General features: G+C 31.4%; 11 protein-coding genes, 2 long non-coding RNA genes and 2 other non-coding genes across 26 annotated transcripts; 11 read left to right on the top strand and 4 right to left on the bottom strand.

Moving 5' to 3' along the window:
• Positions 1-3,560: 3,560 nt before the first annotated feature.
• Positions 3,561-6,618, bottom strand: LOC108335831 (L-ascorbate oxidase homolog). Its single transcript, XM_017572005.2, has 9 exons — positions 6,465-6,618; positions 6,166-6,317; positions 5,971-6,080; positions 5,442-5,712; positions 5,232-5,328; positions 4,770-5,121; positions 4,314-4,679; positions 4,118-4,196; positions 3,561-3,996 (listed from the first exon to the last, which is right to left on the bottom strand). Exons 2-9 carry the CDS (start codon positions 6,307-6,309, stop codon positions 3,793-3,795), a joined length of 1,623 nt encoding a protein of 540 aa, XP_017427494.1. The 5' UTR covers positions 6,310-6,317; positions 6,465-6,618; the 3' UTR covers positions 3,561-3,792.
• A 4,298-nt stretch (positions 6,619-10,916) lies between these two features.
• Positions 10,917-12,118, top strand: LOC108335417 (reticulon-like protein B13). Its single transcript, XM_017571432.2, has 4 exons — positions 10,917-11,069; positions 11,154-11,352; positions 11,551-11,762; positions 11,846-12,118. Exons 1-4 carry the CDS (start codon positions 11,012-11,014, stop codon positions 12,013-12,015), a joined length of 639 nt encoding a protein of 212 aa, XP_017426921.2. The 5' UTR covers positions 10,917-11,011; the 3' UTR covers positions 12,016-12,118.
• A 72-nt stretch (positions 12,119-12,190) lies between these two features.
• Positions 12,191-12,262, top strand: TRNAW-CCA (transfer RNA tryptophan (anticodon CCA)). The gene has a single exon. It is a non-coding gene; the product is annotated as a tRNA-Trp (tRNA).
• Positions 12,263-12,280: 18 nt separating this feature from the next.
• LOC108335630 (probable disease resistance protein At5g66900) lies at positions 12,281-18,105 on the top strand. 2 transcript variants are annotated; one of them, XR_008245713.1, is made up of 6 exons: positions 12,281-13,676; positions 13,990-14,393; positions 14,541-14,905; positions 15,281-15,555; positions 17,362-17,446; positions 17,999-18,105. XR_008245713.1 is itself a non-coding variant. In XM_017571674.2 (5 exons), the coding sequence occupies exons 1-5, from the start codon at positions 13,061-13,063 to the stop codon at positions 16,699-16,701; spliced, it is 2,484 nt and encodes an 827-aa protein (XP_017427163.1). In that variant the 5' UTR covers positions 12,289-13,060; the 3' UTR covers positions 16,702-17,051. The 2 variants fall into 2 exon arrangements, 1 of the variants encoding a protein (XP_017427163.1); XM_017571674.2 differs by lacking the exons at positions 17,362-17,446; positions 17,999-18,105 and adding an exon at positions 15,878-17,051 and having other exon boundaries at positions 12,289-13,676.
• LOC108335631 (serine/threonine-protein kinase SRK2E) lies at positions 18,034-27,839 on the bottom strand. The gene is made up of 9 exons (XM_017571675.2): positions 27,507-27,839; positions 26,450-26,524; positions 26,259-26,360; positions 26,100-26,153; positions 22,726-22,818; positions 20,483-20,575; positions 19,235-19,339; positions 19,049-19,147; positions 18,034-18,561 (listed from the first exon to the last, which is right to left on the bottom strand). The coding sequence occupies exons 1-9, from the start codon at positions 27,675-27,677 to the stop codon at positions 18,274-18,276; spliced, it is 1,080 nt and encodes a 359-aa protein (XP_017427164.1). The 5' UTR covers positions 27,678-27,839; the 3' UTR covers positions 18,034-18,273.
• A 7,122-nt stretch (positions 27,840-34,961) lies between these two features.
• LOC108336087 (upstream activation factor subunit spp27) lies at positions 34,962-39,715 on the top strand. Of its 5 annotated transcripts, none has more exons than XM_052869615.1 (7): positions 34,963-35,477; positions 36,674-36,791; positions 36,955-37,129; positions 37,584-37,640; positions 37,949-38,127; positions 38,561-38,608; positions 39,313-39,715. In XM_052869615.1, the coding sequence occupies exons 1-7, from the start codon at positions 35,107-35,109 to the stop codon at positions 39,436-39,438; spliced, it is 1,074 nt and encodes a 357-aa protein (XP_052725575.1). In that variant the 5' UTR covers positions 34,963-35,106; the 3' UTR covers positions 39,439-39,715. The 5 variants fall into 5 exon arrangements, with proteins under 5 accessions (XP_052725576.1, XP_052725575.1, XP_052725577.1 ...); XM_052869617.1 differs by lacking the exon at positions 39,313-39,715 and adding an exon at positions 38,715-38,872; XM_052869616.1 differs by lacking the exon at positions 37,584-37,640 and having other exon boundaries at positions 34,962-35,477.
• Positions 39,716-42,554: 2,839 nt separating this feature from the next.
• On the top strand, positions 42,555-42,627 carry TRNAK-UUU (transfer RNA lysine (anticodon UUU)). Its single transcript has one exon. It is a non-coding gene; the product is annotated as a tRNA-Lys (tRNA).
• An 18,067-nt stretch (positions 42,628-60,694) lies between these two features.
• On the top strand, positions 60,695-62,757 carry LOC108335116 (transcription factor HHO5). Its single transcript, XM_017571056.2, has 5 exons — positions 60,695-61,024; positions 61,113-61,285; positions 61,378-61,687; positions 61,937-62,013; positions 62,228-62,757. Exons 1-5 carry the CDS (start codon positions 60,745-60,747, stop codon positions 62,513-62,515), a joined length of 1,128 nt encoding a protein of 375 aa, XP_017426545.1. The 5' UTR covers positions 60,695-60,744; the 3' UTR covers positions 62,516-62,757.
• Positions 62,758-66,175: 3,418 nt separating this feature from the next.
• Positions 66,176-72,413, top strand: LOC108334589 (uncharacterized). Of its 3 annotated transcripts, XM_052869801.1 has the most exons (11): positions 66,176-66,292; positions 66,375-66,455; positions 66,821-66,922; positions 67,265-67,310; positions 68,249-68,324; positions 68,839-69,199; positions 69,582-69,831; positions 70,091-70,333; positions 70,406-70,525; positions 71,511-71,988; positions 72,093-72,413. In XM_052869801.1, the coding sequence occupies exons 2-10, from the start codon at positions 66,384-66,386 to the stop codon at positions 71,954-71,956; spliced, it is 1,716 nt and encodes a 571-aa protein (XP_052725761.1). In that variant the 5' UTR covers positions 66,176-66,292; positions 66,375-66,383; the 3' UTR covers positions 71,957-71,988; positions 72,093-72,413. The 3 variants fall into 3 exon arrangements, with proteins under 3 accessions (XP_052725761.1, XP_017425941.1, XP_017425942.1); XM_017570452.2 differs by having other exon boundaries at positions 71,511-72,410; XM_017570453.2 differs by having other exon boundaries at positions 66,196-66,292; positions 66,821-66,908; positions 71,511-72,410.
• Positions 72,414-80,794: 8,381 nt separating this feature from the next.
• On the bottom strand, positions 80,795-84,335 carry LOC108318840 (LOB domain-containing protein 36). Of its 4 annotated transcripts, XM_017556340.2 has the most exons (5): positions 84,177-84,335; positions 84,015-84,034; positions 83,599-83,613; positions 82,448-83,465; positions 80,795-81,095 (listed from the first exon to the last, which is right to left on the bottom strand). In XM_017556340.2, the coding sequence occupies exon 4, from the start codon at positions 83,398-83,400 to the stop codon at positions 82,504-82,506; it is 897 nt and encodes a 298-aa protein (XP_017411829.1). In that variant the 5' UTR covers positions 83,401-83,465; positions 83,599-83,613; positions 84,015-84,034; positions 84,177-84,335; the 3' UTR covers positions 80,795-81,095; positions 82,448-82,503. The 4 variants fall into 4 exon arrangements, with proteins under 4 accessions (XP_017411829.1, XP_017411826.1, XP_052725782.1 ...); XM_017556337.2 differs by having other exon boundaries at positions 82,448-83,613; XM_052869822.1 differs by lacking the exons at positions 83,599-83,613; positions 84,015-84,034 and having other exon boundaries at positions 84,177-84,333.
• A 9,929-nt stretch (positions 84,336-94,264) lies between these two features.
• On the top strand, positions 94,265-98,749 carry LOC108335369 (mitogen-activated protein kinase kinase kinase 5). Its single transcript, XM_052869680.1, has 10 exons — positions 94,265-94,956; positions 95,353-96,033; positions 96,145-96,232; positions 96,389-96,451; positions 96,551-96,714; positions 96,882-96,957; positions 97,147-97,206; positions 97,272-97,397; positions 97,909-98,118; positions 98,198-98,749. Exons 1-9 carry the CDS (start codon positions 94,523-94,525, stop codon positions 98,065-98,067), a joined length of 1,851 nt encoding a protein of 616 aa, XP_052725640.1. The 5' UTR covers positions 94,265-94,522; the 3' UTR covers positions 98,068-98,118; positions 98,198-98,749.
• A 4,146-nt stretch (positions 98,750-102,895) lies between these two features.
• Positions 102,896-106,276, top strand: LOC108335316 (uncharacterized). 2 transcript variants are annotated; one of them, XR_001832719.2, is made up of 5 exons: positions 102,896-103,198; positions 104,637-104,730; positions 105,172-105,442; positions 105,695-105,825; positions 105,962-106,276. It is a non-coding gene; the product is annotated as an uncharacterized LOC108335316 (long non-coding RNA). The 2 variants fall into 2 exon arrangements; XR_008245828.1 differs by lacking the exon at positions 105,695-105,825 and having other exon boundaries at positions 104,637-104,674.
• A 3,864-nt stretch (positions 106,277-110,140) lies between these two features.
• On the top strand, positions 110,141-110,634 carry LOC108335546 (uncharacterized). Its single transcript, XR_001832753.2, has 2 exons — positions 110,141-110,330; positions 110,453-110,634. It is a non-coding gene; the product is annotated as an uncharacterized LOC108335546 (long non-coding RNA).
• A 3,918-nt stretch (positions 110,635-114,552) lies between these two features.
• On the top strand, positions 114,553-116,053 carry LOC108335172 (peroxidase 10). Its single transcript, XM_017571123.1, has 4 exons — positions 114,553-114,817; positions 114,925-115,116; positions 115,203-115,365; positions 115,518-116,053. The coding sequence occupies exons 1-4, from the start codon at positions 114,599-114,601 to the stop codon at positions 115,925-115,927; spliced, it is 984 nt and encodes a 327-aa protein (XP_017426612.1). The 5' UTR covers positions 114,553-114,598; the 3' UTR covers positions 115,928-116,053.
• Positions 116,054-119,313: 3,260 nt separating this feature from the next.
• On the bottom strand, positions 119,314-119,736 carry LOC128194294 (photosystem II protein D1-like). Its single transcript, XM_052869487.1, has one exon. The coding sequence runs from the start codon at positions 119,734-119,736 to the stop codon at positions 119,314-119,316; it is 423 nt and encodes a 140-aa protein (XP_052725447.1).
• Positions 119,737-122,954: the final 3,218 nt, after the last annotated feature.

The following is a 122,954-nucleotide window of genomic DNA, read 5'->3' as shown; positions in this document are numbered from 1 at the left end:
AAACTAGAGTTAAACCGAACGTTTTTATCTTATGCCGAACACTATCGGCTTGGACTGAACACTCTGAGACTGGTGGAGACCAAACGGTTTCTCACTTCCCAAAGACAGGACCGAACGATTCATAACAGATAAGACTAAAGGAGTGGTCGTACACTATTTAGGACCGACCACTAAGAGAGAGCTCATTAACAGGTAAGGCCCATCAGAGGCCGAACGTAGTTAAGACCGAACACCAATACCAAACCGAGTACCAGTGCAAGACCGAGCGTTATCACTAGCCTAACGGCTAGTACGAGACCGAGCGCTACTAAGGTCGAACAGTCATGAACTGGGAGGACTTCAAAGACACCGAACCCAATTAATAACCGAACGCAAAAGAAAACCGAACGGCCAAATCAGAGCATGGCCGAGCGGTCAACCACGAACCCTCAGTTTTCTGCATAATTCTGCAGAAACTTCTGCAGAATAATGAACACATCAAATTTTACCAAAACTAAACATTTTTACAAACTTCTAATCCTCCAAACATGAATCATACACATTTCTAAACTAAACTAAGAATACCTAAACCTTTCTAACATCATTTAAAGAGTTTCATCTCAGATTTGAGAGTCAATTATGTAGAATCATCAACTCAAGGACCAAAAATCAGATTTCCTAACTTTATTACAGTTTTAAGTAACTCAAGGGTTCTAACAAGTCTTATACCACTTACCTAGATTCTCTATACCGACCACATTCACAACGAACATCATTTCTCAAATTTTACTATCCCACTTCTTCACAATGCACTCGGCAATGAACCAGAAACTCAACATAAATACAATCATCATGAACATAGTCATTTAACAGTCCACACCAATTTAACCAAACACAAATCATTCAATTTTACATTTATACAGAATCATCCAAATCAATTTCATACACATGCTTAATCATCAAACAATATATTCATACATCAAACCAAGTAATTAAATTAGCTAGCTTCCCTTACCTCTTGACCGTACCGAAGGAAGACCTCTCACTAAAATGGTTATCCCACACGCACAATCACCGTCTACAAATCAATTCCAAAACAGTAACTTGATGGGTGAAAAGAGAAGTTTTTGTCACCAGAAAAACTTAGGCACGACCTGATTGTTGATCAGGTGAAGAATAAGCTGAGAATTTGTAGAGAGAATAAATAGAATGGTAGAGAGATGGAGGAGAAAAGGTAGAAGCTTGTGTTTTAGAGAGATGCAGATTTTGAGAAGTGAAAAGATGGAAAATTTTCTATAAAAATGCTAAATCCCTTTTTATTGAAACATCTGTCTTCCTTATTTTGAGACATCTGTCCACCCCTTTATACATGTTATTTTAAGGGTTTGACAGTTTTTATTATGAAAGACTATATAAATGTGAAGGGTGTAAAAAAGGTGTAACCTAAATATATATGGAATTATTTAGGACGAATAGCTATTTTAATAAGTACTTTTTACTTATTCTTAAACAGAAAAGTGAGTTTTAATCAGAATTCATGCAATATAAGAACAGATTTAATATATAAGAACTAGTGTAAAATATTTGAAAAAAATCACAAAATTTAAGCTTTTAAGTAGTTTTATTATTGGAGTGAAAAGTTTTCAAAACTTTTTATCTAACTTATCTATCTAATAAGATATATAACTAAATTAAAGAGAATGAATGGTTTAAAAATACTCTAATTACTTTTCCTTTTCGTCTTCTTTTTATCTATTTTTATGTCTTCATCTCTTTACTTTTTTATTCATCTGACATTTTTAATTCACCTTTTTTCTCTTTTTTATATATTTTTCATTCTACTCACTTGTGTTGCAAGTGATCCCCTCCGTATGTTATGAGATTTTGTGGTTTTGAGAGTGAACAATGGTAAAAATTACCTTTCAAAACATCTGTTTCGAAATATTTCTTTTTAATATATATTCTAAAATCACTGTTTTGGAGAATATTTCCAGAGATTTAAAATATAAATAAAAATTTTAGGACGAGTGTTTCGAAAGATATTTCCACATAAAAAAAAAATGTCTTTTTTAAGACTTGTTTCAGAATTTTTTTTATATTCTAAAATGGTTGTTTTTTAAAGTATTTTTGAATTTAGAAATATCTTTCGGAATTGTCATTCAGAAATATAAAAAAGTTTTATAATAGACGTTTCCAAAATCATTTTCTGAATTTAGAAGTACTTTTCGAAATACTCATTTCAGAAAAAAAAATCATATTCCATATCAATAAATACTTTTCAGAAGAAATTTTTAAATCCAGAAATATTTTCTAAAACCTTCATTTCAAATTTTTTTTCTTTTTCAAATCATCCAGAGAACTTCTTTTCCATGTTATTCTTCTCCACATTTTTTTCTCCTTCAATCTTTCAACTTCATCACAAATCGAGTGGGGATTTTGTTTTAATTCTACACGATTTTGTGTAAAAGAAGAAAATGAACCCAGGGGAAGAAGATGCAGAGCATTTTGTGACAATGAAAAAGAATATGAAATTAGGGTTTAAGGATTTTTAATATTTTTAACAAAGAGTGAAATGGGATATTGTTGCTTATGGAGGTGCAGGAAGAAGAAAAAAGAAAAGCAAGAAGTAGCACCACTGTTTCAACCAGCTTCATACAGTGGCCCAGAATCCAAAAGGTAAAATGGAATTGAAATGGCCTTTACTCAATTTCAGAATATTTTTATATTAATTTTTAACAAAATAACAAAGATATCTGCATGATTTTTCGTTTTACAAATGCTTTTTTTTATTATCTTTCCTATTAACTATTCTTATCATAGTTATATCAATTTTATCCTCACCATTACAATTCCCATTCTTACTGTCCTTTTTATTACTATTAATATCAACTTCTCAATTATCATCTTTACTACTTTTAAGATATTAACAAAGTCATTAATTGTAATATTATTATCAGTTGTTAAGATTATCATTATTATGAACTCCATATAAGTATGTCTTTAAATATTACAAGAAGAAACTAATTTCCAAAACTAAAATCTAATATAGTAAAATTTGGCTATCATAATATTTTTTAATGCTTGAAGTGCATAGACTCATGTTCTTTATAGGATTAATGAAATAATGTGATATTTTTCATACTTCTAGTATTTATTCAATTGAGATATTTTTAAAGAAATGGTAGCATTATATTTATTATTTTTGTTACAAATACAAGACTTATTTTAATTTTTATAGCTTTTACAATATGTATTTATTTCCTTATAGACATTTATACATTTTCTTAATTTCATTTATATGAATTTTTACAGGAAAAATTAAGTACAATTTCCTCTTTAATATTATAATATATATTTTCTTACCTGAGGGGAAATGTAGTAATTTACTCACTTGTTTCAGGTTCAATTCGTAGTAATTTTAAAAAACCAAAGATAAAAACTGAATGTGAAAACTCAGGCCAGAAAACAAGAATTGGTTTACAAAATGATTAAAACTTGAAACTGAAGCCAGTATTAAGGTTCTTGCTATATATATATATATATATGTGTGTGTGTGTGTTCTGGAAGAATTACCGCAATACTGAACACCCAGAAACATGTAAAGATTCCATCAATTGTTAACACATTAATAGCAATTAAAAATCAATACAATACTTTTTCTCAAAATGTAAGCAAGACTGTTGAAATCTTGGCGAAATTGAATTGTGCCTGGAAAAAGAATTGTAATGGTAGTCAAACCCTCATGACTAGAAAATACAGGAATAAATAGGACGAAGATAGTTGGATATGTATGTATGTGTATATATATATATACTAAGGATGATGTCCAACAGCTTTGCCGCAAAGTAGAACATTATTGGGAATGTCATATTCATTAGCAAGGCTGCGCTGTGCATTCCACACCCTTAGGTAGAACTGCTGCCCAAGATATTGCCTTTCCCATATTGCAGACCTCAAATTCCACATACCTTGGTTGTCCAAAGACACCAATATGGCAGTCCAGGATTTTGGATACACCTACATTCATTTGAACCACAAAAAGGTATGCATGTCAGAAACAAAGATCTAATATAAGGGTTTAAGTGCTTTCTTCTGAAGATATCTCAACACAAGGATAAGGTACGTTCTTGTTTAGTACCTGTGCAGTGTGCCTGGTCAGCGCATCCACTAGATTATAGGTTTTTCTACTGGCATCTGTCCACTGGCCGAGACCATAACTGCAATTGTGGCAATAAACGTCATTAAAACTTTCTTAAGCTAATTCTAAATTGCTTCTACAAGTGAAAACATTGATAGTTAGACACAAAACTTATATTTCAAGGAAACTGGCATACCCAATGACCCAAAAGTCATAACCATCAAGATGCCAAGACTGGATGGTGTTTTCGTTGTTCTGGAATATAATCTCAATAAAATCATGAAGAGAAGTTGGCAACACCGAGGTGCCTATGTAACCTGGACCACTAGAGGGAGTGTTTTGGAGTAAATTCACACTGAAGATTCCGGGAATGTTGAAGTAATCAGCAAGCTTGAGAGGGGTGTCAGGGTTAAGATAAGAGACACTGTTAACGGCATAACGGAGCTTTCCATTGATCAAAGGTGCTGAATTGGCCAATTTAATCACTTTTGTAGGAGTAATCAACCCATAATGGAATGACCCTTGGGGGTTAGGCCTAGCAGCATTTGCAGTCAGATTCCACCTGCAGGAATAATTAATTCAAAACTGATTAAAATTTATAAATAAATCGAAGAAAAACAGGATTTTTTTGATTATTTTTTAGAGAACAGACCTGTAGGTTCTAGCTTGTTTCATGGACCAGTCAAAATCATATTTATCAACGGGGGCAGGAGGCACAGGTCCTAATGCAGAGGAATAAGAATTTGAGTAGTGTAGTACTGCAGTTGTGGTGAGAGGTGTCTCGGTAAATCTTGTTGAGGCAACAATGTAGTAGTCCTTTGGAGGCTGATTCAAGGTTACTAACAGAGAAACTGATTGACCAACATGCACATCAAGTGAATCGTATGTGTTCTGAACAGTGTGTGATCCTTCAACTTCAACAAGTTTTAGTGAATGACCCTGGATTCTGAAGTTAATTGATGTTGACAAGCCTACATTTGAGATCCTAAACATGTAGGTTTTTCCTGAAAGAAAAGTACAACTACTGTTGGCAAAAGAAATTTTTACAGAGCTGCGTGTATGGCTTAAACTTGGCGCATATTTGAACTATACCCTTTAAAGACCACGAGCTTACCCTGGTTGCCAGTGAAGGTAGAATGAGGCTGGCCATTAATGAGGAGGCCATCGGGAAGTCCAATTGATTTTCCAGAATCCAAAGTTTGCCTTAGTGTCTGCAAATAAGAAGACAAAATAGATGAAGATAACTTGACAGGAAACTGTTGAGTATGAAGAATATTTTGGAAACAGAATGATTATGAGAAAGAGTAAGAAAGATGTTATTTACCTTGTGGTTGTTCTTGTACCAATCACCAATGAGTAAAGTAAAATCTCCATCGGGGTTTGAATAAGGGATTGGGATAACAGATCTGTGATAAACATTAAGTCCTCCAAACCCTCCAGCTGCTTTATGCAGTTGAGTTGATGGAAAGTATGTGTATGTGCCAATCTGATCCTTGGTCTGAAACTTGTATGTGTAATTTGAGTTCGGAGGAACGGGGCAGTTGGTTCCCAAAACTCCATCTTGCCATGAATTTTTCCTTTGTTTTATACCATTCCTGTTGTATGACAACAATGTTAAGCCATGTTCGTTATAGTTCTAAAATTCTTAAGATATACTGTCAACACACAGAATATAATCAAAATTAGGAGAATGTGACTTTCACAAAGTTTAGAAAGCTATTGCTGCAAAAAAATGGAAGCTTTACAGCCATATTTGTGGAACCTAAACAGTAAGAGCCCCGCATAACATAACACAAAGGAAAGGACCAAAGAGCTTCAAATATGAGTGAAGCAAATGGAGCCTAGAACCATACCAAGTGAGTAAAAATGGCTCGTCCAGCTTGTTGATAAGGTTGAGAATAACATTGTCATTAGTTATCAAGTCAAGTCTAGGCCCAGGAAACTGGCCATTGATAAGAATAACCTTAAAAAATATGTAAGCACCAAAAGGGTCAGAACCAAAGTTCCAAAAATATCTCAGATCCAAGAAAAACAGATTGGTTATCCACCTGCTGGGGACTACCCAGTGGAGAAAGATTTCCATAAGTCACCGTCCATGTGTAAAACTTATATGCATCTTCAGCTTGCACAAGGGACACATTTACTAAAGCAATGACAAGGCATAGCAAATGTAGCAAAGTGGCGCTTCCCATGTTGTGTACTGAAAATGACAAGAAAAGAAACACACCGTCACTACTTAACAGTTCAGTATCACTGAAGAGAAAATAAAAAAGAAAGCTTGGAACTAGAAACTCAAAATGATACACGATCCTTGAGTTTCTACGAAAGGAAGCAATGTGAAAAGTACCAGATCTGGATTCTGCAGGAAGAGTGACACTCCCAAAACTAACTTACACCCACTATGCTCTGTGCCGCCTTCATATATACTAAAATTACACTAAACAGTACCAAAACATGATTGAAGTAGCTAATCCAGTGTTATTTTAATAATAAAGTCATTATTTTGTTTGTTTAATAAGGTTGCAAATTCATCATTCATTTTCGGCGCGGTTAACGCGTTTTCGCGTTAGTTACTAGTTCCTTACGGCCAAAGAAAATGAAAATACCACGCCTCCTAGAAATTATCTTCTGTGTATATTGACCCCATTATTAAAAAGTGGAACTTTCCTTCTTCCTCTCTTATTTCCTGTTGTGGTTTTTCACTCGTAAACGGTTGGGTTGCTTTTTCTTCATTGTTCCGTTTGAACTTTGAACCCTCGTCAAAATTCGGACCTTTAAGGTGACATTTCTTTAAGGTGGTAACGTCGAACAAATTATATTATGATGTGGAAAAGTTAATTTGTCCTCGCGCAAAGAACACAATTTAAGGTAATCTACGCGGTTTTAAAAAAATTCTATAATCTTAACCAAAAAGAAAGTTTCCGTCACTTAACTACTGTGAATTCTCCAATACTTTGATACACAATTTTTTTTTACATTCATTTAATATTACTTTTTATATTTTACTTTTTTTTACAAATATAAAAAATTACTTTTTCATGATTATTGTATTCCTATAATGTATTGTTTATTTGTTTTACAAATGTAAAAATTTACCTCTTCATAATTATGATATTCGTATTTCGCTATATACTGTTGATGTAAAAGTAGCACCGACAAGATACAATATTTTGATTTTTGTTTGGTATGGGTTGGCGAAGATAAATTTATATTTATATTTAATAAATATATCAAACTACGCGTCCATGTGGAGTTGGTAAAGGGTACAGATACCTTTAATGCGACATAATGATAATATGTTTAGCCACTTGAATTTTAAATAAAAAATTTGAAAAAAAGAAGTCCGAAACGGAAACAAGAGTAAGAAAAATGAAGAAAAACGAGGAATGATTCATAATATTACATATTTAATTCTGCTGGCCTGGACAAAAAAAATAAAATAAAAAATTGAAGAGAGACATAGCATGTTCGCGAGTGTGTTTATCCATTGTGAGTTGAAGAACGAAACAAGAGGCTGGTAACACTTCAATCAAACTTATGAACTATTGCCCCAACCATCTCATCAAAACCTCCTTTTACCTTCTCCCTGTCTGCAGATCCACCTACCACTCCCCTCAGGGCGAAAGATTTTCCACCCTTTTTTATCACTTTTACATTTCTTTAAGAACAGTAATTTTTTTACAAAAAATAATAGTTCTGAAATATATTAAATCTTTATAAAACTTTGTTTCTTAAAGGTTTTTGACTAGTTATTTCTAAAGATAATATAGAGTGTTTAATATTTTTAAATTAAATTAAAAAATAAAAATCTATAAACTACTTCAAACAAAAAGTAATTCCCAATATTCAGATTGAAATATGTTAGGAGACATATTTTTTCATTTTATACGTATTCAAGATCTCTCTGTACATATATGATATGATGGTTTCTACTGTTTTTATAGAGTTGAAAATATAATAAGAACGTTTATTTTGTGTCTTGATTAAAGCTAAAATCGAAATATATTATTTAAATGAATGAAATTAAAGAAATATTTCCACTAAACAACATTAAACACAAATGACCAAAGTAAGTTATACCGTATTATTTGATTTGACAAGTTTTATAGAATAAATAAATATGTTTTTAGAGGTACCCACTAAGTTAATGTTATCTCTTGGATTTTGTTTTTCCTTGATTTCGATAAGAGTATTTGTAAAAATATTAAAGTTAATGTTCGAAAACAAAAGTTTTGTTATCCGCAAAGAATTGGCACTTAAGGTAATTGTAAATAATATCTTGTTACATGATGACTTTAATCAAGAAGTGTACGTGCAATTGCCACTGGGGATTACTGCATCAGGGGAAAATAAAATTTATATTTTTTACAAATCTCTCTACCACAAATTGTTCTGTTTTCTTATCTCTCACGATTTCAAACAAACATAATGTGATTATTCTATATTTACTAAAAACAATGGTAACAACATTACTATTATGCTACTTTACCTTGAAAATATAATCTACCGGTCATAACATGCATGTTACTAATTACATCATGTTATTAATTACATCACGAGCATCACTAGCATCCTTAATGGTAGTTTCAAAATAAAAAATCTTGGTTACTTATTTAATTTTTTGAGTTTTGAAATAGGGAGAAATAGCTAATATATTCATTTGTCCTAAAATAAGTATGCTCTTAACTTTCTTAATAAAAAAAAGGAATACTTGCCCTTTATCTAGGGAGGTTTATCTATCTTACCAACACATGCCTTAATATTATTTATGTTATTCATCGTTTGCTTCTTTTGACTAAGTTGCTTTAAAAATCTTGCATTACATTAAATAAACTCTTACTCAAGATATCTTTTTAAAGGTTATTTAATCCATCACTTTCAAATTGTGATTTTGATTGGGTTGGTTGGCTTGACTCTCGAAAATCCACCACTGGTTGGCTGACATTTAGATTTTCATCATGTATAAATTCAAACACATTCACGACTACATACATGTCTACAACACATATACAGTCTCAACTACAACTTTTCTTTGAAATAAAAATAAAACAATTACATATCCCATTATATTTAAATATTAGAAAAACATATATCATGCATTCAAAGTATAGAAAAATTAATTAAATGTTTCTTATTTAACATTAGAAAAATATGATTTAGCATGTGATGGGTTAAACATATAAAAGTGGAGCATATGTAGCTACTTAAAATCATCTTTTACATAGACCCACCATCATGCATGCTTATTCATTTTTCCTATTTCTTGCAGTAAATCCTGTAAGGATTCTTTCGTAAAAAGATAACCTTAGTTCGGTTTAATCGAATTATCGTAAAAATATTTTTATTTAATTGAAATTTTATTTTTAATTTTTTATTTGTAATCAAAGTTTAAGTAAAAAGACAGATCAAGAAAAACACGTTACTTTTATAAGTAATTGATTAAATTAAATTATACTGACTAGTTTTTTTTACTATCGTAAATTATTTTTCTTACATTTGAGTGAGAATAGGTAACTGATAATATAAGTACATATATTATTTATTGTGATATTAATGAAAATTGTTCCATACTAAACCAATAATTGTTTTAAACTTTTAATCTTTATTTAAAAATAGTTAATCTTTTTATTCTTTTTTATTTATATCTCTTTATCTCCACATATCAGTAATTAATTAATATATGACCAATTATATTAATAGAAATACAAATGAAAATTTATAAATATTTGTTTGTGTTGTAAAAATGACTATTCTACCTGAATCAACCTAATTCATCACATTTAGTCATTTAACAAGTTAACTCAATTTCTCACTTATTAAGGAATCGAAAACAAATTAAACTTAATTTAACTATCACGAATTAATGAATTAAAATGATTTACTTAATCACAATATTTTTTAGTTAAAAATATTATTTTCTTTTATTTAAATGTAAATAAATTTTGTTACAAAATGATATTAAATTTTATAAAGAATTCAAAATAAAAAAATAAAATATAAAATCATCTTAAACTTCAAATATAATATAAAATCAAACATAAAAATCAAAACAAATAAACATTGATAATTTTTATGTCATTTATCTATTTATAAAATTAAAATATTAAAACATCTTATTTTTTATTTTTGTGTACAATATAATAAAAATAGTGTTAAACTAATAATATTGAAACATAAAATAATAATGAGATGAATTAATAAGTCAACTCAACAACCCAGTTTACTGTATATTTAACTCGAATGAGTCAAATTTTTAATAATCTAAATTCAAAATTAATTTATATCGAATTTTAAATTTTTTTAACCTAGACCAAAATGATGGATTGGTTGAGTGGACTCACGGATTCTAATATCTTTTTAAACATTAATATTCGTAATTAAATTTGTAAGATTGGAATACTTTTACTTTATGATTCTTGATTTTTGTATGTATTGTTTATGGAAAGTAGAGGATTTTTATTGTGTATAAACCAACATTAAAAGACGTGTGACTAATTATTGTGAGACTTTTTCTTTCATTTTTTTGTATGAATTACAGTATAATCGGTTACTCAAATTTAACCAGTGTTCTTCTTTTTAGCATGGTTTATCGTTCATCTCACCGTTGGTGTAAATATTTTAGCCGGCTTTATTTGTTAACTTTCTCCTTGTGCTTATCTCCACCAGTTTAACCAAAACGGCACCGTTAGCTACAAAATGCAAAAAGGTAATATGAAGGTGCCACGAATGCTTCGATGGTTCCACGTCTCCTCAGAATCTTACACGTGTAAGTCACACAGAAGTACCCTTTTAGCCAAACAACTTCACCTCCATTAAACACCACTATTTGAAGCAATCTTGTGGCTTTGAACCTACCCTGAACATCATCTTCATTTCATCACAATCTTCCTCATCATGTCTGCAGAAGCAAAACAAGAAACAAAACCTTTGACCAACCCCTCTTACTCCTCAGGTATATTTCATCATATGCTTCATAATCTTTACATTAAAGATCGATCCTTTAGACTCAACTTTGTGCTTTAATTATGTGGTGTAGATGTTGACGATGGTGTAGTGAAGGATGTAGTTCTGTGGAGAAGAAAGAAACTAAATGCAATCGTTATTGTAGTGGCAACAGCAGCATGGGTGTTGATGGAAGTATTTGAGTTCAACTTCCTCACTGTCATCTCATGGGTTGCCATACTCGTTGTTGCTTCAACATTCCTTTATGCCAATATGCTTAGACTTTTGGGCAAGTAAGAACCCTTCTCTTGCTTTTTATCTGATACAAAATTCTCTTCTCACATTCTTCTTCATTACTTACATATAGCAACTAGATTATTATGATGGGGATGCAAAATCACTGCACAATCATCAACTAATTGTTACACAACTTGATTACATGAAATACCTATATACCTAGTGCATGTAACAGTTTTTTCTGTGAAATTTAGGGAACGACCAAACTTGTTGAGGTTGGAGTTGAGTGAAGAAACAACTAGAAGAATAGCAAACGAAGTTCGAGCATGGTTTGAAAAGATAATAAGGTGGTTGGTCCTTGTGAGTGTAAGGAAAGAGTGGCCAGTATTTCTGGGGGTTGTGGCTGGATTCTTGTCACTGTCTTATTTGGGAAGCTGCATGGACCTGCTTACAGTAGTTTATATCGGTACGTGGTAAAGTTGTTTTGCGTTGTTTTTTTCACACTCGATCAAGCTCTCTGTTTGTTTATAATTTTGATTTGATGTGCAGGTGTATTAGTGGGAATGGCAATTCCATTAACTTATGTGAAGAACGAGGACAAGATCAAGAGATTTGGGGAGTGGTTAAAGGAGAAATACAAGAGATGTTATGAGATTATTGATGAGAAGACCATTCATAAGATTAAAAGCAGAATATCCAAGGAGAAGAAGACAGAGTGATAGCTTTGTAGTTGGGAACTTGGTATATGAATAATCTGCATGGTTATGCTGTATTAATGAATGAATATAAATAATAATAGTTGTTTCTGTTGGACTTTGGTAATCTTATGGATTGTCCATTTTATACGCTTTAAAATGTATCTTATATTCACTATGCTGAAATGTTCTCAAGTGTGGATCCGTGGCGCAATGGTAGCGCGTCTGACTCCAGATCAGAAGGTTGCGTGTTCGATTCACGTCGGGTTCAAATCCTGCCTTTTTATCTTTAATGATTAGGTTTAACGGTTTTAAGCTGCACAAGTTGTCAATAGAACTCTTTCACATGCTACTTTTTTTGTTTTGGTAATTCATTGTTGACAGTAGATTCCATTTCTGTGAGAAATTTTAGTTTACATTAATAATGCGTCATACAAATTTAGTTATTATGGTTAAGTTATTTAAAGTATAGTTAGCAGTTATGTCATGTATGAGGCAAGTCTCAATATATTGTCTTTTTTTAACTGGAAAAAGGTGCATTTAGTTACTTCACTAGGAAGTGAGATTTTATTTATTTATCAGTCTCATTGATACCGGTGATTGGAATTAATTTTAATTATTCCAAAAATTAAGGAAATTAGTGTATTAGAAATTATTAAATATTTAATTATTTTTACACACTCTTTTTATATCTACTGAGTTTTTTAGTGAACAACTAAAATGAGTGGTTATTTATTTATGTGAAGTTTCATGTTTATAGTTTATTCCTTAACGTGAGTAACACGAATACGAAAGCCCTTTCCTTTCCTGTAAATTTCTCGGCAAAGACCGCGAAGCTCAGCTAAAGTGTACATATAAAAACCACAGCAACCACTCATCTTCCTAACAAAAATTCGTGTTTGATGATCGATATCACCTTCTTTACACTTCATTAAAACTTGGTTTGTTTTCCGAGACACCTCGTGATCGTTGTTGTTTTCGTCTCACATAACGACAGTGGCATCGGTTGGTGTTTGACTTCGAATTCAGGGAGCAAGTTTGGATTTTTGTCATCTGGGTGTTGTTAATTATGGCAGATCTGGTCAGTGGAGCTGCTGTGGGAGAGGCACTGAAATTGGCTATTTCAACCATAAAAAAGGGTCTAGACTTCGAATCAACACTCGAGAGCAACATAGAAACCTTAAACTCTTTGAATCCTCTGGTGGAGAAGATGAAGACGTACAACACGATGTTGGATTCGCCCAGCAAGGAGATAGAGAAGTTGGAGAGTCTCGTGCGAAATAGTCAAGAGCTGGTTCGGAAGTGCTCGAAATTGGGTCGGTGGAAAATGTTGTCGTTCCCTCATTACCAGAGCAAGCTTCGGAGCAAAGACGGGGCTCTCCAGACGCACTTATCGATGAACATGACGGCGCAGAACACGGTGAACTTGTTGAAGGTGATGGTCGACATGAGGAAGGTTCTGGAGATTCTGCTAAAAGAGGGATTCGGGCGTTATCCTGAGTATCAGTTCATGGATATCTGTGGGGCTCCTCAAGAACCTGAATGTTTGGGAATGGATGTGCCTTTAAGGAAGCTGAGGATTGAGTTGCTCAAGGGTGGTGTGTCTGTTCTTGTCTTGACTGGTTTGGGAGGATCGGGGAAAAGCACACTGGCTAAGAAGATATGTTGGTACCCTCAAGTCAAAGGTAACTAACTCTCTTCCCTCTCTTCTTCTCGTGCTCCATAATAGGACTGTGTTTGAATTGCTAGAAAAAATATTGAAAGAAGACTAATAGAACATTACCTTTAATATAAGGCTTCAAATTGTGGTTGTGGTTACGTTTCCTTGCAATATTCGATGTTGTGAGAAATTGCGGGTGATGCGGTGATTCTCAATGTGATCGTATGATATATTATTGATCTAAATTATTTATTCTGGAATCACTAGCTCGTATATGCATGACATGCATTATGGAATAGTATCTCAGATAATTTAGAAAGCTATTTTGTTTTGACTAGACAAGTTCGGGAAAAACATCTTCTTTGTCACTGTATCAAAAACTCCCGACTTGAAGACCATTGTGGAGACACTGTTTGAACACTGCGGTTTTAAGGTTCCGAAGTTTCAAACCGATGAAGATGCAGTAAATCGACTGGAAGTTCTGCTGAGGCTTCTTGGGCAACATCCAATATTGTTGGTCTTGGATGATGTTTGGCCTGGCTCAGAAGACCTTGTTGAGAAGTTTAAAATTCAGATACCTGATTACAAGATTTTGGTTACTTCAAGGGTTTCATTTCCAAGATTTGGCACCTCATACCAGTTGGATAAACTTGATGATGTCCATGCAGAATCCCTTTTCCGTCACTTTGCACAGCTGAAAGACAAAAGCTCATACATACCTGAAAAAAATCTTGTCGACGAGGTGGTGCTTCTATTTTTACAAAATCACTCACACTACACATAATTTGTCCGTTTGTCATATTCACCTTTCTGTATTAGGATATGAACAACGTAGTTACCTAGCCTTTCAATTTATTTACTGATTTTATTATGTTTCCCTGAAACGCAGATAGTGAAAGGTTGCAAGGGTTCACCATTGGCCCTTAAGGTGATTGCTGGATCGCTCTGTAACAAGTCTTTTGAGGTGTGGCGAGATATGATGGAGCATTTACAAAAGCAATCCATTCTGGAGTCTGATACTGATTTGCGTTTTCGTCTTCAACAAAGTTTAGATATATTGGAGACTAAGTTCTCCGTCAATGAAAAGGAGTTTTTCATGGATCTGGGGCTATTTCCTGAAGATCAAAGAATCCCTGTAGCCGCCCTCATTGATATGTGGGCAGAACTGTATAACCTTAATGAAGATGGTAGCAATGCAATGTCCATTATCCATGATTTAACCACCAGGAATTTGATTAATGTTATAGTTACAAGGTACATGGCATCTCCACCCTTCTCCCTGTTGGTCATCTAATGCTTAATTATATGAGCACAAAACATCTTACGAATGTGGCTTGAAAAAGGGATTATATGAATCAATCAAGCTAATACTGTAGGTTTCACTAGTGGACGAATAGATACGATTGTCATCACTATCACATAAGAATAACAGTTATATAAGTTGAAAATGTTATAATTTCAGCATACTTGATAATCTTAGTGCATGCATAAGATATTTTGAGATTAATCTATATCTTGAAGTAAAAGAAGATGGAAAGCATGTATATATGTAACTTATTTTATTATAATTATGAAGCAAAGAAATAAAATTGTTAATCTTGTTGGGTTTTTTGTTCTTCCCTTGTGCAGGAAAGTTGCAAAGGATACAGACATGTACTACAATAACCATTTTGTTTTGGTGCATGATCTCCTTAGAGAGCTAGCAATACATCTGAGCAAAGGGGAAAAAACATTTGAACAGAGAGAAAGAGTGATGATTGAGTTAAAGGGAGATAATCGTCCTGAATGGTGGGTAGGACTGAATCCGCTAGGAATCATTGGCCGTTCCTTCTCATACATCCTGGGAATGTTTCATAGACAGAAACAACCAAAGGTTGCTGCTCGCATATTGTCTATTTCAACTGGTATGTTTCTCTCTGTCCAAACTATAGGGAATGCACATACATAAATGATAAATGCTACATGCCACTCCAAGTTTCATAATAATTGATTATCTTGACTTCAGAAGGAACTGAAGTGCATTTGACCATAGCATCCTTTTCCTCCATTAAATTGCTATCATTGAAGGTAGCATAGGAGTAACTGATTCATTGTTATAAATTGACAAACATATTCCAAAAAACTGGTAATTGTTTTGAAAATATATGAACTAATAAGAAAGAAGTACGCTTGTGCCGTGTCAAACTTAATCTTCCACTGTTAATGTCAAACATGATGCTTTTGCAGATGAAACGTTTAATTCGGATTGGTGTGACATGCAACCAGACGAAGCTGAGGTTCTGGTTTTAAATCTTCTTTCTAGCCAGTACTCGTTGCCAGAGTTCACAGAGAAGATGCATAAACTGAAAGTTCTGATTGTCACAAATTATGGTTTCCATCGTTCTGAACTAAACATGTTTGAGCGACTTGGTTCTTTAACTAATTTGAAAAGAATCAGATTGGAAAAGGTTTCAATCCCTCCCCTGTGCATATTGAAGAATCTACGAAAATTGTCCATTCATATGTGTAATACACGGCAGGCTTTTGAAAGATATTCTATCTCGGATGCAATGCCAAATCTCGTGGAGATGAGCATTGATTATTGCAAAGATCTGATTAAATTGCCTGATGGGCTGTGTAACATCACCCCATTGAAAAAGCTTAGTATCACTAACTGTCACGGGCTTTCTGCACTGCCACAAGATCTTGCAAAGCTGGAGAATTTGGAAGTTCTAAGGCTATGTTCCTGCTCTGATTTGGCAGATATGCCAGATTCTGTTAAAGAGCTTAACAAACTTAGCTGTCTCGATATCTCAGACTGTTTAAGTCTTACCAAATTACCAGATGACATTGGTGAGTTGAAGCTTCAGAAGCTCTACTTGAAGGGTTGCTCAAAACTGAGAGAACTGCCAGACTCGGTCGATAAGTTTGAAAATTTAGAGCATGAAATACACGTGATCTGTGATGAAGAAATGGCTTCCCTATGGAAAAATTCTACCATTCGCAAATTGAAGATAGAGATACCTACAGTGGAGGTTAACTTAAATTGGCTTCCTGGAGTTCATTCTTGAGACATGTTTTCTGAAATTGATAGGCTAGGAATCATGTTTGAATTTGGAACCATGTCACTGCAGTGGAAAAGTGGGAGTTTGAGTTGGTTGATTCTGTTGATATAACACATCAATGTGACTTGAAAGAATACCTCATGTAATTTAGCGTGGTCATTCACGAGACATGTTTTCTGAACTCGATAGAATCGGCATCATGTGCAAATTTAGAACCATGTTACTGCAGTGAAAAAAGTAGGAGTTTGAGTCGGGTCATTCTGGAAATATCACACAAATTTTGCTTGTAATAACATTTCATATGAAGTATGGTCAAAGTAATAATGGTCATTTATATTTTTGTGATTAGTAGCAAATATATTCTTCTCATATATTTGGTAAAAACAAAAGAAAGAGGTTCCCTGCGGTATCTTATTCTATATTTAATTTTGGTATATTTGAGGAACTAAAGTCTTTATCTTAAAGCGTTCTATCTAAGAACTATCGAACACTAAATACCAAGTATATGGAGACCTCTTTTACATTAAGTATGTGAACACTTGAAATCTTCATTTTATGTATAAACAAAAATGACATATGATTGATTATAACAGCATGTTACACCGTGTAAAAGATTGCTTAAATGGGGTTATCAAGGTTTCTTATGTTGCCGTTGTTCCATTGCAGCTTCGATTCGCTAGTCCTTCAAATTGCATAATGGGGAGATGAATTGAATTTGCTATTGCCAATGCAAGTGTTCCACTAATATGGGGTAAGACGTTCTCATTTATATGTTGTAAAGGTAATTAATACATGCACGGTATTTGAAAGGAGATGCATCACTGTTTCTGAATGTACTTTCCGTATTCATTGGAAACAGTTTCAAACAGATATTCGCAAATTAAACATTACAGAAAATTAATAATGAAAATAGACTTAGGAAACATTTAAGTTGTTTTTGTAAATTTATTAAAATAATATGACTCTTTGCAACTATAAAAAAACTTATTGAATAAATGCTTAATTAAATTGGTTATTTAACAATACTCCAAATTATTCCACGCCAGAAGCAAGAGCTAGAATAACGACATTTTATCGTGCACATAAAAATATTCTGAATAAGGCAATTCAGGGAATAAATGGATCGAAATATATACTGCACAACCCACGAGACGAATCAAATTAATAAATAAAATTTTGAAGCAGTCCACCCCATTCAAGTAAACTATTTTACAATCGTTAGTTGAAAGATTTTTTGAAAGTTTCAATAAATTCAAAATTTAAATTTCAAAATTTATTAAAGAATTTTATTTTTAAAATGTAGAGATGGAAAAAGAAATCTGAAGAGGTGCAGGCAGAAACACTAGAAAAGAGGAAAGGAAGATAATTATCATTTCTCAGCCACCAACCCGTCTAGAATGTAAGAAGCATACAACATATAAGTGAACATGATGGACTTCGCGTGTCGTCCAATCTACAGGAAATAAGGCCTACACGCATTTCTATTTCCCTATTCCCCTGATGCCGAGAAGGCCATAAAGTTGAATATTGAGATGCTGTCCTTTAATTACGCTCTCTAAAATGAAGACGATGATTAAATTACATGGCATACACTATCTCCCCACTGCTATCTACATATTGCTCGAAGTCAGAGTCTGATTCGTCCGTGTCATCATCTATTATATCATCAGTCAAAAACTGGTCTAAAGAATAGGTCCCTGCGGCTGGTACGGTAGCTTCTGAAATTATCTGCATAATTGTATCAATGCTCTGCATAGGCTGATCTGACTCTACAAATTGCTTACCCATGATATTTTCATCCGTCAAGTAAGGAGGGAGATTTTTCAGAAACCATTCATTTTTCAATATTTCAGGAATAGTGATTCTCTGTAAAATTCAATGTACAAAACATAAGGTTCAAATAAATCAATAAACAAGCAAGAGTTGAAGTTAATCACTACCTTATACAATAAAGAGGTTTGATTTATAATATGCCTACAATCTTCTTATCAATGCTAGATTTACAATCGCCGCGTAGGACCCACAATATTAAGATATGTCAAAATAGTAGACATTCCTAGTTGATGCTAGGTATAAAACCTAAGTGGATCAGGACCTAGAAAATGTAAAAGGCTATTATTATGAGTATGTGTGTGTTTGTTAAGCCAGATGCCATACATGAAGGTTCTCCTTCAAAAATCCAGCTTATATAGTGCTTCAGCTGGAAAGAAGGAAAAAAATTCTAACACTTTCAAGTGGGAGGCTAAAATGGTGGTATACAAAAATGCATCCATAGCACAAAATTCCTTAGGAATTGAAGTGTACCTCAAATTGTTTATTCGCAGTAGGTGACTTAATAGAAAATATAAATTACCTCTGCAGGGTCAAAAACAAATATCCTTGAGATAAGGTGGCCACATTCTGGAGATATTTGTGTATCATCTGGAATAGAATACTGGACACCAAGAACCCTCTGCAAGGAACCAACCAAAAAAGGTCGTGCTCATGCAACCAGAGGCTTGTAAAGAAAACATGCAAATATCTTAAACATCTGTTCAACCTGAATTGTCTTCCAGGAATTCCTTGGATCTGTAGGATCTTCAAAAGGATATGATCCCACTAGCATCACATATAAGGTTACTCCACATGACCATACATCCGCAATCTAATAGGGCATGGGAATTTCAAAAAATCCATTAAAATACCTACATATACACATTAGTAAAATTCAAAATTGAAATGTTTTATCATAGTGCATTCCTATTTCATGACACGGTGAGACTCAAGATACATGCTTATCTGTAGGTGCTTAATTAGCAACATTGCACATTAAAAGTAATACTATGCATACAACAATAGCAGCCAAGCCATTTCCCGTTAGGTGAGGTTGGATACATGAATAAAAAAACACCATAATGTTGCATTGTGAGTCGTGTCTACAGAAAAACTATTAACTTCAGAATAAAATGAAATCATGACTCTTAAAAATAGCTTTTGTCAACGAAGAGGCTTCAAATCATCTTATGTTCCTAAAGCCAAAAAAATGGGAGAGAAATCACAATATCATCCAAAATCCTAAACGGTGTTTTAGGGATACAAATGGGTTTTTGAAGCCTATATCATGATGGTAGTGCTATAGCACGCAATAATATACTATTTTGCACACTATTGATTTGACAACTGCTATGCTTTTTGAACCACGCAGTGACCCGAGGACATTTTGTTATAACACTATTTTGACTACTATGATTCATTCCTGATCTCGATTACTGAGTGAGTACTAGATTAAGTGCATAAGTTCAGAAAATAAAGACATAAACAAAGATCAAACAGAGGGTAAATTATACGAAAGAAAGTTAGGTGCGGTTGTAATATTCTCAACTAATTTAGTCATTTAATTACATCTATACGTTTATTCTTTTATTATCTATCGACAAAGAAATCTCAATAAGCTATGGACCTTTGCAACATTTAAAGACAAAAAAATGCAAGAGGACTGACAATTATCTCCTGCTCTCTTATAATCAATAAAAGTAGAGATTTAAATAACTACATTAAAGTTAAAAACTTCAATTTGTGCCAAGAAGACATGAACAAAGCGTGTAGATGACAACCAGAGGAGAAGAAATATTTGTTTAGATACCAAGCAAAAATTACCACTGAAGTTATGACATATAGATTATTAAAAAATTATTTAGATCCTTATTCCAGGGTAAATCAATAAACCTCACTGGCCCACAAATTATTGCTATCAAATTATGAGATAAACACAGAAAAAGAGCACGACTGAAACTAAAAGTAGTTCTACCTTGCCATCATACTCTTTCTTCAGCAATACTTCTGGAGCAATATATGCTGGGGTTCCCACGGTTGAGTTAGGTTGTGAATGAAGCATTGAAGACTGCCAATAACAAAATCTATTAGATATGTAGAAAATATAGCAATTATCAAAGCAGATTATTTGAAAAAAAATAGAATACAATGGTGACCTAAATTTGATAAGGTACAAATTAGATAAAAAAGAAATAATGTGTAGGATCTCACAAGACAAAGCCAATTGATAAATAAAAAGGATGACCTCAAAGTGTCATTGCATGCAAACGTAAGATCTATTTCAATTACCAAGTACCATAAATATGACACAAATACAAGATGAATTATCTTAACACCACCACAAAGGTTTGCTGTGCGCTAAATATCAGATGCCTCAAGACACCAGGAAACTTTTCATAGATTTAGATGTTCCCCTGTATGTGAATTGTGAAACATCAAAACACAAGAAGAATGTTCAAAGATACAAAGCACAGAAAGGTGTTACAAAAAGTTAACCCATTCATACAAGGATCCAAAATTCCTTAACAAACACCTGACAACCTGGTGAATTTGGGACTCCCCTTTTATAGGAGTAGGAGCCTCAACGAGGTTCGAACTCAAGACATTGGGCTCGTTGCAAGACTTTTAACCCATTCATACAAGGATAAGAAATTTCTTAACAAAAGGGAATGGCGATTATCAACTAAATTCAAATTTGGCCAAGCCCTAAATATTGGGAACTTGGAGAACTTAGTAGCTCCAGTTTTCTATACACAAACTACCTTTATAATTTTGTGGAAAAACACAAGAAAAACCTCCCCCTACAATCAGAAAGCAGAGCTGGCCAAATTTTCCAATGTACCCATAGCCTCTGCCCCAAAATCAGGAGCAAGCTTCACCATATTAGATCAGATGCGTGGGTTAAAATCTCAGACTCACCATCTCAACTCTGGCCAAAGACCACTCAGGCTACACTATGCTTCAGCTAATCATCCTACCTATGATGAGAAGAACTCAAAAGTTCAAAATATACTGTTCAACCTTTCTCGTTTGATGAAGGTTTAACAGCTCTTCAAAATAGATCGTTATAACAGTGACCTCCATAGCACACTACCAGCATCTCACTTCAGTCTCATACAAGCAAATGATCTTCACAAGCAAGTGGATAGTAGGACCATTGCTTAACCAGCTTAACTTTAACTTCATCCGAAATATTTAGAACTTCAAAATAATTTCCACCATAGTGATCGACCCAACAGCAGTGTCCATATCATAAACTAGGGGAAACCCAATCTCACACCACCATAAGATACTGATCCATGTCGTCTCCACTCACTGTTGCTTCCACAACTTAATTCATGATATGGGCACTAGTCCAACATCTCAAGTCCTACTCATCTCCTGAAAAAGTGATTGCTTAAATTCCACCATCGAAAGTTTTGCTGAGTCCTCAAATATGGCAACTTTGGTTTCAAACACTTCTACTTTATCCACCACCCTTTGGAGCATGAGCCAGCCTTCCAAACACCAATATTTGACAAGTTGAACCAATTGACAGGATTCTTAAGAAACTAGTAAGCCAATTTTATTAAGAACCAGAAATGGAGCCTATGACTTTTACAACCTGCAGAGCATCAACTCCTAAGAGAATAAGAGTTACGCTCCCTCTAAAACAAAACAAACATGCAAAACTAACTTCCACCGTTCCTCAATTTCCCCACGTTCACCCTCCACCCCTAGCCAAACTGATCACCTTCCTAATTTTCTCCCTCACTAGCTTTCCTCTTGTGAACATAAATTTACAAAACCTAAGCCTTTTTCTGAATTCAAGCCTACATTCTGGTCTATCATTCCATCGCTTAACCTGGGATAGGCCAAATTATAAAGAATGGATCAAGCAAAAACTTGTTAAGTAATTCAGATTATCAATATTCATAATGAATAGTCATGCAGAATTTCCCCTTTCCAATAACAAAAGTTACTAAAAGAACCCTTTAGTATCTTAAGGAATTAGTTACTCAAGTAATAGAATAGTCTATATATATCTGCAGAACAAAATAGCTTCACAAGAAAACTAAAGAACAAACTACTAGGGGAAGCAATTTGTGGATATTGAAAGGTTCAGTTAAATTTGTGACAAGAATCATTTAGAGGTAAATTTACTGAGCCAGAGCTTACATCCCAGTAAAATATATTAGAATGTAACTCACACATGAAAAGGACATGACAAAGGCTTACCTTGGAATATCCAAAATCACATATCTTCAAATGGAGTGCTGGGCTTCCATCCAACAAAGTGTTTTCCAACTTCAAGTCCCGGTGACACACTTCCTTCATGAGGAGACACGTTATGATACATAAAACCAATACATCAGACATAAAGAGAGTTAACAAAACACTCTCTACTATTGGTTACTGTAAAGACCTAAAAAATGGTATTTTAGAAGTGATAGTGGTTTAAAATTAACGAGATTCAATTATTTTAATAATAAAAGGTTTTAATTAGGGATGGCAAAAAAATCCGCGTCAGCAGATATCCGTGGATAAAATACGTGACGGATAGTTAGTATCCGTGGATATTTACTACCTGCGGGTTGCTGGTATTTTAATACCCGCTTATAAACGGGTCGGATGCGAGTATTATACTATCCATACCCGCGTATATCCGCTACCTGCAAAAAATAAAAATGAAAATATAATTTATATTTTATTAAGTTAAATTTAATTAAAATTAATTTATATTATATTTTATATATCTTTTGTAATTTTATTTTAATAATCTATAAAAATATATATTTTTAAATATTTGCGGATATTCGCAGGTATCCACTAGTATCTACGGGTTTTAAAATACCCGCAGGTATTTTTTAAGCGGGTATCCGTGCGGGTAACGGGTCGGGTAGCAGGTGGATTTTTTTTTTTCGGGTCGAGTAGCAGGTGGATTTTTTGTCGGGTCGGGTTGCGGGTAGTCACTATCCGTGCCTGACCCGACCCGTTGTCATCCCTAGTTTTAATATAAATAATTTTGTGAGGAACGAGTTTCATTATTTTAAAAACACGTAGTCTCTCTAGAAACCACTTTTCTAGAGTTCTCTAACTTCTCTCTAAGGATTTTCATCCCTTATTCATCTGTTTGAAGATTGGAGACCGCCTGAGTGATTCTCGTGGTGAGATCTTCAAGTCTAACCGATAAGTTTCTACAAAAGAGTAAGTTGATTTTTGCTCTTTTTCCTTAGTCTATTTTTTTCTCCTTTGCATGCGTATTATCTTTGGTTGCATCTATCATCTGAGTTTTCTATAAAACTCTTTGTTGATTAGTGGTCCTAACGGTGTACCCTGATCGTGTTTCTGTGATCGTGTTTCTGTGATCGTGTTTCTGTGATCGTGTTTCTGCGATCGTGTTTCTGTGATCGTATTTCTGTGATCGTGTTTCTGTGATCGTGTTTCTGTGATCGTATTTCTGTGATCGTGTTTCTGTGATCGTGTTTCTGTGATCGTGTTTCTGTGATCGTGTTTCTGTGATCGTGTTTCTGTGATCGTGTTTCTGTGATCGTGTTTCTGTCATCGTGTTTCTGTGATCGTGTTTCTGTGATTCGTGTTTCTGTGATTCGTATGAACATATAGGAATTTTTGTATGTTGGAGTTGTTTTAGGCTTTCTAGAAAGGTTTGATCTTCTGTCAGGTAAGGGAAACTAATATTCGCTTTAATTTTTTTGTATGAGAAGCATGAATTTGCATTTGATAGGTAGTGAAATTTATGCTTGGTTGAATATGATATTAATTGAAATGCTTATTGAGTGATGTTGAGTGAATAATTGCTTATTTATGAATATTTTGGTGTATGCTTGTGATTTGATAATGGTGTGAACTTTGGATGCTATTGTTTTGAAGTTCTATAGGTGCAAATTTGACGTAGAGTTGAAAGTAGGAAATGAAGTGTTGTTGGACTGGTTTTAGTCTAAATTGAGGTTTTGATAGGTGAATTTCTAGAGAAGGGGCTTTGGAGAGATAATTAATATTTGAGGTATGTTTTTAGATCATTTTAAACTTGTCTTTTAACCGGTGAAATATTGGAGGAATGGTTTTATAAGTAAATTTGTTGTTTGGTGGTTACTTTGAGGTCATTTAGGACTTAGTTGGCTAGTTAGTGGATTAAAAATATGGTTTAAAGCATTAGAATTTTGATTCATGAGTTGAGTTGTGGGTTGATCAGTTGAACCTGGATTCTTGACAAAATCATCAAATTGGTATCATAGCGTTGGGCGACCCTGTATGGCGCTAAGCACTGCTCGAGGAGGAGGTTCACTTGGGAGACATAATACCAAATGAGATTTGAGCCCAACCACATAAGGGATTGGCACCACTCTTTACTCAAAACCTTAAGGCAATGGGTTAATGGGTCTTTCACCTTTATATAGTGTTTTACTTTCTCATTTCTATCTAATGTGGGACTTGGACTCACACTTGGATTTCCAACAGAATTGTATGATGGAGTTTACATGAGGTTACATATGTGGATAAATGAGTTTGGAAAGAAATTCCAAGGAGGAAATTCTTAATGGTTGCTTCAAGTATTGTATTTTTATCTATGAATGTAGGAAACTCAGTCTTGGGGATTATCCTGATACTCTAATGGCCACTCATTCTCAAGTAGAGAGGGTGATGCATGTGGTGAAAGTAACAGGAGGTCCTAGTCTAGGTGCTCCATCTTGGCCTAAAACGCAGAACGGACTAACCTTGTGTGTGTGGTAAGGTGAAACTCATTGGCAATGGCTCTGCAGAGCAGTAAAGGCCGCCACAAGTGCATGACCCATTGTTTCTTTTAACATTAACTTACCCTTTGTGTGTTTCTTTGTTTGGTTGCTTGTGTTTGTTTGGCTATTTGTATTTGTTTGGTTTCTTTTTGCAATGATCATCTGGTTGGTGTGAACAGAGAAAGATGACCTTTTAGTGGAGCAAGCTTTGGGAGGAAATGACGTGGACGTGTAGTTATGAGTACAGTAGTTTAGTTTATCTAGTTATATTTTGAAAGACATTATATAAATAGTTCCTTTATTTCCTTTTGTGTTGTATATAAAGTTAGACTTATAGTTATTTTGGATAATTGTATGGATATTTTATATATTCCTTGAGTTAAACTGTTTTATTGTATTGATTTTGTGATGTTTTCTTAATAGTGTTTATACTATTTAAATAAGATGTTACAATTAACAAACGACCCAATGTTAGAAGATTCCTCATCATGCAAGGTATTAAGGATAATTATATGCAGCCTTACCCTGGTGTGTGCAAAGAGGCTAATTCCGTATTTGAACCCATGACCAATCAGTCACCAGGCCCAACTGTTATTGCTGCGCCATGGTTCACCCTTTTCTTTTAACAATTGGTTAAATTTATTGAAAAATACAGAATAATGGGAGACGTTCATTAAATACGTGAGAACCACAGATTTATGTAATTTCAACCAATAGAAACGAATGTGTTCAAAAGAGTGTATGGCTTATATTTCTTCAGCAGAAAATACTCAAAAGGTTGATACATTGCCTATACTACATTCTATGTAGGTTAACTACAAATTATATCCAATAGTGGGGGAAAAAGAGATCAGTTACCATTGCATGACAGTGGCTGACACCAGATATGAGTTGTTGAAAGAAGAAACGAGCCTGTGGCATAACAATAGGTTAATAGCTGCACAGGAAATAGATAACTAGCACAACTTTGTGCCGACTGAAAAAGTATAGCAAAAGTAAACAGAATTCTTAAAGAACCTCATCCTCAGTAAAACGCCCTGCATTGCAGATTCGGGCAAATAATTCTCCTCCAGATGCAAATTCCATTACAATGGCAAGATGGGTAGGTGTTAAAATGACCTGAGTGAAATTTTATTGAACATTTTCCATAAATATGATTATTCCTTTCTCTGACCATAAAAATATAGAAATGTAATAGTTAAACAAACCTCCTTAAACCCAATAATGTTAGGATGCCTTAGAGACCTGTGATTAATTATTTCTCTTTTAACATTTTGATCAATCTGCAACACAGTAAATGATAGGAAAAATATCAGTCTAGCGCCTTGTCAACAAGTATAGGAATGAAAGAGGCAAAAAGCATCTCACGTTATTTTTGAATCAAAAAGTGTAAGCTAGACCACCAAAAATAAATTCATTTTTTCACTATTTCTTCTGTAAATGTGTAAGCCTAAAATTTAATTAAACCAGATGATCTTGGTTCACCACTTGCATCAATCCAACATTTGACTACACACCTCATGTATAAACCCTCCCTGGCACGGAAGAATGCAAGTTACCTTGTGCTGAAATTAATCATTTATCCAGAAAAATGGGGTAATAAAGACAGAACTATAGACCACGTGATTGTATAAGCTTCAAGGCTAAATCCTGAACCAACTATTCCTAAAGCTCAAACTATTAGGTGAAAGCAGATAAGTTCACACGTGAATGATTTTATATTCTATATCTTATTCCGTAAACTCCACTCCTGTCTAGTGCGCTATCAGAACAACCAAAAACAAGCCAGACAAATCGTATGCACCAGATCCCCACTTATAACTTAAACTTTATGGCATCATTTCATCATCAAGGCAAAAAGTCATCGATCAACTCACCTTATTTCGTGCAGCGACCCCTATTCATTAATCAAACTTATCTATCAACAATTAAGTCATTTTACTTTTGTCAAGAGATGTTGATAAAAGCAAAAAGTTCAATTAAAAAGAAGCTATGAAGACAAATTGAATTGTCACATTAATGATAATTGAATCACTACTACTATAGTACAACCAATAAAAAAGTACACGGTTACTTGATTAGCATTTAAGTGGCTGAGCAATCCTAAACTTTCCATATTCAGACACCATGTTACCAAAATTAACTAAACAACTCGACAAAAGTGAACGGCAGAAAAAAAAAATTTAAAAGCTCAATTGAAAAAGTCGTCAGCATCAACATACAACCGATTCCTTCTTCAGAAAGAAATGATGAGTTAACACAAACCTTTTCTCCGCGTTCTATATACTTGACGGCAACAAGCTCTTGCGTTTGCTTGTCCCTCATAAGTCTAGCAACGCCGAAATTCCCAGACCCAATATCGCGAACGAAATCGTAACGGTCGCTATCGTGCATGATCGGCGTGTCCAATCCAATTCCGGTCGCCGGCCGATCCATCGGTTGAAAACATAGACGGATACGTCGGCAATGAGGGATGCCCAGAAAGATTCTGCAAGCGAGCACTAACAGAGTGAGAAAGCGCCAGTGGGAAGGTGGCACAGTGACGACGACGTTTTGTGGATACCGCACCTACATAAGTTTCTTCTTGCGCCCCCGCATAAAATATGTTTGATTTTCTTCGTTTTACTGTTTATTTTTGAAATACAAAAACTCGGAATTTTTTTTTTAAATTGTATAATTTAAAAACTAAAAATACATATAATGCACGAGTCATTTGATTTTTGGTTTACACAATTTAAAAAATACTCTTTAATTTTTAAATTAATGGTACGATATGAAAGTCTCCTTTAAAAAATTAAATTATATAATTCAAAAGTAATTTTTAATTTTTTAATTGTATAATTTAAAAGTTTTTTTTATTTTCTAATTTTTATAATATAATTTGAAATTAATTTCATAATCTACCATTTAAAAATGATGAAATGAATATAAATATTATGATAGTGCAGGATGCTTAATTTGTTTATTGTGACATTTATTTATTTCATAAAAGTATATTTAATATAGTATATAGGGGTGAGGAAAAAGTGCGGACCTGGACCCAAACCGCGTGTAGAAATAAGAGATGGGTCTGTTCTTTACGGTTTGGGAAAATGGTGGATAAATGGAAACGAGTTAAATGGATTTAAATATTTAAATGGCTAGATAAAGAAATGAGAAAAAATACTTGAGGATATCCGACCCGACCCGACCCCTGGTGAATTTTAAGAGTGAAACACTTTCAAAAATTCTAGTCGTTCCAAATCCTTTTTCATTCCTCCGTTTAGACTCTCATGTCTCCCGTCTCTTCTTCTGACATCCTCTGCACGAAGAAGTACTTTACTTTACGTACCTTTCATTGTTAAATTTAATTTGTTTACAGAATAATATGCTGCAACATGTTACTTCTAATTTTACTTTGTTTTTTTAGTTTAACGATTTATGTCATTTTAATTTTAGGACTAATTTCAAATTTTAATTAAGTTTTGTCTTGCACATAAATTAATAGTAATGATATAATCATATTTTTTTATTTCATAATTTTTTTCTTTTATATATTTTTATGTACTTTTTGTTTAATTAATTTCATTTGAAGCTTAATGCTTATGGTGTGTCTAGTCTTAGTTTTGAAGTTTAGTATTCTTATAAAATATACTACAAAGTAAAGTTGACAATAGTGAAAGGAAAAAAAAAGAAGGGAGCGTAATAGAAAATTGAGACTAATTTATGTGTATATTATTAATAGAAAAAATTTATTTATAAATATAAAATGTAACTCAAAAATATAAAATGTAACTTAAAAAAATATAAATCAAATAGTTAATATAAATATTTAAATGACACAAAGAATAATCAATAATATGAGTAATTATAAATATGAATAATTGTAGCAAATCAATGGATAATGATTAATTCATAACATTTTTCTCATTCCATTATGAGAGGATGTGTCTTATAAAAACTTTACTAGGAAAAAATTTTTGGAAACAAATATCATATTTGTGATCAATCATTATGAGGACTTGATAAATAATATATACATGTATAACCTATTAGATTTGATTTTGAATCATTTTGATAAAATTAGTCCATATCCATAGTATCATAAGGTGAAGAACTATGTCTTGTTTAACAAATTTATAACAAAGGTTATATCATGTTGAATATAATAAGTAAGATACATTAGTGCTCTTATAACACTAAGACATGGTACTACTAGACCAAGAAGTTCTTCATCCTTTCCTTAAGGTCTAAAAAGGTCTTTATCGACACTAAGAGCCTCACAACTATTGGAGTGCATAAAGGATGTGACTTGTCCACATAGAACAAAACCTTCACTATATGAGCCTTTTGATGTACATAAAACACAATTATTTAAATACTCAATTTGAAATTCGAAACAAAACTTTGTACTTTCAAGATCCTTCATCTCAAATTATTTCTTTAAGCAATCAATTGTCTTTAATTAGGAGTTTAAATTATGTTTATGTTGTCTTCATAAACAACAATTATGACAAATTCAAATTCTATACAAGGACAAATACATTTCTTTTAATAAGTACTTAATAAGTTAGTTATATCACATATGTCCTGATTTTTTTGTTTATAAAAAAGGATTTGTTCAATTTTATTCAATAATCCTATTTAGAATTTGTATTGATTGGCAAATTAAATCTTTTAGGAAGCTTCATATAAATATCATTCTGAAGATAATCATATAAATAGCTTGTAACAACATCTATTATATGTAAATGCATACCTCATTGTGCAACTAGGCTAATCAAATATTGAAATGTTGTTGATATTAGCGAATATGTCTCTTCAAAAATCAATATCATATCTTTATGAAAAAACTTCGAGCAACTAATCATGCTTTCTACCTAACAATTTCACTATTCTTCTTTTGTTGTTGCGTAACAATCCATATGTACCCAATGGGTTTTACACCATCAGGTGTGTGAACTACAAATCTAAGAACCCACGAATTTAATTTTGCTTTGACTGCATCTTTCCATTTTAGATAATCTTTTCTTTGTCGACAATTTTCAATGGTCATTGGTTATTCATTCTCATTGTCACTCATAACATTCATTGTTATATTATATGCAAAATCAACGTCAATGTTGACTTTATTCTAGTTTCATATTATCTTATTCATGACATAATTTATTGAGATCTTATCATTTTTAACAATTTCAGGTACCTAAGGTTCTTTTGGAACCAAATAACAGGCCTACCACGCTTCAGGCATGTTATGAATTAGTGTCAAATTTATTTGGAGCATTAGCCGTTGATATATGAGATTTAGTTAGCTTTTTGTTGTTAGTAAAAAATCTAGTAATTGATTGACTAATTTTATAAATGAATTATCCTTTAAACTTCCAGTTCACATACTTTTGTAGAGGATCAAGACGAGATAATAATAATTCATTCAAACCAATATATTTTTCCAATTGTTTTCTTTCTCCCCCTAATGTTTGAAAAAGTTATTCATCAAAATGACAGTTGGCAAATTTAACTATAAACAAGTCTCCTATTGATGGTTCAAGATATTTTATTATTAATGGAGATCATATCCAACATATATTCTCAATAGTCTCTAAATGAGAAATATTAGGAAACTAACCAAAAACTAACTCTGTAGTAAAGTATTTGTGATAACTTGTTGGTTTGATGGGAATCAATAGTGTAACACACAAAATTGCATATCCCTAAGTAGTCATTGGAAGATTAATTTTCATAAGTAACGGTCTTGCAACCAGTTTTAACATTTTACTAACAATTTTGCAAGTCCATTTTGAGTATGAACATGTGGTATTGGATGTTCAACTTGAATTCTAATTGATATACAATACTCATGATAAAAAAACGAGATGTAAGTTCATCAACATTATGAAGATGAATTCTCTTAGTAGGATAATATGGGAAGTGAGCTCTTAACTTTAATTGTGCTAATAACTTTGCAAATATCTTATCGCGAGTTGATAATAAACACATATGTGACCATCTAGTTGATGCATCAATTAAAATCATAAAATATCTAAATGATCCACATGATGAATGTATTGGATCACACATATTACCTTGTACTTGTTCTAAAAATTAGATTGACTCATTTTTTTGTGATGGTTTAATTATCAACTTTTCTTATGAACATGAAATACATGAGAAATCATTGAACTCAAGAAGTTTTTGACTCTTAAGTAGATGTTCACATAAATTTTTAACTATTTTTCACATCATGATAAATCCATGATGACCTAACTGATCATGTGAAACAAAAAATTTTGTTTCTACTGAAAGGGACCGAGGGAAACTCCTGCTTCACCCGTTCGGAAATGCTTCTCCTTCGCCGATCGGTCCTTCTCGCTTCCTCCCTCACTCCTCACTCCTCGCTCAATGTCAAGGTGGGGGTGACCTGCAGGAAACACTCTGACGCTCAAGTCAGAAATTATCCTTGCAAGTCTAGTGAAAATTAATCAGAATCAGAGAGTTTACCTTCTCCCTCGTTTGTTATTTATATGGTTTCGAAGAATCTTATCCATTAATTTACCTCTTTAATGACGATCAATGCTCACCTTAACTGCTTCGACAATAACCGTTACACCATTAATTACACATTCATGGTTATTCAAAAGTTGTCTCCAGCCAACGGCTGGACAATTTGTAAGTGCTACCCTGGCCCCCCGATCTGGAACGATCGGTTTGCATCGCCCTTACCTGTCCTATTCGACCAGTCGGTCCTGTGTGCCCGTTCGAACAACTATGCCCGGTCGGTCGACCCTACTCGGTAGTAACACAAGTCCCCCAAGCCCTAGCAATATTTTTTGCGTAGGGTTTTGAAATGGCCCCCGATCGGTTTGTGTCTTCCCTTATGCTATCGATGTTTGCAATGGGAACTCGTAGAGTCACGACGACTGTAACATTTAGGCGGGAAAGTGAAAAATGAATCGTGAGATCATCTGAACCGTTGGATCTTTCTGCAAATGAACCGTCAGGTCGCTCAGACCGTCAGATCTCTTGACGCTTGACGCTTCAGATTTGATGGGTGCACAACTTTTTACCCTCTATAAATAGTGCCACCTTTACCCTAGCCTTTTCCGCCTTCTCCCTCGCCATCACTGTCGTCCTCTCTGCTTCGACAATAACCGTTACACCATTAATTACACATTCATGGTTATTCAAAAGTTGTCTCCAGCCAACGGCTGGACAATTTGTAAGTGCTACCCTGGCCCCTCGATCTGGAACGATCAGTTTGCATCGCCCTTACCTGTCCGACCGTCCTATTCGACCAGTCGGTCCCGTGTGCCCGTTAGAACAACTATGCCCGGTCGGTCGACCCTACTCGGTAGTAACAAATTTATTTTTGATTTATAAGCTTCCAACTTACAATGACATGCTATTCAATTATACTAATATATGTACAGTATAAGCCATAAGAAAAAACTAATAATTTCTCCAATATACATTTTTTATTCAACTTAATTTCTAGGATATAAAGATATTTCATATTTCCTTCATTTTGTCTCAATATGATATATTCATTTGGACGAATATACTTAAAACTTAATAAATTTTTGTTAGACTTTTTGGTAGAAGTAAAATAGTTCTTTCAGAGGCTTCAAATATTTTTGTAGTACTATAAATAATATTAATATTGATTTCTCATATAACCCAACAATATAAAAAAACATTATAACTTTAGAGAATTGTATAGTTGTTGCACTGATAGCAAGACACAAAAAAAAATATATATATATATATATATATATATATATATATATATATATATATATATTAGGATACAACACTACTGCATATCTAATGATCATACATATGATTAAATTTTAGTGGACTTAATAACCTCAACTCGTTGCAGCATCGGATTTGCTTTTATTCCCTAAGCGTAAGCATGCCCAAGAATTTTCCCGCTCCAACACCAAACACGCACTTTGTTTGGTTAAGGTACATGTTGTATTTTCAAATTTGTTGGAAGATCTCCGCCAAATCCTCTATGTGGTTGTCAACTGATTGAGACTTCACCACCATGTCATCATCGTAGACCTCCATGTGTTTGGTCAATTTGATTGTGGAAGATATTGTCCATCGGTCATTGATAGGTGGTCCTATGTTCTTCATATTGAAAGACATGACTTCATAGAAGTAGTTAGATCGTTTAGTGATGAAAGTAGCATTATCTTTATCTGGATGGTACATTGGTATTTGGTTATACCTTGATTTCGCATTTAAGAAGATCAACATTTGATGGTTAGATGCACCGTCAACTAGTTGATCGATACTAAGGAGTTGGTACACGTCTTTTGGGCATGTCTTGTTCAACTTGGTGAAGTTTATGCATATTCTCTATTGGTAGCTCGATTTCTTCACCAACACTACATTGGCAAGCCAAGTAGTGTGTTTCACTTCCTTGATGAAACTTATCTCTCACATATTCTTCACTTCAGTCTCAGTCTCTCTGTTGTCTTTTACCTTTCTTTTCTAAACTAAAGTTTCTTTTAGATGATTGGTTTTGTCTCCTTAAAATAGTCTAGTTGTGCAACATTAATAATAAACTTCATGTTTTTTATTATTTATATTTATTTTAATAAAATTTCAAATGATTAATAAACTTTCAATATCAGCATAAATTAGTTAACATGAATTTATTTATTCTTATATGAACTTATGGCTTCCTAAAATATAACATGAGAAAGAAAAGTCTTAAAGAAATTGAAAAATTATTTGGAACCTCCTCTATAACTTCCATTTTTTCTTTTTAATTAATTTAAAATTTTAAAAATAAAAAATATCCAAACATAATTTTAAACATACTAAAAAAATATAAGATGAAAACTTTAAACAAATTTCTTTTACTACCACCCTCCTCATGCTTCTGTCTCGTCCATGGATGACCACACAACACAACTATTTTATCCTGTTTTATCTCATACTTTTCTTTTTCATTTTTTTTTTCAAACCTTTTTCTTCCCTCACGTCACACTGTGCCTTTCAGTAGATTAAGGACATTATATTTTCTCTTTAAACAATTTAACCGTTACATATATTTGTAATATTTGTTTGTTTCTTAAAATGGGTGACTTTGACTCCATTGGTTCATTTTTGAGGCCCAACCTAAATTCCATTTTATTCTGTAAGCTGGGTTGTCAAAACTGGACCTAACACACGTTAAATTAAAAAATGTTAAAAATTTTATAACCCAATTCACTCATTAACAATATAATCAAAATAATTCCTTAATTTTTTAGATACTATTATAAATTTAATAATTGAAATTTAAATATAAAAATATCAACTTCAATTAATTCATATATAAAAAATAATTTTTTTTCTATTCAAATTTATTAGAGACCATTTTGACATCACTAAATATAAGAAAGAAAGAATAATTGGAATACAATTTAAATTTAAAACACATTTATTAATTAAGGTGAACCTAGTTAAACTAATTTATATTTGAATTTAGATCTTTTGTTACTTACGGTTGAGTGTGAAGAAAGTATCTATCATTAGTAATATTTTTATATTTATTTCTTAAATGTTAGATGTTACTTAATTTTTATTTGGTGCTTGTAATAAATTTAATTTAATAATTTAATAAATAGTAAGGACGACGGGGCACGTGTGGCGCTGGCAAGTCGCAACTGCCTCCACCTTATTTCTTAACGAGCAACGAGAAATAGAGATTTTGTATTTTATTTTATATTTTTATTTTATTTTTCATATATTTCTTATTTCCACTTGTGTCTCCGGGTGAGGTATTTCCCTTTTCTTTTATGCAGAGACTGAGTCTTAGGGTGAGTGACCCGCTGCAACCCAACTCGTGCATTCGAAGAAGGGTTGGTTTTGGTTTGGTAAACTTCCATCCATGGTCTCCGAATCCGAACTCATCGGCCGCCTCCGCGAGTTCCTCCGGAGTTCCGACCTCAACACCACCACCACCGCCACCGTCCGCCGCCAGTTGGAGGCTGATTTCGGTATTGATTTATCCCACCGCAAGGCATTCATTAGGGAACAGGTCGACTTGTTCCTCCAGACCGAGCACAACCAACCGCAACAGCAACAACAAGACGACGACGTACCAAAAGACGAAGGAGAGGAAGAAGAAGAAGCCCTTAATAATCCCGACCAAAGTGAATCATCCGATTCCAAGGAAGAATCGGAAGAAGACGACGATAACGACGAAGAGGAACGAGATAAACCTAAGCATGCCAAAAATGCCCAGAAGAATAAAGGACGGTTAGTCTGTTCTTGCCTCCGATTAAAAACAAACATTGCGTGTGTTTTTCTTTCAATTTTTCTGATTATCCGTGTGACGGTACGTCGAATTTGATCGGGAGCGTAGACTTCCTGCCATTTGCAATCAATGGCGTCACTGCTGGATGTTAATTTTTTTTGGGGTGTTTGCCCCCCCTTTTTTTTATGAAATTTGATTATTTTGTGATGTCACATAGTCACAAGCACATGGCTTTCGGTTATTTTGAACAATTGGGGTCCACTCCCAGACTATGCTACGTTGCTCTCTATAAAATTTGTGTGTTTTTCAAGTCAGTGACTAGGTTACTTGCCTTGCATGTTTAAAATGATCAAAAAGTGTTCAGTTTTAGTTTTTTTATGCACTTATATGCATCTGATTCTTTGCTTTGCCTAGCAATTTTGTTTCCTTAAGCATGCTTTCTTGTGCGGTAATGTCAGTGACTGATGACTGATCAAATTTTAATTATTTTTTGTCTCTCTGCATTTGTGAAGAGAAGTTTTCTGTCATCTGACTCGTTTCGTTGAATCTAGACAGTTGATTTAGCAACGAAAACTTGTGATTACACAATGCATGTTCCAGTCCTACTTAATGTGTAGTTAGTAACTTTTGCTTATCGTTACTATGATTGGATCTTTGAAGTGAAATGCCGATTCTCTTACAATTGAATGATTGCTGACAGTATAATGGATCCAAAGGTGGCCTTAAAAGTTGTACAATTTCTAGTCAAATTCTTTCCTTTCCCTAATCTATGAATTCAAAACAAATCATAAAAACCTTATTATCTATTTGTTATATTAACACATTTCTTGTCTCCCAATATTTTTTTGAACAAATATGATGGAATGCTGGTGTCACTATATCCAGACCATTGGCCTTACTTGTCTTTAGTCCAAACGTAAAAAATGCACACTCAAAATGCAGTTGTGTTTTTTGGAGTGTTATCTGCAAGCAATGACTAATTTGTGTAATACTGGAGCCACAACAACAAACCATTTCAACAAATAAGTTTCATACAATTCTCCATAGCAAGTATCAAGATTTTGATTCTAATTATGATGCTACATTATTCAAATACCGTTGGTATGGCTACATAAAATATGTAATACTACCTAAATTTAAATATTTTCTGTGGACAATGCCCTTAATTTAACAGCTTCTGTTTCATCTTTTGTTTCAGATCTAACAAGTTAGGTGATGAGGTAGCAAAGAAAAGAGGTGGTGGATTTTGCAAATTGTGTAGCCTGTCTCCACAACTTCAGGAATTCATGGGTGCTCCAGAAATGGCCAGGACTGAGGTATATATTCTCTTTCTTCTCAGTTTTTAGTGAAAAAAATTGGTAGTTAAGATAGACTACTCTACTACTACTGATCAAGGTTAGCTACAATTTCTTTAAAAGTGTGTTTATGACGTAATTCTGTTTCTGGCCTTATAGTGTCTATTTATAATGTTGCCCTTAGGTTGTTAAGCAAATATGGGCCTACATTAGGGAGAGAAATTTGCAAGACCCAAATAATAGACGGAATATAATTTGCGATGATCGAATGCGGGCCCTTTTCAATGTCAACTCCATCAACATGTTCCAAATGAATAAAGTATTGTCGAAGCATATCTGGCCGTTGGATTCCGATGATGGTATGCTCCTACAACCTTACCCTTTCTTATTATAATTATGTGATTTCCAAATAGGATGTTGAATACTCTTTTAGATTGTTGTTTTTCATCGTATTTTTAGACCAAAAACTCAATCTCCTTTTAGTTCCTCCAGGTGACCTTATTGTGACTTGGGATTCTGACGCCTTGATATTGTCCAAGTTTTCTTCCATAGGGTTTATTGTCAAATATATATTTTTTTGGGTCCCCCGTTATTAGACATATAAAATCAAACAACTGTTTTGTGCAGCAAATCCCTTTGCATAATTTTATTCTGAAAGAAAACTTTTATCGTTTTATATAATATATCCACTGTACTGATTGTTAACTTGTATTTGATGATACTCCAGACTTTTGCTTCCCTGTTTCATTCGTTTGGTCAATATTTTGTATATTACTTGAAAAGATATTGTTTAAATTGCATCTCTTGATATAGTTGTCCAGGTGAAGTCCACACCAAAGGAGAAGCATAAGAAGCAAGAGAGAGATGATGGTATAAATAATGAACTCTCTTAATGTTCTATATTATTTGATTATCCCATCACACTCTCTTGGCATTTATAAACTGTTTCCCCGGCATATTTTATCCCTGTTTACATGTTTTTATTTATATTTTCATTGTTCATAATATTCCTTTTTAATTTATTGAAAATAAAAGAGAGAAATAATTTGTTAAAGTATATATATTAGAAATCATTTGAGCAAACGGGGATGAAATGAATTTGTTTTAGGGCAATTCACAAAATGTGGTGATAGTTTTTACTTACAATATACTCCCTGTATAACCTACCTCTATGACAGATTCAGATGAGCCAAAAAGAAAGGAAAAACGGCAGAAGGGAGCAGGGAAATCAGGTTTTCTTGCTCCTCTTCAGCTATCAGATGCCCTTGTAAACTTCCTTGGTACCGGAGAAAGTGAGTTATCAAGAACTGATGTTATAAAAAGAATGTGGGATTACATTAAAGGAAACAACCTTCAGGTTTGTCATTGTTCTAATTTGTCCTGTGCCATATTTATGCATGCACAATTACATATATGCACGTATACATATGATATATGATATATGATATATATATTGCTTGAATAAAGCTCTGATTTGTTTCCCTACATTGGTGATAATGGCTATGTGTAAAGCTTGAGAAGTTGTATTCAATTCAAACTATTATACTTTTCGGTCAATTAAAAAATTATCTACCAACTACGCTACAGCTCTTATTATAGCAATTTTAGATAGTGCACCTCAAGGAATGCACCATTCAGATTATAACTGGTTTGTTTTGTATGTGGTAGTGTTTTCTGATGTATACAGTTCTGTTAGAAGTTAGCTTTAAACGCAGTCATAAAATATCCTAACTCCCCACAAGCACATCCATTGGTTCTTTGACCACACCAACCTTTGACTTTACTGACAGATGCTTACGGTTCTCTTTCCATATCCGCTGACCACACCGACTTTTGAAGTTAGCTTCCAACCCCTCTTGACCGAGAAAATTGGTGCTATCTAACTTTATTACTACTCTGCTTATGTAACTTCCTCATTATTAACCAATATATTCTTTTTCACAGTATATTTTGTCTACCAGCTTAAAATACATTCCCACTGTATATGCTGAAAGTTGTAGAACATAATTTGTTTGATGGGCATGCTTGGAGTGAAAATGGAACGAATGGAGGGGATGGAATTTAGTGGACCGCAAATCAGCATAATGTTTAAATGTTTTGTGAATCTTCACATGTTTCCTCTAAACTTATTTTTGATCCTCTAATACGATGTGTCTCATTAGATTTTCAAACTTCCATAGACAGTCATTTATTATCATCTAATGTACGAACAGAAATTGTAAGAGGCTAAAAATTGAAATTAATGAAAACATTGTTCACGTTTTTTTAATTTGTGATTATTTTTCTTAATTATAAATTGAGATCATTTTTTAATATGAGTTTATCCGTCATCAAACCTCCTATAAGCTTACACTACTAATTGGTGAAAACTCGTTTTTACTGTCCACCCTTCATGCAAGAGCCCCATGGGTTTGAACTTAAAGCAGGGACAATACTGGCTACCTTTAAGCTATGTTTCTGAACTTTATGTGTGGCTGTATTGTGTGTTATTCACGTTTGCTGAACACCGGTTAAATTTCTGAATTGTGATTGTTTTGTCAAGGATCCTTCTAACAAGAGGCAAATAATATGTGACGAGAAGCTGAAAGAACTCTTTGACGTGGACTCCTTCAATGGCTTCACTGTTACAAAACTGCTGGCACCACATTTTATAAAGACGCAGCAGTGAGTTGCTTGTACATCGTTACAGTCAAGCATGGGATGATTGGGGAATTTTGTTTATCATGTTAGTTTCTTAAGAAGATTTCCTGTGTCCTGTTGGCATGCCAGCAGAAGGGATAGAAATTTGTAAAATGACAGATTTTCAGTAATTTTTTCTCGAAGATTTTCATGTTGTGACCTTTTTGTTTTAAATTATCCTAGTTTTGCTACTTTGGCAGTTGAAATTTTTTGTATATTTGGTTCCTGAAGATGCAAGGAGAATGTTGGCCTCATATTCTACTTTACCATTTTGGCAAATATAGGAAACAATACTAATTTTATATGAAGATAGCAAAAGTAATTGCAATTCTATCGAGCTAAAATCTGGATTTTGGTTTTCTTTACTCAACCACTCAAATTCAACAAGCTAGGGAAGTTTTAGTCCACTGAACTATGATTTTAGTCCCGTTTTTTTGTTTATGAATATGATGACTAATGTTATGATTACTTTCGTAAAAGGAAAATGTTCCCAAAAAATAACTACTCACAATCACAACAATTTTCTTTTTCTTTTACTTTGAAGAAAGTTTAATATGATCTACTTTTGATGAATTAGTACTATGCGAGTTAAATATGCTTTTGTTTTTAAATTAATATAAAAAAATTGTGTTTTGTTTTTAAAGTAAATTATAAACTATTCTTTTATCATTAAAAACTATGAAAGATATGTAAAATGTTATTTTCATAATCAACATGTGGGGGTTATTTTAAATTCTTATTACATATTTAACCATCATCATAAGACTTAATTAAATTAAGTTTACGATAAATGATATTTACAATTAGATTTTTATTACATGTTTTTGTTTGATTGAGTACTTAAATATTTTGTATTTTTCAATTACATTTTTATTGTTTAATTTTTAGATGTGGTGTGGTTATTATCTTGTCTCATTTTAATTGTCTAAACATGTAAAAGAATGAGTGCCTTTTTATGACTTTCATTGAAAACATTTTTTATAACAAGGTATTTATGTTTTTTAATGACTTTCACATGATTATCTATAATAACTAAGGAACTCTCTACTCATCACTATTGGTGAAACTATATTAATTATAATATATTTTATATTAATCTCATGATCTTATATTTTTTTAACACATGGATCCAAATAACCAAGATGACTAGATAAGATAACATTAACTGTGAAAAATTCAAACAATCAGATCTCAATTCAAAAATAGACAAATTATAAGTACTCACTATCTTAAACAAATTTAATAGAAACTTAATTGAAAATATTCAATTTATCATGACTTCAAACTTAATTAAGCCTAAATTTTATTAGAAAAATGTAAATACCTTTTGCTAGCCCATATTAAATGAATTTAATTTTTTTTTATAATGGTAAAAGAACATATGAAAGAAAAACATTATATTTTTATGTTGTATTCACTACTTAATTTTACCTTTTAGTATTACTAAAAGATAAATATCTTTATTATATTTCTAAAACATTTATTATTTTATAGTATTATATTTATATGATTTTTTATTGGACTTTAAATAATTTTCAAAAAGTAAAAAATCAATCTGAAATTCGTCTTAACTGATAAAAAAAAATTCTTCCACTTAAATTCATACAAAATTGCCAGCAGCGCAAAACAATTCTTTTCATTGAAGATTTATGATGATTAAAAAAAAAATTAATTAAAACTGAATAAGTAAAGAAAATCATGAGCAATCTAACTTTTAATAATTTGTCATACTTCATTGCTTTCGGAAAAAAAATTATAAAGTAAATCAATAGTTTTCAAAAATACAAAAACAAACGACTTCATTTTAAATAAAAAGAGAAAAATATGTATAATTGACTTAATGTGATCAAAATAGAAAACAAGATGAATTGGTCGTGGCATGGTAACACATCGGGTTGGGTACGGATAGTGTATATTTTATCCATAACCCAGATGTTATTTGTATGGATATCTGTTTAAAAAAATTAACTGATATTTTAAAATCTGCAAGTACTCACGAATACTTACAAATATTAAAAAATATATATTTTATATATTTTTAAAATAAAATTTAAATAAAATTACAAAAAATTATACAAAATTCAATATAAATTAAAATTTAATTACAAATTACATTTAATCTAATAAAATATAAATTAATTTTATTTAAAATTAAATTAAATTAAATAAAATATAAATTATATTTTTATTTTTATTTTTTTGGATAACGGAGACTGCAGGTCGGGTAGTATAATATCTGTATCCAATCTGTTTATAAGCTATATTAAAATACTCATTATCAGTTACTCGCGGGTACCAATTATCGTTGAAGATTTTATCCATGAATATCCAGAAGCGAAAATATTTTTGTGGTCCTTGTGAATGTGAATTATTACTGAAATAATTTAGTAAGATAAATTTAAGTAATTTTTTTTATCTTTTAGTCTATTTATTACATTTAATATAAAATGATACATAATTTTTATTATTTCGAACAAAAACAAGTTAATAAAAATGATTTCATTTTATTAATGGTAAAGAAAATAGTATTTTGATCATTGATAATGATATTTTTAAAGTTATAAAAATACATGCATATCTTGTTATTCATATATTTTCAATTAAAACAATATTTATTGGTTATTGTTATACATTAACTAAAATATTAATTTTATATTAATTAAAAAGCATCACATTTGTTAATATATGAACACGAAGATAAACAAACAATATGACAAAAAGAAAATGAAAGACATATTATTCAATCAACAAAAAATTTAAACAAAAAAGACTGAATTAAAAAATTTAATTTTTTTCAATATTTAATAGATTAATAAATTAATAAATTAAAAGAAAGTTATAAATACCTAAATTTGTCATAACCTTTAAACTTAATTAAATTTTTTATCACCAAATTCTTTACAATTTATTACACATTCTTGCTTTTGAAAAGATTTAGGAAGTAACTAATATGATTTCAGAAATAAAATTAATACAAGATTTAGTTTTAAGTGAAGAGATAAATAAGACAGAAGATATAATATGGACTTTATGGTAAAAGTTAGAATAAATTATAAAATATATTCATGATATTATTTATAAATACAATTAATGTTAACAGAAAAAGCCGTCTTAGCTCAGCTGGTAGAGCGCGTGGCTTTTAACCACGTGGTCGTGGGTTCGATTCCCACAGACGGCGATGTAGTTTTAGTAAATCTCTTAAAATAAAATGAAAATTGTTTAATGCAATTAATTTTTTTTCTGGTGCTAATATTCATCTTGAAAATAAAAGGTGCGCTAATTTGTAATTACCAAAGCATTATGCCAAGATAACGTTGAAAAACATAGTAAAAGTGTTATCTAATTTTGTAAAACAAATGAATAATTTAAAACCTTTTCCTTTTCATGAAATTCCGTAATTTCAACTTGTATGAAGAATAACTTTGTGTGGTATAGCACAAACACATAAACAAGAAAAAGAATAAATATTAATTTATTCCTTGAGAGAGGTCCTCCGTACATGTCATATACTAATCCGGTTTAACATAAAAGATTCTTATAAGAATAGCTTCCGTTCAGAATATTATTCTGGTTTGATTAGCTTAACTGAAAAAATAAGGTAAATGGAGAATAAATATTTTATTAAGTTATAATATATATATATATATATATATATATATATATATATATATATATATATATATATATATAGGTTAAATCATGTTTTTGTACTCATTTTTATTAGAAAATCTAAATTAGGTTTTTTTATACTACTTAATTTAGTCTTTACGAAAAAGTTTGATACAATCAATTATTTTTATTTGTACTGATAATAATAATGTTAAATAGATGTTATTTATCAATTTGTGATTTTTAAATATTTTGAAAAAATACAAACTTAATTCTTGTTAAGCTAACATCATGTCACATAACAATATCAATATGACGTGACAATATCTATGTTACTATCATTTTAGGTATCATTGTGTTAGTCTCAATTTGGTCTATGTATCTTTATTAAATATTTATAAGAAGGCTAAATTTATTTAAATTTATATTTTACTTAAAATTATCTTACCGTTGTTGAGAAAAAAATTAAAATTAATTTTAACTAACTAAAATGTTAAACTTATTTAACAATTGCATTTCATAAAATAAAATAAATATCAACCTTTTAATTATTTTAAAATTTATATCTTACATTGTTGAAAGTCTCACACTGACTAGAGATAAAACCAATTTATAATATAAGTGAGTGCAAATCTCACCTTACAAGTCGGTTTTGTGGAAGTTGAATTACGCTTAAAGTTCACTTCTTAATATGGTATCAGAGCTATGGTTAGAGCTTATCCTAAATATGTGTTGTTTGTTTGGCATGTTGTTTCACCCTTATCAGGCTGTTATCGGACAACTCTATAATGTATGTTTATACCTCGGCGTGAAGGGGGTGTGTTGAAAGTCCCATATCGACTAGAGATAAAGCCAATTTATAATATATAAGTGAGTGCAAACCTAGTTTTATGAGGTTAAGTTAAGCTTAAAGTTCACTTCTTAACATACATTAAACTTTATTTGTTTTGATATTTTATAACATTATATCAAGTATGACAACACGTCAAGACGAAGACGAGTTTTGATATTATTATATACTTGTACCCATGTTTCTACCCATACATTCTTTTACTATTTCAATATCAATAAATTAATTTATACAAAAATAATAAAACAATTGCAAAAAAAACATGTTATCATATATATTCAATATCAAAAAGTATTATTGTCATTCAATATCAAGTATTACAAAATAAATTATAATTGTATACATATCAAATTAGAGTACCAAATAAAATTTCACGTGAACAAAAAATTTAGTACATTTTCAAAGATTAATAAAACAAAGTTGATAAAATTAAAAATATTTTTTAAAAATTGCAAAAAAACATATTCAAATTTAAAAATAGTTTAAATATCTCTTTACTTCAATTTTTTAAATTCTAATGAAATCTTCTTTTTTAACACTAACAATGCAACAGTTTAATGAAATCATAAAAAAAAAACAAAGATTAATATAATAATAATTGAAATTTACTATAAATACGTTCATATTTTGAACTTGAATATATGTTGAATTATGATAAACAAGATTCATCATGATAACATTAAAGTATTATATTATAATAAATATTTTTTTATATAAATATAGTGATAGAATTACAGTTATGATAATGAGTTAAAAAATAAAAGTAATTATATAAAAATATCAAAGCAGTATTTTACATAATAAAAGTAAACAATGAATAAAAATTTCAAAAAGAATAAAAATAATCAAATGTGTGTCTTAAAAATAATTTGAAACACTTTGAATGAAATCGTAAAAAGAAAAACAAATGTGATAAGATAAAAAAATACTTTAGAGATATGAAAAAAAAATTCAAATATCAAACAATAATGAAAATTGTTTTAACAAAACAAAAAAATATCTTCAAAAATTAAGTATAGGAAAATAAAGAGCATGTATTTTGTATATTACATACTAAATAAAAGGTTTATGCTATTAACATTTAATTTGAGAATTAAATATTCTCATATGAGAAAATAAACAATAAATTAAAGTTATTAAAAAGGTGTAAAAATATTCAAAATGAAACATACAAGTATGAGTATTTTAGAAATTTAAAACAAAAATGTGGATGAAGGTATGGATGAGTATTTAGACGGGTATATGGGATGGGGACATGACACATATGTACATACTTATCATCATCCTCATACCCAATTAAAAAGAATCGAATATTACTTATATCCAGACAATGCCATGATTCCATGTCAAAACATGAAAGGTTTGGATAATAATCACACTAAGAGACTCATTTATTATTCTCTACATCATATTTTAATATTTTTTATTTGAACTTATATTGCAAATAATTGTATATTTTAAAAATATGTGAAATTCAATAATTTTATACAAAATGTTATAGTTGGTTTAAAAATAACAATTTTATAAATTCAAATGTTAAAATTTTAAAATAATTCTAAACAATTTTATAAAAATTTAAAATAAACAAATTTAAAAATTGGAAATAATTTTAAATAAAGTTAAATGTAAAATATAAATTTAAATAAACTTATTTTTAAAAATATTTAATAAAAGTATCAATGCTAATAAAATTATTTGTATGTGATCGAGGTCGTACCCGAGTTAAATTAATAAGTAATTAAATGCAGCATACTAGGAGAATTGACCCCTAAGTCGTCTCTCAAGGACCAATTATTAGTTTAGACATTAGATCAAACACATGGTGGGGGGTTTAAAGTGGTTGTGTACTGAAATAAACTAACTAAAGCACAAAATTAAAGAACGATTAAAGATAGGTTAATGATAGCTCGGTTGCACTTGTTTCCAATCAAAAATTCACAACAAATATTCAATCATATGACCCTTAATCCAACACAAAATAGACAACTAAGCAAAGTCTAAATTGGTCTTCATAAAATGCGAATTAAGCAAACACACTCACACAAATTCATCAATTCTGCACACACACAGTAATCGACTAAGCAAAAATTATCATGCATAAATTAGACCACTAAACGAGGACCAAGTGCACAGAACAAATTGCATTTATGGAGGGGCACACAAGATAGAATCATAATTAGGTTCGAATAATCTCAAAGAAACCCTTGCAACCTCACTAATAACCAACCTACAAAATTAAACTTCCATGGAACCGAATTCAATGCATCAAAACATAGCAGCTCAAGAACACAGTGCAGAAACAAAATTCGGACCAATTAAAACAACACCAATGCACAAAACAAAACTCTACTACTAAAACGAAAATAGAAAACGCATAATGGATAAAACAGTGCTGGAAAACGCAATTTAATGGAGCAAAAACGTAACAGGAGTAGAAAACGAATTGAAATTGGGAATGAAATCAAAACTCTAAAATGAAAGTGCAATGCGAGAATGAGAACGGAATTAAAGGTGCAGAATCGAAATGACAAAGAGAAGAAAACGAAATTGCATTACTAGAATTGAAAGTGCATTAAATTGTAAATGAAAAACCTAAAACTCCAAATTTGGAAAGCTCTCCCTTGTTATCCAAAAGTGCTAGAAATGTAAAATGAGAGAATGAGAGGTGTGTTTGGGGTTTACCCCCTTTTGCACACAACCCTAGGTCAAAATACAAAATGGGCCTAATCCTAAAAATGACAAAAAATGACCCAATGTATTAAATCTGTCTAAAAAGCCACTACAATAATTAAATCTAAAACACTTATGTGGAGAGTGGTTGTTGACATTCTTGCCCTCTTGAAATCCAAAAATAATATTCCAAACAATTCCCTGTAATTAATAATGGACAGAATTAGCCTCAAATAATTCAAATTAACTAAAATAAGAATTACTGGTGAAATTAAGCCCAAATATCAAGCTAAGTGAATTGTAGAAAGTATTGATTCAGTACAACATTTATATAAAAATTAAATTTGGTTTCAATTTTGAAAAGAAAGAAATTGCTTAATTTTTAAAAGAAATTGGAACTGAAATGAGACAATAAAAATACAAGGACCAGTTGATACAAATGTAATGACACTTGACATCAGAGTAACACGTGACATGTGACATTGTCACTACTATATCACACTATTATTGTCATGTGACATGATGTTAGCTTGATACATGACAAGTATTTTGTTTTTAAAAAAATTAAAAGAAAATAAAAATAAACCACAAACTAACAAGTGACACATTTTTAACGTTGTTAGTGTAATACTAACAAAAAGAACTTAGTTGCATCAAGTTTTCTAAAATATAAACCAAATTGAGACATAAAAAGAAAAAGACATAATTACATAAAAGGGTTGCACTCATAGAGTGAAAAGCTCTCTTATGTAGATATTTTCATAAGAAGATTGTCTATGAGAATGCGATCAATTTCACAATACGTGAAAGACTTATTAATGCATATCACTAAGATGTAATGAACTCTCAAAGTGTGGAAAGTCCATATATGTATATATTTGCATTAGAGATTCACCTATAAAAGTTAGTAGACATGTTATAGATTGTTTTTCATTTTTAGATATTTTTTTTAATATTTTTCTAGGGTGTTATTTTATACCAAATTATGAAAACTAATTGTCTTTGTATATAATTAATAGGACCGAGAGACACATCTTTTCTACTGTGATCTTCCTATCCTTTGACCTCTGAATCTCCTACTTCAAGCACTTCAAGTCCAGACTAGGTGAATGTTACCTGCAAAAAGGCACTCTGACGCTTAAGTCAGACGTTGATCAATGATCTTTTTCTTGCCATCAAGTATCAGAACTCAATTAGACCTACTTACCTTCGTGGCTCAACCTTCTATTTATAAGTTATTTCATGGATCCTAAAGTGACATAGGTCCAATTAAATGAACTTACCTTTAAATCCGGTTTGTTACTCATAAATAACTTCCTTAACCTGCAATCAAATATCAATATTTTAATCAATATCTTTAATTATTCTGTTATTAATTTATTAACTGTTTATTTGCTCAATTACCAATATCTTGAGAGTGTTACTCCTTCCACCACCCCATCTTCTCCCTCCACCTCCCCAATTTTTTCTAAATTTCAATCTTACTCTTTTTACTTTTACCTTTACCTATTTTACTTTTTATTTTTTAAAACTCTAATCCCCTTTCACTTTCACTCTTTCTATCAGAGGCAAGCCCCTACTCCTACCCCCAATTTCTCTTTTTCTTTTCAATTTTCACATTCGTTAACAGATAATTTAATTAATCCCTACAATCTTCTTCGCCAACAGTGTCACGAGTCCCCTTCACCTTCTCTACGTCACCACCATATATCACATCCTGTGACTTTGAATATCAGAACTAGTTTATTGAATCTACACCACATTGAGAAATCCTCACATTCACATACGTTGATGAACTACCACATGAAATTTGTTGTTCAAACTATCAACTTCTTTCCATTACTTTTTAAAAAATATGACAAAAGTGATCAAATCATATACAATATAATGTAACTAAGCTTTCGAGAATAAAGAATGAAGAAAAGTTGAAAACGAAGAGTAGTGTTAACAGATGTGAAAATTGAAAAGAAAGAGAAAAAATGAAAGTGGGGTGGGGGCTTGCCTCTGAGAGAAAGAGTGAAAGTGAAAGGGGATTAGGATTTTAAAAAATAAAAAGTAAAATAGGTGAAGGTAAAAATAAAAAGGATAAGATTGAAATTTAGAAAAAATTGGAAAGGTGGAGGGAGAATATGGGGTGGTGGAGGAAGTAACACTCATATCTTGAATGTTGACCCAATTATGGTCCAACATCAATTACTTAAGCACTAACCCAATATTAATAACTTAATCACTGACCCAACATTAACAATTTAATCACGGGTGTTGCTCCCTCCACCACCCCAAGTGCTTCTGCACCTTCCCACTATTTTCTTTTATTCCAAAAATATTCTACACCTCCCCACTATTTTCTTTTATTCCAAAAATACCCTACACCTCCCCACTATCCTCAACAATCTTTTTCTTTCTCTCTCTGCATTAATGGAGCATTCATATGGCTTAGATTTAAACTTGTGATATATTGCAAAATATAAAATTCAGAGGAAACTTCAATAGTGTTTCTACCACTTCCATTTTATAAACTTAAAAGTTAGATGCAAATACAAAATAATAAAAATAATAATATTAATAGTAAATAATATATTATTATTATTATTATTATATACTAACTTTATAATGACGAAAGAACTAAATAAATTTCAAATCTTTAACAAATAACTTTTCTTTTATATTTTAAGTATTTAATAATATTTTTATATTATTTATCTAATAAATTAAATACTTTATTCAAGTAATTTGAGTCAAACATGTCGGTAAGTTAAAATATAATATAATGTTAAAAATTATAGATATGAAATGTAAAAAATACACACACACACACACACACACACATATATATATATATATATAAACATTTTTCTAGAAATTTAGAACAAAGTTTTACCATTTATTAAGTAATTTGAAGAAAAAAAATATATTGAACAGTGAAAATAAGATTGAATCAAACTTATTTAAGGGAAAGTGTAAATAAAATTTTGCAATATATCACAAGTTTAAATCTGAGCCATGTGAATGCTCTATTAATGTGGAGAGAGAAAGAGAAAGATTGTTGAATATAGTAGGGAGGTGTGAAATAAAAGAAAATAGTGGAGAGATGTAGAGTATTTTTGGAATAAAAAAAATAGTGAGAAGGTACAGGAACACTTTTGATGGTGGAGGGAGCAACACCCTTTAATCACTGATCTAACATTAATAACTTAATAGCTCACCCAACATTTGAATCTGTTTCACCAAGGAATAGACCGATCCTCTGTACCATACACTGGTAACATTAAAATTTTAGATAATTATATCAACTTTCAATTGTTATGTGAATCAATTTTATAGGATTAATATAACTCTTTATATTTAGACTCTAGTTGCATGACTTTAAAGAATCGTAGATAGACTAAAAGTTAACCAATTGTGATTGATATATAATCTAAATATATAATTTAATACTATGACATCTAGAATTTCATGAGACCTTCTTTATAATGTCATAAAAAAAAATTAAACGGATAATGTCTTAACATTTATATTATTTGATTTGATTTTTTATAATAAATCATTTGAAGTTGTGAATATAATAAGATGGTAATCCAAGCTTGTTGTTGTGATAAAAATACTAAGTATAAGTATTTATCGGTGAAAGTATAAGTATTTATCGGTGAAAGGAGTTATTACGCTTTTAAGTAGAAAAATATTACATTTCAAGTAGAATTGTCAAAATGGGTCAATTCCCGCGGGTTAACCCAGCTCACCACGGATTCGGGTTAAGTTTAAAAAAATTGTATTTTTTTTATGCAAGTCATGCGGGTTGAACTCGTGGTGGACTGGGTTGGTCCATCAACCCACCTACCTAATTTTACTTTATTAAAATTTAATTTTAATTTTATAAAAAATATTTATTATTTTTTTTGTTTGAAAAAATTATTTAAGTTCTTTATTTTCAAAATTAATTAAATACCCATGTTAGGAGTGAAATTTTGGAGTGAAATTTGTTTAGATTTGAATTATAGAAAGTTTGTAATTTTTTTTATTTAAAAAAAAATTGTCATCCAACCCGTTTACCTACCAACCTGTGGTGGGTTGGGCCAGATTCAAATTTTTCTGACTCGCTAATAAATGAGTCGGGTTGGATTGGCTCACTAAATGATCAACCTGTGATGGGTCGGGTCGGATCGAGTGATCCGTTTTGAGAGTTCTAATTTCAAGTATTAACTTGTGACATTTTAAGGTTACACTTTTAAGGAGTTATTTTACTTTGGTAGATAATTGTTTAGAGAATATTATTTTAAGTTACATAATTATCTTGTGACATATATGTTAAATAGATCGAACAACAATAAAAATATATATATAATTTGTAATGAGACTATTATTAAATGTATATTTTTAAGTAGAAAACAATTGTGCACTTAATTACAAACTATAGATTTTGGAATAATAATAAAGATTCAATCTAACAATAATAAGTTGATGTTAAAATAAGGTTTTCACGTTAGGTTTTATGAGATAGATAGACTAAACTATTTTGACTACATCAAATTATTATTATTACTTACTAACACATGAGTAAGGTATTAATTTGTAACGAGTATTACTCAATATGAATATTTTAAAAAAATGTATTAATTCTTTAGACATTTGCAAGATAAAAAAATATGAATGCGTATTTTCAAATGTTTGTGAAGATTAAAGATATGCATGTAATTTCTTAGATTTTGGTATAAGTTATAAATATGTAAGTGAATTCTAAATTTTTATGTATATTTATAATATTTCCTTAAGAGTTAATAAGTCATAGATACTGATTTAAAATTGAAGTAAAAAACAAAGTAATCTGAAAATTGAGTTTGAAGGGCGTGTCTAATATTATTGTATAACATAATGTTTTCACTTATTTAGAAAGGATCGTGGATTAGATGGTATGATGATGTATATCCCTAGTCTCTCTCTCTTACATGAAATCAGATTTAGCATCATATCTATCCGGATCTATTTCACAGGACAAAGAATCTGTCTTATCACCGTTCACCGATGCCAATCCCAACGAACCAAAAACAAGTATTGAGATTATCAAGATTTTTATTTCCTAATAAGACAATTCCCAGTATCAACACGCAAATATCATGAGTAAAAGATAATAATATAATATAAATAGGAGAAAGTGAAGGCAGAAGCAATGGCTCCCCTTCATCGTCCCCTCTGTCATCTATGAATACGAATATGGTGAAATGAATATGAGAGCAAAAAGGCAAGGTGGCATTGTCTTCATTGTGTTTTGTCCTTACACAACATCAACTACACCAACCAACTCCATCATTCTCCAATCCTTATCTCTAACATTTCGCAGGGTTTTCCAAAAAAAAAAATTATAGCTTTTTTTAATTTCTAAATTTAAAAATTAAAAGCTATTTCTATTTTAACTTATAATCTATTTTAGTCTTAATTTTTAAAAATAAATAGATATGATCATTTTAATTTAAATATATTAAATTTTTTATATATATTATATATTAAGATAATATTTAAATTATTTATATCATTTAAGAGGTTGAAATTCACATAATATTAAAAAACGTCATTTAACAAGTTTCATAAAATTAATGTCATTACGTTAAAAATTTTAAAATGACATTATCCATTATTTTTAAAATTAAAAAATGAAAATATATTAAAATTTGTGATAACAATAAATTTCAATATTTTAGAAACTAAAACTATATTTAATCATATTTTTATTAATATTTTTACATATAAATATTTCACACCTCTTAATTTTTTTAGATATTAAGTGTAAATTTTATTTTTAATTTTTTTATAAGTAGAAAATATTATGTCTTCTTAGAAACTTTGAGTAACATTTTAAATGGAAGCGAGGAAGTATCTTTTTTAAAGTAATTTAAAGCGTTTAATAGATTTTTTTTCCTTGAGTCATCTTGATGGTTAAAGTACAAAACAAAATATTTTTTAGTGGTTGAATTTGATGTTACAATTGAACTTGCGACAATCTCCCCTCTTTTCTCTCCATTGCAAAACATAGTACAGCTCCTTTTGACAATTAAAAGCATAATCTATTTAATGATTTTGTCCATTCGATCTATAGATCACAATAAAAAATAACCACCAGCAACAATTATTAAACGAGTTTCACGTGCCAAGTTAATTAGTTGCGTTAAGATACTAATAAAGCGATATTAAATTTTAGTATATGTTACCATAGAGTCAGTGCGACCGATCGGTCAAGCTCACCACGTTAGTACGAACGGGGTCACTTGATCTGGATCGATCATCGACGTAATATTTGTTGAAGAACCTCTTGTAGCTGTTTGCTCAAGACGATCTTTGAATGTCATTATAAACACATAATTAATGATATAACGGTCACAGTGAAGCGGTTAAGGTTTGCACTGATTCTCATTAAGAGATAAGAGAACTCTGACTAATTATTGATAGACTTGCGGAGATAAATTCTGACTTGAGCGTTGGAGTGTTTTCTGCAGGTCACCCCCTGTTTGAGGTTTGCAAGGAGAAATCTAAGTGTGGAGACTGAAGTACGGAGGACTGATCGGTTGAAGATAGTGGAAGTTGGAGCACTCTCAAGCAGAAGTAGCAGGCGTTATCCTTGTTCCATTTCAGTAGAAACAGTATATATTTTTTTAAATACCACGATAGGCATAAGGAATCGAAATATACAGTAAAATAGGTTTGGATTATTTTTCAGAAACCTATTTTTTTGTTTTTATATAATTTTGTATTGTTTTGGATTTCAATTTTAGAGAGATGTGAAACTTAATGTTAAAGTTTATGTTTTGATTTAGAATCGAAGTCAAAAGACTTTTATTTTTTAGTTTGTTTTGATATGCTTTGGTTCGGGACTGAGTGCTATGTCAAAAATAACTGGTGTCAAAATTCTTTGTTGCAGTAATGCACCAATGTCTTTTCTTTCTATTCCAAAAAATCACTTGATCTAAAAAAACTTTGAGAAACTAAAACAAAACTACCAGCCAAAACCTTTGAAAGTTTTCTCTCCAAACATGTTCCAAAACATAAATAGTTCCCATAAACTTAAAATAAATAAATGTTTATGCCCTTAAAAGTTGAAAAATTACTCACATATTCACCTTGATTTCACTTAAAAATACCAACACATGAAGCAAAACTAGAACAACCCCTAGTTGCAACATCAATATTCACCTTTAGTCAATTAAAAGATTATGTCCATAAAAGAAATCATACACCTTCACTAGTTTGAATATTGAAAAATTAAAAAAAAATCAGAGATAATACTACTCATATGTTTCTTAGTTATTCTCAACCTTACGCATTAACTATTTAATTTGAAAAATGACAGAAAGAAACACAATTGAATTATGAAATCTATTATGAGTACAAAGAGACTTAATAAATTGAACAACCAAATCCAAAGAAAAAAACTGCAACCCAAAATCGTATATAAATAATATAAAAAACAAATTAGAGAAAGATTCAACATTATTACCATATAAATAACACAGACCATAACACTCTTTTTTAACCTCCAAATCAATAGATAAGTGATCATACAACAATTTCCAAAGTTTTAACGGGTGACATCTCATCCAATTAAATTAAGTTTTCTCAATCTACACATTTCATATTAGAAGTGTAACACTTTTTTGTAACTTTTTAATAAAACATATTAGTATCACTCAAATCCAATTATGCACATTCTTATCCTTAGTAATCATTAAAGAAGAAAAATCATATAAATTAACGGCAAAAGAATGAAAGTTTTAATGAGTATCTATATACAGGCTAAACGAATAACAAAGTTACTCTATCAAAATAAAAAATTATAACCAATTTAAATATGCAAATGTGAAAACCAATAATCATTTCAAAAATTAATATAATAATTATTACTTAGTATAAAAAAGTATTTTCAACAACAACATATTATATTATAATTATATATATATATATATATATATATATATATATATATATATATATATAATACCATGCTAAAATGTTATATAAAAAGTAGAATACTTTAAAGAAGTGTGAATAAGAGACTTTCTAACACACTCTTTGAACACATTACTTCTTAGTAATTGAAATTTATTAAAGATTACAAAATTGGGCGAATCTCGCATCTTATTTAACAAAGTTCTCTTGTAACTTTCTAACGCAGTCAAATAAGAAGTGTGTTATAAATAATGTATTTGATTAAAAATTATATGAAAATAAAAACTCAACAAAATATTAAAGATTCAATAAAAACTTATTTTAAATTTCTTAATGAATGTTATAAATGAAAATGTATTAACAAAATTTATTTAGAAAGAACACTGGAAAGACACTGTCCCTCTAACACATTACTTTTTGAGAAATCAATTATAAACAAAATTTAACTGGTTTTTAATATAACTCAATACATGCGACAATCTATATATTTTGGGTTTCTTTTTACATAAGTTGTCAAAACGGGTCATTCGGTTTGACTCGGTCTGGTTCACCACGGGTTGGTCACTTAGTGAGTCAACCCAACCCGACTCATTTATTATCGAGTCAGAAAAATTTGAACCTGACCCGACTCATCACAAGTTGGTTTATTGGCTCATTTAATTACAATTTTTTTTAAATAAAAAAAATTACAATTTTTTTATAATTGAAAATCTAAACAAATTTCACTCCCAACATGTTTAATTAATTTTTAAAATAAGGAACTTAAATAATTTTTTCAAGCAAAAATAAAATAATAAATATTTTTTTATAAAATTAAAATTAAAATTTAATAAAATAAAATTAGATAGGTGGGTTAGTGGGCCAACCCAACCACCACAGGTTCAACCCGCATGAACTGGATTTAAATGAGCCGGATTGAAATTTAACCCGCATAAAAAAAATATTTTTTAAATTCAACCATGTTCAAATCCGTGATGGGTCGGGTTGGTCCTCGGATTTTGACCCATTTTTGACAACTCTACTTTTCATATATACTTGCAAGATCAATGACTTTTGGGACACTATTTTTTTTTAGTTGAAATTGATCGAATAAAAAATGACAAAACCAACATATAGATTCATTAAATGTATACTCAAAAGAGTGTTTTAAATATACGTACTCAATATTTATCTTTATTTATCACTTCCAACAGTTGTACACCCATAAAACAATGACTTACTGAGTGAAAAAAAAAACACTAAGATGTCTTCCATGTTCTACAGTTATTTTTCATCACTTTAGAGAAAAAAGTGAGTTTAATAAACAATATGCTATAAACAGACAAGTCTTTCATGGGAGATAAACTATATGAGTTAATGGCAAAATTATTGTGCCAAATCAGTCATTGATTTTCAATTGTAGGAAAAAATAAAAAAGAATAGAATTGGTGAAGTGTGCACAGAGGTAAATCTATTTTTTTAACCAATATTTGGCATGTGAGGAATGATGAGATGCTCTTGAAAACGCTTAGACGCTGAAACCAAAGAATCGAAACTAGAAAAGGAATCCCAAGTGTTGGCATCTGACGTTTGAAAAAAATGGAAAAATGTAGAAACCACGAACGAATGGTAGTAGTGGAGGAACAGAACCGCAGAAGAAGAATATCACCGTTCGAGAAAAGTTATTCCGAGACACGTGTTGTTATCGCGTTGGAGGTGACAACCGTTTGCCAGATTCTCATTTGGAAGATACAGTAAGCACAACAAATGAAGGACCACTTTAGGTTTGGGTCGTTCATTAGGTCTGTGTATGGACAAAGAGAGAGAAGAAAGCAAATACTCCAATACCCCATCAATCATCATCTTGATGATAAACATCAAAATTTAAAACGTTACAAGAATCTTGCACGTGACACACATATCATGCTCCTGCTTTTTCATTTCTTTTGGCAATTATCCTACTCAATTATGTTTGTAAAATTGTTTACGGCTTTCGTGTCAATGTAGAAATACTTGGTTTCTTATTTTGTCTGTCGAGTTTGAACTGCTTCAAATGTTATTAGAAGGTAAGTTATTCCTGTTTATGGTATATAAAGTTTGAACGGGTCCCAGGGAATATTACTAACAATTTTTTTAGGGTGGGCAAAAAAATTCACTTTTGTTAGAATCCAATATGTTTAAAATTTCAATCCACTTAAAATCTATTTTATTTCAATGTGATCTACAATTTATAATTCTTTTTATTGGATATCGTTTTTCGAATTCATATTTTCAAATGTGAAAAATTAAATATTCAATTCAAATTTTTAATCTAAACTTTTTAATTGGATTGTACTAAAGATCAATATGTATTGATTTAAACGGAAAACTAACACGAATCAGTCTAGATCAAAAGCCAAGATAAATCAATCCAAATTCAAAATTAAATTAATTAATTTGAATCCGTTTGAGTTGAAAATTGAGGAGTATATACCTAATTAAAGGATGACACGATTTGATCGAATTGGATACAAATTTGATCAAATTCACTCTAATAAGAACTATCAAAATCGGATTAAACTTCAATTGAGTTCAACCAAATTAACATTTGTCGAAATTCATTTTAATTTTTTTATATTAAAAAAATGATTTTGAATTTTGAAATTGATCCAAATATTTGAATTTAAATTTAAATCTTAATTGAAATATTTAATCTAAATTTTAAAAAATCCAAACTAATTTTTGCAATAAAAATGGATTTGGATCTAAATCTTAATCTAATTAATTTAATGTAAACTAAATCTGGATTGAATATTTAAAAATGCAATGCATGTCCATTCCTACTAATTTTAATTTAGAAATAAAAATAAAGTGAAATATAAATCAACATCCACTGATTAAACATGTTATATCAATACGAATAAAATATGCCAAAACATAAAGAATCGTATTTTATATAAGGTCTAAAACCTAGGATAAATAATGAAAAGGTGGGCTTGAACAGAACTAAGTGACTTTGCTTCAATTTAAACTTGGAGGTAACTAATCTATAAAAAGATGTTCCATTTTAATCCATGAACTAATTAATGACGTTTACAATTAAGATTGATAATCATTATTAAATAGCTTTATATAGAGATATTCTTACCAGTGTTTTTATATTATGTTAATAGATTTTGACAATTTCCATTGGGTGGAGCGATGAAATCAAAATAATTTTAACAAGGATTTCATGTGTTACTGGAAAGGTATAAAATAATAATGTTGAGTATTTACTATTAACCATCTACATTTTGAGTTAATATTCCATTTCAAATTAGTATAATTAAAATGCTTGTATATATTTCCATCTTACTATGAGCTTATAGCTTACCGGGTAAGGTGACAAGATAGTTGGAAATGATCGAGCAGTTGACATGTCAGGAAAGCATCTCATGACCTGTCGGTCTCGACAACTGTTGAGCAGAGTTAAGACATAATTAATATTACAACGACTTAATGTTTGTATTAATGATCATTAAGAGATAAATTAGTTGGTAAAATTTTTTAACTCTATAAATATGTTTAGTTTCGAGGTAAATAGACTTTTTATTCAATATTGAATTACAAAAAGTTTACAGGAAAAAAAATTCTGACTTCAGCGTTGGAGTGTATTCTACAGATTATTCCTACATTGGTCGGTTATAGAACAAAGAATGTTCGGCAGATACAAAAACTCTCCAAACGGTTATCCTCGTCTCATTTCAGATTTCAGCAGGAACACATCTCATTTGAGACAACGATTTTGTTTAAAACTTTTAGACATTTTAGAATGGTATAATAAATTATGAAATAAATAAATATAACTAATATTTTAAAATAAAATTTTTATTACAAATAATAAATTGATTACGTTAGATTAAAATTGATTTCAATCCTTGAAAGTGTTTCTTTTCTTCACAAGTCATGATAATAGTATTAACATGTCATATGCGCATACTTTTTAAAACTATTTTTGAATAATTAATTATTGTAAAATCAGCTTATGATGTAGTAATTTTCTTATTCGGGTTATTATAATCACCCATGAATGTACTTCTTCATTTATTATACAGAAAAGTGAAATTATATGGCTGAAGAACCTCAAACTACAATTCAAGCACGCTTTTTAAAATCCACTTAAAAATACAATATATTAATTGGTATAAAAAACATTAAGTTCAATATACTAAAACATAAACATATTTTAAATTTCTATAAAAGTAGTGAGCATTGATTTGAGGTATTTAAAAAACATTGTTGTTTACTTTATCTACAATTAAAAAAATTTGCTTTTAATTTTTAATATTATCTGACTATGATTAGTTGTTAATTTGATCCTATCATATAATAATTTCAAGTAAAGGACCTTTGTCAAGCAATATTGTTTGGCAACCGAACATTTAATTTGACTATTTTGATATTCATTCAAAGGATGCACGTCACGTCATATGTTAAAATAGTTTTAATTATTTATATAATGTTCCATTAATTTATTGTATCTAAAAAATAAGTCTATGTTTTTTATAATTAAAAGCAACACTAACAAATGTGACTGAAGAAAACAGATAAAGTAAGTTATTCAATTACGGTTTTGAATATAGACTAGAAAAAACTTCTCAGTGATTGCTTTTAGATATTAGTAAATTTTAATTACTTTTTTATTACTTAATAAGATCATATATAAAATGTTTTTCAGTCTTGCTGTACTACAAATAATTCTCTTTTATTTTATATACATGCTGTTTTAAGGAATAATATTTTAAAAAAATATAACTAATTGAAGTAAAAACAAATAATTGCATTTTAAATAAGGATAATCCTGTAGAATTCAGATAATATGGTGATTAATTAAATTATGAGCTTTACTATTTGATCTGGAATGCGAAAAAAAAATAATTGTCAAACATTAGGTGCGGTAAAAGTATGAGTGGCGTTATCTGAAATGGACGAACGAAATAATTTAGAAAAAAAATAGAAAATATAGTGGCGGAAGCTGAAAGACCGGAATGCCCCTACCACTTTTGATAATGTTGCAGATATGTGTCAGGTCAACCACACCATAACACAACTGTGGTAGCCATCCAAACAAAGAATCTTGGTAAAAAGCATGAGACCAGCCCACAACACAAGTTCACACTGCCAATTAATTAATGTTTTTTTCACATTTTCGCCGCGTTGAGTACGGAATCCAAAGATTCCCACATTACACACAGCACATATTTTTAAAATTATCTTAAAATTCTATAAAACTATTTTTCGTTGATAATATATAATCTTTAAATTCCAAAGAATATTTAATACGATGTTTTTTGTTTTCACATTTAAAATTCATGCATTCTAAAAGTTATGATTTTCCAAACTATTATTAGAATTTGTTTTATAGATCATGAATACTTTTTCAATATCTATCAACTTAATAATTTTGTCACATCATTTATTACATTAAATGATTTGATAATACTGACACTCTATTTTTACTATAGTTAAAAAAATTAATTAAAGAATTTATACTATCGCCTTGTTTATATAGAAACAAATTTTGAGAAATACCACAGAGAAAACATTCCTAAAAAAACACTCCTTAAAAATGTCACTAAAATCACGTATTAAAGCATAGAAAACAAGTACACCCCCCAAATTCATATTTTCATAAATTAAAAGTTGTCTTTATAGCAAAACATTAAATAGTATTAATTAATTACATATATATAAATATTGTGTAAACACTATACCATTTGTATGTAGTTGTATACCAATAAAATTATGCTGCCTGTATTTTATAATTATTATAATATAAGGTTTATTCTAACATTAATTAAGAAGAAAAAGAACAAATATGATTTTTTAATTAATTTTATTAAATAATTATATTTGTCAATAAGTACATTGTTATCTTTATTGAGAAAATGATTAACTTGATGACAAAGTAAAAATAAAAAATTAATGTTCCTTTGAAAATTATAAACACAGTCAATTCATATTTTTTTAGAAAAGATTAAAACTTCATTCATTGTAGTAAAAGAGAATAAGTTAATAATTTAGATAAAGAAAATGAGAAAAGTAATTAATTTTGGAGAGGAGTAAGTGAGGCAGACACGGTGGAGTTACCGAGTGGGACAAAGACGCGACGACCCGAATGCGGGCACCGAATCTTTTTGTCCTGAATCTCAATTTCCCTTTCCTTATATATAAATGAATCTCTATCCTCTTCTTCTTTACACCTTCCTTCGTTATCATCTCAAATCAGGGTATGGTATGGTAGTTTGTGATTTGTGGGAGCATACTCTCGCTCACAGAAAATCACCCAATTCCACTCAACAACATTCCAGCGCTTTCATGGAGCTCAGCTTGGACTTGAGTTTGGGCTTTGTTCCCAAACCCATTTCCCTCTTTTTTGCCGATGTTTCTGGCAACAGAGACAAGACCGACAAAGTTGCCACGCTCGACGGCTTCGTGCAGAGGTTGGAGGACGAATTGAGGAAAGTTGAGGCCTTCAAACGCGAGCTTCCTCTCTGTATGCTCCTCCTAAACGATGGTGTGTGCTTGTACCTTTTATTGTTGTTATTTTTATCTTATCGTCGCTGTGCATTTCTTTTTTTCACCACGGTTCTCTGGGCATGCAGCTATCGCCAGATTGAAGGAGGAAAAAGTAAAGTGTTCAGTACTGCAAGATCCGCCTACCAATGAACAGTTTGTGCCACCGAAAACCAATTCTGGGGGAAGCGAAAATGAAAAATGTGAGAAGAAGAATTGGATGAGTTCAGCTCAGCTTTGGAGCACTCAGAAAATCAAATCGGTAATTCTAAGTCAATTTCAAATTCTGGAATTTTCTCTATTTTTATATATGCAGAATTGAGGCTAGAAGTTTTTTTTTTCTTTCAATGGCAGACGAATGAGGACGGTGACAGGTCTGTGCCACAGAATCCAATTAATGGGAATTGGTGTGCCCCGAGGAAGGAGAGTTCACAAATTCCGAGCTTTAGTTTGATGGGTCACGCATCTGAACTGAGTCATAGCAATTCCAAGAGTGTATGTGGAGATACTAGTTCTGGCTCTTCTTTGCTTCGTGTTGAGGTACAGAGCCAGCCCCAACCGCCGCAACATATGCAGCAGAATTCAAGGAAACAGCGGCGGTGCTGGTCACCGGAGCTGCACCGGCGTTTTGTGGATGCTCTTCAACAACTTGGTGGAGCACAAGGTAGGTCTAATCGATTCTTTATGTTATGAATTGGGTGGGGATGGTCCTTTCAACGTTTTTAAAAAATTGTCTGATTTTGATTGCAAAAGGGTTTTGGTGTGATTGAGATCACAATTGTGACTACATCAATTTGTTTGCAATTTAAAATGTTAAAGAGAATTCCTTGCTTGACCCATCTCAAAATTGAAACTTAGGGTCTAGTTCGGTGTGAGATTAATGTTTAGCTAATAGGTTTATTTTGTTTTGCAGTGGCCACCCCTAAACAGATTAGAGAACTGATGCAGGTGGATAGCCTGACAAATGATGAAGTGAAAAGCCATTTGCAAGTGAGTGTTTCTTGATTTTCTTTTTGGTATTTGAACATGTTAATCCACCCAAGGTTAAATAATATGTATTCCCTTAGATGAATCGCAGTATGAGGAATTAGTCTGTACCGTCTGCTCTAGATTCACATAAAGAGACAATCCATGATTGTTAATTATCACAGCTAGTTATTTACTGCTTCTTGTCAAGAACTTATGTGGAACTATGGTTTTGCAGAAATACAGGCTTCATGTTAGGAGATTCCCAGTTTCATCAGTTGGGCAGGCTGATAATGGGTCATGGATGGGACAAGATGAATGTGGGGATAAATCAAAGGGAAACTTGTCACAGTCTGGTTCTCCTCAAGGTCCTCTGACACCTCTCCTGCTAGGAGGAGGAGGGTCTGCTAAGGGTATCTCAAGCCCTGGACGGAACAGTGTGGATGCAGAAGATGAGCAATCAGATTGCAGGAATTGGAAAGGAGGGCTGCACCAGCACCTTGAAGCTGATAACCAGAGCCTCTAAAATTTTGCAGATAATGAGAATAAAATACATAGACGATGAAGACCCTGAATTTGACAACATAAGAATAATAGATCTAACACATAGAACAATAGGGATCAACTTTATCCTACCATTATTTTAAACTGTTTGGTAGAGAGCCAATGAGGTTTTTTTGCAGATTTTTCAAGTTTCTTTTTCTTCTTTAAAACTCGGTATAGTTTGTATGGAGCTTTAATTTTAATGGGCAATTTTCATAGATCAAACCTCATTCATGCTTTGTGCTTTGGGGGCTGGTTTTTTCATGTTAAATTTTATGCAAATGACAGAAAGGTTTACTTCAGGATATGTTGAACACGGGCACAAGATTATGTGCTAGCTTTTCGCATCATTAACAATAAAGTGTTAAATCAATGTTGATCGCATGAGAATATTGATGGACACACTTGCCCGATCTTAAGTAGACGTGTTTTTCAGCATTTTGGCTGGATCTTATTAAGGTTGACATAAAGTGTCAGGATTTTTCCAACACCGTATCAGTTGTCAATATTCAATGATAGCTTTTTCATACATTCATTTAGTTAGTGGTATTCTTTCAGCCATCTTATTCTCTCGCTTAAAATTGTCTCTCACAAACGTGCGTACGATAAATCTTCACCGTCAATTTCTATTTTCCTTTTGCTTGCTTTTTTCATCGTATCGTACTATCGCGTATCAACAGATTTTCTTCAGATTGATAGGCTGAACAAGACTCTTTTTCGGGTAAGAATAGCTGCGGTTCTTCTTTCATCAGCATCTATCCTCATATGTAGCTTTGAAAAATGATACTTCCATCATACCAGATTTGAGAACTATGTCTAATATGCATCACTAATCTGCTTCATAAACTGAAGAAAAAAATTCCATCTAACAGAACAGAACACACCAAATGCCGAGAGCGGAGGGAATATTTTATTTCATAATACCTTCTGATAATGAAAAACTATTTTACTATCATTAATTCAAAGTTTTGGATAATAGTAAATGCGTACGTACTTAAATATATTTTTATTCCTTCAATTTGAGGTAATGTTTTTTCCTACAATTAATTTTTTTTTTATTTTGTAGTCATTATAATTTTTTGGAAATTATTTTTATAATCCTGGAGTTACACAAGAAAACAAGAATAATCAGAGCTAATTATTATCATGGAAAATTTATATATTTGTTTGTATTAATGACTTTGGTTTATTTATTTAAAGGTTTAATTATTTATTTAGTTTATAGATTCACTTATAAGTTTTAACTTTGTCTCCACTTTTAAAAAAGTCTCAATTTCGTTCTCATTCTGTATAATTTGCACCAATCAAGTCTATTCCGTTAATTTTGTAAAAATAAAGTTAACTCTGTGATGACATGACAAAGAAGTCTGCATTATTTTTTCTCTCTCCTCTGCTCCTTTGTGCGCGACAGAAGACCCAATTCTTTCTATTTCTTTGTTATGCACAATATCCACTACATCTCTTCTCTTCATGCCTCAACTTGATCGCATGAATATATATCCCTGACACATAGGAAAACCTGCATCAACACCACCACTTACCAACTACTATTCTCAATATTTTCTTGATTTATAAAAAAATTGTCAAGTCAAAATATTTATAAAAATTATTTTTAAAAAAATTAACAAACAAAAAATCGTTAGAAAGAGAAGATTAAAAACAACCCTATTATTAAAAAGTTTTGCGCTGAAACAAGAATACATGTTTTTATCAATTGAGAGAAGCTACACAATCTTATAATCAATAATATAATATGTTTCGTAGCTAGGGTCAAGTAACTCCACAAAACACACCTTCACGCATTTACTCCTTAGCCACACGAGTACCTGTATTCCTTCTAAGTCCAAATCTTCCTTCGTCAGCTCTCCAAACCGATCAGGGGTACCTACTAAAGGTACTCTGATGCTCAAGTCAGTAATTAATATGAACGGGATCAAAACAAAGTCTTAAGTTCACAATAAATATAATCACCTACCTCTTACCTTTGACTTCTATTTATAGTTTTTGAGATGTATCTAAGATTAGTGAAATTCTAATCACGACCAAATCTCGACTCATTATACTGATTGATACTTACCCTTAATCTCGATTCTTAGCTTCTCTTAAGAGGTACTTTGCTACTGGAATAGGCCGTTCAACCTCCACTCATGCGTGGCCAGATGACATTTGTTTTCGTTGCGAACTAATTGAAGGTTGAAGCAAGTGAGGCTGGCCGCCCCTCTTTGTTGTGGTTGGTCGTCCGGTCATAAGGTACACAATATCATCGACATATAAGTTAAAATGATTTATATATTATTTAACATTATAATAAAAATTATCAACTAATTTATTTTAAAAAAAAATATGTAAAAAAATTGAATGAACTCAAAAATATCTCCGCCAATAATGAATAAGGAAGACTATATTTTCACGTGAAAAGGAGGAATTTATGAATACGATGAAGAGAAATAAAAGAATAGGAATAAGAATAGGAAGAGAATAGTGGAAGTATCCACTAGCAGAAGAGGAGATCAAGGTGCCTACGCTGACGAGAAATCCACCTGGTATTGATCTTTGAGTGTAATATTCAGCAAGTGCTGCGTTTGGAATCCCCTTCAACACTCTGCATCTGGTCATGTGAGCCAATACTACCCTACGCAAAACCCAACTTAGATTATCAGCTCCCTTAATGTTTTGTTGATGAAAAAAATAACAGATTTAACAAAACCAAGGAAGTGATGAAAAGTTTGTGTGAGTGACCTATGAGAGAGGTTGAATTCGCTATGCAGAGGAGCATAAAAGAGAGAAAGAGATGGTTGTGCATCACGTGTAGAGGAGTAGAGGAGAGAGAAGAAAATGCAAACTTTTTTGTCACATCATCATAGAGTTAACTCTATTTCTGTAAAATTAACGAAATAAGCTTGATTTGTGAAAATTATACAAAGTGTAAACAAAATTGAATTTTTTAAAAAGTGGGGACGAAATTGAGACTTAGTAATGAATCTAAAGACTAAGTAAGCAATTAAACCTTATTTAAACCAAGACAAATATATAAGAAAAGTTATGCAACATCTCGATTATTTATATACTAAATTTAATTAAATGGATATCATAAAATATAAATATACAAAGTAAATAAAAAGAATTCCAAAAAGTATTTCTCAAAAGAGCTCAGAAAGTATAACATAAGCTCAATTCATTTTTTGAACTAAACTAAACTCAAAACATAGTCTTAAACTATCAAATATTCAATCTTAAATAACTCGTAACGCTAAAGTCCAAATAAAAAACCATACTTCATACCTCTAAATAATTTCACACATTCAATTAATTTCATAAAAAATTCTCAATCTTTACTGTCCAATGTTTTAGTGGAAGAGGAAATAAACATGGTGGTGAGTGAATGGAAAATAATTAATAATTTTTTTTAATAAGATTTAATAGTGTTTCAATTAATTATTTTAAAAATTACAAGATTTAATCCATTTGTGAAATTATTTTGTTTTTTCAGTCATATAAAATGTGCTTTTGAACCCACCCTGGTTGATTTGGGCCTAATGCGTTTTGTTGCTCAACTGATTAGGTTGCGGGTCATAACCCGATCCATAAAATCACCCATTTACGATATTCGACCCGAGTCGAAAAGGAAACTAAATTCTTCCGCCGCTCGCGGAGGAGAGTAGCTATTTTCATATTTCTGACGCTTAAATTAAAAACTGTAACCCAAACACACAAGAAATTACCCTTTGCCGCCAAAATCAATTGCTGAGCTTAACCCAAGGTACGTTTCTCACTTAGCTCAATTTTGTAATAAACTGTTTTGAGTATTTAGCTATTAACTAACGCGATTCTGTGAGTGGCAGTAAGCAAAAATGAAAGAAATCGTGACTGTCCAGGTTGGCGATTTCGCAAACTTTGTTGGTTCTCACTTCTGGAACTTTCAGGTTTTGATGCCTATTCTGTCTTTTTAAGAAATTTCAGATTAGATTTACTTCTACACATTTTGCTTCGTTTATTGACTTTAATTTATTTGTCGTGAGTGTAGAAAACATTGCACTCTCAGTCAATTAAAAATAGATTACCGTATACAATGGTTTGTAATGATTAGGTGATAGTGTTAAAATTCTGTATGCTATCGTTGCATGTATTGTTTAGTGGTGTTTATTTATTTAATTTGCTAAACCTTTTCTCCTTAGTTCTTTCATTTTCTTTCACTTTAAGTTGATAATCTATAACTGAAAGTGCTGTTGATTGAACATGTTCATTTCTTAGTCATGCATGCAAGTTTCATTTGTGTTCAAATTATTAGGATGAGTTGCTTGGGCTGGCTGGGGAGCCCTCTGCTGATTCAGTGTTCAAGAATCAGGATCTTAACATGGACGTGCTTTATCGTACTGGTGAGACACAGCAGGTGCAATTTTCTGTTGTTGAACTAGCATTTTCTAAAATAAATATCTAGTATGTAATTAGAATTGTTTGTTGTTTTAGAAGATAGAATGAGATGTTGTATTTGGATTTTTTGTCCATATAATATAACGCTTCCATTGCATTTGCCATTTCCATATTACATGTTCAACCGGTAAATTAAGTTTAGTTCAATCTGATTGGATTATTATTAAACTGATACTCTTATATTCTAGCTGGCATAATTTTAGAGGTGACAAGGGAAAATGGGGATAGATGATCGAAATCTGTAGACTGGAAACATTAGATGTTTTTCCTATGTTGACACCGTTTTCTATTAATCGTGCAGGGCATTCCTTCGTATACCCCTCGCCTGGTTTCAGTAAACTTGAGAGGTATTTAATTAATTATTATTTAAATTGTTGAAGAAAATATCATTGTTGTTCCTTTTTACCCTTTTTATAGGATCTATTTTGCTGACATCTCTGTTTATTGAATTGATGTTGCTATGTGACAGCGAAGAATCCATGGTTGGTCTTACATTAAACAGAATTCGGAAAAAAGTACTATTAAATAAATAAAAAAAAAAACTAGTATGTTGTAGGACCACTATAGTGGGTATAAACTTTAAAGGTTCATTAGTAATTGCTTAATTTTTTTGAGACTACTGGTATACCAGCGTTTTATCTTTAGGCATGTAAATCAAGACAGATCAAGTTGGTTGGAAAAACATTAAACAAAATTACCCATAACATGATTAAAGTTCACAGCTTGCTTTGTTTGTGAATCTGAGGAAGAGCAAGAGAGACATAAAAAAATTTGGGAGCACTGTACAGTGTTAAAAGCAGAAGGCAACTCATTTTCCTTTCATGAATAGTAATTTACCGTACTTATGAAGTTATGACTGCATGATTGGTAATATAGCTTGGGAAGTTACGAATAAGGAATATAAATTACCCTAGGTATATATGTTGGAAGTAATAGTACGTATTCAAGATTGTGAATTTTTCATTGAGGCCAATTCATTAATGCTCACATTTTAAACTTTTTAGGCCCCGCCTTTCTTTCTATCCTTAAAGAGCTGAAGAAAGCACCATATCTTGCCTATGCGGTGTTTCCTTCTTTTACTTCAGTTTTTATTTCAACATCCTTGCTACTTTCGTTTATTGTGTGTTAATTTTGTCTTCTTTTAATCTCATGATGTTAGAAAGTGTCAATGTAAACTTATTTTAGGCTAAGATTAATGGTAAACTTTCTTGTCCCTTTATTTTTCTCTTGGTGTAAGCTCAAATTGTCCACATTCCACTTGTTTAGGATTTTTCAATCTTTTCAGGATCTCTTGGATCTATGAATTCACAAGGTACATTGTATACGGAGGTTGCTTCCACATCACGAGATGTTGTCACTTGGTGAGAGCTCTTAGTCTATACTTTTATAATGATGGTTGAAGAAGGTTCTCTCTTAAATGGATGATATTGAGAATGCTAATTTCTTCTGTGTGAATCTTCTTAGTTACTAGCTTGTTTTAGTGAAATGCAGTGTATTCATTGCTTTTCTTTTGTAAATATTAGCAACTTGGAGATATTATGTAAGGTCAGTTTTGAATATCTTTTACATATGAAATACTTGAAAACTGTAAGAGAGAGGCAGTTCTTTTCTACCAAGAAACATACAAGAAAATTGTGATTCAAAATTGTAAATTTATTCAACAATAACCTGCTAACATTCTAATGTTCTATTTACATGTTTCCTCTATTCTTGGTGTTAAGCTTCACTTTAAGCTTTGTAGGATTGAAATGAAAATTTGAAAATGTTTTGCCTGCTACTTTTTATTGGACGTGAAACCTACTTCATCTGTTATATCTATCATTGTGGTTTGAATTTATATTCAAATGCACTGACTGCCCATACACCAATGTGCAGGACTGGTAGAGTTTCCACTCAAGCCTCTGAACCTTTTAAAAGAAATTTGTTCCTTCAAAGACTTTATGAAGAAGAGGAAAACTCGAATATAAATGAGATACCTGGTTCAAATAATGATTCCCGGACTGAGTACGAGGATAAGGATATAATTGAATGCCTAGAAAATGATGTACGGTTTTGGACAGACTACTCAAAAGTACATTATCACCCCCGGAGTCTTTATGAATTAGATAGAGTTTGGGCAAACGTTGAGGAGTTTAACAATTATGGAATTGGAAGGGACTCCTTTGCTTGGTCTGTACAAGGGGAAGAAATAAGTGACAGGCTTCGATTTTTTGTTGAAGAGTGTGACCATATACAGGTAACGACTTTTCATTTTTCCAATCTTGTAGTTGAGTCAGTGGGTTACTTCTCGTGTATAACTTTAGCAATTGTTGTGAGATGATGAACAGAGACAGTATCCAGTGCCAATGGATTTTCAATAGGTTTTCAATTTTTAGTCCATTTGTATTCTTAAATTTCATTTTTTGTATGGGCCTTTATATATGAGAAATCAATGCATATGCCTTGAAATGAGTAGTTTAGTTTAGTAATATAAACTTATGCCAAAAGTACAGTAATATTGATTCTCTAAAATGCTTACTTAACATAATATTTTTGCCTTTGTCCATTATGTTCTAAAAGAAAATTAATTTTTGTTTGGTGTGCCTCTTCCAATCTTTAAATTTTGGCAATTTTGACAGGGATTTCAATTTATAGTTGATGATTCCGGAGGTTTCTCTGCTGTTGCCGCTGAATTTTTAGAGAACATTGTAGACGAGTATACAAACATTCCTGTCTTACTGTATGCTGTCCAAGGTTCTGGTTCACGCACAAATCTTCAGAGTGGGAAGCGTACAGTGTCAGAGGTTCTTCATGATTCTATATCATTTTCAAGATTGTCATCATACTGTAAACTTATTGTACCTGTTGGTCTGCCCTCCTTAAGTAAAAGTATGTCAAACACAATTTATCATATTAGACAGCGGCACAATAGTCAATAGCTTTCCTTTGATAATAGGCAGCAAGTATTGACGTTTGATTTGCTAATACTTTACTAATTTGAACAGCTGGATACCGTTGATGGCATTGAATTTTGTTGTAATATTGATAAAATCCTCCTTACCATTGTTAAATGTATTTCTGTTGGCTGACAGATGGACAAATCATAGATTCCAATTCTCTCATTCACTTTTACCTAATCTTCTTTCAGGTAAAGCTTCCAGATTCCTCCACATTGAAGATGCGAAGCATTTCCACTCAAGTGCAGTTTATGCTGCAGCATTACACTCCATTAGTCTACCTTTTCGAATGGTTCCTGTTGGGCCTAGTGCAGATTCTTGTTCTATTTCTGGTGCTGTGGATATTCATGGAGTTGTACAAATGTTATCAGGACAAGGAAGGCAGAATATGGTGTCAGTTCTTGATGTTGCTATGCCAGCACCAGCCTTAACTGGTAAATGTGAATAATTTTTTGGGCTAATCTCCATAAGAGATGTATTTGATTGGTCTTACTCTTGAAATTCAGGGGGGCAGAATAACCTGTCTCTGTTAGAGGTTTTACAGCCATTGACCCCACAAACAGATGATGATGTTGAAGACATGTTGGCTATTGAACACATGACAGTCCATGGAGCTCTTGCATCAGGTATTGGCTACAAAGATTTATCAACGAATATTTTCTTCATGTTTGTTCTGCTTTTCTGTAAACTCGGCAGTCCAAGTTACTTTTTACCATGTGTAACTAGGATGTCGCAGATTTCATTCTTGAAGTTAGCTTCTTGCAAATGCAAGATAAGGCTGCATGAGTCTGATCTTTCCCTGGACCCTGCCATGCTGGGAGTCTTCTAGCACCTGGTTGCTCTTTATGTTGCACTTGTATTAGTCTTCTAATCTTAATCCGACAGTATTCTTCACTTCATGTTTTGGCTCATAAGACCTATCTAATAAGTATATTGAACTTCACTGTTCTGTTTAAGCTTATCATGAAAAGACAGATTTTAAGGTATCTATCTTTTATGGGTCAATGAATCATTCGAGGCAGCAAAACATGTCTCTACCCAAATACATATTTACACAGCCACACAGAAATACAGTTTTGGGGATACGGAAGAACTCAAATAGGGTTATACACCCACACACACATACAAATACATTTTTTGGGGATATGCAAAAGAACACAAATAGGGGTTTAATGAAGACAACTACCAGATTTCTATGATGAAATGTTTCATAATACAATTGATTATGTCTATCTTCTAGTTCTGAATGAACTAGGTGATAAATTACCATATAGTTTTCTGCTGTAGCATGCGTAACAAGTGATATTCATTTCTTTATTATGGAACTTTCTAAAGTTAGATTGACACAGATTCATCATTATGCAATACTTCGGTTTAATTAGACAGAAAAGCTCACTTTTTGTTGTTAAAAAAGGTGTATCTTAGTTAGGTACTCAACCGTAGGTAAGTTTGTTACATTAGTTTAGGTTATTGGATGAAATAATTTAAAAACTGCATGTTGCTTATCGACATGCTTTATATTTATCCTATTTTTCTATTCTGTTGCTTTGTTAAGTTCTCTCCTTTGCGTGATTGTTTTTGTCTTAACCCTTCACTGTTTTGATTCTATAGAAGGTCATCGCGCTTCAGTTAGTGAGGTAAAGGATAAAGTTGATGGTGCTTTTAGATGTGCCAGTTCAAGGCCAATGTTCTGCCATCTATCTGTTGCACTTTGTCCCTTGCCTATCCCCTTGCCTTTTCCATCAATATTTGGGAACAATGTAGGCAAGCAAGGTGAATTAATAGGTGGTCAAACTATTAATTCATCACCTAAAGGATCCCTTGAGGTCCATTCCGTTCCCATGGCCGCCAGATTACGTTCCAGCAGTGCTGTATTACCACTCTTAGAGAATAAACTGCGAAATCTTCAGCGTTTTGGAATTCAACGAGGAGCAGCTGGGGCAGAGTTACTTAGAAGTTGGAGCTTTGGCATGGAAGAATTGGTGGAGATGGAAGAAATGTTGTCTAAAATGGCGGCGGCATTGCGTCCTCCTCAGTTGACGTCAGATTCAGATTAGAATATACATGTTGTTCACAAAAGAAGAGTCAGGTAACATTTGTTAGGTTAACAAATTTGCATTGTGCTGTACTGGCTTTTCAGGCATTTTGTTGGTTAACTCTCCAAGCCACATATAGTTGATTTTTTCTTTACAGTTTTTGTTCATTCCAATTCTGGTAACCTGGTGCTTGCTCATCAACCAATAGGCTTTGGGACCTCCTATGGGATTAACTACCTTGCCCTTGGCTTGGGCTTTCATCATGTAGTTACTGAAGTTAATCAATATTGCTCTCAAACTTCTTCCTTCCAATCTGCTTGCAGCTTTCACCACCCTTGTCTTCAATGTTATTTTTCTTGTCTTTAATTTGGCCTAAAAGAATGTCTCACGGGGAAATGGGCAGAATAATGTAGTAAAAATATACTTAACAGCGGAATGTTAGAGCATTAAGAAAGGGAACATTTGACTGAGCTTTCTGGTAGAAACAGTGGAATAGGCTTTTTGGAAACATAATTTCGGGAAATTATAGTAGTTTTGGAAAACAATTTCAGAATGCTGGACATTATTTTCTGAAAATATTTTTGTAGGAAGATACATTAACGGGATGGCTTCATGTTCCGGAAATAAGTTCAAAATTATGGTTGAGCAGTTCAATGAAATTATTTTTCAAAACTTAGTTTGGTAAGACAAAAGATAGTTTATATACAGCTTTTTTTATCTTAATCTATTGAAGTATTTTTTAGAGTAAAACTCATGACAAAACTCATGATAAATATTTTTGATAGTGCATGTATATGATAACCATCTCCAAAAGATTTACGTACGAGTTTGAAAAATATTATTTAAGTATCTATGATCTATTTTTTCTAAAAATATATTTATTTATTATAATTTTATTTTTCATATGATTAATGATTTCTTGAAATATATAATTTATAACTTTAGCATTTCATTTTTCTTACCGATATTAAATATACTTAAATAAATCCTGAATGTAAGGATCAGATAATTGTATTTTTTTCTATTTTTATTCAAAATATTTGCTTATAATTTATTTTCATTTTAATGGTTTTTTTTCTTTTACAAATTATTAGTTTAAAGATTAAATGAATCAAATGACTTTATTGACACTCTTTTTATATTGATTTTTAAAACAAGAAAAGCTATTTATCAATTTACTACTAATAAAACAAACTTATAAACACTATACAAGAATTTGATATAATAAACTTTCAGCCATTTGAATATTTTTTTCCATGGCTTTGTTTTATTTAAGTTAAGCCTTTCATAAATTTGGATATGTTTGATTGAATCTCTATTAAAATTTCTTTATTTATTGAGTATTTAAGTGTTTATAATTTTTATATGAGTTCTTGTTAATTAACTTTTCTTTTTTGTAAATTAAATGATATAACTATTCTTTTGTCATGATGTCTTGCTTACCTATTTCCATTTATTGAAAAATGCGAGGTATTGTAATTGATAAAAAAATGACATTGTAGTTAATATAAAATTAAAAATAATTTTTATTAAGCTCGAACTATGTGACTTCGTATGTCGTATATTAAGCTACAACCTTAATCTATAACTTACCTTCTCAAAATAATTATTCTTTGCTTTGGTCATAAGAATTCTCAAAGATATATCATTGTTTCAACATTTGGACTTACGCTATTTTAAATAAAAAATCGTTAAAAGGATTGAAAATATTAAAAAAAAGAAATATATTTAATTAAATTAATAAACAATAATTGAAAACTTTATATGATAAATAATTATTTTAATATAAGATGAATATGTTATTAAATTTTTTATTTATCTTTTAGAATGTGGATTTAATGGTATTGAATAAATTAATAAATATAACTACAGTTCTTAATCCCATGTTTTTTTTGGAAAACTATTCATTTTTCTGAAGTTTATGATATTAATAATTACAAATATTGAAAAAGGTCAAAAGAATACAAAATAATAATTATAATGAGTATTGAATGAAGAAAAAGAGATATAACCTTCAAAATTTAAGAAATATAAACAATGAATTTAAAAATACTTTTAAACAATAAATAGTAAAAATGAGAAGATAAATAATCTTTGAATTTTAAGAAAAATAAACAATGCAATTAAAAAGCATGTCACCTGTTATTAAATGAGATGTTGAATTTGAAATCCGAAAGTCAATTCAAATATTACAATTATAATTTAAATGATAAAGTCAAAACAAATTAAGTTATCCTTTGATAATACTATTTTTTATATATGCAGTGTTTTTATGCACGTATCACTCACGCGCTTCAACCAGATACCCCTTCATACCATCATTTACATATTAATTTCACATATAATTAATTTCAATAAATTTGTACGTGATAGCTTATTTTATAGTTTTAAAAGAAAGAAGATAATGTATAATATAGAGATTGATTGAGATACATACAGAATGTGGGCTTTTCCACTCACATTCTATTTTAAGTCATTATCTTTCGCTTTCATAAAAATCATAACTTTCAGGTTTCAATTTCCATGCATTTGTTTGATACGAAGTTATAAAGAAAGTAAACGTAAATACTATTTTTTCACATTAATTAAAAAAATAAAGAGAAATACACTCATAATATAACCTATAAAAAAAAGTCAATAACAATACCACAAAATATCATTACCACCATTTTAATTATCTATATCATTATATAAAAATATTTTCTCATACACATCTTGTTTTCAATTTTACATTTTCAGTATCTTTTTTTAATTTAACTATTTATTTTTAAATTTAATTGTATTTTAAACTAAAATAATTAACTATAATAAAAAACTATCTACAATAAAATTATAAAAATGATTTATCATTTTTTTTGTTATTATAAAAAACTGAAGACGGAGTTCCACTAAAAAAAAAACTTAACTTTCTAACCTTCTTTCTTTTTTGAAACTGCTGTCGTCTTATCATTGTAACATAAAGTTGATAAAAAGTAAGTCGTTTTTCTCTTTTGTTAAATGATTAATAATATTATATATATATATATATATATATATATATATATATATATATATATATATAAGAAGCTAAAACTTATGTTGGTGTCAGATCAATAGACCCCACGAAAAAGATGCACGAATACTTTTCAAATTTAACCTGGATATGTATAAATGTGTAAGTTGTTATAATATTCAGTACGTACTTGAGGTACACATTTTATATATTATAGATTTATTGATTTATTTACGTAAATATTGTATCGTGTGGGGCTACACTTTGTTAGATAGATGTTGGTGTTATGATGAAGAATTTTATCATCTTTTCTTTTTAACTTTTGGATCTAATTTATACCTTTGACTATAGAATAAGACAATAGAAAATATATCTAATTTAAACCATAAGATTCTGATCATTCTTTACTTTCTTATCCAATTTTGTGACATCAAAATTCCCCTGCTGCCAAATATATTTTGACTTTTTAATCAAATTATGGTAGCTGGTCACAATTAATACAAAACCACGTTTATGATGTTCACATTTTCAAACAGTACATATGATTTTAGTTAAGATAACTCTCTTAGGATCATAACATCAAACAATATGATTATAGCATAATATATAGTTTGGTGAAATAAAAATTGAGAAGCAAACATTGTTATTCTTATGGCAATAATTAATGGAATATTATAAAACAAAATTATGTTTATGCAGAGTTCAGATTTTCTACTAAATTTTTATTTTTTTAGTATTGTCAGATATATGATGTTGGTACTTTAAAATTTTTAAAATATTAAAATTAGTGCTTATCATTATGTTTTTAAGGCACGCAAAAAAAAAACAAGAAAAAAACAGTAGAATGAATAAAATTAATTTAACCAAGTTTACCAAAATTATCTATAAAATACAACTTTTATTGAATTCAAAACTTATTTTAAACAGTTCCTTTGATTTTCATAATATATCAACTGCATGAAACATAAAAAAAGAGTATTCCTATTTTATTTCTTATGTTGGGAATGGTAGTTTAGGTTAGGAAATTCATATTTTAAATGCAATTCAGACCGTCAATAATTTTTTTCTCAGAGACCAAACTAGTATGCGTTTTATACAATGCATATAAAAAAAATTCTCTATTTTCCATTTTAATAAATAAACTTTTTGGATTTTTCTTTTAAAATTTAACATTCAAACAATTAGACATTTCAAAAACATCAATTAGCATTTGTATAATTTTTCAAAACACAAATTCTACTAGTTCTTTCTTTCTCTCTCCATCACTTTTCTTTAGCTTAGAATTCATAGTAAGATTTGGATGTATAAAATAATATAAGTATTATATTTTATTGCCCGAAGCACATGCAACATTAAAGTCCATTAAGAAATCATGAGTGATAACATATTCCAAAGCAGTATATACAAAACAAATGGACTATTAATTGACTTCATGCAATCTTTAAGGAAAGAAAAAAAAAAGTATAATGTTAGTGTGGTCAACTTTTCATGAAAAGTTTGATTGTGCACTAATCACTCCGTTCAAATGTTGCGCCCTAAAGCTGTATTTGTTTGAAGAGTTTTTATGAGCCATTTTTGACTTTGTGTATCTCGTGCACAATAATACCAACCTTAATAAAAATAGTAAAAGGTTGTGAGAAACCGTGGAAGATGCAGAAAACCATTGCTGTGACAAAATGGGATTGGAAAGAAACAAAGAACTAGTATGTATTAGGGTTTTCTAAGAGATTTATAAAAAATCTGTTGGATACAAACAAAGTTTCACATCGAATAAAATAAGAGATGAACATGAGTTTATATATACATAAGATAACTTCATTGGAGAAATGTCTTTTGGAGTGGTACTAAAAGAAAATTCGTGAGGGCGTAAACGGACAATATCTTACCAATGTGGAGATCTATGTATGTGTCGAACCTACCTACAAAATCTACAAAGATTTTTTTTTTTTTTATGGAACTTGGACAAAATAATTAAAAATAAAAGTGGATGGAAGAAGATAAAAAAAATCTATTTGTTATTAATTTAAGGACATTATTATTTTGATACTCATAAAAATTTTACACTAATTATTTTATCTTTTAATTTTTTTTATAAATACAAAAACTTAGTTTTTGATGACTATTTTTACTTTTAAAAATAGGTTGTCAAGTAAATCTTTCGAAGTCAAAGAATATTTTGCTTAGTTTAAATGTTTGAGAGTTTCTAGATGAAGTTAGGAGTGGAATGCTTAGTCCTAAAAAAATTTCTGTTAAATTTTAAAGATGAGTAAAGTTTTCTTAAGGAAGTTGACTTTAGTGACTTTTCTTTTTTAACATAAATTTGACTTAAGAGACCTATTCAAAGCAGTTCCTTACAACATAGGCTTTAATTTTAAATTTACTTAATAGATGTAGGCTCGTAAATTTCAGCTTTTAAAAAAAAAATCAACGGATGGATTTCATAGGGTGAATTGTTTTTTACAATACTATTATCATATTATTCATATTTGAATAAATAAACCAATTCATTATAGCTTTAAAGTTTTAAAATGAAAACCTTTCTTTTACTCTTTCAATGTATTGATCTCAGATTTTAAAATATTAATTTGATGAAGATTTATATATATATATATATATATATATATATATATATATATATATATATATATATATATATATATTACTCTTTGAGGTTTCAAAATTGAATTTCTCAAAATTTTCCAAGTTTTTTTTTGGAATCATATAAAACTTATGGATCATACAAAACTTTATAAGTCATGAGAAGAAATTGGAGGCAATTGTTTTCATTTCAGTTTACTCTAAGTTTGATTACATGACATATAAAATATGAATAATTTTTCTATTAAAAATATGAATAATGATATCAATGCCTTATTTATTTTAAGGTTATTTGATATCCTCGTATTAAGGTGGTTAACTAGATGATCTCTATACATATCTATACCAAGGGATTTTTTAATTATAAATTATGTGTAAAATAAATAATAATTATTTTCATTTAATTTTATAATTATAATAAATAATAACAATAATTTTATTATTTCTATTATTATAAAAAAAAGTGAACACACATATATACATAACACATGTGTTACTAGTATGAATTAAATTAACGTAATGGTTCTGATAGAGATAATCTTGACGGTATCACTATCAGTGTGTCTCTACAACTTTAATAGATGTGATTATATTGGAAGTTTTCTAGTTTAGTTGAAAATTCATATTGTTTTATGTGATTGTTCATTAACTTGTTAAGCCTTTAATAACTTTTCTACTGTATGAACTTCTCAAAAATTGATAGAATAAATATTGAAAATTTGAATTATTATAACTACTATTCTTACTATTGAAATTATATATGAGTGAACAAAAGTTTTCAAAATTATGGCTATAATGTGATTGTTCCTTAATTCGTTAAGCCTTTAATAATTTTTATATTCTATCAACTTAATTATATTGAAGACTTGTATTATTATTAACTTTAAAATTTCTTATATCTTCCAGAAAAGTAAAAATATGTGCAATCTTGTTATTAGTATAAGAGTTCATAATAAATTAGACTCTTTATTTCATTCTTCCTCACATGTACTTAAACTTAAGTTTTAAGTTTAAATTTCTAACTGTATATGTGAGAGGAAAATTTATTAGGAAAGCAAGATTAATCAAACTTAAGAAGTTTTTCAAAATCTTAAAACAATTAATTTATGAGTTTTATAGCTTATATGTTGTTTAACTTTTCTATTTTTACCAAATATGAGACTACGACTTCCATTTAATTCATAACAATATCTTTGTTAACGATAAATGTCTTTCATACTAGTACATTATCCTTCAAACGAAAATATTCTCTTTTATCGTCAAAACAATATATTTGAGTCTTCATTTTTATATGATATTATTTTTTTAATTTTTATTTAATGTAAGGCTTAAATTTATATTTAAATTTTTAACAAGTTTTTGTTAGAACTGGTATCTTTTTATAATTTATATTTTTTTTAGTTTTCTATAATATTTTCTTGGTTTGGTTTGACCATTATGTTCTTGTTTGCATTTTTTTTCTTTTCTCTTCTTTGTAGATTTTTATGTGATAATAAATAATTATTGAAATTTTAGAATTCCAATCTAATTAAGAAGTAAAAACTTTATAAAGATATCTAACATAATTTATTAAAAAGCATCCTAGTAATTATTTAGAATTTATGTTACACAAAATGAATATAACAGTCTAAAAAGGAAAACTCTCTTGTATATACAATTTATACTAATTATGAAAAATGTAATCAAAATACATTCCTTTAAAAAATTCGATCTTGTATGCATTTCAACAGTATCTTAATTTTTTTTTTTTGTAAATACTCTCTTACTCGCTTATAGATCATGAATAATTTTTTTTTTTTTTGTAAATACTCTCTTACTCGTTTTTATACAAACACATAATGTTTTAGTTAGGTTGAATGATTTGTTATGTATAAATATCTCACTATATAAACATGTTTCAACATAAAAAGAATAAAAATATCAGAAGCTTCAGTTACACTTATGGGATTTTAGGGCACAATTTTAACCAATTGGATATAAATCTAAGGCTTTGTTCACTTGAATGGATTTGAAAAAGAGTTATTGAATGAATTTGAGAGGATTTGAAGGTAAATTTTTTGTTGTTTATTTCAGTAGATTTGAAGGTAAGTGAGAATGAATTTGGAAGTAAAGTTTGTGAGAATTAGTGTAAGATTTGATTGATTTGACAGATTAGAAAATTTTACTTCCAAATTCAGTATCACTTACCTCCATATTCACTCAAATAAACAACAACAAAATTTATCTTCGAATCTTCTCAAATCTATTCAATCACTCTCTCCAAAATCTATTCAAGTGAACAAAGGGTAAAAGAATTGCGAGCTTTATAAAGAAAATTAAATTGTCAATTTTTTATTGTTTGATTTATATTTTCTAAATTATTCTAACCAATGAATTAACTTATTCAATATGATTGCATAAATTTAAATATGTACATTGTATGAATCTGTATACATAAAATAATTGTTATTACTAGTTAAACAATCAACATAAATTAATTATCACAAATATAAAGTGTCTTTATATTTGCTACAAATATTAACTACAAAATAAATTTAAAATACATCTCACTTAAAAAAGATATTTAATGATATTAATAATGAGGATAGAGTGTAATAGAATCTGTGAAAATAATTATTCATACAAATTGAATACAGATGAATTAGTTAGAGTTTATTTTTTTTAAAGATTTGTTTTTTTTTGTTTTTTAAATTCAAACCAACTAATGCAATAAAATTTGGAATAGTTCAAACTGGATTGGTCAAATATGTAAAGTTGACTAATAAGATAAGTGGATGAATTAAAAATGCAGAAGGTAGAGCTTTTCTTATTTCCAAATTCAATAAGTTTCTATGATTAGGTCAATCTCAACAATTAAAATGCCCATACAAAATGCTAAGGGTAAGGGTACTGTTAATTCTTAGACCTAAATGATAACAATTTTCTAAGTTTTGGCTAAGAATGAGAGAAGGTAGAAGTTAACCTATAATTCCACAAAACTGACAAGTTATTGCTTTTGAAAATACCACTTAGAGTTAATAGAATATTTTTTATTCACAAGTTTTAATTCTGTGTTCAATTTCTGACATCAAACAAACATTTATAGTTATTTTTAAAAGGTTACGGATCAATTATATTTAAGTTATAAAATGAAAAACTTTAAATGTAACATGAAACACATAGTAATGTAAAATGGGTAGATTATACTCAAATCTAATAGTAATTGTGCTCCAAATATTTCTTCCACACCGAAACTACAATAATCTTACTGTGATAGAAATGATTTGACAAACACAATCGATGAGGCCTTTAAAAAAAAACATTCTGAATTCTGATTTACAATTTAGTTTTTGACAAAAAGAAAAGAAATTAAATATAGCCACTGCTTTAAATTTGTTTAAAAAAAAGAAAGAAAGAAGAAAAAAACAACAGATCCTTAAGATCAGTGAAGATCTTACTTTCTAAAATTGTGTCTAGCTTGGTAGTCTCCTTTAAAAGCTAAGCAAACCGTAGCGGATTATGAATCCCACATGTCTGCTTTGCATCTCTCTATCTCTCTCTTACTATCCATTTATATCCGGCAGGTAAGAACTGAAGAAGGGAAAAAAATCATTAATAGAGATGTCTAGGAATTAATTGCAATTGATCATATATTCTGTAAATTCTAAGTAAGGGGTTATATATAGCAACTCAACTCAACTCAACTCAACACTATCTACGTGCATGTTTGCAAATCAATGCATGGCCAAAAGGGTTACCTTGATTTCTACTGTTATCCATTTGCTTGAGAGCAAACTCTTCATTTTTTTGCCAACAAGGACAAGGTGAACATGTTTGAAACAACAAATTTCATGGCAAATCAATGTATAACTGTGTTTCATTCTCATTTTGTATTGAAGCTCTCGGTATATAAAAAGTAAGTATTCCAAAAGCAGGCCAAACCTATTGTTGGGATGGGGATGTATCATGTATTTTATACCAATACGTTTTTCGGCTCACATGTCAGTTTTCACAATTTTCCTTTAAGAATATTAGCTTGTAATCTCTTTCGTTAGGTAAAAATCAGCGATCACAGTGAGGCTTATGCAATTATTCACACAAAAAAATAGGCAATCTGATTGCAAATGCCAAGGACTTGAATTGAGAGATTGTCAAATTCCTGTAACACCCCCGCAGATACCTCAAATTCAGAGCATATCATAGGTTTTCTTGGAACATTTTAATATGCACACTTTCCTCAACTAAATTTTGACCTGACCACCAATAGAATGACAAGTTTAAGGTGTTGATTTCTTTAAGAAAATATTTATATTTTTAATTTACTTCTCCTTAAAAATATTATCTTAATTTTACTTTTTAAATATTTAATCGTTTTAGAAAAATGGGTTCATCTTCGTTATTGTTATACAAATTTTAAAGATAAAATAAAAAATGATATTGTTTTCTTTAATTTAAAAATAAACTTTGACTTGAATAATTGTTTCTTTCATTTTCCATAATTTTATTTTGAGCTCATGTCTCTTGTCATTTTGCATCAGATTTAACGTCTATCACTTTGTTTTTATTTTCTTTCAATCTGTCTCATCCTTCCCCTACTTATCTAGACTCAACAATTTGGCTACTGTTGGAAGTTCTCATAATTGATGAACCAGATCATACGTCTCTCACTTTGACAAGACCTTTCCCCTAACAGACCCTCTGCTTCCTACCACGAGGACTGATTAGCTTTCTCCTGCCACCAAACTAGATTGCCCTCGCGATGTAAAAGCTAGCTAATAATTACAATCGCACACACAGAAAAGCATAGAAATCATCATTCATGGACACATATCCTACGTGAGCTGGGCTACATCAAGAGGCACGAAAAATAACGGAAGAAGGAAGAATAAAAAACAAAAACGGAAAACCCATGATGGATTAAGGAAATGGAAGAAGAAAAATACCTAGGCTGAAAATTGTTGGAGGAAAAGCACAGAGGCTCGAGCTGCAAAATTGGAAATCAACAGGATGGACCAAGACTCCTACACTCCTCGCTTTCAGACTGTGGCTGGTGAAGGGGCAGTTGGGACTGCTGGCTTTGTTGCGGCGATTGCTTCTGCTGGGGAGGGAGCAGAAGCTGAGCCTCGAAAGGAATGTTGTGAGGATGAGGCTCTCCTTGCTGTGGCTGCTGCATGTGATAAGGGTTATCGAAGGATCCCAAAGCCAACGAAGGAGACAACTGATCAGCGGAAGCAGCAGCTGGGGATATCTGGCTGAACCCACCAGCAGAAGAAGCAGAACCCACATCGAACCCACCACTGAACCTAAGAAACTCCTGCTGCTGTTGATGCTCGTAACCCCTGAACATCTCCTGCTGCTCCCTCGCCGCCACAGCCGCAGCCAACTGCTGGGCCTCCAAGATCTGATGCTGCTGCGGCGACTGGCCGTCGCGAATCATCAGCTGCCCACCGTGAGTGGCTGCCGTCACCCCCGCCATACTCCCATACAGGGAACCGGAAAAAGGATTGTTTGGGTGCTGCTGGAGAATGGGGGCTGGTAAGCCTTGAAAAGCTTGGGGACCGATGTATGTTGCGAGTTCCTTCTTTGCATTGTTGAGTTCCACCTGGATCTGCCTGAGCCTGTGTTGTAGGACGGAGATGAGGCCCACGCAGCCGTAGACGGGGTCCCTGAGACGAGCCTCGGCCTCGTAAGCGAGGGACTTTACGGCGTCGTCTCGCTGCGAGGCGCTGAGTTCATTGAGAAGCTTGGCCACGTTGCTGGCCCCGAAAACCTTGTGCACGTAAGCGAACCTCTGAGGGTTGTCCGGCGGAAAGTACGGTGCGAACACGCACTCCTGCGTGCATTTTCGCCTGAGAAACTTGCACGCCGCGCACGGCGAATTCGATGATGATGACATCTTTTCCGATCCCTCTCTCTCCTTTCCTCTCTCTCTCTCTTGTCCCTCACACACCAAGGCAACTTCTGCGGTTAATTAAATCGTCAAATCATATTATATTAGATCAAATCCCCCTAATAAAATTAGTACTAGTACTATGGTTTCTCTTTCTTCGAATGAGCGATCTAATTAGTATCTAGCTTTCACAGCCTGCAGTACCTGATTTTTAATTTTCTACAAACAAACAACAAAGAGAGAGAGTCAAATGGAGATATCAATAATAATAATTAAACCTTGATAGCTGTAAATAAATAAATGCAGGACATGGAAATTGAGGAATCATAGAGAAAAACAAAAACGGATTATTATTATTCAACGAAGCTTCATGTTCCGATTCGTGATCGCGGATTTATTAAAAGATTTCAAACGTGATATTAATAAACTAATCTAGGTCATTAAAAGCGTCTCCAAATCGTTCCTTTTTTTTTCTCACAAAAATTTAACCGACAAGAATACCAGTCAATAAACGATTCAATCCGAAAAGGAGCAAAAAGAATGGTAAGCCATAATGAATAACATTGTCCGAGGAAGAAGTACGTCGAAAATCTTGAAATACGAAAGTGAGAAAAAAAAACCTTAAGTTGCACCGGTAGATCTGAACACAGTTTGTTTGCGTGGCGGCAAAGATTGGAGGTAAGAGAGAAACGAAAGAGGTGATGAGATCCATCAGTGACTGGTGTGATTTTAAAAACACAAAGCTGTACATACATGAGAAGAGAGAGAGAGAGAGAACTTACTGTGACCTGTGAATAGATCGGCGCAAGGCAAGAAATAATTTCACACGAGGCTGTGCTGTGTTGGTGAGGTTGAGAAGAAAGAGAGAGAGAGAGAGAGAGAGAGAGAGAGATAGAGAGAGAGAAGCGAAGGAAATAGAAGAGATGGGAACGATATATAGAGTCGAAGTTTTTTTTTTTTTTTTTTTTTGTAGTTTCTTGAGCACTGCTGCCACAAGCGCAAGAGCTTTCAAGACCAGCTAACCTTCCCTTCTTCATAAATCTATCTTAATAAATCCCATTCGTCCCACCCTATATATCATATTATGTCTTCCACTATTTACAGTCACTATCATTATTTTCTTAACTGCCTTCTCTTTTTTAGCAATATTTATTATTTATAATTTTCTAAACAATTTTACAGTTCCACATTTAATATTTCCTGCTCTCATCACTCACTCACAATCAACAAAAAGCATATTCGCTCCACTTTTCCAGCCTTGTCTAAATTTGGTCATCAAATTCTACATTATTCATGTCATAATACATAGTTTTTCTACCACCAAATCATTTGTAACTTTTTGTGACGCTGATGGTATTTAAAACTTTCATATAACCTTACTTTACCCATACCCGTTTCCATCTTCAATTTGTGCGACAATTAATCGTCATGCATGTGTGTCATGAATCTTAAATGACAGTGGAGTACTAGTATATGCATTAAATTTGTATTTCCAAAAATTGCCAAAGTCAATACATCTGAATTTTAAATTAATTATATATAACTAAGTAGAGCTGTTTTGTTACGGTGGTGCATATTAGATTAGATAGACTCTTTGTACAACAGATTTTCCCCACTCCATCTCCGTCCGCGGTTTTTTCTACATTAGTTTAGTACGTGGAATTGACTAATTGATCGATACTGGTTTATGGAACCTTCTTTTTCAAATACTAATTATAACATTGTTATAGTTTTAAAAGACTTTATAACCGAACGTGTTACGTGTGCATTTAAATAATACTTGGTCATCTGTTAAAGAAAAAAAAGAATTTTTATAATTAAACGATATTGTTTTTTATTTTTGGGAAATAGGAGAGGATGATTAGGTAGTAAAAGGTAGAAAAAATGGTGATTAATTAAGTTAGAAAGAAAAAGTATAGTAAAAGGAAAGAGGGGGGGATAGTTAAATGTTGAGATCAGGCTTTTGCTGCGAAACGCAATGATGATTGTATTTTCTTTATGCAGTGCAGACTGCAGCACACGTCCGTGTACCGTGCGCGTCAACCCTATTGCTATTGTCACCGCTGCGTCCTGTAGCTTCTCTTGTTGTGCAGGAGAAGCAGGGTCATATCCGTAATGTGGTGGTTCCTTTGAGGCAAAAGAAAAGAAGTGTAAGCAGGCGTGCACGAGGTACGAGGGGGTTATGAGAGTGACTTGGTATTCCCGGTCAAAGTCCGTACCCGAAAAGAAGAGTGATGAGATGAGAGTGGGTGTGGGTGTGGCTCTCGCTCCGTTCCTTCTTCACTCCAGCTCCCCCTCCTTCCACTGACTACTGCGCACATGCTGCACAGTCGTTTTGATTGACCCCTTACCAGCTTTTGGTATTTTCACTCATTCATTCACTTTCCTGAAGTGACAAAACCTTAACCTTCCTCCCCCGCAAATAACTGTTCTGTTCAACAACGCATTCTCCTCCCATCCCAACTCAGCCGTCACTGCTCAGGTTTTTCTTTTTCTTCATTATTTTTATTATTATTATTTTTCTTATTATTAACTTTATTTAATATTCTATTCACCCCCATGCACCACCCAAATTCATTTTCCTTTATTTATACCATCTACGTATGTATGTACACTGCCCGATTCCAGTATAACTATTTTTCACGTATACTACTACTTAGGTCTACGCCCATGTGCCCTGTGCCCCTGTGTCAATTGCAATCCTTTTACCTTCACTCAATTTTACTCCTATTTTTTATCTATAAATTTTGAAAGCTTATATGTTTTTTTTTAAGATTTTAAATAAATTAACTCAAAATCACAATATATTGATATGTTTTAATAACTGATTAAATGAATTGTTAAAGTCAAAACTAACGAAAACAGTATTAGTCGCATATATATATATATATATATATATATATATATATATATATATATATATATATATATATATATATATATTTATAAATATAAAATATTAAAACTCTTCTCACCAAAATATATATACAACACATAATTATAGAGACATGTGGTTCAAACTCTTATATATTACTAGAATAATGAGAGTAAGCTAAGATTATATAAAAAAGAAGATCACATTTCAACACCATGCAAACTTGCGTGTGTATTTTGAATTCAACTTGTAGAATTAAATTACAATTTATGTTTAGTACCTTCGCTTGTTTAAACTATTACCTGTTTAAGATAACGTACACATAACAAATATTACTTGCACAGATTTAAAGAAATTAATTATCATAAAAGATTTCTCTATACTTAAAATAATAAAATATGACAGAATAAAGACCATATAGCTGAGAGAGAAGCTAATTACTATGAAATAAAAGGGATGAGTAAAAAATTCATAATGAGAGCTAAAATATGGATTATGTCTCTCAATTCTAATTGTAAAACCGTAAACACTAAACCAAATGTGATGGAAGAGTATCTTTGAATCTATTGAAGTTTTCTTAAAAAAGTTACAATTCACTTTTAAGAACAAATTAATATATTTAGTCGAAGTAAACACACATCAACACTGGTAAAAGTATCAATTATTTTTTGAGGAGTTGCTTTTTGAAAGAAAATAGAATTCCAATTATTTTAATGCATAGGGTATGATATGATTGCTGAGTTATCTTAACTTGGTGATAAAGGAGCTCTTATTTTCTCTTTAGGTTTCCGAGGCTTGAAGTTTCAATCTTGTGGTTATACGTCAGAACATGCGCAATCCCATATATTGCTGAGATTATGCCACGTGTAACTTGCTTTATAATACCCTTAACACCTACCACTGTTCTAATGTACAATTGCAAATTACTTATAAGTATGCTTAAATTAACTTATTACTAAATCCATTTAAAAAAATTAAATTAGTTTACGCATAAATAAAATTTAGAACGTCTTATATAGTGTTTTCAATTTTAGCTATAATTTATTGAAATTATTTTCTCCTTAGATCAAGCAAACATAACTTTTACTAACAATGTTATATCAATATTTATCGCATATATAATAATAGTAGCGTAATTTATGATTTTGCATTGAAATTCACGCGTGTGAGAAAATGACATGGTCATCCATAAAATTTGAAAACAAATATATATTCCTTTTCTTTCTCTTCCCTCGTAAATAGCAATTCATAACCCTTACTAATTGGTGAATTGTGATTCACTCATTGTTTTTGCAATGCTTGTATCATAAGGTTTTCCATCTTTATAGTTTGATATTTTATGTTATTCCCTTCGAAATAAAACTTTACTTTTCCCTGGTCCTTCTAAAGATATTTAGAAATTGTTCAATATTCTTCTGAATTTATATACTATAATATTAACTGACATTTATATAAAAGAAATAAAAATAGTAAATTGCAGCATAGATGGAGTAGAATAAGTCAAAAATAATAACAAAACGTTTAAATATGTTATAACTATTGTGAAATAAGTAAAATTACATATTGTTTATATAATATTACATTCTTTGACTGTATGTTTAAATAAATTGTTAAACGATCACTTATTTAATACTCACTGATGAATATCAGTGTTGTAATATAATATCCAAACCATCACCTAAAAAACGGTTGAGGTGTGTAAAACAAATATTTGCTAATGTATTTTTAATTAAATTTAGAATATTAAAAATAAAGATTTAAAATATTAGTGATATAAAAACTAGAAAAACTTGTTTACATGAGTTAAAATTAAAATTCACATATTCTGTAAGAATTTAAAATGGTAATTTAAAAATTTTCAGTAATAAAAAAAACAAATTGATATTGAAAATCAGAATTCTACTAATTTTGTATAGTACCTAAATCCTTATATAATATCTAATATGGAAAACTGTTGAGAATATAACTTTCTTTTAAATCGTTTGGCGTATTTTATACTATTGTATTTTATACTATTGCGTAAAGCTTTGGATGTTTTTAAAAAGAAAAAATTGGGATTAATCTTTAGAAGTAGGACTAAAACGATAATAAAAATACATTTGAAACGCTGCACAATTGATTTTCCAAAGCAATTGCAGTATTAAGATATTTTAAGCCATTTATCAATATTTTTAAAATCTATAAAATAAAAGCTTTATTGTTTTCAATTTTTATATATTCCATACTTTTTCTACTTTAAATAACTTTTTGTTAATTCTGTAGGCAGGATGATTAAGCAGCAACAATAATAATAAAAATAAAGTTAAAGCATTAAACTAAATACTAGACCGAACCTTCACTAGTGCAGATGTAAAAATACCTTTAACGTTACCCTTTAGACGTCTGATCACCGAATATTCAATGTAAAAAATGACCGGTGATATTGTTATATTTAAAATTACTATTTAGACGTCGGCTGGGGTCCCGACATCTAAAAAATAATACACTTCGACCCTTGCAATTGAACGCCAAAAATAAACTAATGAATAAAAAATATTAATATTTTAATTGATTTTAGACGTTCGGGTTCAGGGTGCCTGACGTCTAAGACTTATTTAAATGTCGAGGCCAACCATTGGACGCCAATGAGGTAGTCAGAATTCCAAAAGTTACCCTTTAGATGTCTGATCCCTCCATACCGACGTTTAAAGTTTTATTTAGACGTCGGCCCCTCCTAACCAGACGCCAAATGTGTCCAATAAAATTATATTTTAAACCCTTTTGACGTTAGCTAGGAGGAGACTCGACTTCTATAGTCATTTAGACGTCGGCTAGGAGGGGGGCCGACTTCTAAACGTCTACTATTACCAAAATCGCGAACGCGAGGCAACAGTTACGCGCACTCAATGTTCATCATCTTCCTCGCGTTTTCTCTCCACGACCAAAGCTTTTGAGGTTCGTTTTCTCTCTTTTACACCGTTTAAAATTAGTTTTACTCTGATTACATTACTCTTTGATGAATTATCTTTCATTTGAACCGATTATAATGCGTTTTCGTTCAGTTTTTCACGTGTCCTTGGCCGACGATTTTGAGCGTTTTTTTGCTAGCGATTCTTACGTTTTTGAACGGTGAACTCCTCCATTTCCCTCCACTATGTTTTTGAACGATGTACATGTAGGCGTCTAATGGACTACAAAGCCAAGATTCGTCCAGGATATTAAACGTCGGTCGCCCACAATTAGACGTCTGACCTGTACTATCTGACGTCTACATTGACATCTCCCAATAAGACATTGGTGCATTAAAAGCCCTAAATAACAGATGTTAAAAGCTTTTTCTGCACTAGTGCTTTTAACATATGCTTTTAGAATTTATTTTCTTAATTAACTATAGTAAAATAATATCTAGAAGTAGTGATTTATTTGAGTTGAATTTGTAGGATATTTTACTTCAAATTAATGGATTTTATTTGTTTGTTTTCTATAAAAGAAAAATAAAATATGCACCAATAATATAAAACAAACAATAAGTCAATATTTATATTAACTGTTGATTATAAAGATGTCGGGTTTAAGGTTGTTTTTAATAATGTACAACTTATATTGTCTAGGCGTTATTATTTTCAGGGGTGTTTATAATTTATGTATTAATTTAAGTGTTTTTGAAGTTTATGCATTGCGTTATTATATTATCTTATTTTAGCAGATCTAATTATTTTTTAAAATTTCATCTTTATTGAATAAGAAAAGAATATTGAATTATGTTAAAAAAGTAAAAAACAATTATAGTATTTTGATGAAATTGTATTGAATGAAGCATTAAGATGTTTTCATACGGTTTTCAAAAGGAACTGATTTGAATACACACTTAGATATGTTAATATTGAAGTGGTTAATTTTACCAAATTATATTGAAAAAGAAAATAACATAGTTGTGATTTATGCATCTGTGTGTTATTTTTCATTACATATTTTAAAAAACCTGACAATTTTTAGTGTGATGTATAAAACATTATATATATATATATATATATATATATATATATATATATGGAGTTTGCTAATTTATGTAAGGGATTTTTTAGTTGGTACATTTTAGTAAAGTGTACAAGTTACAAAAAGATCTCTATTAAAAAAAACCAACTTTAAATTCAAGAGTATTTTAATAATTTTAAAATTTAATTTAAAATAAAAAAAATAAAAGGTAGTTTTTTATCATCTGTGCACGAAAAATTATTACCTTTTATTATATATTTTTTAAAAGGTAGTTGTTTCTTAAAATAAAAAATAAAATAAAAGATAGTTGTTTTTTAAAATAAAAAATAAAATAAAAAATAATAACTACTCATACACGTGGACCAATAAGAATGATAAACAACTACCTTTTATTTTTTTTATTTTAAATTAAATATTAAAATTATTAAAATATCCTTGGATTTAAAGTTGTATTTTTTTTAATAAGAACTTTTTTGTAACCTAAAACTTGGTACACTTTGCTAAAATGTATCAACTAAAAAAGTCCCTTACATAAATTAGCAAACCCATATATATATATATATATATATATATATATATATATATATATATATATATATATATATATATATATAATTAAGTTTGATCAGAATGGGTTAAATTTATAACTAAGTTTTCTAAGTGATGTTATTTTGATATTAAGTGTGAATTGTGTATAGGTGATAAAAATTTTAATAACGACTTTGAAAACTTTGAAAAAAACTTAAGATTTTTATGAATATAATAACTTTGAAAACTTTTAAAAGAATTTAAGATTTTTATAAATATAATAAGTATAAATAGTTATGAAATGATTATTTTTTGAAAAATACTATTTATATTTTTACTAAAATAATATTTAACTAAAATATATAATATTTGTATAGTTAATAATAACTTAATAATAAATAATAATTATAACATTAAATTGTTGATATTATGTATATATTATTGAAATAGATTTAGGTTTGAAGGGTTTTGTAACTAAAAGACTTAATAAATAATAGTTTTTAATAAGAAATTGCATGGATTTTAAGGAGAATAGTAGAGTTAGTAAAAGTAAAAAGAGTCACGGTGGAAAGAGAGAAGAAATAAGAGGAACAGGAATAGGAGGATCCCATTGGCATTGATTCCCAGGGGAGGGGGGGCAAAAGGGTAGGAGAATGATGGTGGTGAGTGACAGTGAATGCAGGTGGCAGCAGGAGTAGCAGAGCAGAGCCAGAAGCCTTGCAGTGACTCAGTGTGACTCAGTGTGTTGGTGAACAATTGCGTACACACTCACTCTTCTCATTAATGTATTCCCTCACTCCCTCACTCCCTCCCAACCTACAACTTTTTCTTCCAAAACAAAACCTATCAGATGAAAAACCTTCATAGAAACCAAAACAACTCTTTACATATTTTTTACTATATTTAATACATCTATTAAGTCTGAATATTAATTTCTAATACTGAATTCAAAATATACAGTGAATAAAGAAGACTGATTGAAACAGTGGTTATGTGGGAAAGAGAAGTGAAAAAGCAGTGGTATTAATCAAAGAACTGTAGTAAATGAGAGAAAAACATGGTTAAAGGAAATGTCAGTATGCAGTTTAAAAAGTGAGAGTAGAGGTTGAATGAATGAGGTTGAAAAAAGATATTAATGAAATGAAGAAGAGAAAAGAGAGGGAAGGAGTAGTTGTGATGTGATGATTTGGTTGCATGAAAAATGAGGAGGTGACGCTGCAGCAACATTCACTCACAGCACCGGGTTTTGTCTCATATGGGTGGAATGGAAGTGAAGTGTTATTATTATTTTGCAAAGGTCCAAAGTTGAAACGTTGAATTCCTTGTCATATTTGGTTTATGCAAATGCTTTTTGTCGCTGTTGACTTAGAAAATGGTGAAGCAAAGCTAAACTGGGGAGGGGAGAGGTGAGTCTATCACGTGCATGGATTTGACATGATGGAATGAATACCAAGGAAACTTCATTGTCATTATTATTACTATTAAATGGATGACATGAATATTCTGATGCCATCAATAACGTCCCCTGGTCTGCTCTCTTCTGTTCTCTCATTTTACTACCTTTTTGTCCTCTCACCCAACAAATGCCCCACTCATTCTCATCCACACCCTCTCTTCTTACACCTTTTCTTTACCTACTCTCACTTTCACACCAAAACTCTTATTAATTTCAATCTTCTTTTCCAACTCAATCCCTCAAAAATATACCTTTTTTTTAATCATCTTATTCATTTTCATCATCCAACTCTTTTTCTTAAATCACTTTCGTTAGAGTAATAATCATAAGAGACAAAGATCATTGAACTTGTTAAGAATTTTTGGTTGGAGTGGTGGTGGGGTGGAGGGAGTGGGATGAGATCAGATGAGTCTTTGCAGGGGAAGCCATTCAGGAAATGATGTGTGGATGGACCACTATTATTGAATTTTACGAAACTTTAATGAGAAACACATGCTGCAGTTATTTTCGGGGTTTTCGATATTTTGTAAGACAATCATGGTCTCCATAAAATTTCAACACTAAATTAAAAGAGGAGAAGACAACAGGGAAACAAAATCCAATAATTTTAAAGTCTATAATTAATGTGTCCGGTATCTGTAAATTTTGAACTGGGGAGCAGGACTTTCAGGTCATTAAGAAGTAATTTATTGTTCGACAAATTTATGAGATTTTTAAAATATAATTTCAGTATTTAAATATACTAAGTAATTGGCACAGTTGTTTTCGTTTGTTTACTATTAATTCGTTCAGTATATAAAAATTAAAAAAATTCCTTTAAAATTATAAACTGGGATAAAATTTGTATTAGATTTCTTACAATATCTATAAAAGTTTAATATATTTTCAAGACCAATATTTTAAAGAAGAAATAAGTTTACTTCTCTAAAATCATGATGTGAAAAAAAAACATATGTTTTATGTTAAAAGTTGAAATATTATAGAAACTAAAAAAAAAGATTTTTTTTTTTTTGAATTTTATTGAAAGAAAGCTAAATTTGAGACAGGACCAAAAGCTTATTTTTGGCATGGAAGCTAAAAAAATGATTTCATTCGAGATGATGAATTTTGTTTTTTGTTATTAAAAGTAAGGAAGGGTTTCCAGCGAGAAAAATAGAAAAGAAACCGCATAATGTGGAAATGTGGGAAGCTGAAAATGAGCATCCGCAGCAATGGTGTGAAAACGAAAGCAGATTCAACTTGAAAAACAGAAAAGAGATATTATTGGGCTAGTAGAGTAAAAAGGCAATCGTGTTTCAAGAGGGTAGGTTTTCACAGTCATTGTCAAAATGATTTCACACTTCAAAAGTGTAAAAAGTACATATTAACACACACACAAATATAAGAATGAGATGGCTAAGCAGAAAGCGTTGAGTGTGAATTGTTATTATTGCACAACAGAAAGAAACTAGACAAGTTACGTAAGCTTTTTCACAGTATTTTGTTGGTTTGAAAGAAAAAACTACAGTGTCTCGCTCTTTAGAGAGTCATAAACAAAAGCTCATTATTGCTCTGCAAGCAAAAAAACATTTTGGAGTTTTGCATGCCACGCACGGTAGCGTGTGCGGCGGGAGGTACGAAATAAAAGTCATTAGCATTAGTGACTTCAGGATTCCGCTTTTTCTATTACATAAACTGTACTTCTTACACAAATCTAACCCTTCAAACTCAAACAACGGATAAAACTACCTACGTGAATCCGGGAGTTACTTTATCTCCAAGTCAGGCCCACTTTCAAGGCCCAAAGTGAACGGCCCGGAATCGTTCGTAGCCTTAAGCCCAAGATTTCCATTTTTCGGGCAACGGCTGCTACTGTTACGAGATGAATCAGCTGGATGTTCTTACATCGTGTAAGAACAGCTTTTATTGGAATGAATATAATAGAGCATAGCGGAATTATAATGATGAAACGGTTGGTGCATAATATGATTATATATGAATATGAGTATTAATGTTGTTATTATTACGAGTCAGCAATGATAGATAGGAAGGTTTGCACATCTGGCGGCACCCGAAGCAGCACGGGATTTGGCGTTGTAAAAGCGCGTAATGTTGTGATGTTGTTGTGTGCAGAAGCATGGCGAAAACAACAACTCAGGATTGAGAGAATTAAGAGAGGAACACCATTCAATCCAATCTCTCATTTCTCTTCCCTTCTCTGAAATTTCATTGCATGTCTGCACACCAATTTCTAACAATGGCGATGATCACGTGCCCGCGATGAAGCCTTGCACGACATTGTTGCGACCATCGACATGCGTTGGTTACCCACCCTCATCTTCTCCCATTCCCATTCATCCTCTTCACCGTCAACCTCACCGTCGTCGTCGTCGTCGTCTTCGGCCACTCGCAAATCCTCCTCTCCCACCTCATCTACCGTGTCCCACGCCAGGAAGCACACCCGCTCTGCCTGGTTCTTCGGCGGCACCAGAAAGTCGACGCGCTCAAGGAAGCTGAGCCACGTGGAGGACATAGACGCCGTCGTCATCACCCCCTTGTCGCGCTCCACCAGCACCTTCGATCTTTCCTCCGCCCCCTCCTTCGGACCTCAGCCGTTACCCTTGCCCAGAGCCATCGACTCCCGTTTACCCTCCTCCAAAGATGTCGCCGCCGAAAAACCCAATGCCGCCGTCGACAAACCCAATGCCGCCGTCGATTTTACCCTCCCCGCTGGTTTTCAAATGCGCAGGTAATTCAATTCCTTCTATCTTCTATCAAACTTCAGCACTCGTTGTTTCCTTTGTAGTTTCCGTTTCCTCGTCTACTATATCGATTATTCAAATCATTTTCATTGAATTTCTTAATTGTGCTATGTGGTATTTTGGTATATTTTAATGTCATTAATTAATTGTGCGTAGAGTTTCAAATTAGGAAAAAAATATTTAATAGAACTTAAATCCATCTGCACATATATATCTGGGATGAGATTATGATGGTTCAGGATTATAATAGTGCATGTAGTATGTAATAATTTATTTCCAATCTTTTGTCCTTTATTCTTTGCTTTAAGTAAAACATGTGTAGCTTTAAATTAGGAATTAGTGAAATAATTTGTGTCGTGACATAGGGATTTGTGTGTGTACAGTGTATTCGCGAGGGAAGAGAATAGAAAAAATATGGAGCACGTGGAGACAAAGTCACCAAGGGTGGCGCCTCAGCAAGACACGAGCAGTGGTGCAAGTACAAGTGCTCAAGGAGATAACTTCTGGTTGAGTGCTCCTGCAAGAAGTGCTCCAACTAGTCCTTTTGCCAGTCCCAGAATCATCCCAAACATTGCCAAAACCGATGATTTTGTCCCGTACTATTATGTGTCACCCAAAGCCAACCAATTCTGGTCTGCACCAGAGATGCCAACATCCGACCCTTCAGCTGGGCACCCACCTCCTGCTTTCTTTGATTTATCAGCACTGCGCACTGATACCACCCTTTCTCCTCCCCATCAAAGCCCGCGGGGAAAAAGCCCCACCAAACACCCCAAAAGCCCCAATGCCCATTCTTCTTCTTCTTCTCCTTCTCCTTCTCCATCCATACACCCCATTTTATCCCTTGACATCTCAATGGCACGTCGGGAAACCACTCTTCCTTACTCTGTCCATCCCTTACCCTTGCCTCCTTGGGCTGGGCCTGGAGCTCCCATAGTCTCACCTCCTGCTATCTTTTCCCTTCCTGTTGCTAAGACGGAACCCTTGCCAATGAAAAATCAGTGGCAAAAAGGAAAACTTATTGGCAGAGGTACCTTTGGATCTGTTTATGTTGCCACCAATAGGTATGTACTACTGCTAGACGCATGTTTCGGAAGCATTCATTATTCTTTTAAGCTCTTACATTCTCTCTTTCTTACAAGCTCGTCTTAAACACATTGTTTTGTTCCACGCAGAAAAACTGGAGCATTGTGTGCAATGAAGGAAGCAGAAGCCTTTTCCGATGATCCAAAATCTGCAGAGTGCATAAGACAGTTAGAGCAGGTTGCTTACCTCTTTAGTGTATTTCTTAGCTTTATGTGTTGTACGAATTTTGTAATTACACTATCTTCCTATGTTGTACTTTGTGATTAAGATTATCCCACTTTAGTTATCTGTAATTCACCTTTTTTTTCATTACAAATTTTCACCTTTTTTCAGGAAATTAAAGTTCTTAGCCAACTGAAGCATCCAAACATTGTGCAGTATTTTGGTAGCGAAATAGTAAGGAATTCTTATTCATATGATTTGTTGTCCAAGATTAATGATTATTTATAGAACTACCATGTAAAACTTCTGCATCTTTGGGTTGTGTTCTGACAGGTAGAAGACAAGTTTTATATATATTTGGAATATGTACATCCTGGTTCAATGAATAAATACGTTCGTGAACATTGTGGTGCAATAACCGAATGGGTTCTTCGGAGTTTCACACGCCATATTCTTTCGGGGTTGGCTTACTTACATAGCAAAAAGACAATTCATAGGTACTGATCACATGCTTGATGTGTTGCATAGAATGAGATCCTTGTCCAACTAGTATAGGAAATCGATAAGAAATATATGCATAAATACTATAAGTTTTTCTTTTTCAGAAACTCCTGATTCAGTTTGCATTTGGGAGATCTGATGATGTGTTTTTTTTCTTTTACAGAGACATCAAAGGGGCTAACTTGCTTGTTGATTCTGCTGGTGTCGTTAAGCTTGCTGACTTTGGGATGGCCAAACATGTAAGTTGTCAAATTCCCTTTCTATTTCGCATTATTGAAAATTGGTGTGTCTCCAAGTTCTTTGTTACTTAGTCTGAGTTTTTTACGAAGTACAGTTCTGCTCTATTTGGAAATTTCCTCGTTGGTTTCAACAGCACCTTTTCTCCTTTTGTGCTCCTTATAATGCTTTTGAGATTTCTGTGTCCACAGCTAACTGGACACGTTGCAGATCTTTCTTTGAAGGGAAGTCCATACTGGATGGCTCCAGAGGTATATTCTAACTGTTACTCCGTAGCCTCTCGGTTGTTCTCTATTGATACCCGTTTCTCGTGCAGCTTATGCAAGCAGTTGTACAAAAGGATAATAGCGTTGAAGTAGCTTTTGCTGTAGATATTTGGAGTTTGGGTTGTACAATTATTGAAATGTTTACGGGAAAGCCTCCTTGGAGCGAGTATGAAGGAGTAAGCATCTACGATATTTTTTTTTCTCCTTTTTATATCAACTTGTTATTCGGAACAATTCCCACAAGGTGTAGTCTATTAGAATTCTCTTTTAACATTCTTTCTTTAACAAACTTTTTTATATCCTATTAGTTAAAATTTGAATAGATTCCACTAGTTTAGAAAGAGGTCCACCGCTAACTAAGAAATAAGATCCGCATATTTATTGAAGCCTCCATGATTTTCAACAAATAAAAATTATTGCAACGAAAGTGTTAAGAGGATTAATATGCTGATATAGCATTTCTCATCTTATTGATGAAGTACCGAAGTATTCATTATAAAATAATGTTTCTTGGTTAATTAACTACAATGATGTATATTTAATTGGTAAACTCAGGTCTAACAACCAGCTTAAAGCACCTTAATGCAACTTCTTTTCTGTGCAGCCTGTGGATTTGTCAGAGATGCTGTATGTATACATGTTTTTTCATTTATGAACTAGGCCTGAAATTCTCATTTAATTATGCAGGCCGCAGCTATGTTTAAGGTTATGACGGATACACCTCCTATACCAGAAACATTGTCAGCTGAAGGTAAGGATTTCTTGAGGCTCTGCTTTATAAGAAATCCAGCCGAGCGACCAAGTGCTTCAATGTTATTAGATCATAGATTTCTGAAAAACTTATGACACCCAGATGTTTCGTGTTCCACGCATCTGTATAATGGAGCACCCTTAATGGTAATATAAATGTTTGTCTCTTTTGCTTTTATCAAACCATGGTGCGTGGTGTTAAATTTATGAATTGATGACTTGACAGGATATCTACAGTCCCAGAGATTTGATCACATTTCCATTTCCTGTGAACATATTGCTGAGGGAAAATAGCCACTGCGAGGTGAGAATTTTTCATTATGATGTCCTTGCCATTATCCTCTGCTGGAAATGGAGATTGAATACGTTGCAGTGGCATCTCAGCGCTCTACTCGCTCTACTGTTGAAGTGCCTGCAACACTTTGGATGAGATTTCTGTGTCGGTGTCAAATATGGTGGCTATAAGAAAATAATGACTGGTCTGGTAGAAGTACGTTCTCATACATTATGCCAATGGCTTGAGTTCATCTGGACTTGTTTAGGATGACTTGCACCTGTAGATGTTGCAGGTTCTTTCCAGGGATTGTCACCGACGCCCTCTCTAAGTAACAAGCTTGTTCAGTGTTCACCATGGAGTTAACAGCACGAGACTTTGGAAGCAAATTTTGTACAATATTAGTGATCCAGAAGTGACACAGTGCAGTCAATTTTTTTAACAATAACAGCAATGATTTTTTACATTAAAATGGATTATTTATTCATTACATACTGATCAAATAACACCATTCTATTTTGTTTAACAAAATAATTGTACAATAAAGAACGTGAAAAGCACGGGGCTTATACGTTTCATTAAAGTAGTAGCACTTGTTTCCAAAACTATTTTCATTCCAGGAAACTATCTGTTTTTTACTTTCGAATCTTTTGAATGGTCTAACTATTACGTAGTATCACTCATACTTACTTTTTATGATTTAAGTAATTAAATTTTTACTAAATTAGTCCCACGAATAACTATTTGTTGGATTATTCATGTTAACATGTGGAACAGTTGATGAATTGCGCATTTGACTTTATTATCGCATTTTATAAATGAATTTAACTACAATGTATCTTCTATAATAACATTTTAACAATAATATTTTGATATGGCATGAAGTAAACTTTCTCCCTCTATATTTGTGTCTTTTGAATACGAACTCTTTGGTTTAATTTTTGTAATTAAAAATATTAAAAGTAAAAAATAAAATGTATTTTCTAAAATGTAATTTAGAAATTCATTTTGTAAGAACCGTGAAATTCAGAGAAAGTGGGAAAGACAAGTATATGCATCTGAGTGGACTGATTGGTTTTTTACGGTAGTATATAAACGAACTTTTCAAAAATTTGTGTCATTCTCTCCATGCACTTCTTCTCTCATAATTATGAGTTTTCCTTTTCTTCTCCTTCTCTCTACAAACTCTCTAAGGTTCTGTTCGTTTGAGTTGATTTTCCTGTTCACGTGGAAAAGGGAGGATTGATTTAGAAAGAATACGTTGTTCTTTTGTGCCGATTTGCGAAGATTTGCTCGGACGTAAAAGCAGAGATTTGCGAGAATACATTGTACATACAATCTCGCCTTAGGTGCGCGGATTTGCGAAGAAATATCATACAAAGACTCATATGCCCATGAAGATGACCAAATGTGGAAGCAGTGCGGGTTGAAGAAGTGATAACCGGTTACAGCAGAGTGTAACCGGTTACAGAGTATAACACAGAAGAGTGGCATAACCGGTTACAGGAGCATGTAACCGGTTACAGGAGCATGAAATTTTGGTGGCACAAACGCGTAACCGATTACAGACTGGATACACTATTTTGAATCCTCACATACATCAATTTGAATACTCACATGCATAAAACCTACAACTTTTAAATTGCAGTTTTCAATCCCCCACTACAGCTGCAAAATTGTAGTCTTTTGAGATCTCTGTAACTGCATGTCATCCACAATTTGAAACCATGCCCATAATCCTTACTTGCAAGACTAGTGTGCGGAAAAATATATCTGGGATCCATGCCATTGCTGAACCTCGTAATACAAAACCTAAATACTTCTCATCCTCGTAGCTCAAAATTCAGAAATTGCTCAAAAAGAAACTAAGTCATACATCTAGATAAAAAAAAAATGTATAAAAAAGAACATCTGCTACGGGCAAAGTGTGACATATTGACATTGCTAATCACAAGACGTTAGCTTAAAATATCCCATGAATTAAAATCCCTATTGCAACAAAGTGAAAAACAAGTTTCCTGAAATATCACACTCACACCTGCATGGTGTATGTCTTTCCACTGTTACGCGAACACATAACCGCAATATATATTTTTCAGTTTTTTTTATAATTATTTTAATATTATAATTTAAAAAGATGTACATTTTAATAAAATTAGGTATATTATATTTTCTAATTTATTAAAAATAAGTTGATTATTTAATTTTTATAATTTTTAAACATTAATTTTATAAATTATTTATAATTTTTTTTCTTTATAAATATTTTTATAATTAAATATAACATTTTATATTACTTTTATAATTAGGGGCATTTTAGTAATCTTTAATTTCTACCAATTAAACTAATTTTTAAAATTTATCACATCAATCAAATCCTACACTAATTCTCACAAACTTTACTTCCAAATCCACTCTCAATTACCCACAAATCCACTCAAAAAAACAACTAAAAAATTACCCTCAAATCCACTCAAATCCATTCAAATCATCTCTCCCAAATCTACCCAAAAGAACACAGCCTAAGAAATTCTCACTTTTTCTGCATTTGATCATCAGTCAGACCGTGTCTGAGCTTTTTTGGTGTCAAGAACTTTTCTTTTCACCGATCAAGTTGTTGTGTTGGAGTTGGTAAGTTCAATTCCTTCGTCCTGTGATATTTCTGCATTTTCTGTTACATGCAAGCATTGTTCAGCTTGCATGTGTTCATCCACTACTCCTCTAAACCTGGTTTTCTGTTTTGATTATCTGGTTGGTTCCTTTTCACCGATCAGAAATTGTAGGTTGCCTTAGAAGTTAATTACGGGTTAGGCAAGATTGCAAAAATGTAGAATTGTCTGGATTATTCAAGGTAAGGGAAGCTAGTCAATTTGATTATGATTTACTATGTATAAAAATACTGCTTGATGGTTATGCATGTATGTGAAATTGAATGATTTTGTGTTCGACATTGATGGTGTGTGCTGTGTTCATGTTGAATGTCTTTCTGCATAAATCTGGTTCATTTGGCTGAGTGTATTGTGAAGAAGTGTGGTAGTGAAAATGGGAAATTTGTATTGATTGCGAGTTGGGTTTGTATGGAAAATATGGGTAAGTTATTTAAGACTTGTTAGAACACTTAAGTCACTCAAACTGTACCAAAACTAGAAAATTTGACGTTGATCATAATTCTGCAGTTATTCTGCAGAATTATGCAGTTCGTTGAGGGTCCTTCATTGACCGTTCGACTTTTCTCTAGTGTTCGGTCTTTACTGAGTTCTGCTATTGTGGATATTCAGTAAATGACCGATCGATCTTGTATTAACATTTAATTGAATATAGGAATCAGTCTAGTCATAGCCTTCGGTCTTATCTGCGTTCAGTCTGTGATAGTTTTTATCTGTTAATGATCGATCGGTCATGGACTAGCACTCAGTCTTAGTAGTACTCGGTCTCGTACGATATTCAGTCTTAAATGTGTTCGGCCTCTTGTGAGTCTTAAACATAAATGTCTGTTTGTTTATGTTTTAGGGTTCGACCTAAGCTATGGGTGTTCGGTTTAAACTATAGAGGTTTGGTTTAAGTTATAGGTGTTCGGTCTAAGTCATAAGCATTCGATCTAATTTAGTTCTTGGTCTGGTAGTAGTATTCGGTCATGTTGTTATACTCGGTATCTTATAATGGTCAGTTGTAAATAGCGTTCGGCCATATCTTCAGCCGTAATTGTTATGGACCGTTCGGTCCTGTTCTTTAGGTAGTGAAAGACCGTTCGGTCTCCAACATTCACAAGGTGTTAGGCATTGTTATATGTTTGGTGATTCCTGTTCGGCCTATACTTATATTTATTTCAGTGGATTTGATGGCTTATGTATGTATTATCATAATGGTGTCAAAGTGAGATTATTATATGATATTTGTAATATGGATGTGAAAGAGGATTCCGGGGAGGAATTGTCTAAGTGATGGGTTACTAAGTTATTGGTAATGGTATGAATATAAGAAGCTCAGTCTTGACGTTCATCCTGACATTCTAATGGTCACCAATTATCAAGTAGAGAATGATGAGGCATGTCGTGAGAATAGCAGGAGGCCCTAGCCTAGGGGTTTTACTTTGACCTAAGGTGAGTGATAACGGACTAACCTTGTGTAGTAGCTTGGGGTGGACCAGCTGTTTCACCATAACGAGTGCACGAACGGTCATAGTTACATATTCATACCAGTTCGGACGGTCTAAAGTAAAGTGGTCGGTTATTATTTGTGTATAAGATTTATGCATGTGTTTGTGTGTTTTACTTGTTTATTGGGTGGTATGTTAACTTGTATATTAAATTACACTAACTTACCCTACTTTCCTGTTTTGCTTATGTTGCCGTTCGGTTTATCCTTTATAATGATCATCCTGTCACTAATAAAAAATATATTTTTTAAAGCAATTTTTTACATCGGTTAAAATTTGTCAAGTATAAAAAGTGGCACAGTGATAATTTTGTAAATATTATAAATATTTTTAAACCAGTTATAATAAAAATAGGTATAAAAAGTGATATAATGAAAAATAAAAATATTTTTACACAGGCTGCCATCAGAACAACTATAAAAATTCTTTTTTTCTATACCAATCAAATCTAAAGCAGGTATAAATTATTATTTTTTTACCGGTGAGATATTACATCCGGTGTAAATTACATTCATTTCAATCTCTCTCTTCTCCCGATGATACTTTCTTTGTTTCGGCCATTTCTTTCTCGTTCGTTGTCCTTCGCTTTCCTTATCTGCAACTCCTCAAATTTAAACCATTGAAACCCTCTTTCTCATTCTTCTAACGAAGGTCAGGTCCATCGATTTGTTCTGCCGCGTCCACTCCTTCGAAGTCGCAGCATTCCTACACTATCACTCTCCTTCCTAGCGACGGTATTGGCGCCGAAGTCATCTCTGTCGCCAAAGACGTTCTTCTCCTTGCCGGTTATCTCAAAGGTACGACGCTCTCTCTCTCCGAAATCACAGCATTTTTAATTTCGATTGGGTAACTAATTACTGTGTTGTCTCCTGGAATTGAACTGCATCTGTTCTGAGATGGATGACAAAGGAAGGACATCTAGGGCACGCTATATGATGTGATAAATGCGTTTGAATAGATATTTTGTTTTTGTTTCCTTGTTGTCCTCTAACAGTTTTCAACCCATCGTAGTTACTGAACCAATTTAATTTGATGGAGTTGGTGCAGATTTGACAGCTTTAGTATAGCAAAGGTCTGTGTTTTGCTTATATTTTGATTTTGTGCGTGCAGCTTGGCAGTGATGTTAAGTTTTAAGCAAGCTGTTGGATATAAAAATCCTTGTTGTCTAGTCTTCTTCATAGAATTAGTTCAGTGTTATTAAGTGTGTTGTGTACATTCGTTTTTGCTTTATTTAAGTGTTTTAGTGTGCCAAATGTTTTAAGAGCTTATATTAATCATGGTCCTAGGTGTAGTGTAAAGTAGAGTTTTAAAATGAATTGTTAGTAGTTTTATGTTATGGTGCATTGGAATGTTTCATTGAGCCAAGAATTCACTACTCAGTGTTTTATGTTAAATAGTAGCAGGATCCATTGCTGAACTATAAGACAGAAGAGAGAATTGGAGAAAAATGTGATAAATTAGAAAAATGTAAATTGTCTCATAATGAATAATGTGAGTTTACAATGATGGGGCTTATTTAGTCAATCTAAACAACTACACTTGACTAATTTGCTAACTGATTTAAGTAATCTATAAATAACACCTTATATTTATGTCTATAATTTATGTCAGACAAAGAATCAAGAGAAAGGAAACAGTGATTGGATAACTATAATTGTAAGTTTTTGAGTGCATCTTCATGTTAAATTTCAAAAAACAAAAAACTCCGTTTACTTCCTCTTCATTTCCCTGGAGTCCAAAACTCCTGAGCATTCATTCTTTCTTCAGTCTTTTATAGGTAATTATTGAGGTTAGAAAAAGTAGATTTTCTGTTTCAGTGTTGGCAGGCAAAATGTTTATTATGATATTAAAATCTATTCTAATAATGTTTGTTTAGTTTATTATGCCATACTTATTTTCTTTTCCTTTTTTTTATTAAAATTAAAATGCAGATTTTCTCCTATTATGATGTTTGTTAACATGAATGTATCAGTCACCCTGTTATTTTACATCATATAGTATTTTCTTAACCGGGCTTCCTTATTGCCATATTTGCAATTGTGATAGCAGCCTTTTCCACAGGCATTGATTCCAAAATTTCCAAATGTTATGTTTATATATTAATTGAATCTATGTTATGTACACATGCACTAAGAAAAAGTGTTTTCCAAATTTTCACCAGATTCATTCATATTAACAACACAACAAATGTTATGTTTATATATTAATTGTTTTCTTTTTATTTGATTGTAACAGTATGGATGCTGATTTCACCAATTGTGAGAGAGAACAAAGTAAGCAAACTGCTGAGCACATTTCTTAAAGATTTTTCTTTTCTTTTCTTTAAAAGGTAGATCTTTTTATCGAAAATGTTTCTTCCTTCCATGTTGCTCTCTTTGATTTCTTTTATTGATTGTTTGTTTATTTGCTCCATTTCTCTATGGATCCTAATGTATTCAAATGTCTTTTCTTTGTTGTGATATGTATCCTATAATTGACAATTGATTAGTCGTCTAGAGATAAGCAACTGCTTTTTGATAAGATGAGGTATTTGACTTGCATATAATGGAAAACACATGGTCTCTGTTTAGGGCATCTCATACAAATATGAAGGATGGAGTAAATATTGTGTTGATGTTTATTATTTGTTCTTTACTTTTTAGTATCTTTTTTAGGATGATTTCTTATCCTGCTTTTCCTTTGTAATTTTCTAATTGTTTTGATAAATTTTCTGTCTTAAAAGGTGTAATCTATAATTGATATTGATTATCAATTATTGTTTTATATGTAGGGCAACTGTTCGTGATGAATTCAATTCGGGCACCACGATCTGGTTCAGGAGTAGCTACAAAGTCATCACCAGGAGTCATTAGAGTAGCTGTCCCTAACGATTGCCACCAACAATCGCAAGTGAATGGCATCAACACGATCATCTTCCCCACCTGTTGTCCACTGTCAGAGGCCACAGAAGAGCTCCCGTACGACTAGGAGAGCAAATTTCGTGTCCACTGTGTCAAGTATTGATGATTCCCCTGCATTGCATTCTGTATCAGATGTGTCTGGTAATGATCTTGGGTTAGCATTTGATGATGACTGTTTTTTATCTATTACTAATTATTCTACCAGTTTGTTGTATTGTCCAATTTTGATTTATCAATCATATATATTGAGTATTACTTCTGTGTGTTGTGTGATGTTAACTTTGAAGTGTTAATCTTAAGTAGTACTTTTCAAATGTCACATTTCTATAGTACTTTTCTTGATTAAAAATCCTCTTTAGATCAATCAGTTTGAGTACTTTATTTCATGCACAGAGATGATCATCCAGAGAGTTTTCTGTCATCCATGCAAACTATAATGGCTATTCTTTTAGAAGAAAGTGAGGATGTAAATCCAGATCTTTTGTCTATTTTATTGTCTACACTAGGCCGTGACAGAAGAATGAGTACGTTTTCTTGTATAACTTCTTTTCGTGTATAGGCAATAGCTGATGCACTTGGAGAATGAACGTTGTCTTATGTATCATCCTTAATATTAATATTATATAGTAAACATGATTTTCTAAATTTTGTTTATTGCAGGATGTTTATGGGGCTGCGAGGAAGCTTTCCACGAGTATTGTACAACAATGCGTGGAAAAACTTGAACCGAGTATCAAACAATTTTCACAATCATTAATATCACGAGACAGTCAGGAAATGAAAAGTCAAGTTCAATACGATGCAATTATCTATTGTTGTGCTCCTTAGATCCTATATGAAGTTTTTTCCTTTTGCGTAATTATTTTATGTGTAATATGTTAAGTAATTAGGTAAACATATAGGAATTTTGTTAGGTAAATATTACATTCGGTTTGGAACTATTTTGATGTGTTAATAATAAAAAAATATTTATTACTTTGTTCGTTATTAATTATTTACACTATATTTTGGGATTGAATTTTATAAAGGATTGGATATGGATAGTAGCACATACAAATCAAGTATTTAAAAAAGCTTCATTTTTATATTGGTTAAAGACAAAACAGGTATAAAAAGGTCTACTTTTTTTGTTCTGAGGTACAACAGGTGTAAAAAAGTTTATTTTTATACCGGTTTTAGAATAGGTATAGAAAGTGAAAATTTCTATACCAACTCGAAAGCAGATATAAAAAACTTTTTTAACCGGTATAAAAAGTTATTGGACGTTTCAGTGGATCAAGCTCTAGAAAGAGAAAACTCACCAGTATATACAGACCGTTCAGTCTTGTACATAGTTTTATAATAGATTAGGTTGTTGGTTGAAAAATTTAATTTTATAGTTATTTTGGGATAATTTTACTGTTAAATACTTAAACTCCTTGTATCTATCATTATTATATATGATTATTTTATGATATAGTTATTCTATACTTTTGGAATGTTACGCATTTTTATTATTAATTGTTCTTGATTTTTTTTTTTTTTTTAAGTTGTATAAACAAAATTATGAACCGTTACTTTAAAAGACTGAATATAAGAAAAGTTGTTTAAAGAATAACCTATTTTTCCTTTTAAAAATTATAATATATATCATGAAAGATTAAAATAAAAAATAATATAAAGGAACAGTATGATAAATGTTTATTGAGAATTGTTGAGCAGGCAGTGATCCCTGAAATAAGCATTATTTCAAGAAGTAGACTGAATTGCCTGTATTACGCCCGCTTGTTGACCAGATCGTGGGATTATTGGTTGGTAATATCTAAAAGTTAGCGCAACAATTAATTTCTGTAATGTATTCCTTTCTATACCTCGGGTCTTCTGTTGAGAGATTCCTTTTTAAATTATCAGAACCAATTTGGAATTATTAGTTTTAAATTACTTTTAAATTTAGGCTTTTGTAATTAAATCTCTATTAAAAGTTTTTGTTTTATTAAATGCTTAATTTATTTTTTTCTAAATACATTGGTGTCTGTTATCTTTATTTTTTCGTCCCTAAATCGCTTATTATTTAGTTTAATCTTTCTCAGTTAACTATTTTTTTTAGAGAAATGAGTTAACAGGAAAAAATTAAAAAAATTAAAAAGAAAATAAGTGATTAATTAGAGACAAAAATAATAATCAAATAATTTCATTCACTATTAAAACTAAATGATAAGTAATTAGAATAAAGTAAAAGATATTTTAAATAATGGATAAAGTAATTGTTTTAATAAAAACCAATTAAAAATATTAAATGATGAAATATTTATAATTTAATTAATATATAAATTTATGTTAGTTATTATAAAATAAACGCCCAACCATCACGTGTAAAATATTTTCGTTAAATAGAATTCAAGTGCGTCCTTGTTTTTTTTTCGATCTCAATTGGTCCATAAATTTGTAAAATTGAGCTAATTAAATCTTCTCCATTAAGTTTTCATTAATGTCGTCTAATTGTGCTGAGCTGTATTTTTTTTTATATGGTGTGGCATTATATATTAAATTGAATGGGTGATCTGTTGTATAATCAACAATTCCACGTGGCGGCTTCTTCTCCTACTTCTTCTACGGCCACCGCAAACCCTCCCAGAATAGCCCCACCGGCCTTAGTGGCCTCTTCTTCAACCGCCGATACTCGCCAACCTCGACTGCAAAAAAGATTTCAAAACACAATAACACACACTCATATAGGTAAAAAGGAAAAGCAAGAACTTTCTTCAATTGTTGTTGGGAAGAACACACATCCCTTTCTTCCATTGCGAAGAAATCTCTCGCAACCATTTTCCCTTGTGACATTTTAACCATTGCCTATGCCACGTTTTCAACAATTTGGCCTGAGATACATCGATCCTTTTACGCGTTTCGTGTCCTTGCTCGGTGACTGAAGTTGCAGTTTTGGGCGAATTGATATGCGAATTGAAGATCGCGACTTAGGGTTTTAATTTGAGGCTTTTCTTAGATCTTTTGTGTTGTCTTGGTTGCAGGTTCGAATGGAGGTCGCGCGTAGAGATTGGAGAGGTTGGGGTTTTAGGGTTCTTCGTGATTAGAGGAGACCGGAGGAAGAAACAAAACTACACAAGTAAATTATATGCACTTTTTAAAGTTACTCCTTTGTAACACCATACATGATTTCTCCCAGACTTCTTGAAGATCTTCACCTTTTACATATGGAAGAACGTCCCTCAAGTATGTTTTTCCATCATTTTAAAATTCCAATATAGGTGGAGCAGAATGTTCCGTTTGAAATGGTTCAGAAGTCCAAATATGTTGTCATTAATCATAAGTTAATTTTTGAAAAAACAAAAATCACAGAGAGCAGCCACAACATGCTATGTTGCTCTCCACCCAAACGTGAAAGGTGTAACTGGGAAGTACTTTGTGAATTGCAATCTATGCAAGCCAAGTGCGCATGCCAAAAACAAACATCTAGCAAATAAACTCTGGGATTTCAGCAACGAGTTGATCAAATCGATTTTAAAAGTTTGAATACTCTCGCAGCTTGGTGTTTTCCTCCTTAATTAGGGACAAAAGTCACTTGAAGTCTATGAAAACTATTGTAGCTCATGCAATAAGAAGAACGTTATATACAGTTATATATAATTCCAGTTTGTTCTCGGAGGATGTTTCTAAACTTTAGATAATTCCGCCGTTTCCGCCTGAACGTGATTTTCAATTTTTTGCTTATTCTGCCATTCAGTATTCTCCCATAACTAATTGTTAGCTGGCTGCTCTGTTTTATGGTGCTTTGTTCTTTGTTGTTTTGTTCTATGCAAGTACCATAACACTCTGTAACTTTACATGTCGCAATTAAAGACTGACGCATAAAGAGGAGTGACGGACCCGTTATGCGATTCGACGATTCTACGAACAGAGAGGAGAAACACCACGAGGGACCGACTACCTTCAGCAGCAAGGAGTGACGGTGACGGCGGTTTTCGGTGGCCCTAGAAGAAGTAGGAGAAGAGGCCACTGTCACGTGAAATTGTTGATTATATAACAAATCATCATTCAATTTAATATACAATGTCACGCCATATAAAAAAAATACAGCTCAACATAGTTAGATGGCATCAATAAAAACTTAACTGAAAGGACTTAATTGATTCAATTTTACAAGTTTATGAACTCAATTAAGACTGAAAAAAAAAACGAAAACCCACTTAAGATTGACCAACATATACAAGGTCCAAACGAGGTTTAAACCATAGAACTAATATGCTAACAATATTTACTTAAAATAAAATGTTTACCACGATAAAATGACAAATAAACACTTTTGTTAAAATAGGACGTTTAATATTAAAAGGATTTAACAAATTTGTTATGTCAGAGTTCTTAATAACATTTTGTGGGTACTAATTTTTTAATTTATATAGTTTAATTTATTTATTAATTTAGGTGACGCAGTTGTTGTTTTCTTCTCTTATTTTATTGTCACATACTATTTTATAAATTTAACTAATAGTTATGTGACAATTCAACAATGCAATTATCTTTAATATCTCAAACTATTAGTTTTCTTCTAATGAAAAGATTATTACAGGTAAAATTAAAGATTTATTGATGATGAATTAAAAAATATATATATATATATATACAAAAAATAACAATTCTATAACGTAAATAAAAGAACAAATAAACAGCAAAAAACTTAATTAAAAAATATAATATTTTTAAATACTCAATAAAACGCAAAAAAAAAATTATAGCTCAATTACACGTAAACTTAAAACATAATTATACCTATTAAAAAAACGGACGTAAGGAGCGCGTGAGGGAGGCAAGGGATTATTTTGTCTTTTGTGACGGCGTGACTTGGATGACAACTATGCTTCTTCACGTGCATTTATCTATTTCTAGAATTTACTTGAGTTTCAGTGCCCAACTTTACTCCTCATATTCCTATAGTGCATAGGGAGAAAGGCGAACCAGCCATGGAACCTCCTCCATCACAATCCATTCAAGTCTCTGGAGATGATACACAAGACAAGGTCATCAACGAATGGTATTCTTCTTTTCTATCTTCAATCGCTTCTTAACTTTTTTAAGAGATAACATCTTTGATTATTGAATAATCTAACTGTTTATTTGTTTTTGTTTTTGTTTTTGTTTTCTGGATACATGTAGTTGTTCTTGCTGGTATGACTGTACACAAGGTCTCTTTGATTTCTTGTGCTGTAACTTTTAAAACTCTTTATTAGTGTTATTTCATAGGGACATGGGTATCGAGTTGTTACTTTTCTCTTCCCCTTATCAGATGATTGATGTATGATCTGAATTAACTAAGAAAAATCTGTGCGTTTTAATCATAGACTGATACAACATTCTTCCTTTTTGTGTCTTTTGGATGCCTTTGCTAACTGAGTTTGAGATTTTTGTTATATAAATCACACTGAAATTAGAATGTATAGGTGAATCCTAAGAATTCTAGAATCTGAGTTTATTATCCTATATATCCAAATCGTTTGGGAATTTCATGGTTGTTTTACTAGCAGAGGATCCTGTTTCCATAAAGTGGTGTGGGTCTGCAAAAGTCATTCTTTTAGTCAGAGAATCACAACAAGCTTTTGTGGCAAAAACTGAATATCACATAACAACTATCAGAACATGGCAGTAGTAGGAAAGACACATTTTTTATTTATTTGACCCGTATTATAAAAAATAATAGTATCAAATTAACATAAAAATTGTGTGTGTATTAAAATATTATTATTATTATTATTATTTTTAATTACAACAAAGTTTTGTTTTATATTCAAACTAATCAATTTCCTGGTGTCACCTTGATGAATAAGGCTCATTTGATGCATTATTAAAAGATAGAAAGGAGTTCAAATGATCGGTAATGAAGATGCAAACAATCCTTTATTAGACTAAGTACACTAATGAAGGTAAAAAGATGGAGAATTTTTAGAAGGTGATTTATTTATTTAAAAAATTAAAATACTTTATAATAAAATTTGTTATTTGAATGTAAGGGGAAAAAAGTAAAATTTTAGGATTTTGAGAACATAAAATAGTTATTTAAGACTATATAATTTCAAGTTTTAAATGAAATTTATTTTGGATTCTCCTCCTTTAAACTTGTCTCTTTGCATCATGATTTCTTTTTGTGTATAAATTAATATAATTTTTTTATAAACATTAATTATGTTTTCAGATTTTTTTTATTACCCCATGTTAATTTTTAGATAGGGTCATTTTTCATTAATATCTGACAAATCTATTTTTTAATGGATGTTAATTAAACTTTTTTAATATACACTAATAAAACAATTAATTAAGTGATTTTAAGGAATATAGACAACGTGTATTTTTTGTTTAATATTATTTAAATTATGTAAATTTGTAACAATATTATTTTGTTTTTAACTTTTTGTCACGATTTTCTCAGCTCATGTGATAGTATGAATCTCGGTCAAATTTGTTTTATTAAAGCATGTAAAGATAATTTTTATTTTTATGTATATAGAAATTGTTTTTCTAATTGATGTTGTTATTTATTGACAATTTTTTTATTTAGGAACAGTTGAAATACTTTTTAAAATAAGAAAATTAAAATTTAATATATTTGAATTATTTTATTCAATTAACACAGTTATAAATTTTAAAAATTTAAAGTAAAAGTAATTAATATTTAACATATTCAATTTTTCTGTAACGGTAAAATATCAGTTATGATGGAATTTGAGTGGACTGATATTAGACGAGTCTTTAAGATTTGGGCTGGATTGAGTCTTTTTTTAAGATGAATCCTTGAAAACAATAATCATATCCTTCAATTTATTTATTTTCTGCATTATTTTTACTTTTTAGAAATTTACAATTTGTTTATTTTCTGCATTATTTTTACTTAGAAATTTATAATTTATTTATTTTGTGCATTATTTTTACTTCAAAAAATTACAGATATAATGTCATTAAAATTTTAGAAATTTTTATATTATTATTTTTAGTTAGCTTCGCAGGTAAGGGCGGATATTAAATAATAATAAAAAGTTGACTCATTTTTTTTTTCAATGAATTAGAATTTTTGAAAGATAGATTGATTGGATTCATAAGTTTATAGTAATAAAGTTAAAACTGTTACGTATGTTACTAAATATTATTCAGAATTAAAAACAAAAATATTAATTTATATAATTAATTAAATATAAAAACCACTCAAATATTATTAAACATTATTTTAGCATTAAAAAATTAAAATTGTCAACTTAAAATTTACGTAATTAATAAGTACTGAATAAAATAGGTTTAATTTAGGATTGAGTGAGTTGTATAATAGTATATACTTTTATAAAGTCAAGTAAAATTGACTTACGAGTCCGAGCCAATTTTATGGTTTTATTTTAATAACTTTTATAAATGTTAGACAAATTTATGGAATATTATATATGGATTAACTAACGTGAATTTGTTATAATTTAATTGTGTTAGTGAATTTGAGTCCTACCCTTTCCATGAGTATTAAATATTTGGAGGAATGCGATTTTCATAAAGAAACGTATTTATAATGTTATGCATAATCTGTATAACATAACATTTCATAAAATTAAATATTTTCCCAAAAGCAGTTCTAAGATATGAATTAAATGTTTGGTTATGAATTTGATCAGAGTTTATTTTTTATAACTCATTCTTTTATTCAGATGCTGACTTATAAATAACTTTAAATATGTTATTCATGAAAAAAAAATGTTTCTTAACAGACTAAAGTCTTTTATAACAATAATTGCTTTTAAATTATTTCAAAATAATTTAAATATTTTTTTAATCTTTTAACACACCTTTTTGGTTATGGTTAACAAAGGAAGGAAGATATTCACCAAATAAATAATACTATAGACTACAATTCCATTCTCTAAACCTTATAATTTTTTTTTCTGGACTCCATGTCATAAATCAAAGTTAAAATACTTTTTTTTTTCAGTACGTCCAGAATAATAAAATAAAATCATTGGTCTAATCCAAATTACTATAATTTGTAGATTAATTTATTGTTTAAATAGAATTTTATTGTTAAACTGCCGTTTCTTGTTTAGTGTAGTTGCACGATTGAAGGTTACGAAGTGACAGAAATAGAGAGTGTTGCTTTTATATATATATATTGTATACCAACATCAAGTTGATCACGTCGTTCCCGCAAAATGATTAGTTATTCATATTTTGTTAGCTTTTATCATGACTGTACACACATAGTCCACCACATGACACACCCAAGAAACACAGTCAAATGTAACGCACTTTCGGTATATTTTGCTTTCAAAATTCTCCTACTCCCACAATGCACACGACTTAATCCTCAAACTGCAACCTTAGCATGTTACCGAATTTTCATATTATTTTTGACAATTTTTCACAATGCATATATATGTTTTTAGATAAAAAAAGAATATTATTCAACTTTTTTAAGTTTTAATTACATTTCTTAACTTTGACACTTCAAATATAAGCTGAAATTAGTTTTGAGATAATTATTTTATCATATTTAATTAATTAAAACTACAATGGATAAAAGGAATAAAGGCTTTTATCATACCGAGACTCAATACATACGTTAGAATTTGAAATAGGATAATTTAAAATAGGATAATAATACTTTGATAACAATTTTTTAATAATATTTTAACATTATTTACGTGTTATTTTTTGATTGATTTAAAATTATTTTACAATCAATAATAATAATTATAAACATTAATATGAACCAATTACAAAATGATACATGAATAATATTAAAATGTTGTAAAAAAAGTATTTTCAAAAGGATTATTATTATCGTTTTAAATATGAGTTTAAATCTTATTGATTCCTTGTGTGTGATTGGACTCAATCTGATTGGGATGTTCTGATTGATGTTCCCGTTAGTGAATATCCTCTTCTATACACCCAACAGTGTACTATTGCAAACATCCTATTTTCTTCGCAAGGAGCTTCACGTGTCAACTATGCAGTATCCTTTTTTCCATATGTCTTTGAAGCTGTTAGTTTTTTATATGAGAGATACATTATGACACTACATCATCTTGGCACTTAGAGCAATTGTTAACTATGAGATAGTTCTACGGAAGTTCTCTACTCCATTAACAAATACCAAAACCAAAAGTAGCAGACATTTTGGACTTGTACCAAACCAGAGTGAAAGGGACAAGGATAGTGGCCATGCCACTCTCCACAAAAGCAAAGCTAGTGAGTGTGTTTTTTCCTATAAATGGCTGTAGTTTGCAGCTAAATGTCACAAGCAATTCTAATAATTTTTCCTGTTGTCAACTTATGGAGTCATTTGCCTCTAATAAGCTTCCTTTTCTTTCACTGTTTTGGCTTCTGTTCCTCAGTCCTCTAGTGTGCTGTCAACTTTACTATAACTTCTATGACTCAACTTGTCCAAACCTCACCGGAATTGTTCGATACAACGTGTTGTCAGCTATGGCCAAGGACGCAAGGATTGCTGCCTCTCTCCTACGCCTTCATTTTCATGATTGTTTCGTTCTTGTAAATAACTCGTCTCAGTTTTAGTTGGGAAATCTAATATCAAAGCATATTTTTACGTTGCATTCAAATTGACTACGTGTGCTGTTTCTTCCTTTTTCGTCACGCAGGGATGTGATGCATCGGTGCTGCTAGATGACACTGATACTCTAAAGGGGGAGAAAAATGCACTGCCTAATAAAAATTCACTGAGAGGATTTGAACTCATTGACAAAATCAAGGCCAACTTGGAAAAGGCTTGTCCTTCCACTGTGTCATGTGCTGATATACTGACTCTAGCAGCAAGAGAGGCTGTTTATCTTGTAAGACACCAAATTTTCACTGTTTCGAATAAACCATACTAAAAAATACACACTACTGATAATTAGTTATCTGGTAAATTTTTCAGAGCAGAGGTCCATTTTGGTCTGTGCCTCTGGGTCGTAGAGATGGTACAACAGCAAGTGAGAGCGAGGCAAATAACTTGCCATCACCCTTTGAACCTTTAGAAAACATTACGGCCAAGTTTATATCAAAGGGTCTTGAAAAGAAGGATGTAGCAATACTCTCAGGTTTGTCTCCTTCAAAATTCGATCAGTACAAAACTCTTTACACAGACATTTCATAGATGTTAGTTAAACCCAAAGAAAAAGTTAAACAAAAATCCTGACTTCACATTTTCAGTTAGAATGTTCATGTTTATATATGTAATTAATGAATGCAGGTGCACACACTTTTGGCTTTGCTCAATGCTTCACGTTCAAGCCGAGGCTCTTCGACTTTGGTGGGTCTGGTAAATCTGATCCAGCACTAGATGAGTCACTTGTACAGAGTTTAAAAAAAGTGTGTCCAAACCAAGCTGATTCTGACACCAATCTGGCTCCCTTGGATCCTGTGACTACTAACACATTTGACAACAGTTACTACAAAAACATTGTGAACAAGTCGGGTTTACTTCAGTCAGACCAGGCTCTTTTGGGTGACACTGCAACTGCTTCATTGGTCAACAACTATAGCAAGTGGCCTATTCTGTTCTTCAGAGACTTTGCTGTTTCTATAGAGAAAATGGGTCGCATAGGTGCCCTTACAGGACAACAAGGCCAAATAAGGGCAAACTGTAGGGCTGTGAATTGAATAACTCTTATTGCTCTTGCCTTTTCAAAACCTTTGTACAATAAATTCTGGGTCTGTTTGTGTTCAAATTTAAGTAATGTATGCAACTTTCAAAAAATAAAAGAAAAAAATGTGCAGTTTGTTATATATCAAGAGAGGCATATATTATATATTAAGACACCTTCTTGTGAAACTAATAAATGCCATAACTTCAACAAAATATAATGAAATTGACTGAATAATGTAAGCAGGGAGAAATTGAGTAATTGTGTCCATTTTTATAGTGAAATGGTAATATGATGATAACCTAGGATAGTTACACAGAAATGAACAAAGGAAATAGAACAACATATGAAAACATGTCAACATAGATATAAAATTAAGACTAGCAAACAGTTAAGTTGGAAATGAGTCATGTATTCTACAAAAAAATTATATTTTCATATACAAAGCATATGGTTTCAATTGGGTAAATGGTCTTTGTACTATTTACAGCAATTGGCCTTAGTGGCATGTAATTACGTCACATGTTCAGATGTGTCAATAGAGTGGTTGACTCTTTTTGAAAAGTAACAAGAGAATAATGGAGTACATATTTTGACTTTTTCCTTTCTAATAATGGCAAATATTCTTCTTAAATCTCCTTGTTTTTTTCTTGCATATACGAATATAAAAATTTCCATTTTTTTATTTTTAAATTGAGCAATTTAATAGTAGAAAATTACTTTCAAATTACAATGTGGAAAAGCATATTTCATAAGTCATATTTTACTTTTTAGATTATACAATTTGAAAGCTATTTTCTTTCCCAAAAAAAAATCCTTCTAGATTGAATAAATTGAAAGACTAAAATGACTTTCTGAAATTAGAGAGGATTACGAAAAAAAAACTTTCAGATTGAGCAGTTTAGAAGTTATTTTTTACTCCCGAATTGTATAATTTGAAAGTATTTTTTTATTTTTGGACTGCATAATACAGAAGTCATTTATAAGTTTCGAATTGAACAATCTGCAAGTCATTTTTTTTATTTTAGATTGTATATTTTAGAATTTTTTTTTCGGTTCTAAATTGTGTAGTCCAGATCTTTTTAAGAAAAATAATAATTTTAAATTGGCAAAAGTAAATTTTTTGTCTTCATGAGGATGCACACAAAAAAATGATGGAGGTGCGACAAGAATTTACCTTTTTTATTCCGAAGACTAGCGTAGAAGAGAAAACTTAGCTGGGCCGGTAAGCCCATTGAATCTTTGAGATTACAAAATCACACTCAGGAGAGTTATCGGGCTATATGAAAATATCATCTTCTTTAATAATTTTTAGATGACAAATAATTTAGTGTCATGACTTTTTTTGGGTTTCAAATTAAAAAATATTAAGATACTTAATAATTTGGGTTTCAAATTATCTGCAGTATTATTTTTTCTTTCATTGAATGATCGACATGCGGTCGCTCTAAAGTTAAATTTGTAGTTTATATATTTTCTTAGTTTATATATTTTTGAATTTCGGAGGGTGATTTATGGGAAGAAAGGATCGGAATTGACGGCATGAATACTGAGAAAGAACTGATATCGATTTGGCTATCCATCTTTTCTTCACCTGCACTTTAAATAAACAAATATTCAGAATTTCTTATGTGTTTGGTTAGGGTAGGATGGAAGGAAAACGACGGTGAAAAAGATAGAAAAATGGAGGGAATATTTAATTTTAGTTCCTTTTGTTGTTTGTTGGGAAGAAAGAGGGTAAGCATGCGCATCAATAGGTACATTTTCTCTTCCTGCATCTTCACCCATCATCACTTCCCTCTTTCACTTTCATCAATTTTTTCTATTTCTTTCGACTCTCACTACCATCATTACAATATTCGACTCTCCTATTCTATACATGCATCATTCTTCTTTCACCAACTCAAACTTTATAAACCTCAATTTTCAATTTGATGAAAATATAAAATGTATCTCTAAGCTTAATTTATGATGTTTTTTTTTGGCAAAAACCACGGATTGGTACGAGCGTGAATGTGAAAAATCGCAAGTACCAATTTGTTGCAACTTTCTTTCAGGGTAATGAAGAAAGTGACTGTGGAACAATGCAATGAATCAGTGACAAGATTGTGTTAATCAGGTATGGTTTTATTATATTATGTGCATCTTAAGTCATATCACATTACCACAAATGGTCTTCGTCTTTTTATTTCACTCATTTTCTCTGTCTCTAAGAAAATAACAATTAAAGAGAGGGAAATTCTGTCATTTTCAAAAAGTTGTTCGTTTTTTGGATGGGAGCAGTTTTCCACACTTTATTCCGTTCAATTTGAATTTGATGAAGAAACTACAGTTTTTTTTACTAATCTCCAAAACTTGGCGCCAGATTCCTCCGGCATAATCAATATAAAAACACGTCAACAAAAAATCAAAGTGCAGAAAATAACATAATCATACTAATGGACATAATTTTAGCAATGAGTATGACAGAATATTAATGTCTCTGTATATTTATCTACAATGTTGTTTCAAGTGAATCCAGTTTGTATTGAAACAAAAACTCAAAATATTCTTAACTACGTTCGTTTCTTTCTTTCCTGTCCCAACATTTTGTGAAGTGATTATCAGAAGGTAACTTGTCACTTTTAATTGGAGACAATTGAATGAGTTCCTATAAATGACGCTGTGTTACTTCATCTTTAATTAATCAGCCTCTTCATTATAGTAAATATGAACCTCTTGATAATTGCCATTTTGGAAAAACAATGATAGTAATACTAGGTGATCATCATCGAATGTTGTAACATAAAATAGGATTTGGAGTCAGATATGGGTGATGCTACTTTTGTGTGTTTTAAAAGAAAATTAAATTGCAGAGAAACATTTTACGTACGTGGGGAGCTGAATTATGTTGATGGCGTAGTGAGTGGGCAGCAAGAACATAATGAATCTGCAACAACCCTTCCCACCAGCTTCCATTCAAAACCAAAACAACATAACACAATAATCATTATCTATTTTTAGCATACACATTTCTTATCATTAATTTTTATCATATTGCTGCAACGAGGTACAATCACTTATCACTACGTACTGTGTTCATTTGTCACGGGTAAAAAATAAAATAAAAGTTAAAATTTAGATTTTAAATTTAATTCAATTTTATAAAATTGATTATGTAAAATAAAATTTACACTTTCGTAAAAGAGTAAATCAAATAAATATCAAAATTTGTTATAATAAATTTTAACCTATAATTTTTGTTTCAATATATAGAGTTGAGAACTAATCTTTACAATTTAAACCAATCACTTCTCTTAATTTTATCTCAATTCCTCTAATGTTTTGTAGAACCTCCTCTTACACAGAGTCTGAGTCCAAGTTTGGGTACTGCTAAAGACACTCTAATTAAAGATCAAAATTTTATTCATTAACAGGTGGAACTTCCATCACAGCTAAATCTAAAGGCAAATTATGAGCATTACGTTCATACATTACTTCCATACCAAGGTTAGCTCGGTTAATAATATCAGCCCAGGTATTTATTACACGACCTTGACTATCAATTACGGATTGGTTGAAATTAAAACCATTTAAGTTGAAAACCATAGTGCTGATACCTAAAGCGGTAAACCAAATACCTACTATAGGCCAAGCAGCTAGGAAGAAACGTAAAGAACGAGAATTGTTGAAACTTGCATATTGGAAGATCAATCGGCCAAAATAGTCATGAGCAGCTACAATATTATAAGTTTCTTCTTCTTGACCAAATTTGTAACCTTCATTTGCAAATTCATTTTCTGTGGTTTCCCTTATCAAACTAGAAGTTACCAAGGAACCATCCATAGTACTGAATAGGGAGCCGCCGAATACACCAGCTACAGATCGGTTATCAGAATTAAGTTTTAAATATACAATAAATGTAACTTGTCTACTTTTTTACCTTACCTTTACATTTATAAATTTTGAAATAAGTTTTTGATTATGATTGTTCTAGTTATGATCTAATATCTTATAAGCATGTTTTACCTAATTAATCACAATATGTTTTTAATATATAAGAGATTGAAAACCAATTAGCCTATTCTATTTTAAAAATTTTAAAAGGTTGATCGAACCATTAGACTTACTCTATAATGTACAATTTTAATACTATATTTAAAATATTAATTTTAAAATTAATTTAATTTTATAAAATCGACTTTTTAAGATAAAATTTACAATTTTATATATTATAAGACGGTGAAGGAAGCATTTACGAGATGGTGGCATCACATATACCTCACATTACATTATTTTTAGTTGCATTTGGTATTATGACAAAAAGTATGGCAATGTTGAATGGATTATTCTGTTTGGCATTTATACGGAAAGGGTGATTCAGGCCACAGAATTTCAGATTCCGACGAAAAGAAAGGTATAAACATCATTCTGATGTGAAGTTACATCATGAATGAATCAGCGCTTTCTGTAGTAGTTATCAGTTGTTTTTGCTTCTATTTGATAATTTTATTTTTGTCACGTCTACACTCTTTTTGATACAGTGCATGTATTTGGCTTATAGTATTTTTGATACAGTGGAGGATAATGCACATTCGAGATTGGGATGAATCCATATATATATATATATATATATATATATATAAAGTACTTTTTTTGTTTGGTTCGGTGTGATTAAAAAAAAAACTAAAATCTTAAGAAATGAGTTAAGTTTAATATAAAATAAATTAGTTCAATAAGTATTTTAAAAAGTGGTATAAAATAATTTTTAAACCAAAGCACATGATAAAATCTTCTTTACAAATAAGATATCATAGCATAACATAATATTGTTTGGTAAAAATAAATAAAAAGGAGGTTTGGTATATCCTCAACGTTATATAGCCTACAAAATAATTGAAAACTCTGTTTCTTCTCTATCTTAACAGTAGACAATCAGGTTTATTATTGTGTATTATATGTTTTAAAATAATAGTATAATAGTAAATAAAAGTTAATAATTAAGAATGAAAAAAATATTTCTTTTTAGATAAAATTTATAAAGATAGTTTGGTGTAACATACCAAAAATATAGTAAAATATTATATAAAAAAGTTATCACATGTATTATATGATAAAACATTTAATTAAAATATAAAGTCTAACTTATAGTTATCCAAAACAACTATAAATTTAAACTTTATATACAGATGAAATAAAACAAAACTATCTACAAGTTAGACTAAACTAACTAAGCAACCGGATAATCCCCATCAAGCGTCTGCTTCACAGTGAGCTGATCTCCTTGTGCTCACACCCATAAGATGATCATAGCCAAACAAGAACATAGCCACATACAAAGACAAACACATACAAAAGGGTAAGCTAGATATAAAAGATTCATACATTAGTATAACATACAATCAAAACTTAATTCATTCAGATAATACAATTAACTTCAAACATTCTAAACAAGTTATGACTTAGACTTAACCGTCCGGACTTAGAATGAATACCGAGCTATGATGGGTTGTGCACTTGTGGTGGCCTCTACTATTTTGCAAAGTCACTGCCATGGGTTTCACCCTACCACACATAAGGTTAGTCTGTTACTACACAATAAGCCTCCAAGTAGCGCCTACACTAGGACCTCATACTACTCTCACCACATGAATCAATTATCTCTATTTGAGAATGAACGATCATTAGAGTGTTAGGATAACCCCCAATACTGAGCTCCCTATATTCATTCTAATAACACTTAAACCGTACCGAAAAAGTTCCTCCCATGGAACCCATATAACCATCCGTGAAATCATTTGAACCAATATAATTATGCACACTTTCACAATTTCATGACACACATAACTTTTGATACTCACATAATACCCATACATAGTCACACATCATATAGTCATACATCATCCATAATTGAATCAATTACATAACTCAACCAATAAAGATCAAATAATAAAAGAATACATGTTAATCTGAAACAGTCGCTCAACACACCTACTCGTTGAGCGACCACAGACTTTGCTCGCACAACAACCCGGCTCGTTGTGCGAATAAAATTCCCAATGGTACCAGATATTGAATTCGCGCTCAGCGACATCACTGGCTAAGTGAAACTCACCAGAAAGTGGACCAGCCCTTCAACTCACTCGCTCAACTACCCCAATGCGTTGGTTGAATAGAATCACAATGCTCCCAGACCTAGACATCTCGCTCAACGACCCTTCTCGTTGTGCAAACCAACAAATAGGGAGCCAACCTCCACGACCACTCGCTGAGCGACTCAACTCGCTCAGCGAGTCTGCATAATCTGCAGCACCAAATCTGCAGAATTACGCAACCTACACCAAATTTACCAATTCCAACTATTTTTCCCAACTTCTAATCCTCTTAAATTGAGTTATACACCTAATTAGACTTGAAAAGTATTTCTAAACATTACTACCATCATTCTAAAGTGATTTCTAACAATTTCCCACTCCAAAACACACAATTTATCAACTTATGGATCTAAATCACATTCTACCACTTTTGACACTATTTTAAGCAACTTAGGAACTCTAACAAGTCCCAAATGACTTGTCCAAACTATCATAACAAACCAATTGGTCATCTAACCCCTATTTCACATTTTCACTACTCCACTTCCTCAAAACTAGCCTTAAACCTTGGCAATATGACTTTCTTCCCAACTAACCAACCCTATCACAATTTCTAACATTCAACACAGCCCATAACATATAATTCATCATCCAATTCAGTTCATTTTTCACATTTCATCAAAGGCACATTCCAAAACAGTCAAATCACACATGATATAGTTACTCTAGAGTATAAGTTTAGTTCAAACAACAAGATAACCAAGAATTTACACATACATATCCAATTACTAAATTAGAGTGTAACTCTAGCTTCCCTTACCTTAGGGAAACGCTGCACAGCTCTAGAAAACCCTGATCGATGCTTGCACCACAAGGAAACTCTAGAAAACCCTACAAATCACCGATTGGTAATAGAAAATCAACCTTAGAACCTAAATTGAGCTAAGAGTTAAGAAAGAGAGACACAAT

This window comes from Vigna angularis, chromosome 10 (genome assembly GCF_016808095.1).
Source record: "Vigna angularis cultivar LongXiaoDou No.4 chromosome 10, ASM1680809v1, whole genome shotgun sequence".
Lineage (NCBI taxonomy): Eukaryota > Viridiplantae > Streptophyta > Magnoliopsida > Fabales > Fabaceae > Vigna > Vigna angularis.
Note: the sequence above shows the minus strand (reverse complement) of the source record. Positions and strands in the feature narration are given on the sequence as shown.

Coding starts and splice junctions, on each gene's coding strand:
- LOC108335831 (XM_017572005.2), bottom strand. CDS start 6,309: ATGGGAAGCGCCACTTTGCTACATTTGCTATGCCTTGTCATTGCTTTA. Junction 6,081..6,165: donor CACTGGGTAGTCCCCAGCAG/GTGGATAACCAA, acceptor ATATTTTTTAAG/GTTATTCTTATCAATGGCCA. Junction 5,329..5,441: donor GGTACAAGAACAACCACAAG/GTAAATAACATC, acceptor TCTTATTTGCAG/ACACTAAGGCAAACTTTGGA.
- LOC108335417 (XM_017571432.2), top strand. CDS start 11,012: ATGTCTGCAGAAGCAAAACAAGAAACAAAACCTTTGACCAACCCCTCT. Junction 11,070..11,153: donor CAACCCCTCTTACTCCTCAG/GTATATTTCATC, acceptor TATGTGGTGTAG/ATGTTGACGATGGTGTAGTG. Junction 11,353..11,550: donor ATGCTTAGACTTTTGGGCAA/GTAAGAACCCTT, acceptor TGTGAAATTTAG/GGAACGACCAAACTTGTTGA.
- LOC108335630 (XM_017571674.2), top strand. CDS start 13,061: ATGGCAGATCTGGTCAGTGGAGCTGCTGTGGGAGAGGCACTGAAATTG. Junction 14,394..14,540: donor AAAAAAATCTTGTCGACGAG/GTGGTGCTTCTA, acceptor CCTGAAACGCAG/ATAGTGAAAGGTTGCAAGGG. Junction 15,556..15,877: donor CATATTGTCTATTTCAACTG/GTATGTTTCTCT, acceptor ATGCTTTTGCAG/ATGAAACGTTTAATTCGGAT.
- LOC108335631 (XM_017571675.2), bottom strand. CDS start 27,677: ATGGATCGGCCGGCGACCGGAATTGGATTGGACACGCCGATCATGCAC. Junction 26,525..27,506: donor ATATAGAACGCGGAGAAAAG/GTTTGTGTTAAC, acceptor ACTGTGTTGCAG/ATTGATCAAAATGTTAAAAG. Junction 19,340..20,482: donor AGAAAGAGTATGATGGCAAG/GTAGAACTACTT, acceptor ATGCCCTATTAG/ATTGCGGATGTATGGTCATG.
- LOC108336087 (XM_052869615.1), top strand. CDS start 35,107: ATGGTCTCCGAATCCGAACTCATCGGCCGCCTCCGCGAGTTCCTCCGG. Junction 37,130..37,583: donor GCCGTTGGATTCCGATGATG/GTATGCTCCTAC, acceptor CTCTTGATATAG/TTGTCCAGGTGAAGTCCACA. Junction 38,609..39,312: donor TGACCACACCGACTTTTGAA/GTTAGCTTCCAA, acceptor TGTTTTGTCAAG/GATCCTTCTAACAAGAGGCA.
- LOC108335116 (XM_017571056.2), top strand. CDS start 60,745: ATGGTAGTTTGTGATTTGTGGGAGCATACTCTCGCTCACAGAAAATCA. Junction 61,286..61,377: donor GCACTCAGAAAATCAAATCG/GTAATTCTAAGT, acceptor TTTCAATGGCAG/ACGAATGAGGACGGTGACAG. Junction 62,014..62,227: donor AAGTGAAAAGCCATTTGCAA/GTGAGTGTTTCT, acceptor ATGGTTTTGCAG/AAATACAGGCTTCATGTTAG.
- LOC108334589 (XM_052869801.1), top strand. CDS start 66,384: ATGAAAGAAATCGTGACTGTCCAGGTTGGCGATTTCGCAAACTTTGTT. Junction 66,456..66,820: donor CTCACTTCTGGAACTTTCAG/GTTTTGATGCCT, acceptor TCAAATTATTAG/GATGAGTTGCTTGGGCTGGC. Junction 69,200..69,581: donor AAGAGTGTGACCATATACAG/GTAACGACTTTT, acceptor CAATTTTGACAG/GGATTTCAATTTATAGTTGA.
- LOC108318840 (XM_017556337.2), bottom strand. CDS start 83,400: ATGTCATCATCATCGAATTCGCCGTGCGCGGCGTGCAAGTTTCTCAGG.
- LOC108335369 (XM_052869680.1), top strand. CDS start 94,523: ATGCGTTGGTTACCCACCCTCATCTTCTCCCATTCCCATTCATCCTCT. Junction 96,233..96,388: donor GCATAAGACAGTTAGAGCAG/GTTGCTTACCTC, acceptor ACCTTTTTTCAG/GAAATTAAAGTTCTTAGCCA. Junction 97,207..97,271: donor CATACTGGATGGCTCCAGAG/GTATATTCTAAC, acceptor TTTCTCGTGCAG/CTTATGCAAGCAGTTGTACA.
- LOC108335172 (XM_017571123.1), top strand. CDS start 114,599: ATGGAGTCATTTGCCTCTAATAAGCTTCCTTTTCTTTCACTGTTTTGG. Junction 115,117..115,202: donor CAAGAGAGGCTGTTTATCTT/GTAAGACACCAA, acceptor TAAATTTTTCAG/AGCAGAGGTCCATTTTGGTC. Junction 115,366..115,517: donor GGATGTAGCAATACTCTCAG/GTTTGTCTCCTT, acceptor TAATGAATGCAG/GTGCACACACTTTTGGCTTT.
- LOC128194294 (XM_052869487.1), bottom strand. CDS start 119,736: ATGGATGGTTCCTTGGTAACTTCTAGTTTGATAAGGGAAACCACAGAA.